We start from the raw sequence: 109,181 nt of genomic DNA on the forward strand, positions 1-109,181 counted from the left end.
GAGCCTCTCACATATACCACGACATGTAAAGGTCACTTGATGGCCACCATAGCACATGCACAAATCACATGCAACTCATGCATAAACCTATCATTCTCATTCACTTCATTCACACAACAATATGTAAAGGCCACCTAATGGCCAAACTCCATAATCGCATTAACTTCATGCATATTCACTACATTCACATACACTTCATTCATATTCACAATCACATTCTTCTCATTTACTTTAACTACGAAACAATTCCCTATCATGTTGTAGTAGGGGGCACAGTCACATAACTTGTCAAGAAGCCCCTCACATATACCACAACATGCAAAGGTCACACAAAGGCCACAATATCACATTCAATAGTCACACGTAATTCAGGCATATTGCATCATTTATTTCACTTCTTTCACATTCTTTCATTTATATTAACTTTAGTGAATTGATAGTTCATATGGGTGCAAACACAGACATGTGCACACCGTGGGCAGCCTACAGCTGAGAGACAACCCCCGTGGTGGCCCATAACAGTATAGATCCATTCCCGCTGTAGCGGTAGTACACTCATCCATGGGTGTGTGAATTCCAATGAGAGATACTCAGCCTTTCCTAGGACACCCAGGTTCGGAAGGCAGGAGCCCAACGCTCTAAGCACATCACACAAATGTACCCTGGGGCCTTGCACCACCTGCGCTTTGAATAGACGAGAGCAGTGGAGAAGGCGGGACAACTCCCAAACACATAGCCACATCCCATTGGTCTCTCATCTCTTATTCTTTCATTATTATCATTATAATGCACATTAACAAAAAGACTGGCTAGCTCATGAGGTTGGTTCACTTCACGAGTGCATCCACACCTTCAATTGCCTCCACATGAGGGCCACACATAACATTAACAGTCTTAGCTAGCCATCACAACAATATGGGTATGTCTACCATCTAATATCATTCAATTGCATCATTGCCCACGGCAATACATATGCAACAAATTACCACATTCACATTCATAAAAATTCACATCTTATCAAACATATCAATCACATATTTCAAAACTTAGCCAAATCCCAAAGAGTAGTCTCGATCCGTGATGGCTCGTAGTTGTCATATGCAATTATCATTCTATGATGCTCTCTAATGCACAATCAGGTCGAGGAGACACTCGACTCGATACCCCACCTCATCTATCCTAAGCAGATTCAAGATCCAGTCTAATACTTAGGATCCAAATCCAATACTTGAGATCCCAATCCAAGTAGGTGTTCTTGGGTAAATGTCATGGTTTAGATCAACATAAGGTTTATGATTTGAAACCAATATTTAGAATTCAGATCGAAGATCCAAATGAGCTAGGGGCAAGTCGGTCAAAATGACTTGGTTTAGTCTTACCTAATACTAGATTTGAACCTACTTGGGATGGGTTTGATTATAATAAATGTGTTTGGTCTTAGTCAAACCATGTGATATAAGATATATATTTCATTCATTTCATATGAATGAATGTTTGAAGATTTTTTACTAGACCTAGACTATGCGCTATGGGATTAGGTTTATAAGTAGTAGGATCTAAGACCAGTCTAATCTAGGTCTTAGAGAGTTGAATTAGATTCGACTCCATGCTTATATGGCCTAAGGTTTTTGAAATCAATTTAAAGAAAAAACTATGATTTGAAATGGTTCATGCATGAGGATCAATCTAGATCCTTGTTTTCACATACCTGGGCTGATGCACATAGGGTTATGCTGCTATGCTAACCCAGCCTAGTTTCAAACAAAGGGTGCATGTGGGTGCAAGGTGGTTTACTCATATTAAAATAGAGGTGAAATACATGACTAAAAAAAGCATGAAAGAAAACTATATTCTATATGCTTGACTTAAGTAAAAACTAAATAAATAAAACCGTGAAATTAAAAGGAGACAAGGAAGAGAGTGGCATACCTGACCTGTATGACTACCGTAAAGATATTTTCAAAAATCTAATCTAAGAAATAAACATGCTAAATTAAGAGAAATCTAAGACCTAAGCAAGAAATAAACTAAATTAAACATGCTAGAAGAAAAAAGGAAACTAAACTAAACATACTAAAAGCAAAAAGAAAACTAAACTAAACATGCATAAAGAAAAGCAATAAATTGGAAATAAAAAAGAAATAAAAGGCAAAAGAAATTACCTAAAGCTAGCACCCAAGCTGAGACTGCTCCCACAACCCATACACTGAGTCTAGTTGGATCTAGGTTGAGTGCTCAACAAAGAATTCCACACTTTTCAAGTGCTTACTTGCTAATTGACATTAAGCATGGAGTGAGAAAATCACGATGCATTTTTGAGATATAATGTGCATTAAGCTCATATGTGGATCCTAGATCTACGTTTGATGCTAAGACCTAAACCCTGGTCTAGATCCAAAGAAGATTTTAGAAGATGGATTAAGATATGGTATTGGGATTTGGATTATGATTTGATATCCAAGATGTGGAATAGGAATAATGGATCTGAATCTATAAAAATAGATCAGATCTAAGACTTGGAAATGATATCCATATGTAGAAATAGGACATGAATATGTACTTTGAATCATAAATATCAAATGGAGATCTGAAAATAGCATAGACTTGGACCTGGCTCGAGTTGGACTAGGTGGGTTCAAGCTGCATGATGTGGTGGACTGGACCTGGGCTAGGTTTGGTTTTGAAAAATTGGGTTCAGACCTAGGTTGGGTGTAGGTTCACTGGGTTCAACCTAGGTGTTGTTTCTTAAAAAATCTAGTTTTATGAGAAATTAGGGTAGGTTGCGCCTGTGTTCAGGCCTACTAGATCCCTGAAATGTAATTGAAAAGATAACAGAAGTTCAAGTGGCTCCTATTTTTCGAAAAATATATGTACGATGACAATTGACCGAAATACCCTAATGTGTGATTTTGGGTATAAAATGGTTTAAATAAGTGGAATGTCTTGAACTAAAGTTTTAGAATCTAAGAAAATCATAACACGAGTTTGTTTATGAAGAAGAATACTGCCCAAAAAAGAAATAGCTGTTTTGCCCTTGTGTGTATTTCCAGAGTTTCAGACGGATTTTCTCTATTTCACTGAATCAACCTATGGCTAGTCTCATAATTAGGCTTTGGTTAAAATCTTGCTAAACATTTTATCTCTGATTGCTCTAACAATAAAAAACAAATTCTACCAAGTCGTATGAGACAAATTTATAAAGTGAAATCGCATAAAGCAATAGAAATCCAATTTTTATTGGAATTTTTACTAATGGAGCCGGGGATGCTTGAAAAAGCTACTTATCTATAAGATCATGCTGAAAGATTAAAAAAAAATTGATTTGATTTTGTAAAATTGAGCTCCATAGCTGTTTACAAAGTTTTGTAAGTACTAAGAATGAGCTCCATGGCCTTCAAAACTAAATTGAAGTCAAACCAAAAGGAATGGACTCAAATTGAACTTAAGGAATATTGATTTAGACATGCTAAACACAATCCCCACTCAGTTTCAGCTCACTCTATTGAGTTAGCTCAAATTTGGTTCAACCCTTGAAATAGGAGAGAGAAAGCACTCATAACTGAATTGAACACAAACCAGGATGAATGAACTCAAACTGAACTAAAAGAAGCTTGATTTATACATGATAAATATAGGTTGTATCTCACTCTCTTGGGCTGAGCCCAAATTCAGCACAATCCCCTGAAAACAAAAAAGCGAAATCATTCAAAACTAAATTGAACTCAAACTGAATAAAATAAAGCTTGATTTATACATGATAAACATGATCCTAGTTTGGTTTTAGCTCACTCTTCTAGGTTGAGCTCAAATTTAGGCCAAAACCCTAAAAACGGAGGAGAGAAAGCACTCAAAACTGAATTGAACTCAAATCGGAATTGAATGAACTCAAACCGAACTAAAAGAAGCTTGATTTATACATGATAAACATGATCCTAGTTTGGTTTTAGCTTACTCTTCTAGGTTAAGCTAAAATTCAACTACAAGTTAGTATATGACTGAAAGTTGGGATGAGTGACTCTAAATAAGTGAAAGAAAACTTTCTTTTCATTAAAGTGAACTTGTTTCGACTTGGTTGAGCTAAAGTTCATAATTTTGAGTTTCAATGAGGTAATTTGAGCTATAGGAGAGGATAACCCTGGTGACTCCTGGGGTCATGTAAAGTTGAAAAATGACCTAATTATTCAAATGTGTGGTAATTATAAAAAATTTGATGAGAAATTCCTACTTTTCAGGTTGAGATGCTAGGATGGAGGGGCAAAATGATTATTTTCAACTTGAACAACTAGGTGGTCTGACTATAGGTGTTGAATGCTTGTTTGGCTCAGAAATTGACATTTGTTCTTGAACTTTAGTCTAAATATTAATTTAGAATGCTCATGGTGAAGGGTAAAATGTTCATTTGTAAGTGAAAATTTTGGGTTTTCACATATGCCCCTCTTTGGTAATGAGATTGAAACCATGCTTAGCAGCAAATACCAAACAATCATCCTGAAAATGATAAAATTTTTGAAATTGACTTTTGATAAGGAAAATCCATTTTTGAAATATATATAAAAAATTTTCCAAGTGTGAATACTAGTGTGATGCTTGTGAAAATGCTTGAAAGTTATTGTAAGATCCCTACATTGGAACACTTGTATGCTTGTGTACATTATGGCACAAAAATCTCAAATAAAATATGCATGCTTGTGAAAATGCTTTTACAATTCATGCAGTGAAACACACATGCTCGTATACTTGTTTGAGCACGACGTGCAAAAAATTCACGTAAATATGAGTGCTTGTGAAATACTTGTGGACTTTTAAAATGCTTGTAAAATTTTGATAAATTTTCTTTGCTCATTTCTCTTGTATCTTGTAAGGACTTGTATGGTTTCATTTTCTGCAAGGGCAGATTCTTTTAGCCAACGTTGTGAGATTTGTTTGAGATTGTTCTTCCATTTGCACATGATCACCAAGGAAGACTCGCTCTCTATGTTGTAGGGTTTCTTAGTGCATGTTCTGTCACTATCCTGACTTCCTTTTAATTACAAGCTTATGTTTTTATTTATGAGTGAATTGTTGATCTGAGCAACCTTGGTTTTCTAGTAGGCATTTTGCTTATTTTGTTCTTCAATTTGGCAATTTTTTTGCTCCTTTGTCCATGTTCTTGCTTTCTTGATATTTTCAAGCAGACCTTCACTTGTAGGAGAAATACCTCATTGTTCCACAGGCTATTGTAAGCCATTATCACTTTGATGGTCATGTGCCATCATCATGTATATGTCATGCCTATCAGGCTCTATACTGAATCATAGTAACAAGTTTTCGTTCGGTAGCTGCCAAAACAATTGGCCTTAGGGTACCAAGTATAGAGCACCCATCAAACTTAATTGCTTGAGCTAAGAAGGCTTTACAAGTCATAACTAGACCTATGTTAATGAATCATGTAACTTCGTAGGATAGACACAAAACCACTTTATGCCTACTTGATACTTTCAACTGCAGATGCAGTGGAACAACTACACTTGCCCCAAGCCCATCCCTCAATGCCCACTTTTATTTTTATTCTGCTTGGGTCAACTTAGTTTTTTGTTATTTGATTGATTCTTGATAAACTTTTGCTTTTATTAAGGGGCCAAAATTAGAGACATTTCCTAAACTTTTATACCCACTTGATAAGCTCTCTTCATGGCTTATGATGTGGTCTTATTAAAATTTTCATCTTTGCATGATCATCAAACCATTGGGTTAAATTATCTTATCCTTGTAAAAAAATGAGTCATTAAATACTTCTAGGATTTAATACGATAACTTGTAAGGAATATTTATCAGACTTGAAATGCTTGTGTGTACTGTAATGCAAAAAATGTGCACCAAGATGCGAAAATGTGCACCAAAGTGCAAAAATGTGTGTTGAGGTGTGTGTACTTGTGTGCACCAAAGTGTAAAAAACTTATGCAATGATATGTTCACTTGTGTGTGCTGAAGCATGAAAATCTTATGCTGAGACATTTATTTGGGTGCACCAATGTAGGAAAACCTTATACAAGAATACAAATGTTTGAAAATTTATGCAGGCTAGTATGTTCACTTATGTGCACCAAAGCAAGAAAATCTTATGTCAAGGCACATTCACTTGGGGGCACGAATGTACAAAATATTGCACCAAATCATGTTTGCATGTGGGCATTGAAGCACAAAAATTTTACACCAAAATACATGGACTTGTGTCCACCAAACTAGAGAAATTTATGTACTAGTATGTTCACTTGTGTGTGCTGAAGCACAAAAAATTTATGTCGAGACACATTCACTTGGAGGCACCGAAGTGCAAAATTTTATACCAAAACATAGGAGTTTTGAAATTATGTATAAGTTGGTACGTTTACTAGTGTGCACCAAAGTACAAAAAACTTATGTCAAGGCATGTTTACTTGAGGGTACCAAAGCATAAAATCTTATATCAATGCATGTTTTTGTAAAACTTGTATGTGCTGATGCGTGAAAATGGTGTATTGAACCACAAAATTTTGAAAACTTGTGAAACTTGGGTGCACCGAGGTGCGAAATCATGTACAAAACTTTTGAAATGTGAAAATTTGAGTGCACCAAGCAAGAAATTGAGAACTTGTAGGAACTTCTATGTGTATGGAAAACTTGTGTGCACTGATGTGCGAGTTTGAAAAAATGCATGGACCTAGGTGTGAAATTGGAAATCTTATATGCACTTTATATACACCTGAAATTTTTCATTGCTAAAATCACTATTTTATCCTTCTTAATGGAGGTTTTTGTGTTGATTCTCTTAGTGAGTTTCAACTACACAGACCAAGGATCACACAAACATGAACCTCATAAATCCAAAGGTTAGGCAGTTGGACCAAGATCATTTAGCCTACTGTTAGTAAAAAAATGACCATTTTACCACTAATCTCCCTCGTATTAACCAAATTTGATCCAATTTTGATCCCATTTTCAGTTCACATTTTTTTGAACCTAGCTCAAAATAATATGTTTTTGTGGTTTTTCAGCAATTTCTTCACACTGGATCGTTTGAGGATCTCACCAACTTCACATTAGCCTTACAACTAAACCACCCAATGGGACTGAGCAGTCCCCCCATTAGTACCAAAGCAAATAATAATCCTGGTATATCGATGGGTGGACAAGGAGAATTAGAGAGCCCAAATCTAGAAAACCCTTGGAAGAGTCTATGCCAGTACCGTAGATTTTGTATATAGGCATACCTCAAATTTTGGATAAATTAGGATCAATCAACCAATTTATTCCCCATAGATTCCAAGACCAATTTCTAAAATGACGCATATGGGCAAGAGTCCTAGGAGTGAATTATTAATTATTTGATTTTTCTTCAATTGCTTGGATGTATGAGAAAGAATGTCCTACCTTGTCTCTAAGTCCATGTCCAAACCCAATGTCAAACTCTTCTTGAGTCTCTATTGGGTCAATTTATGTCAATATATAATACTTTCTCTTGACCAGATGATCTCAAAAAACATTTTCCCACATGAGCATATTCTATTTGAGTTGTGTCAAGGTCGATCCAGACTTCACATCATCTCAAGTGGAGTCTACCTACCTCAATAGTACAGTATCCAACTTTTCAGTGTGTTTGTGGACTACTTAGAAGATTGCGGTCTCGAAAAATGGTCAATATAGCAATACAGCTTGGTAGTCTAATCCATGCAGCTTGGTTCCCATGGGTGAAATGACAATCACCCTAGATAAATTTTTCATCATCATGGGTCCACTCAAGCCAAAAGGTGACCCAAGATGACCAATTGAAGACCAATTCCTTGTCAATCAAGGTCAAGTCAAAACTCTAGAAGTGATTTGCAAACTCATTGGGAAACAAAGTTGGCAATTTTTATAGAAATATATCAACACCTCCAATTAGAAGAACTTAGTGAAGCATATTCCCAATATGTCAATCCTACTTCACTCTCTAGAAGTGCCATAGTAACTTGTACAGTAGGTCTCACCTTCTTCAACAATAAAGAGCACATGATGGATTTTTGCACAGCTCACCTTTTTACAAAATAGGGGCACGTCAAAAGTCTGTCACATATCCATAGCAATGGCAGCCTTGACATTCTTTTACTGAGGATTGACCAAATTTTTAATTGGGGATGCACATTCAATAGAAGGAAGTGTCTCCGTATTACAATCATGGTTCTATAAGTACGTGAGACCACGATCATGTCCTTTTCAAAACACTAATAGCCAGTTATCCATTATGGAGCACTACCGTGCGAAGATAGAGGAAGTGGATGACTCCACCATCATTTGGGACTGATTTGACCAAGAAGTCATCAAGTCCATATACATTTACAACCCGGTCAGAGGGAGCCTTTTGCTGGGACCATTTTTCATAGTTGACCACCACCCAGAGTGCTGCATCAGACAATTGAATCATAGGGAGCTATCGTAGAATGTGAGCTGGATATCGAAAAGTGACTCTGAAATATACACTCGCATTCAACACTAGTGGGAATCATTTGCCCACTTGTACCTTATCGTTGGTCCAGGCATGAATCTTGAATATGTAAAATGATGGAATGAAACCGACCCAACTATCATTTCATCATAGATCATCAAGTCAAGTTCAAACAATATAGTCAATCAAGTCAAATTTTGTCAAGTTATGTCAAGTCTTATCAAATTCTTGTCAATGTCAATATACAATCAAAATTTGTCATTTTACTCAATTTGTGGTCTATGCAAATTATTTCTCATTGAATCAAATCCTAACATCTTCAATTTTTCTTCTTACAAGGTGAACATCCATTTTATGGTGGAGACTAAAAGCCAACAAAGAAAGAGGATTGAGATGAAACTAGAACAACCAATCACAAGAGACAAAGGAGAAGAATCCTCATTAAGTACAATTCCTAAGATGGAAGCAAATAATCCGAAGTATGAAGAATACAAGAAATTCTAGAAATACGAGATCATGTTCAATGAAAAACAAGCTTAGGCAGAGAATGCCAAAATAGAGGGAAAAAGACAAAGAAATCTTCCTCGAGTAGCTTTGATTCTTTCGAAGATGCTACTACAATATCAAATGTTGAGAAACAACAAAAGACTCCAAAAAAAAAAAAAAAGAGAATCCTAGAAAGTGAAGACCCAAGAAGCCAAAAAGAAGTTGAATACAGTTCAACTTAAATGCAAGAACAAAAGAAATTTTACATACAAAGACCTTTACAAAAGCTTCAAGAATTACAAGCACATCAAGGACCTGCTTAAGAAATTTATCAAATTTGATGGTCATGGAGACCCAAAGGCACAGTTGGCCATGTTTATCGTAAAATGCTACAAATTTCACCACAATCACAGAGCTCTCTTTTGATGCTTGCCTAGGAGCTTAGAAGGAATTGTAGTACAATGGTACATAGAACACATTAACCTTGTAGAGCTGAAAATTTTTGACAGGCTAATCAACCTCTTCATTGAAAGATTCACTCAGAATGTCAAAACTACACCAACAATCACCAACTTATTCTATCTGAAGTTGAAACTCGGTGAAAAGGTCAGGGATTTTATTCAAAGATGGAAGCCTTCTTGCAATAAGATGAGAGACCGAATCTCTCAGTCCCATGTATTGGGGATGATTACCAACAATTTGACACAATTATTAAGAAACCTCATTTCTAATGCTCCAATCAAATCTTTTATCGATTTCACCAAGAGAGCTGAACGCATCAAGGTAGGGACTGGTAAGGGAGATTTTGATATTGTTATCCCCATAAAATTCAAAAAAGCTGGCAAGAAAAGTAGCAGGAGTCAGAATGATCCAATCAATATCATAGCCAATGCCGCTAACTTCAAAAATGAAAGACAAACTACTCCAAGAATAAAGGAGTAGCAAACCCAGTAGCAGTAGTGGCATTAAGAACAAATATCTTGGAGGGGATATGACAAAAAGTTTAACCCACTAGAGCAGAGTTATGAATAAATCATGCGCGAGATAGTTGAAAGAGGTACTCTATTTATTTCTAAAGTTTCCAATCCTCCATGGATGATGGAAAAAAACAAAGACCAGTTTTTTAAATTCCATCGTTCCCCAGGGCACGTACAGAAGATTGCCTTGTGATAAAAAACATTGTGCAAGATGCACTTGACAAAGAAATAGTCAAGACAGTTAGTGAATAGCAAAACATCCTCAAAAACCATTTTCCTAAGCATATGAATGGAACAGCTGCAATGGTCAGATTTCCAGAAGGCCATCAGAACATGGTAACAGATAGAAAGGCAAAAGAATCATTAGATTTCTTTGTGTTGCTTTCTAGACATGACAAAGGGTTTGCCAACAAACAAGCAAATCAAGGAGACATAATATTCAAATAGAGGTTAATCAAGGGCCACAGATATGGGATCCCAAACCTTTAAAGCTATCTTTGGAAAATTAAATTCTCCACCTCAAATCAAAATGGAAAAAATTAGCCCTAATCAAGGGGATGAATGGGATTTTAGACTGTACGATAATGGTCTGATCATATTTTGTGATGAAGGTCTACCAAATGGAGGCACATTGCATAATGATGTCTTGCACATAGTGGTTGAGACAATGGCTGTCAGAGTTTCTCATGTCTTAATTGATGGAGGAGCCAACCTAAACATTTGTCCATAGCATAGAGCCCGTATATTGGGTATAAAGCAAGTTGACTACACCCCATCATCAATTTTCATTCATGGATACAATGGATTCAGACAATCTTGCATAGGTTGCATAAGTCTCGACTTGGATATCTATGAGACACATCATCGTGATTTATCTCATGTGGTGGATATAGAACCGTCATTCAACTTATTGCTTGGCATACCATGAATCAATACTACAAATGCAATTCCTTCTACACTACATCAGTGTGTCAAATGGGCTCACAATGAGTACCATCACAATTTATGGAGAGGATAGGCAAAATCACCTTACGCATCCAATAATTCTAGTATATATATATATATATATATATATATATATATAATTGAAATACCAAGTATCCAAGTATGCAAAGAAGGGCTATCTCGAAGTCTCAGCAAATTGGCTATTTGGAAGCCAAAGAAGCAAATGTGGGTGGTAAAAGATATCAAGCCAGATCTATTCACACAAAATTACAAAAGTCATGCATTGTTTAAAATTTTCCCTCAAAATGATAAAGGATTGGACCTACTCATGAGCCATGGCTACCACCCATTTACTGGCTTTGGCAACCATGAAAATGAAATCTTGGAATCAATCGCAGTGGCGGAGCAGCGAAGCACCAAGCCCTAGGATGCCAAAAATTATGAAGAGGTGAACACCGAAGAAGAATTCAAGCTGATGCCTTTTGTCAAAAGCAACATCATAGGCGAATCTTCACCATTGTTTTGAATCAAGTCTGCATAAGTCCACTATCATTTTGACACTTAGTCATCATTATACTCCAATAGAGTAAGTGTCTTCATTTTGTAAATACTTTCAAATGTACAATGTTATATGAAATTTGCTTTGTTTGATACAAAGTGTCTTAATTTTTATCTAACCTTTTCACAATCTTCAGGATGACACCTGAGGATCAAACACCAAAAGCCTTCAAGGAGGTAAAATCCAGAATTCATCAAGGCAGAATGTCCAAAGTTCATCCAAATGGAAAAACAAAATCAACCATCACCTTTGGTTAATGACTAGATAGAGGAAATTAACATTGGCATGGAATAAAAACCAAAGATTTTACAAATTAGGACAAGTCTCTTAGCAAAAGAAAGAGAAAAGTTGATAGACTTCCTCAAAAGTCATCAAGAAGCCTTTACATGGACTTATGAAGATATGCCAAGACTTGGCACCAAACTAGTTGGACATCGATTGCCATTGAAGCTAGAATGTAAGCCCATTAAGCAAAAAATGAGAAATCTAGACCCTCATCTTGAGGGGCAAGTTAAAGGAAACCTAGAAGACCTACTAAAAGTGTGGTTCATCTGAACAATTGACTATCTAGAATGGTTGACAAACATCGTGGTAGTTCTAAAAAAGAATAAAAACATTGGACTTTGCATTGATTTCAGATATTTAAATAAAGTCACACCAAAATATCCAAACATCCATTAATTAGTGGATAACATTTCAGGCCACACTATGTACGACTTTATTGATAGATATTCAGACTACAACAAAATTAAGCTTGTTGCTCAGAACCAGCCCAAAACATCGTTGACAACCCTATTGGGCACTTTCTACAATACCTTAATGCTTTTTGGCCTGAAGAATGCTGGGGCAACATATCAAAGGGCTATGACAGTCATTTTCCATTATCAAATGTACCAAATCACGAATGCATATATGGATGATTTGCTAATCAAGTCAAAGATCAGGGATAATCACACCAATATTCTTTCTCAAACCTTAGACAAACTTTTATAATATAAACTCAAACTAAATCCAAATAAGTGTGTGTTTTGTATGGAATCTGGTAAACAGTTGGGATTTATGGTCAGCATAAAGGGAATCAAAATAGATCCATCCAAAGCAAAGGTGATCATTGAGATGCTACCGCCAGCAAATCTAAAGTAGCAACATAGTTTGCAAGGCAGAATTCAGTCAGTCAAAAGGTTTATATTTACTCTTGCTATGAGATGTGAACCCTTCAACCATTTACTACGGAAAGGAGTCAAGTTTGAACGGGGACATGAATGTCAGACCTCATATGAAAATATATATATATCTCATTTGCCTACCAATTTTGAACCTTCAATTTTAGGGAAACCCTTACTTCTTTACATCACAGTCAATAATTTAACATGTGGTGGATTTTTGGTGCAATATGAAGAAGAATGTCGAATAAAACATGCTATCTATTACGTCAATAAAACCATTTGTGTAGTATGAGAAGAATTACTGAGACATAAAAAAGACTTGCTTGCATCCCGAAAATTCATTGGTTTTTGGAGTGCTCTAGAAAAATGAGATTTTATTTTGAAAATGAGAGAGAAAGGGACTCACCTGTTGGTACGAAGATCAACCGTTCCCGGCACCTTTACCAGAGGTAATCAATCCAAGGGCTATCTTTATTATTGATGCATTTCAGTTTGACTTAAACATTTTTTTCATTCTATATGGGTGTAGTGATTGAGAAAAATGTTGAAAGTTTGATGTTTCAAACTTTTGAAAAGATTCTTGAAGAATTACTTGAGAATGTGAAACATGTTGGAGAAACTAGAATTGAAAAATATAATTTGGAAAGCTTGGAAAATTATTTTCTAAGTCACTTTAGTGTTCTCTTAAGACTTTAAGTAAGTTTGAGATTTCGCTCTAATTCGGTTACTATCTAGTTAGAGTTCTATCTCATCTTGCTTAAGCTCTTTTAGAAATGTGATTGTGCTCATAAGTGCTATTGAGTGGGTGTGAATGCATGAATGCATTGATCCAATATGATTGGAAAGTGAAATCATTCATTCCTACCATAACATTCATCTATAAACATTCATACCACAACATACATCTAAGATTTCTGTAATAAATATTTTTGATAAAAAAGAAAAGTTTTTTAAAATGAAATGAGGTTGTAGACCCTCAAGCATGATTTCAATATTAGGTCATTACTTTGAGTTTTGGTCTTAGTGAAGTTGGCAAATGAAAAATGAATATCTTAAATGATAAGAGAAAAATATTGAAAGAATGAGAAAAGATGAAAGACTTGATCCCAATGGAGATATAGATAAAGAGAGAGAGAAAGAGATCTTAAAAATCATAAAATTAAAGATTTAAAACAAAGAGAGATACGTATTCATATACACATTTATATATACATATATATACGTATAGATACACACATGAGATCTTGTGAGAATGAGGTTTAAATCAAATAGAGAAGAAAAGATCATTTTAGAAAGAGAGAGAGAGATTTAAAAATGGACTACATGTATATATATTAATATATATGTATATGAGAATTTGTGAAATGATATGTTAAATCATAAAGAGAGAATGACAAACAGAAATAATCATGTGCACGTATACATATATAACGTGTATATACGTACATATCTTCATGATAATTAAAAGCAAGAAATGAATAAAAAATAGCTAACTTCAGTTTTTGGTATAGGCCGGAGGGGAACTTGGGCTCATACAAGAACCTAAGTTAAGTCACCAAGGCCGCATTAGAGAAGGTATTTGGTTTTAAAAATCTTTTGAAAAACATGATTCTAAATATTTTTGCATGAATAAAACCACAACTATTACAAGAAAATTGATTTCTTCCACCATTAGGTATGGAAGAAAATCGAAAAAAACATGAAATCGAGAATGACGAAGCACATTGGGGTTCCTAATCGTGTGATTAAGAAATAAACTAAGCGTGAGAATGACATGAAAATGCATATTAACATGTACAAATTTGTGAAGGGTTTTCCCAGGTTGGACAAGTCTTAACCTCAAAAATCAACACAATAATGAAGAAATCCCAACCCAAACACTCATTATCACTGTGCATTTGCTCATCAATTAAGGAAAAATTTGAATATCATGCATGAACATCATTTCAAGTATGAATGATGAATGAAGACAATATAGCAAGCATATTTTTGGTGATAAAATAAAGAAATAAAATTTATTCCTCATTGCTCATACTCCCAGTGCACTCAAGAGTAGCTCTTGACTCCGGATAAGAAATTATTTGAGTTTTCTTGCACGGCCATGGGGAGGTGGCAAGAGGAAAAGAGGAAATAAATGAAAATAAAAGAAAGTTTACATACATTGAATATGAATGATATTAGAAATGAGCCCTCTCTTTTGAATGATCTTGGAGTTGCCTAAGATGAAGCACCAAGATGATGAACCATCAAGAGGTCTCTTTGTGCTCCTTTGAAGAGTTTGAACTTGAAGAATGCTTGTAACACTCGCTGTTTTTGTAGGTAGGCCGGATCGGGTCTAGACCCGGACCCGAATCCACCAGCGTGGGAGCCCGATGTCGTCCTCTTCTACCTCGTCTTTCCCTCTTCTCCCTCGTTTCCCCCTCTTAGTCCTTTGCTACGACCACAACGCCGAGAAGAAGAAGACGGAGGTGGCGTAGAGCGGCGACAAGGACAGCGGCGGTGGCACTGGTAAGCCTCTGATTTTTCTCTGCCTCTTCCTCCTTCTTCTCCTCCTCCCTCCTACACAGCCTCTCCCCTCTCTGTCAGCACCCTCAGCCTGCACGTTTTCTCTCTGTCCATGCTCTCTGCTCGAGTGCTCTCCCCTCTGTCTGAACCCTCTCCCTATGCACGCCCTTTTTCTCTGCATTCTCTCCTGCTCTCTCTTCTCTCACTTCACTCCTTCTCCTTACCGCCAGCCTCCTCCCACTCACATCTCTCGAGTTCTCCCTCTTGTTTTCCACCTCCCTCACTGCCGACTGCCTTTTCCTAACGTCAGACCTCTATTTTTCATCTCTCTTTTGACACTAAGATTGGGGTGAGCGAGACCTAATTGAGCTAGATTATTGAATATTATCTATTAGAGCACGTATAATTTTTGTTTGAGCATGCTAGAATTTAGAATTGATGATTTGGGATGCATGTTAGCGACTTTGCTTTTTGGAAAAAGGTTATGCCTATTTTGAGTGGGACGAGGATTTAAGTGTATAACTATCTCTTTAGTGTGATGGATTAATTTTCAAAGCTATTCGGAAACATGGTAGGGATTTTATGTAGTTGAGAAGATTTAGAAACGTCTTAGTGAACACTTGGCACATGCTACTGTGAATGTGTGTTTTGTAGCGTTAGTTGTGTAAGAATACGTGAATTAGGAAGCATGGTAGAGATTATATTGTTGTGGAGAACGTTAGAATCGTTTTAGTGAGCTTGGAAAATATGCTTCTATTGATGTGCATATACTTTGTATGTTGAGAATCTTATGGTGGGGAAGACACCTCAACTAAGGAAAACCAGTGAGAATCATACATGTAATAAGTTAAATACAAGTTTTGAATTATAATCATTGGTGGCAACCTCGAGGGTTGGGATAAGACCTTCTGGAGGGCCTTGCGCGTCGACACCCTCTTGAGGCGATGACATGCCTCAATGATTGTATTTTCATATTTGTATAAATTGAAAAGCGAAACGAGTAGAGAACTTACCATTTGATTATGTTTGCAGGTACACCGGGCACGTCAAGTAGGCCTTGAGCAACATGGGTTGTAGTTCAAGGTGTTTAGTGGATGCGCGACAGGTATGGCAGCATTCCAGGCAAATCCCTGCCTGGGGCCAACGTGTGAATGTGTGTTCCTAGGATCATGAGATCCTAGGGTTGTGATGTGATTGAATGATTGTTTTGTGAGTGAATGTATGTATGCATGCAAATGATTTGATTCATGATAAGATTTGTTTTGAAGAGCTATTAGAAGCTTGTTCTGAAAATGTTACGTATTGCATGTGCATGCTAGAATTGATAACTACTTAGGACAGGTGAGGTGGGGTATCGAGTCGAGTGTCTCATCGACCCCAATCGTGCATTAGAAAGCATCATAGAATGATAATTTCCTAAGACAACAACGAGCCAATCACGGATCGAGACTACTCTTCGTGGTTCGGCCAAGTTTTGAAAGATGTGACTGACGTGTGTGATTGTGAATGTTGTGATTTGTTGCATATGCATTGCCATGGGCAATGATGCAATTGAATGAATTGAAGGGTAGTTGTACCCGTATTGTTATGACGACTAGGTAAGACTGTTAAAGTTATGTGTAGCCCTCATGTGGAGGCAATTGGAGGTGTGGCTGCACTTATGAAGTGAACCAACCTCATGAACTAACCAGTCATTTTGTGAATGATTTGTCATGAGACAAGTTTTGTTTTAGAAAGCTATTAGAAGCTCGTTTTGAAAATTGTTATGCATTTGCATGTGCATGCTAGAATTGATAACTGTTTAGGACAGATGAGGTGGGGTATCAAGTCGAGTGTCTCCTCGACCTTAATTGTGCATTAGAGAGCATCATAGAATGATAATTGCATAGGACAGTTACGAGTAATCACGGATCGAGACTACTCTCTGGGATTTGGCTAAGTTTTGAAAGATGTGAATGATATGTTTGATAAAATGTGAGTGTTTGATTTGTTGCATATGCATTGCCGCGGGCAATGATGCAAATGAATGAATTGGAGGGTAGTTGTACCCGTACAGTATGACGGCTAGTTAATAATGTAATGATATGTATAGCCCTCCTGTGGATGCAATTGGAGGTGTGGGTGTACTCGTGAAGTGTATTAACCTCATGAGCTAGGGAGCCATTTTGTGAATGTGTTATTATAATGATAATAATGAAAGAATAAGAGATGAGAGGCCAGTGGGATGTAGCTATGTGTTTGGGAGTTGTCTTGCCTTCGCCACTGGTCTCGCCTGTTCGGAGCGCAGCGGTGCAAGGCTCCAGGGTACTGTTGTGTGATGTGCTTAGAGTATTGGGCTCCCGCCTTCCCAACCTAGGTGTCCTAGGGAAGGCTGAGTATCTCTCATTGGAATTCACACATCCATGGATGAGTGCTCTACCGCTGTAGCGAGTGAATGGATCCATACTATTCTGGGCTACCACGGGGGTTGTCTCTCTGCTGTAGGACGCCCGCGGTGTGCACGTGTCTGTGTTTGCACCCACAGGAACTATCAATTCACTGAAGTTAATGAAAATGAAAAGTATATGAATAAAATGTATGTGAATGATATGCATGTGAAATAAAATTGTGTTATCTTGGCCATTGAGTGGCCTTTACATGTTGTGGTCTATGTGAGAGGCTTTCTTGACAAATGATGTGACTATGCCCTGACACGACATGATGATAGATTGTTTTTATGATTGTTCTCATTTTTGAGCCCTACCTAAGAGGGTTTGAAATTTTCCTGGCTTGTTGCCATACTGTGAAAGTTAAGTCTTCAATTGTTTCTTTTTTTTTTTCAGGATTTGGCAGACCTGGGATATCCGGTTGATCAGATGGCATCACTCACATCCTACTGCGAAGTTTTTGAGTCTTTGGTAGTGTCAGCGCGTCATGGTTTGGTCTCTTTGATGTGTTATTTTTGTTAGGCATCAAAGATGTGGTTTGGGGCATTTTTATCATACACATAAATGTGATTTTGTATGAATTGAAATTGTTATATAAATGAATGTTTGTCTCATTGTTTCGAATGACATAGCTCCCTCTTTGTTTAAATTGTTATGTGGTCACACCTCAAAACTTTATGTTTAGAAAAAAAATAAAATTTTGTTTGAGGGTCAAAAGATTGGGGTGTGACAATGCTTGCTCTTAATGTTGGAGAAGAAGAAAGAAATGGAAAGAGAGAGCTAAGGAAAATAAAAAGTTTCAAGTGAGGAAGCATGAGAGGTTCCTCCATGGTTGGCTCATGCTCAAGATAAAGGATTGTGGGGGTATTTATAGATATTTTTGGAGTCAAAATTCAAAATTTGAATCCAAAATTCGAATTAAAAAAAGAAGAGTTTTGAGCCAAAATTCAAAATTCTAATTCAAGAGGGAGAGTTTTGGAGTCAAAATTCAAAATTTGAATTCAAGAAGGAAGAGTTTTGGAGCAAAAATTCAAAATTCGAATTCAAGAAGAAAGAGCTTTGGAATTCCTGATTTGGATTTAAACTTGGGTTTAAAATTCATTTTGGAAATAATAGACCCAAAATTTTAATAGCCCAATTTTTTGAAAAATTTGGGGTGATAACAATGTGTCAAAAATTAAGGCACGGCTTACTATCATGTGAGATCAAAGTTTTATCTAAGCTCAATCCACTCAGATACATCCTTGAACAACTCTTCCTAAGTATTGATCGATTTTTGATAAAAGATTCAGATTAACATTGAGTGTGGAGAATGAATGACATGAGAATATAAAAAGAAGAAAACATACATTTGAAACCATAGTTTAAAATTTGATATGAAATAAAAAAATGTTCATTCTGACTACATTCAAATACCAATTTCAATTTCTTCTATGCCGGAGTGCTCAACAAAGAATTATGCACATTTCAAGTACTTTCATGTGAATTGACATTAAACATTGAGTGAGAAAATCGTGATACATTTTGGAAATATAATGTGCATTAAGCTTGCAAGTGGATTCTGGATCTAGGTTTGATACTGAGAGCTAGATCCAGGTCCAGATCTATAAAAAAGTCTAGAAGATGGACCTAGACATGATATGAAAATCTAGATCATAATTTGATATCTAGGATTTGAAATTGGATTAATGGATCTGGGCCTATAAAAATAAATCAGATCAAAGACTTGAATATGAGATCCAAATACAGACGTTGGACTTGAATATGAAATCCTGATCAGAAATTTAAAATTGAAATGTGAACCTGGACATGACTCGCCCTGGGCTGGGTGGATTCAAACTACGTAGCATGGACTGCAATTATAGTTTTGAAAACTGGGTTGATACCTAGGTTGGGCGTAGGTTTATTGGGCTCAACCTAGGTGTTGATTCGATTTGGTGAGAAATTAGGGTAGGCTAAGTCCGAGAATAGGCCTATTAGATCCATGTGAATGTATATAAAAAAAATACATGCACTATGGTAATTGACCAAAATACCCCAAGTGTAATTTTGGACTCAAAACAGGTTCAAATGTGGATACTAATTTGAACCAATGTTCTAAAAATCAAAATAAACCATAAAGCACGGTACATGGGGCCTATACCTTATGTTTATGCATGAAAATATGGCACAAAAACAAAATGACCATTTACCGTGTCCGAGAATAGGCCTATTAGATCCACGTGAATGTATATAAAAAAATACATGCACTATGGTAATTGACCAAAATACCCCAAGTGTAATTTTGGACTCAAAACAGGTTCAAATGTGGATACTAATTTGAACCAATGTTCTAAAAATCAAAATAAACCATAAAGCACGGTACATGGGGCGTATACCTTATGTTTATGCATGAAAATATGGCACAAAAACAAAATGACCATTTTATCCATGTGTATTTCTGGAGCTCCAAATGAATTTTTTCATGCTAACTAAACTAACATGTGGACCTACTCCTAAATAGTTTATGGTTAAAAGCTTGCCAAAAAAATTCCTCCTTGTTTGCTATAAAAATCAAAAATAAATTTTTACCAACCCATATATGTCATGTTTACAAAAGGAGATTGAGTTGAGCCACACAAATCTGGTTCTTATTGAAATTTTCATAGGTGGAGTTGAGAGTTCTTGGACAAAGTACCACTAAAAATATGCTGAGACATCAAAAATTGTGATTTAGTTTTGCAAAATTGAGCTCGAGAGTAATTCATGATGTAGCAAGTACTAGCAATGAACTCCACAACTTTCAAAACTAAATTGAACTCAAACTAAAATGAATAAACTCAAACCAAACTAAAGAAGTATTACTTTATACATGATAAACATAATCATAGCTCTGTTTCTGCTCACTCTACTGGGTTGAGCTCAAAGTCAGCTCAAACCTTTGAAAATAGGAGAGAGAAATAGCTCATAAGTGAATTAAACTCAAATAGAAATGAATGAACTCAAAAGAAAATAAGGAATCTTGATTTGTATATGATAAACATGATCTTGGCTCAATTTGAATTCATTTTGTTGGGTTGAGCTCAAATCCAACTTAAACCCCTAAATAAAGGAGAGAGAAAGAGCTTGAAACTGAATTAAACTCAAACGGAGATGAATGAAGTCAAGCCAAAGTAAGAGAAACTTAATTTATGCATGATAAACAAGTTTCTAACTCAGTTTCAGCTCTCTGTATTAGCTTGAGTTTAAATCTAGTTCAAACCCCTGAAAACAGGATAGAAAAAGACCCAATAGCAATATGCAATTTAGTATAGGACTGAAGCTTGACCTGGGTGACTCAAAGTAAGTGAAATAAAACTTTTCACTATCAAGGTAAATTTGTTTTCAACTTGGTTAAGTTAAAGATTACAGTTTCAAGTTTTGGTGAACTGATTTGAGTTACATGGGAATGGACTTCAGGCAGGGATAACCCGAGTAAGTTGATTCTAACAAATATCCTAGAATCATGTAAAGTTGAGAAATGACTTAATTGCTCAAATGTTAGGCCTAGGTAATGCCAAGATGTAGGGGAAAAGTAATAATTTTTAGCTTGAATGACCTAGGTAGTCTAAGTCTAGGTACTCAATGCTGGTATAAAAAATGCTTGTTTGGCTCAGAAATGACCATTTGTTGTTGAAATTTGGTCTTTGAAATGAATCTTGAAATCTCATCGGGAAGAGTAAAATGATCATTTTGGACTTGGTAAAAATTTTAGCAGTTCACACTTTGTATAAGAGATATAAATTCAAAATTTTGGACAGCTGAATTTCTGGAAAATTTGATCTATATTATCAAAAGATACTCTTCTAAAAGGCAACACCTGAAGATCACAACAAGTAATTCTGTAGGAACAAGATTTATGTAATGAAAAACTAAGTTGATGCTTAAATCCAATTGGTGAATCGCACATATGCACCAGATTCTCAAATTATGTAATGAAGGGTACTTCTTAACAGTCAAACATGAAGCAGTCGTCTGCACAGTTGAACATGGGATCAGAATCCTAAAAATCATGGAGCTGACTTCTTTAATATTAACAATGATAGACAGCCTTTGGAAACAGTTTTCAACCAGAAATTGATAACTCAGTTTTTCCTTGCTGTCATTATAACATGCCAAGTGTGAGAATGAGTTTAGAGTAGTTTCTTATCGAAAATTTTAAGACTACCTTTCTGATGCCAATATATAAAGCGTGCACCCTTTTTATTTGGCAAGGAACGTAACCTAACGAGAATAATTGAGGTTCATCAAGCCGACCGCTCAAGTTAGTCTTCCACTCATTACACTTCTCAATCATATTCAGTTGCCAAAATGAGTTTTCCATAAGAAAAGGTGCACTGTCACGTCCAAGTGTGATGTCCTGATAGCACCGTTGTATCCCATAAGAATTTGAGGAGTTGGCTGCAAAGCAAGTTAAATTTGCACCAGATCAAGCCCCCGTATCAACTTCAGATCGAGTATTATAACTTCACATGGGATGTAAGTGGTTCAAAAACCAAGCCACTTTTAAAGTGATAACTACCACGGAATTAACTGGTTCAAAATCTTTTAACTGAGGGTTTTCATGCCGTAACAGATGTTATAGCCCGAAGGTTATTCCAAAGACTCGATTTTGTAAAATTCACGGGCGTTTTTCTTGAAAATGAGAGTCGAAGTGTTAGATTTTTCCTTCAGAAGGAATTGCAAAGAACTGCCCAACTTTTCGACAATAACAAGTAGGTGCCTGGCTTTTCAAACACCACAAACAAGCACCTAGCTTTTCCATCATATTCACAAATAGTCGCACCTTTTAAAGAAAATATTAAAATAAATAATTGAATGACATGTTTGGCCTTGTAAAATTATTTGAAAGTAAAAATGAAAAAAAAAAGAAAAAGAAATTCACCAGCCAGTGCAGCCACTCGGGCGGCGAGGATCAAGAAGGTGGGTCAAGGCAGCGGCATCCCCTTGCTGCCCAGCAGGGGTCGAGAGGGGGGAGGGGGCCCGGGGATGCCGTGCCCGCAACCCTTTTAACACACTCGAGCTTAGCTAGCCATAGAGGGTTGGGGCGGCAGTATTGAGGGTCGAAAGCATTCAGATCCGACAAGCTGCCACTCGTACGCTCGTCGCCCAGCCACCCCAACCCTTACTGCCGAACGAGGTTTAATGGCACCCTCCGTCTCCCCTTGCCGGCCATACAATGATGGTTGGGGATCCCGTCTCTCCACGACTCGTCTCCGTCCGATCGGCGAGGAGCAGCGGTGCAAATTTTTTTCGTTTCTGTTCTTATAAATAATCGTTCTTATAAATAATCTTGATTGAAGGGGCCGACGCCAATGTATCTTTTATTTATTATTTTAATATTTTATTTTATGGAGCAGCAGCCAGCAGGTTGAGTTTCAGGTGAACGTTAGGCGGCTTTTTGAGGTGTGTAAGCCGGCCATTTGCTATTGACTCTTTTATTGGTCTCTTTGTAGTTTAATATTTTTTTACAAAGCAACAGCTTGGTATAGCAGTTACCTCAAGTACTTTCCATGAAACAGGTTAGCATACTTTCACATTAGCACTGTTTTAGAACAATATAAGACGCATACAATGGCATTTTATCGAGCAGCAAGGGCGTCTTCTATGGTTGTCAAGGTTGATTAGACAACCACCCACTTAGGTCGGGTATTACTGGAAACCCTCAAAGGAATGTACTCCATGAGTGCATACGACACTCGACTTGTGATATTCAGCATGGAATGCGTCAAAAAAGTCTTACCAAAATACTTAGAGGAAGTGTTATATGAATCAGATACAGAATTAACTTGACAAGGCTACTGATCGAATTTGTTCTGAGTGAGCAGCAGAAGCATTTCATCCGTCAGTAAAGACACGAAACTCTCACCCAGCCCCTCATTCCCCTAAGGGTACAGAACGATGCCTCAAACTGCTGCCCCATTGTGCTTCAGCTTGCACATCGTGACATTTCATTTACAGCAGCATAAGAGTCCTTGAAATTTGAAAGGAAAACCAACCACCTACCAGCTCACACCAACCCCCTTGGGTACAGGTTCCCGATTAAATCAGTTGATTCATGGGTTCAACTGAATCAGTAGTGAATTAGTAAAAAATATAATTAGATTTGTTTTTTAAAAACAAAATGGAAATATGCACATATATAAGAAATAAAAAATAAAAAAAACCCTTAAAATATTAAAAAAATCTTTTAAGAAATAATAAGGATGAGAGATGTCGCAACCCTTTATCAACTAATGAATTGATTTAACAGATTTGTGTCAGACAACACTCCTCCGAACTTGAAATAGCTAAAAACCTTCGATTCCAAACTGATCTGGGCGACTGTTTTTAATTTAATACGCAAAAACAAGCTCATGAAATTACAATAATTTAGTAAATCATTTTTAAAATAAATTATTCATGTTTGTGAGTTCGATCATGAAGATTCAATATATTGCCAAAATCAATAGTACACTGGGGTGACGAAAAGAAGAATAAAAAGCCTCAAATGATTAAAGGATCTAGATTGACAACTGACGAAACAAACAAAGATAATTTTTTTTCAGTTTCGATCAACATATCATATCATCTAACCAGAAGCAATGCAGTTAATGTTTCAGCAAAACCAGCTAAAACGTGTTGGTCCCACTGATTCTCTCATACACTTTCTCAAGGACCTGACGACACACCTGAGGACATGTGCACGGACCACACATAAGGTAAATAACATTCCCCAGGGGCCTCAAGTAAATACCATCACGACGAAGTTCCCGTATAAGAAAGCTGGAACAGAGCGATGCATACCTGCACAAAAATGGCAAGTTACTTTCTGCCAAATGGGAAAATATTCAGAATCTTCCAAACCAAATCAACCAAGGAAGAGCATGTAAATAAGATGGCATATGCACAAATACTTGGCTTAATTTCACAATGACTGGCAAGCATCTTTTTTCTTCTGCAAATTACATTATTCAACATTCAAAGTAACATTCATCAAAATGACTGGCTTTTTGCAATGAAGCTGGTTTCTTGTCAAAATGGAAAACAAAATACAACCTGCAAGAGGATTCCAAATATGCACATCAGCTCTCTTCTGAAAGGCATGCCTAACCACAAGCTGCCTGTGAGGGGGCCTTCCCCCAGCTCATCTTGACAAACAACAAAGCACAAGCTACGGAAGTGCTAAGGCTTACTCAGGCCCCAAACGCTTGACCACCAGTTTAGATTGGATGTTCCCAAGTGACCTGCCAGGTGAAAATGCCTAAGCTCGCCTAGGTTCCCAATAACTTCGGTGTTCCTTTTTCAACCCAGATTTTTATTTCCTTTCCATCTTCTTTCCTTTTTCTTTTGTCTTCTATTGGCATTTGAACCAGATCTTCCTTTTTCTTCTTTTGGCAGTTCAGCCAGAACCCTTTTTTCTTCTTTTGTCAATCAAGTGTTTTTTTTTTCTCTCTTATTACTTTTTTGTAAATTTTCTTATTCTCAAAGTTGCCATGATTTGCTTCAAAATTGAAGTAATGGATGCAAGGTCACATCCTTCACCTTGGGACATTTACAACCTTTTCGAAGTTGGCTTGATCAAACTGTCTTGCGTTGCTTTGTCCTCCTTGATTGAATGTTTCTCCGCCATGATGAGAATGTTCGCCACAGTTTTGTGGCTGCTCTTCTTTAGGTTTAGGACATTGAGGTCTTATGTGGCCTAGTTGATGACAAAAGAGACAAATAACTTTATACTCCCCCTTGTATTGATTCTTAAAATTAGGAGGCTTATAAGGTTTAATATTGCCACTGGGTCTTGGTGCAGCCAAAACTTTGGAAACAAGCACTATCATCACCTTTATTCATATTTATTTTAGTTTCTTCTTCTCCAATCAATTTGGTAAGAAAACGAACAGGAGGAGCCGTGGAAGCTATTAGGACAGACCTAATTTGTTCGAATTTGGGTCTCAATCTTTGCAAGAATTAAAAAAAAATAGCAGTGAATTATATGAAGTATGGATAAACTTACATAAGAATAGATAAAAAGGATATTTTGCAAGTGATAGCAGTGAACTTGGATGGGTCAAACTATCCTTATTGGGCAAAATATATGAAGGCAGTTTTGAAAGGGCTCAGTTGTGGGAGTATATTGATGGGTTTAGAAGAGAGCCCAAAGATCATGACAAAGACTTTGAAACAACTTTGGGTGAATGGGATAAAAATAATACCGAAGTTAAGGTTACTTGGAGCAATGGAACCTAATATTGCTTAAAGTATAGTCAAATTTGAGAGTGCCAAAGATATTTGGAAGTACCTTAGATTGATGTATGTGCAATCAAACTGGGCAAGAAGCTATCAGTTGGAGCACGATTTGAGAAGTTAACAGCCAGGGAATGAGCCTATTCAAGTTTCCTTTGTAAAGTTTAAATAAATATAAGATGATTGATAAATTTCAAGAGAACTAATCTTTGATTAACCTCGAAAGAAACCCTAACTCCTCTTTATATAGACTAGAGGAGAGGGAAAAGTTACAAGAAAGTCATTAAAAGAAACATTATTACACAAGTGCCCTCTCAAGCCTAATATTGAATATAAACACGTCTTAACACTCCCCCTCAAGTTGGAGCGTATATGTCAAACAAGCTCAACTTGGAACAACAACTTTGGAATGGTCCTCTTGCAAGAGCTTTAGTAAAAATATCAGCCGTTTGCCCTGTAGTTGAAATATGGGAGGTACTTACAAACCCCTTTTGAATCATGTCTCTGGTATAGTGACAATCTACTTCAACATGCTTGGTTCTCTCATGGAAAGCAGGATTATTAGCAATAAACACAGCAGCTTTGTTATCACCTAACAATTGCATAGGAAGAGGCACTTCCACAGTAAGATCCAACATCAGAGATCTAACCCACATAACTTCAGCAGTAGCCTGAGCCATAGCTCTATACTCAGATTCTGCACTTGATCTGGCAACCACTGTCTGCTTCTTACTCTTCCATGTGACCAAGTTGGATCCAATAAACACACAAAATCCAGTAGTGGATTTTCTGTCAAGGTGACATCCCGCATAATCAGCATCAACATACACAGATATAGTGAGAGATGTACCATTTTGAAAGAAGAGTCCCGTTCCTGGTGAATTTTTCTGATACCTGAGAATCATCATAGCAGCATCCCAATGGACTTTCTTGGGCTTATCCATAAATTGACTCACTCTGCTGACAGCATAGGCAATATCAGGTCGAGTAACAGTGATATATAGGAGCTTCCCAACAATCCCTCTATATTGTCTAGCATCAACATCTTCAGTATCATCATCATACAAGCGAGTATTGATGTCCATGGGTGTAGAGGCAGGTCGACATCCTAGCATACCTGTCTCTTGCAAAACATCAGTAACATATTTCCTTTGATACATGATAAGACCCTTCTGATTTCTGGCAAACTCAATACCTAGGAAATAGCGTAGTTCACCAAGATCCTTGGTGACAAAGTGTCGTCCAAGGACATCCTTGATGTTGGAAATCCCCTGAATATCATCCCCTGTAACAATGATATCATCAACATAGACAAGAACTATTACTGTACCTGTAGAAGTTTTCTTGACAAAAAGGGAATGATCGGCCGAAGAACGTCTGAAGCCCTCATTCTCAATATTCTCTGATAATTTTTGGAACCAAGCTCGAGGACTTTGTTTCAGACCATAAATTGCCTTTCTCAATCTGCACACTTTCTGACACTCCCCCTCAACAACAAACCCTGGTGGTTGCTGCATATACACTTCTTCATGTAGGTCACCATACAGAAAGGCATTTTTGACATCAAGCTGTGATAGAGACCAATTCTTGCTGACTGCAACAGCGAGAAGAACCCGTAAAGAAGCATGTCGTGCCACAGGAGAGAAGGTATCATAATAATCAACCCCATAAGTCTGAGTATAGCCTTTAGCAACCAGGCGAGCCTTATATCTCTCAATGCTGCCATCTGGTCTGTATTTAACAGTAAATACCCATCTGCAACCAACAATAGCTGCATCAGATGAAGGAGTAACTAGTGTTCAGGTGCCTCTAGACTGAAGAGCATCCATCTCTTCTTGCATTGCTGCGGCCCATTTGGGATCAGAAAGAGCGTCCATGGGAGTCTGTGGAAGAGCTACAGCCGACAGTCCCTTGACAAACTGTCGGTAAGTAGGAGTGAGTCTATCCATGGATAAATGACCAGAGAGAGGATGCAAAGTGCAACTGCGTTTGCCTTTCCTTTGAGCAATGGGCATATCAAGTTCATTAATATGAGGACCAGGAGCATGCTCTGGAGAGTCTCCTGTGTCATCATCACATAAAGAATTGTCAGCAGAATTTGTGTGTTCAGGAATTACCTTGGGCGTGCTGGGTGAAGGCACAGGAGCACAGTGGGCAGGTTCAACAGGTTTAGTGCGACGTTGGTAGATAGCCCAAAAACGCGAAGCAACTGGTTGTGGACAACTCATGAGAGGTAAAGGAAGGTGGACTTCATCACTAAATTCAGGCACCCGTAATTGAGTTCCATTTGGAGAGAAATAAGAGGTTGACTCAAAAAATGTAACATCAGCACTCACATAATATCGACGAGTAGAAGGATCATAACAGCGATATCCCTTTTGAGTGCGGGAATAACCAACAAAGATCGTTTTGATAGCCCGAGGGGATAACTTATCTCTCCCAGGACCAAGCAACTGAACAAAGGCAACACATCCAAAAATACGAGGGGCAACAGAAAACAATTCTCTGTCAGGAAAAAGGACAGAGAAAGGAATAAGATCTCCCAACACAGATGACGGCATGCGATTAATAAGATAGCATGCTGTAAGAACAGCATCTCCCCAGTAAGAATGGGGAACATGGCTGTGGATGATAATGGTTCTGGCGACATCAAGAATATGTCGGTGTTTTCTTTCAGCAACCCCATTTTGTTGAGAGGTATAGGCACAAGAAGTTTGGTGAATGATACCCTTATTCCTGAAAAATTGTTCTAAAGAGGAAGCACAGAATTCAAGAGCATTGTCAAAGCGCACAATCTTGACACAAGTATCAAACTGAGTCAGAATTTCATTGATAAAATTTTTGATTACATGACCCGCTTCAGATTTGTGTTTCATAAGAAAAACCCAACTAACACGACTGTAATCATCAACAGCAACAAGATAATACCGATGACCCTGAAGGTCAGGAGTACGACTGGGGCCCCAAACATCAAAATGAAGTAACTCAAACACAGAGTGGCTACTTCTACTGGACCGCGGAGGAAAGGATGACCGATGGTGTTTGCCTAACTGACAAGACTCACATTGAAAAGAAGACTTATGAGACAGCTGAGGGAGAACATGCAGCAGTTTCTGAAACGGGAGATGTCCAAAACGTAAATGCCAAGTATAAGCCGAGGATGAGGACAACCCCGACGAGGTAGATCCAGCAAAAGGAAAGGAATGCACTAGCCTGTAGAGACCTCCCTGTTCACGGCCACTGCCAATCACCCTGCCCGTCAGTATATCCTGAAACACAAGAGAGGAAGAGTCAAATATAGCACGACAATTTAATTCTCTGGTAATCTGACTGATAGAAAGTAGGCTATGGGGGAATTCTGGTGCATGAAGAACGTGCTGCAGCGGCAATGATGAAGTAAGTTGGACCTCTCCATGTCCAACAACTGGTGAATATTTTCCATCTGCTAGAATAACCGAACGACCCGGTGGAGTAGGGACGTAAGAGGTGAATTGCGCCTTATCCCCACAGAGATGTGTCGATGCACCAGAATCAATAAGCCAATCTGTAGGGTCAGTAGCAGAGCAGACTGTATAGGCAGAATACATACCAGATGAAGAAGCACTCGCAGCGGTAGGAACAGTAGAAGTGGTCGGACCAGGGGCTTGATGGGCTCGGTCGCCAATCAAGTTCCTCAACTGAGAGAGAATGTCATCTACATGCAACTCACTAGAGGAGGCAGTGTGCTGAGGCTGAGGCTGCTCGGGAGAATCAGTAGATACAGTTTGATTTGCAAAAGCTGGACGGCCATGTTTCTGCCAACACTTATCCACAGTATGACCAATGCGGTGACAAAACTGACATACAGGGCGCGAAGGGGTATTGCCATGGCCACGGCCCCCTCGTCCTCTGGCAAAAAAGGGTCCACCTCTGCCACGAGTAGCAAGCATAGCAGAAGTGGTATCAGGAACAGTCGATGTAGAGATCGGAATTCTGCTTAGCCTACTGTAAGCCTCATCAATAGGAGGAATCGAGGGACTAGTAAGCATTTGGTTCTTTGCTGATTCATAAACAGAGTCTAAACCAGAAAGAAATACCCCTACCATAAGCATATCTCTGTATGCCTTTTGTTGTTCACACTTGCATGCGGGAAAGTAGCTATTCAGTCTCTCAAACATGGACTTGAGACTAGAATAATAAGTGTGAAGAGGTCGGCCATCTTGTCGCATCTGATGAATATCATGATGAAGCTGCATAATGCGCGTTTCATTTCTTGCCTGTGAATACGTGGCAGCAAGGGAATCCCACATATCCTTTGCACTTTCCTTGTGCAAGACTTCATTTGCAATTTCTTGAGAGAGAGTACCAACAATCCATACCATAACCAACGAATTATCTTTGAACCAAGTAGTATATTTTCCAACCTTCTGTACGGGCTCGGGCTCCAATATGAGATATTCCTTGTCATGAGCGATCAAGGTTCTTTTTACTTGCATGGCCCACATCTCGTAATTACCCCCATCCATTTTGGTGATAATGCTGGAAAATGGGGAACTCTTCATCTCTCCCGACGATACAAAGGAAGAGGTATTAGCTCCACTACTAATTTCAGACATCTTTTAACTAAAAAAAAAAGGAGGAAACCGTCCACTACTAATTTCAGACATCTTTTAACTAAAAAAGAAAGGAGGAAACCGAGCCACGGAATAAGAAGCGCAGAAATATACAATCACATGTATATAACTACGAAAAGATCATAAAGATGATAGCAACCAATACTCAATCAGACGAGACATGTTGACCTGGACGAGAAGACGGCTGTGTAAAAGAGAGCAGACTGAACGAAAGAGCCAGAGAGGACGCTGGCAGAACAGGCGAAGCATCAACGGGCGCAGGCGTTCAGTCTGCTAGGCGGAGCAGCGACAGACAGCGGAGCAACGGCAGAGTGCACGCAGGCGGACGGGCGCAGGCGGGTGCAGGGGACGGTTGGACAGCCGGCGGCGACGGGCAGGACGATCAGACAGCGGCGACGGGCAGGACGATCAGGCGGCGGCCGCGACGGGCAGGAGGCAAACGATCAGGAGGCAAACGATCAGACGGCGGCGACGGGCAGGACGATCAGACGGCGGACAGCGGCAAACGATCAGACGGCGGCGATGGGCAGGACGGCGGCAGGCGGCAATGGGCAGGGCGGCGATGGGCAGGGCAGCAATGGATGGGTCGGGCGGCAATGGGCAGGGTTGGGTCGGGCGGCAATGGGCAGGGCGGCAATGGGGTCGGGCGGCGGCAGCTGACGCCGATCAGGCGGCGGCTGGCGCCGCTCAGTCGGCGACAACTCGCTGAGGAGGAGACGGCTGGAGCTCTGATACCATGATAAATTTCAAGAGAACTAATCTTTGATTAACCTCGAAAGAAACCCTAACTCCTCTTTATATAGACTAGAGGAGAGGGAAAAGTTACAAGAAAGTCATTAAAAGAAACATTATTACACAAGTGCCCTCTCAAGCCTAATATTGAATATAAACACGTCTTAACAATGATCTTGCTGTGAAGTTGCCTAATGTGCAAAGTGTAAGGAATGTTCAGAATGCAGAAAACTTGAATCAAATGTCAGAGACCAACATGTTAATAAACTTTTAGATAGCTTTAAGGACATAATTTGAAAGCACAAGTGGAATCCTACATTGTCAAAGTTTGCCCTCTTTGATTCAAGAAGTGTTTGAGCTCATGGCTAAAGATACCAGAAGAATGATGGGAAGGGCATGACAGTGCTGCAACAAAAAGAAGCCTCTTCTTTTGGGGATAAGAATCACCTATCACGTTTTGTGTGTTATGAATCCCTATTCCTCCTCGTTTTGTGTGTTATGATTCATTTCTCCTAAGCATCATGGTCATCTTGCTTTGATTCATTTATATGATAAGCCTGAGACCTATGAGAAAGCTGATAAGGACGAATGACAGTTTGCTATAACGAGTTACATGAGAGTTGGTGAGGCTTCCTCCACGGAAGAATGCAGTGGGTTGTAAGCAAGTATTCAAGATCAAATCCAAAACTAATGGATCAAATGAATAATACAAAGCAAGATTCCTCTGGACTGACCTAGAAGATCACTATAAATAAGGGAATTGTGGGGGTCATTAGGGCCATCGATGAAATGAGGTCTCTTCTCTGATGAGAGGGTTGCTCTAACTGGGTTAGGGCAGTGTGTGTGAGTGAATTGTGGGGAATTACCTTGTAAGGGTCCGTAGTTAAGAGGTGGCCGCTAACAATGGTACCAGAGCCAGTCTCTGACGGCAATCTGATGGAGGTCGTTGAAGAGCAATTGGGTCGGATAGATCGATGGAAGGTGAAATTAGAAGATTCTTTCAATAGGATCGACCAAAAGATGGTGGATGCCGATCAGAATGGTGGATGCCGATCAGAAACTACAAACGATCAGCTCGACGCAACTCATTATCAAAGAGTTGTTGCAGCAGTTTCTCCACCAAGTCTCCAATACCTCTGAGCAGGTACAACTGAGGAAGGAGAACCAGGCACTAAGAACGAATGACATGTCGAGGATCTCTAATTCAGAGTCCATGCTTGCAGCCAAGGAAGAAGAGGCGATGTCTGATCATATAGAAGCACGAAGCACTTCAAATGACAGAGAAGTTTTAGCACGAGATATTGTGAAGAGTGACAGACTTCAACGAGAACAGGAGTTGGGGACTCACAAGCAGAAATGGAAACAAAAGGGGCCAGCGACAGCTTGTTCATTCATTCATGTTAGCCGAGGCAAACAAGGTGACATCGGAGAGTGGGGTGAGAAGTCACTAGGGCAGCTACGAAACCCCCATGGAATGGAGCCCTGGCCGCAACCAGAGAATATGGGGCTCCGATGAACCCTAATTTTACTAGGCAAAAGGGGCAGCAATGTCGTGGCCAAGTCCTAAAACCTTTAGAGGAGCACCGGCAAAAACGCTAGAAGAAGGATCCATCCGAATCAGACTGCTGCAAACTCGGCAAAGAATCTGAAGAAGGAAAGGATCTAGAACAATCAGCAGACAAGGAGCACCCAGGGAACGAGATCAGCGAAAGACATGGCTGTCCCTACAGAACAGAAAGAAAAGAAGTCAATAGTGTCTCAACGTGTAGATTCGATGTAGCCATTGTTGGTGCAGGCGAACACCTCGTGCATCATGGCGGCGGTGAGTTCTTTCGATCAACCAAGGGTCACACCATGGTGATGACACTAGCACCAAAAAATCTAGGTATGCTCAGGCCTCATGAGGCTCCTATACATTCCTTGCAACGAGGTTGGGGGAAAAAGCAGGTGATGAAGCCCGACAAACCCCCATGGCTACGGGCCATAGATGCCATGACACGTAAGAACATTGCAATGGGAACCAAAGACCTATTATTGACGTCTGAGTGCAAGAGTGTCGATGCATATCAGACCATTAGAGTTGAAAATGGGGGCCGATTATAGACCGAGCAGGAGAAGAGGCAGACTGCAAGGATGCTTATGGACGACAATGGTCTAGGCTGTCAATTAATCAAATTAATCATTTGCAACCAGTTGTGCCATGCCATGCCAGGAGTGAATAGAGGAAATGATGGCTCTCGCGAGTCTAGGGTGCGATTTACCTTCAACAAAAAAATGAAGGTGGGTCGGTGCATCAGGGGGTTGCTCGAGATGTGTGAGGGGGAAAAACATATGAGGTACAGCCAGACCAAATTGCTTTTGTTCAATCAAGAGCTCTGGTTTGAGATTATGTAGGACAATGCGGCACAAATTCCAATTTTTGGCAGCATCCGTTCGCCTACCAGTCTCAATGCCCGTTAAAGCTAAGTCAATCAATTGAGGTTGCAGGGAAAATTTCATTTATAAGGGAATGTCCAAAGGCGACACACCAGGAAGAACACAACTTGCCTTCTTGTGGTCGGTTGAGAACTTCTTGCCTTGCTTGGATTTCTGAGACCTCTTTACAACAGGTTAGAGAAGTTGCTGTGTCAAATATTGGGCAACAATTCTATCATGGTATCGATGGAGATGTTGTAGAAGGATCACAGGACATCTTGAGGACTAGTATTTTTAGAAGATACTCTCCTGCATTTGGAAATCAAGGTCTTCAAGAAATTTTTGGGCAGCATGATTCAAAAAATCACATCCAAAGGAGAAATGTTGTGGATGTTCTTTTGAGCTCAAAGCAAGTCGTGACATAAGAGAACACTTTTTGGAATGCCTTGGTGATGAAGAACTTGTAAATCGTGTATCGGAAGCCCAACTGTTCGTGCAGCTTCATCCTACTTTTGTTCTGCTTACCTTGCTGAAATACATCTATTCGCATGATAAGCGAGTCCAGTCCACTGCTAGTGATGTCGTGGTTACATTACTGAAATGACGGAAAGACAAACTTGATGCAGTAGCTGTACTTCTCGACTGCCTTAGAGATTTTAGTCACATTTCAGATGCCTTAAAGGTTTTAGTGCAAGCAACAGAAACTATAACCTCAAATGTTCCACCTTTACAGTCAGGTTCAAGATTGGACACTGAGTTGGTTCTGCGATTGACACCTAAGGGGTCTACTAATGCTCAAGACAGGAACGTCTAATTGAGCCTTTGATGGACCAAGGGTTGGGTGATTTCTATATGATTTGAACTCCTCCATCATGTATGGCAAATTGGCGACATCTAGAAATTCTGATGAGAAAGATGATGAAGAGATTGCATAGCTTCCTTCCTAGTAATTAGGGCCTTTCATTTATTGGGGTTCGAAGATCTTCGTAGAATTGCAGCTGAACTATATGGTCGTCTTCACTGACAGGTCATATTGCCAATTATTGAAGCTCAGATGCAAAATGGTGGGATCTATCAGGATATGCTGAAGATTAAAGCAAGCTTGTTTGCCACTTGCTCATCTCTTATGATTAGGGGGACATGTTCTTTACACCAGCCAGCCATGGCCAAAATGGATAATGGGATGAAAATACGCAATGGCTATATAATGATGAGAAAGGATTTTCATTTGATTGGAGGAGCTTGTTTCCTTTGCAAAACCAGCATCTGCTGTATTGCGGTCCTGCAATATGCTGGAAGGTGTTGGTTTAGCTGGTTCTGTATTGGGAAAGGTAGAGGGGCCTAGTCAACGGAGATTGCCCACCTCTTCAGTTACTTCTCTGCTGTAAGCGGTCGCATCTTTAAGGGCTATCATTTCCCTATTGAAGTTATATGTTCATTCAGAGGATAGGCTGGTTACTTCAGCAGTTGAGTTTTGGACCTTTTGGTAGAGTTACACTCGGAAAGTGATTACATTGCTGCCCCCTATAGCGGAGGCTGAAGCAGTTCAGTTTGCTGCAAATGAAGCCCTGACTGATGCTCTGGAGGCGTTAACTGTTACATTTCATCCTAGAGACGTTCACGTATTAAAGATGAATGGCAATCCGATAGTGGGAGAGTCAGAAACGAAAATCATATTGGATCAGTGAGTTGTTTTGATTCACTCGAAGTGGTGCAGCCTGGATTTATCGCTACTTATCCCCTACAGCATAGTTACTAGCGGAGATCACAAGGAGCCCTGCAGCTCTTAATCAAGTTGTGTATCAATTAAGTTGGTATGGAGTTGCAATCTTCAGCTTGGGGCACACTGATCACATGTTACAGCACAGAATGCAGCACAACACTGGCGGGAAGGACTACCCTCATTTGACAATGGTTCCATATCAAACTCACATCTTGAGGACAAGGTGTTTTTCGAAGGAGGGAGTAATGTTACAGTCTAGGGTTCAGATCAAGAATCGTGTCCGTATCGGGTCCACTGGACTGACCCAAAAGATCACTATAAATAAGGGAATTGTGAGGTCATTAGGGCCATCGATGGAATGAGGTCTCTTCTCTGGTGAGAGAGTTGCTCTAACTGGGTTAGGGCAGTGTGTGTGAGTGAGTTGTGGGGACTTACCTTCTAAGGGTTGGTAGTTAGCAGGTGGCTCCTAACAAATTCATATTGCCCAAAATCCAAAATTTCATGAAAGACAATGCATAATGAAATTGATTGCTACTTTACAAGGCATATGAAGAAGGATTCATATCTCTCGAGCACATAAGGACTGAAGATTAAGTGGCTGAAATGTTTACAAAGAGTTCGACATCAGCAAAGTTCAAGAAATTTGTTGGGAAACTTAGTATGATGTCACTTAATCATGCCAAGTTTGAAGGGGACTGTTCAAATACATGAGTTTTGTATCTCATTATTCTAGTCAAAGTCTTGTTTGTTGTAGTTTTAGTTAGGTTACATCCGTATTTTCTTTTTTATCTAACTCTTGTTCTTTTAGTCCAAGCTTTATATTCTTGTGGATGTTGCCACCATACTAGCAGATTTAAAGCTAATACATCTTTGACTTGGAAGTTGGAACTTGCACTTTCAGCTGGACTTTTGATTTGGGTTTGAAGTTCGAACAATTTTTTCTACACCAACATACAAGAGATAATGTAGGTTATAACACCAGTACAAAAGGACTCCACAAGATATGTTAATGGTGGCAAATAAAAAATTAGTTTTCTTCTCAACAGCAAATCATACGAAGTAACAAAAGACTGATGGATTGAAGCATTGAAACATACCCAGAATCGTTACTTTCTGAATTTAACTCTATGGCACATAACGTTCCCAAAGCTATAACACGTTTCACAGGCGACTTAGCCGATAGCTGGTACACGAGTTCAGAATCCCACAACTGCAAGCGTTAGCAGACAGATGAAGTCAATGAATGCTAAACATAAAAATAAATTGAACACAGAGCAACAAGTACAAGATGCATCTGCACACCAAATTCAAACCAGAAGGAATAAGAAAGAAACCTCTCTTAGCAGCATTTTCTGAGGAATAATATTACGATTAGTATGGGGGTCCTTGAACCATTGAATAGCCTTAACTGCAGCTGTGCATCCCAAAGCGTGTGCAGAATAAGAGTGTCCATGGAGAAGTGCCATAAGCTACAAAGAAAACCGTGCAGCACAAATCAAATATGTCAAGTTCTGATAATTATTTGACTCAGCAGTAAATTGTATAAACTATGCACAGAAATAAATCAGAAAATGGAAACACTCATTCTGGAGACTTAATAACTTCACATACTATAACTAAGAACTGTTCTTTTGCAAACACAAAATAAAGGAAAGGGACAAGACTATCTTTGATCTCTCTCTCTCTCTCACACACACACACACACTCTTATTCACACATTTAATATTACATCACCACCACAATTTTGAATGTAGAGTTTGATATTTGATACAACAACCCAGGGAAAATAATCTCTGAAGTTGACGTCAATGTACAAGCATCTAAGAGAAAAGCTTGGCATAGTAGATGCCATGAATATGACGTTCATATTCCATAATCCATACCATGATTTTTGTTCCTATGTACTGAATTGTTCTCGAGTTATATTATCAGGCCTGGCATTTCCTCATGTCTACGTCCAATACGTGTCAACCCCAATAGAATCACTACAAAACACTCTGTTTTATTCTTCTCCAAAGTAATACAACCAGGGAAAATAATCTCTGAAGTTGACATCAATATACAAATACCAAATGCAGAGAAAAGCTTGGCATAGTACATGCCATGAGCATGATGTTCATATTCCATAATCCATACTATGATTAACTTTCCCATGTATTGAATTGTTCTCGAGTTATATTATCAGACCTGGCATTTCCTCGTGCCTATGTCCAATACTTGTCAACACCAATAGAATCACCACAAATCACTCTTTTTATCCTTCTCCAAAATAGTCGAAATGGGGTAAATTGTGTTTGAGCTGAATGTCGTAAAAGTTTGAGGACTTACTTGCAAAAAGCATAGTCATAGAAAATATATTCGAACAAAAAATATTAAAAACAGGTTGGCCAAAAAAATGGTGGAAAAAACGTGATTTTCTGAAAAAAAAACACCAAAATAAAAACATTTTTTTGGCACGTTTTCTGTCTTTTTTTTTTGTGCTTTTACATTTTTAGTTACAAGATTTTTATTTTCACATTTTTCACATATTATTTTTAGGATCTTTTCTTTTTTAGCCTTTTTAAAACTTGTCAAGATCTTCCCGATATTTTTCCAAAAAAAAAAAAAAGCTGTCGTATTATACCCGAAAAAAACCTCGTCATTTAATACCCGAAAACGATATTTGTATTTTGTAATAATGCAAGAAAGTATTTAAAAAAAAAAAAAAAACTGCACCCCATGAGCATCAAAGGTCTGCCTTTCTGGATTGAGGTACTAATCACTAGGGAAAGTACTTTGTACAATACGCCAATTCCTTTCCAATCATTCCACAATGACATCATTGATCATATAAGAACACCAACAGCTTTCCACGTTGTTGATAGATCGTATGTTTCGGGTCCGGATCCATACCCGACCAGCCTTGTAGCCCGTTTTGGGCACTACTTAAGTCATGTAACCCTAATTCTTATGTGTTAATGATAATCAAAAGAGAGAGAGTGTCTGGCTGCTAGTGGGCACCAACTCTTCCTCATTCGTGGTTTTTTCTCCCTCGTGTTGAGGGTTTTCCACGTTACATCGTGATTGTTGTTCCTCTTCCTCTTCTTGTTCGTATTTCTACATGGTATCAGAGCCGTAAAGTTCCGGCATTAACGTGTTGGAGGAGGCGCCCCGACCTGTTTATCGTCGGACGGAGCCACTGCTTATCGCCGCCGTCCGACGCCAAGACGACTGCCGCCGCCGTCCGACGCCAAGACGACTGCCGCCGTCCGCCCTCCCGTCGCTCGTCCTTCTGCACTCGGCGAGCGCCGCCCCCTGCTCTTGCGCCGCCAAGGGCCTCCCGCCGCCGTTTTCTGTTCCCGCTGCCGTCAAGCGCCTCACGCTCCGCCCTTCTGCCGCCGCCGTCGTCTTCAGGGTTCCACGCTGCAGTTGCTCCCTGCCTTTGTTGCTCTCGTCGTTGTGTGGGTCTGTCATTATGGCAGCCTCTTCTTCCTCGTCGATGGTCAGTCAAACTGAAATTGGAACTGTGAGACCCGAGAACGTTCCTGTGCAGGTTATTACTCTTCGCCTCACAAAGGAGAACTATTTCTCGTAGTCGCCGGCTATGACTATGGGGATTGCTGGCCGTGGTCGGATGGCCTATATCGACGGGAGCAACCCTGAACCAGCAAGAGCAAGTGATGCGTGGAACACTTGGTTCCTTGAGGACAATCAAGTAAAAACGTGGATTGTCAACTCTGTCTCCGCTGAGATTCAGCCTCTTATCCTTCAGAAGAAGACTGCACGGGACATGTGGGTGGTCCTTGAGCAAATGTATGGCCAGAAGAAGACGGTCATTCACACTTATCAAGTAATGAAGACTGTTTATAACCTTCGCCAAGGGAACTCTTCTATTGCAGAATACTATGGGGCTTTGAAAGCAAAGTGGGAAGAACTTGACTATCACTCTGATATTCCGTGGCACTGTCCCCAAGATCAGGCACTTTACATTGCCCAGAAATGGGAAAACAGAGTGTTCCTCTTTTTAGCTGGCTTAAATGATGATTTTGAAGGTGTTCGGAGCCAGATTCTGAATTCTGGAGAGGTGTCCAGTATTGAAGATATATACTCGGTTGTTGAAGCAGAAGAACAGAGAAGGCTGGTAACCAATGAAAGCAAGAGGGATCTTGACCTCTCTCAGGAGAGATCAGCCCTTGTGAGCCGTGGACCTGGAGGCTTGGCTAGACCCCCTCGCCGATGCACACACTGCAAGAAGACGGGTCACACCGTCGATTACTGTTGGGATCTCTATCCAGACAAGAAAGGCAATAGAGGGAGGTCTTCTAGTGGGAAGACACGTGGGCCTGAGACGCCCAAATCCAGTGGGGAAAAACTTTCTATTTCGGTTGATCAGCTTCGTGAACTAAGGGCTTATTTGGGCAGGATCGATGTCAACAAGATTGAGACCTTAGAGGACACTACAGCTAATCATGCTCTTGCAGTTATTGGCAATAAAGGTAACTCTTCTGTGGGGGAATGGATTGTCGATAGTGGTGCTACTCATCACATGACAGGTAATCCAAAATTGTTTCATGAGTATAAGTTGTCCTCGGGAAAAGAACGTGTTTCTCTTGCAGATGGTTCCTCTACCTGTGTGGCAAGCGAAGGCACTCTGTCCTTGTTGGACAAATTTCATGTGCAAGGGCGCTTTACATGTTCCCCAGTTTCCTTTAAATCTCTTGTCAGTCAGTAGACTTACAAAAGAATTGAATTGTGAACTTATTTTCTCTGCCAATCGCTGTGTTTTGCAGGACTTGGTGACAGGGAAGAGGATTGGGATTGGTTTAGCTTCTGATGGATTATATCGTCTTCCCATACGTGTGGCTACTGCTCTGTTGACAGCGATCCGCAAGACAGATAAGAGAAGAGAAGATTGTCTTCAGTCCTTTATGTACTGGCATGAACGTTTTGGGCATTTACCTTTTGGGATTTTCAAACATTTGTTTCCAGACTTGTGTTCCTCCTTTGATTTGTCTTCCATTTCTTGTGATGTTTGTCAGTTTGCCAAACATGTGAGGGCTTCGTACCCTCTTTCTACTAGTTGTGTTAATGAAGTTTTTTCCCTGATTCACTCTGATGTATGGGGACCTTCGGGAATTCATACCCGTCAAGGTTTCCAGTATTTTATCACTTTCATTGATGATTTCTCTCGTGCTACGTTTGTGTACTTGTTAAAAGACCGCAGTGAGGTTCCTCGTATCATCGAGACATTCATTCTTCTTGTGCATACCCAATATGGCGCGAATGTTAAAACTTTCCGGTCCGATAATGCCCGTGAATACATGTGTCAGCCTGTTGAGGAGTTTCTTAGACAACGGGGGATTGTTCATGAGACATCATGTAGTTATACCCCCCCTCAAAATGGTGTAGCTGAAAGGAGAAATCATCAACTTCTTAATGTCACCAGGGCTCTTTTGTTTCAGAGAAATCTTCCTAAACACTATTGAGGTGATGCTGTTCTTACTAGTGCCTATCTTATTAACCGCATGCCCAGTCGTGTTTTGAATGGTAGGACTCCCCACTCGTTGCTTCCTGGCAGTCGTCCACCATTCCCTCTTCCTCCTCATGTTTTTGGTTGTGTATGTTTTATCCATGATCACAGTCCAAATGTCAAGAAACTTGATCCTAGGTCTATCAAAGGTGTCTTTGTTGGATACTCTCCTACGCAAAAAGGATACAAATGTATTGATCCTATTACTGGTCGAGTTTATGTTACGAGGGATGTTACCTTCTTGGAACATGCCTCTTACTTTGGTGAGAATCCTCTTCAGGGGGAGCAGTCTGTGAGCAGGGAAGAGTATTCTCAGAGACAGGAACTTCAGTTTATAGATTTTTTGGACTACAAGAAAGCAGAATTGCTTACTACTGTTGATGTGCCTGAGAAGGAGGAAATGTGTGACACTAGCATTGAGAAGGAAGGCCCTCGGTTGTTTGGACAGTTTTACTCTAGACGAGGTACTCGGACAGAGATAATGACTTGTGATGCTAGATCTACTTCCAATCTCAATGCCACTCCTTCCCTGGATGAACCAAGTTCTACCGTGGAGACTCATGATGAGGTTGAAAACAAGAATGAAGATCTTCCCATTGCCCCCATTGCCCTGAGAAAGGGTGTCAGGTCATGTACTCAACACCCCATTGGTAATTTTGTTTCTTATTCCAGACTTGGAAAAGATTACAAGTGTTTTGTTTCTACTCTTTCTTTGGCTGTGATCCCCAGGACTGTTGCTGAAGCTCAAAGTGACTCCAAGTGGGCTGATGCAATGAAAGAAGAAATAGATGCCCTGAGAAGAAATATGACATGGGAAGTGGTGAAGATTCCTGAAGCCGCTCACTTAGTTGGATCCAAATGGGTGTATACCATCAAGTACAAACCAGATGGGAATGTTGAAAGACATAAAGCTCGACTTGTGGCCAAAGGATTTAGCCAGAAATATGAAATTGATTACTTGGAAACCTTTGCTCCTGTTGCGAAAATGAAGATAGTGAGGGTGGTTATATCCCTAGCTGTGATGAAGGAGTGGAAGATGTATCAACTGGATGTTAAGAATGCATTCTTCAATGGTGACCTCGAAGAAGAAGTATATATGCATATGCCTCCAGGATATGAAGAACCAGAAAAATGTTGTAAGCTGAAAAAGGCCTTATATGGCCTTAAGCAATCGCCCAGAGCATGGTTCGAACGACTGAGAAGAGTGATGATACGTGATGGATACAAACAAGGAAATGGAGATCACTCTGTTTGTGAAGAAGAAGGAGAGCAGGGTTACTCTCCTGCTGGTCTACGTAGATGACATGATTGTCACAGGAGATGATGAGGAGGAGATTAACAAGCTAAAAGGGTTACTGGCTACAGAATTCGATCTCAAAGATCTTGGCAAGCTAAGGTATTTTCTTGGTATGGAGGTTGCTAGGTCTAGTACTGGTCTTGTACTAAACCAAAGGAAATACACATTAGATCTGCTGGAAGAAACTGGTAAATTGGGATGTAGACCTACTCCTACCCCATTTGACACTGGGCACAAGTTGAGCCTTAGAGATGGAGAGCCTCTCTGTGAAGAAGACAAGGGAAGATATCAACGTCTGGTTGGGAAGTTGATTTATCTTACTCTCACGAGACCTGATATCACCTTTGCGGTGAATGTTTTGATCCAATTCATGCATGCACCAACCGATGCACATCTGAAGGCTGTGGACAGAGTGCTATGCTACCTGAAGAAAAATCCTGGCAAGGGACTCCTGTATGTGAAACAAGAGACTGTGAAAATCGAGGGCTATTCTGATGCGGATTGGGCAGGTTGTGGTGATACCAGACGATCTACTACAGGGTACTGTGTCTACTTGGGAGGAAACCTTGTTGTATGGAGGAGCAAGAGACAGGATGTTTGCTCTAGATCTAGTGCAGAGGCAGAATATAGAGCAGTTGCTATGGGAGTGTAAGAATTACTATGGTTGAAGATATTGCTGACTGACATTGGAATAGAGATTGAAGGACCTATGAAGATGTACTGTGATAACAAGTCTGCAAACAACTTGGCCAACAATCTTGTTCTTCATGACAGAACAAAACATGTTGAAATTGATCGTCACTTCATTCGGGAAAGAATTGATGCGAAAGAGTTGATTTTACCTTACATGAAGTCTGAAGACCAAACTGCTGATGTTCTGACGAAAGCTCTACCTTCAGCTTCATTTGAGAGGAATGTATCCAAGTTGGGCATGTTTGATATGTATGCCCAACTTGAGGGGGAGTGTTGATAGATCGTATGTTTCGGGTCTGGATCCATACCCGACCCGCCTTGTAGCCCGTTTTGGGCACTACTTAAGTCATGTAACCCTAATCCTTATGTGTTAATGATAATCAAAAGAGAGAGAGTGTCTGGCTGCTAGTGGGCACCAACTCCTCCTCATTCGTGGTTTTTTCTCCCTCGTGTTGAGGGTTTTCCATGTTACATCGTGATTGTTGTTCCTCTTCCTCTTCTTGTTCGTATTTCTACACACGTAATAAAAGTGAACATGAGAAAAGGATTTCCTTCCACTACAAATCTGCCAGAGGGTGCCCCCATCAATTATATAACAAAATGGATTATGTACAATTAACACAACACCATGAGAGGACGAATCTAACTTGCAATCAGATTGTCCCTTTACAATTGAGCTCCCAGAGCACACAATTTCAAAAGAAGGGATATGATGTCTACAGTAGGATCAGAATTTATAGAGAGATGATACTTCAGTAGTAGAAAACAAGGAATTTCTATTTGAAGAATTAGCAAGTCTTGTCAAGCAGCTCTTGATGCGGCATCTCCAAAATGCTGGACCAACTATAAGGCTGATAGAATTCTTCATAATAGAAATAACAGCAAAATCTCTTCAAGCAATTTCAAGCTAATTGAGTAGGAGGGAGTACGATGACATAGGAGGCCAGTTTTTGCTACCTGGCCATCTACCATGAAGATAAGGTAATGTGATTATGAGTTTGAACAACAATCTGCAAGTGGACCTGGCCTACTGGAATGGGAACTCCTTCGATGTTTGGTTTGATGTTGGTAGAAAGCCATACATCCGCCTCACGATAATGGTTGGAGTTTAGAAGAAATCTTTCCCATAAACTGCTCAAATCCCTCCAAATAGAATCAGCTACTGCCCTAACTCAGTAGATTCAGTTGGAGAGAGTCTAAAGTTATAAATTTAGATAACCCTAATGTGACGTTTGGTGTGTGGGGCAGGGCCGGCTGGATCAGGGTCCAGACCCAAACCCGAAACCCACCCGTGCGAAGAGGAAGCCAATGTGGGGCTCCTCTTCCTCGTCTTCCTCTCTGTCTCCCTCTTCGTCGCTCTCTCGTCTCGCTAGCGGGAAGGCGTCACAGAGAAACAGGAGGCGGAAGAAGGAGCAGCGGCGGAGGTGTGGCGGCATTGAGGTAAGCTCACCTGATTTCTCTCTCTTCTTTCTTCTCCTTCTCCCTTTCGCGTTTCCTGTCTGTCTCCCCCTCTGTCTCGAGCATTTTTTGTGCAGTCCCTCTCTTTTGCCACCCTCTCTCTGCTTGAACTCTCTCCCCGTCTCTTCTGTCTCCTCCTCTCCTTCTCCCCATTTTCCTTTCGTTTTCCCCTCTAACCCGAGTCTTCTCCTCTGTCCTGCACAGTCTCCCTCCTTTGCAACTCTCTTGTCCCTCTGCCCGCACTCTCTCTCTCTCTTTCTCTACCGCTAGCCATTTTCACACGCAGCCCCCTCTCTCATCATCTCTCTGTCTCTCACCTTCAGCCGAGCACTCTTTGCATTCCCCCTCTCACCTGCCCTTTCTTCCCCACACCTGATTGTTCTCTCCCAAACCGTGCGTGTGTTTCCCTCAGCCAATCCAGCTCCTTCACTGCCGGATGCCCTATTCTCATGGCAGACCTCTCCCTTGAACTCTCTTTCACTCATTCTCACTCTATTTGAGGCTGTTGGGTTGGAATTGCAGCTTGGGGGAACACGTCTTTCCCCTCATAACAGCGAATTGAAGGCATTGGTGGCGACGGCATTGTATAATTTTAGCCGCTTGGGATTCGGTCGAGCACTTGAGGTGGCTGCCGGGAGCACTGCAGCAGCTAGGACTCTAAGAGTGGGATGAGCGAGGCCTAATCGAGCCTAAATTGTCTAATGTTTTTTGTTAGCACATGTATAATTATTATTTGAGCATGCTAGACTCAACATTAGATGATCTATAATGCACGTTAGCGACTTTGCTATTTTGGGAAAAGTCTAGGACTATTTTGGAGGGATGATGATCTAAGTATATAATTATTTTTTTAGCATGGTGAGGCTAATAATTGAAGTGGTTAGAGAACATGATAGAGATTTCGATGATGTTGAGAAGGTTTCGAACCATTTTAACAAACTCGTGACGTATGCTTTTGTTGATGTGCATATACATCGTTTGTTGGGAAGCTTGTTTGTTGGGAAGCTTAATTGTGGGGTTGATGTCTCGACTTGGAAAGCAAGTGAGAAACGTATTAGTGATTGGTTGAATCAAAAACTCGAAGCTTAAATCGTTTGGTCACAACCTCAAAGATTTGGGAAGAGACCTATTGGAGGGCTTTGTGGGCCGATACTACCTATCAATACTCTCTTGAGGCGATGACCTACGCCTCAGTGATTCTATTTCATACTTGTATAGATTGTAAAACAAAACGAGTAGAAATCTTGTCACTTGACTTTGTTGCAGGTACACCGAGCACGTCGAGTAGACCTTGAACGACAAGATTCGAAGCTCGAGGCATTTTGGGTAATTTTGGCGACGTGCGACAAATATGGCGGCATTCCGGGCAAATCCCTACATCAATGCTTCGATATTGTATAGGATCTTCATATAACTCTCTGTCCTGGACACTTAGTCTTTGATTTAGAACACTAGAAGTTCCAATAGGCTTACAATTAGACAAACTTGTCTTTTTCAGTAGATCCAATGTGCATTTTTGTTGTGTCAATGTGAGGTGATCATTGTTCCTATCAATCTCCATTCCAAGAAAGAATCGTAAATCACCAAGATCTTTCATTTTGAAGTTTTGTATCATCAAAGCTTTTGTATCTTCTATGTGTTTTTCAGAATTGTCTGTGATAACAATATCATCAACATATATAAGAAGTAAAGAAAATATGTTTTCCTTTCGATAAATGAAAAGAGAGTGATCTAAATGATATCTCCGAAAACCACATTCTTGAATCTTGCATGAGAAACTGTCAAACCATGAGCGTGAGGCCAGTTTGAGTCAATAAATAGATTTTCTTAGTTTACAAACCCATCCATGAGAGTCACTTTTCATATATCCTGGAGCTTGTTCTATATATACTTCCTCCCTCAAATCACCATGAAAAAAAACATTCTTCACGTCTATTTGATGTAGTCTCCATCCATATTCAACTGCCAATGATATAATCACATGGGTCGTTCCCATTTTGATCATAGGGCTGAATGTCTCATTATAACCTTCTCCATATTGCTATGCAAAGCCTCGTGCCACCAATCTTGCTTCCACACTGCCATCAGGTTTATATTTGACTTTGTAAATCCATTTCGATCCTACTACATTTTTTTCTTTGGGTCTAGGAACAACTTTCCATGTCCCACATTCATGTAGTGCATCTATATCTTCATTCATTGCCCTAATCCAATGCGACGACTTGGATGCATCTTCAAAAGAAGTAGGTTCATCTTATTTAATAACTTGGGACATAAAGAGTTGAAAATCTAAGGAAAGATTACCATAACTTACCCATCTATGAATGGGGTCTCGCACTCGCACAGATCTTCTAACAGGATGATCATCATAAACTTTAACATGGCAAGAGGTAGGATTGCCATCTATCCCTCTTTTCTGACGAGTGTAAACCTGTCCTGAAAATCGACATGAAAACTTGTTTTCTCCTTCTTTCCTAGCTGGAACGAGTTCTTTGTTTCCTTCTGTTTGTGCGATATGTGGAGATCATATCTCATCATGTGGGTGAGATTCTAGACTGCCTCCTACAAATAATTCAGTACTTACCCAAGGATCATATGATTCCATGGGTTGAGAATTCTCAGTAGGAATGTTAAAGTTGTGTTCATCAAACACAACATTTCTTGATACTTTGATGCGTCTGGTTGTAGGGTTATAACATCTGAAACCTCTGTATTCATCTGCATAACCAACAAACCTGCACTGGATTGCTTTACTTTGAAATTTATTTCTTAATGATGAGTCAATGTGAACATAGCACACACATCCGAAAACCCTTAAATCATTGTAGTTTGGATTTCGACCAAAAAAAGTGAAGGAGATTTTGAATCCAAAACTGTCATGGGCAGATGATTTATTATATCTACAGCAGTGTGAAAAGCCTCTGTCCATAGAGTAATAGGAGTATTACTATCATGCATCATACTCATACCACTTTCCACGATGTGACGATGTTTCCATTCAGCTACGTCATTTTGTTGTGGGGTGTATGGGTATGAAATCTGTCAAGTTATCCCATTTTCTCGTAAAAAGTGAATAGTCATGTGAAGAATATTCTCCCCCACCATTTCACTGGAAACACACAACCTTAGACAAAAACTGTGTTTGGATTTTAGCATGAAATTCTCGAAAGATACTAAACACTTCTGATTTTTGTTTCATAAAGTGAATCCAAGTATATCGAGAATAAGAATCTATGAACAAAACATAATAGCCGGAGCCAGACATGGAATCAATGGGAGCTGGCCCCCATACATCAGAATAGACAATGTCAAAAGGTTTAGAAACTCTTTTATTGATATTATGAAAAGTATATGGCTCTTATATGGTTCGCAACTAAAACAATTTTTGTAATAGGAATAAAAGATAGATTGGATTTTGGAATGAGATTATATGATACAAGTTTTTCCAAAAACCCACGACTACAATGTCCCATACGACCATGCCATAAATTTGGCTTACCGACATCTTATTGGAGACAACTAGAACTTGGAATTTGTGAAGGTGCGTTGGAAGGAAAGCATGTCAATTGAGCTGGACTTGAAGAGGACTATAAGAAATAAGGACTTTCCTGGAAGACATACATATTTCATTGTCGTTTCCCTTTAGCGAATGTTTTCTTTGTTAGAAGATCCTTGACATACACAAAGGAAGAAGTAAATTCAATAGATGAGTTTGTATCATCTACAAGTTTAGAAATGGAAATAATATTTTTTTGATATTTGGAGAAAAGGCAACATTTGACAAAGATAGTGGAAATGATGATGTTGAAAGAGAAATTTGTGCATTCCCAACATGTGTGATAGGATGAAAACTTCCGTCACCTACATTACTTTTACCAGAATAAGGAAAAAGATCATGTAACTTATCAGCATTTCTAGTTACATGAGTAGCAGCACCTAAATCCAAATACCATTTGCCTTGCTCATTTTGTTTCATCGTCATCTTGGAGAGAGCAGTCATTAATATTTGTTGCACATCGGCTGGTGGAAGTTTGACATTTTGTTCAACTTCAGGTTTATTACCTTTGTTTTGTGGGTTGAACCAGCAATTGGCTTTGATATGACCCTTCTTGTTACATTAGAAACACATTGGCACTTTCTTTGTTGTATTGGTCTGAAATCTTCCTATAACACTCGGTGTTGGCAGAATACCTCGGCCATTTTGTCCAATATGCCAACGATTCATGCCTCCTTGATGAGCCTCACTTCCTTTTCTATGACATGCAGCAGCTTCAATAACTAAAATATTGTGAGCATTACCTTGGTTTGTTCCTCTTATCGGTTGTTTCATGTTCATTTCATGTTGAAGCAGCTTGCCCTGAAGCTCATTGAAGGTGGGCAAGATAGACAAAACTTTAAGAGCAATAGTGAAGGCATAAAAATCTGGTCCAAGACTGCTAAGAGTCTGATGGACTTTTTCTTTGTTAGAAACAAGGTATCCAGTAACTCCCAACTGATCAGCTATCCCTTTAACACGTCCCAAATATTCCATAATCGACATTGATTCTTTGTTGAGATTCTGAAATTCCTTCTTCAAATATAGAATACGTGCCTTTGAAATCTGAGAATAGGTTTTTGCAAGTCTGACCCATAATTGTCCTGCTGTACAGTCATCAGAAAGAGAAATGAATACTTCTTGACAGAGTGTTGATGTGATATATGCAACAAGACTTTGATCTCATTTCATCCATGTTATAAATTGAGGATTATGAATTTCCTGAGTGGAAATTGTCTCCCCTCTCTCATTCTTAATCCCTTGTTGAATGAACTGTGGTGGGATTGGAGTGGAACCATCAAGATGCCTGTACAGATCTTGACTACTTATAAAAGGAGTAATCTGCTTTTTCCAAGTAAGGTAGTTGGAGTGGTTCAGTTTTTTAGAAATAAGGTATGGTAAGAGGTTGGATGACATACTGGATTGGGAGAGAGAATATCCATGATAATTTATATATCTATCAATGAAGATATATACTAAGTACTAACATAAATATAAGAATGTTGCCAAGATAGACGAAGGATTAGGAGTAGAATGTTAGAAGGGGTATAAGAGAAAACCAACCAAGAGATTTCAAGTCTGTTCAAACATTCTCTTTGGTAGAACCAACCAAACCTTGCTTTGATACCATGTAAGATTTTGGGTATCGAACTATAACCCGCAATCAGTTTCAGCAAAGGAAAGGTTAAGAAAGAGAACAAGAAAAGATAAATGAGAAAGGGAAGTAAGTTTTTACATTCTCACGCAACCCATTTATATAATGATCCCTCTACACAATTTACAAGAATCTAAAATGAAACAATCACAATAATCTAGAGTCTAGAGTGAAGCAACACAATAATCTAGAGTCTAGAGTGAAGCAACACAATAATTTAAAGTCTAAAATAAAACAATTACAAAAATTACAATCATAACCCTACCTAGATAAATGTGATCAGACATAGTTAGACGTGCTGGATTTGGATCAGATTAGATCCAACATCTTATCAGAAATAACTTAGCTGCAAGATGTAAGATTTTTATGTAATAAACAAGAAACAGTTGCCCTACTTTGTCAAGTAGTTCTCCACTCTATTCGCTTGCAAGGGACACAAAAGCATCTCGAAGTATTGGTCAATTCTAGAAAAGAATGATATGATAGAAGAGTATGACATGTTTTACAAGAGAAAACAATAGCTTGCGATCCAGACAAGAAACTCAAAATTTAATGCACAATTATGTAGTATAAGAACCTTAGAATCTCCACTGAAGGAATTATAGACAGCTTCTGTGGCCAATGTGGCCGCCAAAGGTATAACCCCTCCAGTCATCAGCTTCGCATAGCAGGCTATATCTGGTTGACGGCCTAACAGTTCTGCTGCAGACTACCACAAACTTAAAATGAAAAACAACAATTTCAACTGCCAATAAGACATGGAAAAAAATAGCCACGATACAATATACAACTCCAGCCAACCTCAACCCCAAGGCGCCAAAAGCCTGTAAATACTTCATCGTATATGACTGGAATGCCGCGCTCATGACACTCATTGATAAGAATCCTCTGGAAAAGTGGATCAATCATATGCATACCACCAGCACCTTGGATAACTGAAAAGAAGAAAAGGTTCCATCAAAAGGGACCTTTATATTTGCTCCAAAATGCAACAAACTTGCTGAGAAATGCAAACAAGCTGGATCTTGTATAGTTGTGCTCTCATTTCTTAGCTGTTCTAGATCTGATTAAGTACAGGATATCAACAGCTTGCATCCTTGTATGAGGTGTAAACAGGTTAGCAGATCGGCTACATGTTTAAGAAATTGATACACATTACAGTTGAAGAGGGGAAAAGAAAACTAAAATGACAGAAAAATTACTTGCATCTTCACAACAGACAAAGATATCATAATGCATGTGTTTTATTTAGGCCAAGCTTGATGGCATTTATTTATTTTACTTCAGGATATACAATCGTGAAAAGCATGGTAAGCATAAAAAGTTTATCAAGAAGGTCTAATATCTGGCCAATTTCCCAAAAATTTTAAGTGTTGGAATACAAAAATTAGGAGTAACTCTACTCTCCGGTCCTTGCTTCTGTCACGTGTGAATGCCTTAGTAATTGCTAAGAAGTATCCTAAACATTCAGCTCCTAGTAGAGTTAGGCTGCTAAGTGCTTGAAAAGCATAAGCACTTAGGTTGCAAATAAACTCAATTGTGTAACAGCTGCCAAGTCAAAATAGGAAAGCTAAGCAAATATGAGAGTCCTTGCCTGGTTCAATGATCAGTGCAGCAATATAAGAACTTTTTGACCCCTCGCATAAGGACAACTGGCCTGATATATAATCAGAATATGCTTGGGACAGAGCAGAAATATCCCTGTTTCTGGAAAATAGCTGATTGCGACAGCCAAATGCTGTATAAAGAATAAGAAGAAAATCTATTAAAAAATTTGATATGATAAAGAGGAAATTATTCTGATCACAGCAGCAGCATATTGACTTACAAAGGATATCTCTACTCAAATGGTGAGATTGCAGAACACTTGGCAACTGAAGTTTCCAAACCATATTGCTGAGAAAGACAGTTGGTGGATCAAGAAAAAGCCCTCTCCCTGTATACCTGACAAATGTAAATATTTGGTAAGTGAAGATAGCTGGAAGACATGCTGAAGTATACTGCTGAAAGGTACTTGATCAGTAAGGAATGTCTATGCTCAACTAAGATATCCCAATGCCCACTGAATAGGCTCCATGAAAAATAGACACAAAATGAGACACACTTATTGAACTCACAACGACAACGACTAACATTTCCAGAACTGCACTAAACAATAAATGATAAGCTAAGCTGCTTGTAAGTTCAACAGCTAGACATGGATGCATAACAATGGCATTTGAAGTAACATTTAATGAAAGTGCAGCATGCTGTTAAGAGTCTGATCATTTGAAGTAACATTTGAAGTAACTCACAACGACAACGACTAACATTTCCGGAACTGCACTAAACAATAAATGATAAGCTAAGATGCTTGTAAGTTCAACAGCTAGACATGGATGCATAACAATGGCATTTGAAGTAACATTTAATGAAAGTGCAGCATGCTGTTAAGAGTCTGATCATTTGAAGTAACATTTAATGAAAGTGCAGCATGCTGTTAAGACATGGATGCATAACAATGGCATTTGAAGTAACATTTGAAGTAACAAATGTGGTTTATTCACTCCAAAATCCTTACTAATTCCAATCAATGTTCTACAATCCCTTCACTTGGGGCTGGGCTTGAGATAAGCTGATGTGTGATCCGCCAGAACAATTTGGTTACTCAGCCATGTTATGGCAGCATTTTGTATTTACAGTACATTGACATATGTATATCTCATGTTCTTAACTAATTATACACTGAATACACGTAAACATTGAATTTTCAAAAATATGCTTACTAAAATTATGTTACTAGTATAAGCCTACATATAATTTCAGTTTGTAGCTTGTACATAGAACACAGTTCACATAGTATTTTTGTGCCATACACAAACATATTACATGTATGTGAGTCGGTAAAAACCAACCTGTGACTCAACTGATCCATCTAATTCAAATGAAACTCAAAGGACTTGACTATGCCATCCCATGACTCGCGTCAGTCTTGTCAATTTCCTGGCTATTCATTATTTTATCAGGTTGACCAAGTCAATCAAGTTGACTTGCGGATTTTCAAACATTGTTTTAATCACACGGACATATGAGATAAGTAATGGAAGTGTGATTAACAAGATGATACACCAAGTCACGAAATAGAAATATAACAGATAATTCAAAAGGACATTTGGAAAGGAATTGATTATTGATGTCATAAGTATCTATAAATAAGCAAAGGGTTGCCTATTGAAAATTCAAGTGGCTTCCAGAGATAATTATTACAAGGGCCATCCATTCATGTGACTGAAGATGTGACAAAAGGAATTTTTGAAGACAAATGCTTCATTTTAAAAACAGCCACAAATTCCTAAGAAAGAGAGTCACTAACCAACAACACAGTGATGACCCTTTTTCAAAGGAAAACATTGTTATTAGCTATGTTGTTAAGGTGTTGCCTAAGTCCACACCCGTTCCCTACGTCCATCACTTAGGGAATGGGTGTGGTGCTGGTGCCTAGGCACACCTAGGCTGGACTAGGCGCCAGCACGCCTAGTCCATGGGAAGGTGTATATCTGTTATTTTATTGTATATACTATGTACATTCTGTTATAATGTATAATATATGTACAATCTGAAATAATGTATATTTATGTATTGTATATTAATGTGTCATATATGTACATTAGTACAATCTCAAGCAATTTTTAAAGTGATTCCATCTGCGGTTGAATGAATTTGTTATAATCTATATTATCATATGTACTGATTTGTACAATCTGTTATGCATATTATATGTTATTGTAAATCAGTCCCAATCTTCAGAATGCAAATGCTTCAAGAGATACACTCTTGAAGATCCCAACACCTTCAATAGGTAATGCACAACCAAACCTCAAACTTGAGGAGAAGATATCAAATATATTAATCTCAAGAGAAGAGAACACAAGAGAGGCCTAAAAGCCTTAACAAAACAAGGGACAACAGTCCCTTATTTATAATACAATAAAAGGGAGAGAAGAAGGAGGAGTTGGCTGTTGGGCCAGTTCCAACGGCTAGAAATCTGGCCGTTGGAAGCTGGCCCAACAGCTAGTTCTCCTTTACAAAGTAAGAAAAGGTAAAAATAGAAAAAGAAAAGAAATAAAAAGGTACATAAAAAGGAAAAAGAAACATATCAAATACATAAACACACACCTATGCATACATAGATATTCATATATACAGATCATACATGAAACTAGATGTATGACAGTATATATGAAATATACATATTGTTAACATATCATGTGTAGGGAACCGGGTCTGGATCCAGACCCGGTCCCATGTGCACGGGTACCGAGAGTGGCTCGGTACCCTAGGCGGTTTTCCCTCTTATTTAATCCCACTTATGGTGTAGTTGTTGATTAAGTGGAATAACATTTTCTCTCTCCTAGGGTTACGGTTGTGCCCCTAGGTTAGAGCTTCTCCGTGGTTTTTCACCTCTCTTTGAGGTTTTCCACGTATATTGTGTGTTCCTTCTCTGTCTCTCCATCTTGGTGTGTGTTTCTACATGGTATCAGAGCCAACGCGTGAGAGATCGTTGGTGTGATAGTCGTGTTTCCGCCGTTTTTTTTGCCGCTGCTGTTTCCGCCGTTTTTTTTCTGCCGCTGCTGTGCCGTCGCTCTCTGTTGCGCCGCCACCGTCCAGCGCTGCCAGCTGCGCCGCCATCATCCAGCGCGGTTGTTCTCTGCTGCGTTGCCGCCGTCGCCCACTTCAGCGTCGTCGCCGTCCAGCGCCACCGCTGCCCACCGCCGTCGCTCTCTTCAACACCGCCGCCGTCCAGCACCGCCGTCGTCCTGCGCCGCTGCCTCTTGTTTGTCGTCTCTGGTGCTGGGTATTCTTTCTCCTTGGTGATTGTGATGGCCGAGGAGATGTCCCTCAAGATCGATGATGCCCTAGACTCGGGCAGCAATACCAAGAGCGAGATCTTGCCTGTTCAAGTCACCTCCATCTGGCTGAACAAGGATAACTATCTCTCTTGGTCGGCTGCCCTAGAAATTGGGATAACCAGTCGTGGTCGCCTGTCCTACATTACTGGGGAGAAGCCTGCACCTTCAAAAACCGATCCGCGATGGGCTACTTGGGCGTTGGAAGATAGTCAGGTTAAAGTATGGATTATTAGTTCTGTTTCTGCAGATATTCAGCCTTTGATCTTGCGTAAATCGACTGCCTACGACATGTGGACTGTGCTTGCACGGATGTATGGCCGTAAGAAGAGAGTATTGCGTACGTACCAAATCAAACGTAGCATATACTCTCTTAAACAGGGTGACTTGTCTGTAGCCGCTTTCTTTGCAGCCCCAAAGACTAAGTGGGAGGAACTTGACTACCATGTGAATGATGACTGGCACTGTGGGTCTGATCATGCCTTGTACTGGGACAAAGAATGGACGGATCGGACGTTTATTTTCCTTGGAGGCTTACGCGATGAATTTGAATCCATTAGCAGCCAAATTCTCAATTGTGACGAGGTCCCCGGAATTGAAGAGGTGTATGCCCGTGTGGAATCTGAGGAACAACGTCGCCAGGTGATGCATATTGACACCAGTCAGGGAGTTCTCCTTCAGCCTTTGTTAGTCGTGCTTCTGGGATTGGACAGCGTCCTGTTCGGCGGTGTAGTCATTGCAACAAATCAGGACATTCTGTTGATTTTTGTTGGGATCTTCATTCTGAGAGGCGGCTTGTCCGGGGTCGTCCTCCTTCTAGCCGCCGGAGTCCTTCTGTGCCTGAGCCTAGTCAGAGTAGTCCTTCAAATGTTGCCAAATCTAAGCTTTCCTCCGATCAGATCAAAGAACTGCAAGCGTATATCAGCCGGCTGTCTACTACTCAGGAGGATACTTCCACGTCTGAGGGGGCTAAGTTAGCCCAAGGTCTCGTGGCCACTAGTGACCAAGGTAATTCCTCACATGGTGATTGGATTGTTGACAGTGGTGCTACGCATCATATGACAGGGGACCCTAAGATGTTCCAAGAATACAAATTGTCTTCGGGGCAGCAACGTGTATCTATGGCTGATGGTTCTTCTATCTCTGTGGCTGGAAAAGGGAGTTTGTTCTTGTTAAATAAATATTGTCTTCATAATGCTCTTCATGTTCCCAATATTCTTGTGAATTTGTTATCTGTCAGCAGTATTACTAAAGAACTCAACTGTAATATGATCTTTTCTGCTGATCGGTGTTTTTTGCAGGACTTGGTGACGGGGCAGAAGATTGGGATTGGTTCGGCTATTGATGGACTCTACAGACTGCCTGTGCAGGTTGCGTTCGCTCTTATTTCAGCCACTAGTGGACAGTTGTCAGGCATGGAAGACAGATCTACTATTATGCGATGGCACGAGCGGCTTGGTCATCTTCCGTTTCCATTGATTAAGAAGTTGTTTCCTAGTTTGTTTCATTCTGTTTCCATGGACTCCTTCACCTGTGAAGTGTGTCAGTTGGCTAAACATGTTAGGGCCTCGTACCCTATTTCATTCAATAAAACCACTCGTCCATTTGCTTTGGTTCATTCTGATGTTTGGGGTCCTTCGGGAGTACCCACTTGTCGTGGTTTTCATTACTTTATGACCCTTATTGATGATTACTCCCGTTGTACGTTCGTGTATCTGTTGAAAGAACGTAGTGAAGTTCCTGTTATTGTCAAAAATTTTGTGGCCTTTGTTGAGACTCAGTTTCAGACGTCTGTCCAAGCTTTTCGCACCGATAATGCTAGAGAGTATGTCTCTCAATCCCTAGATGATTTCTTGAAGAGCAAGGGTATTGTTCATGAAACGTCATGTAGTTACACACCTCCCCAAAATGGCGTGGCTGAACGGAAGAATCGCCATTTGCTTGATGTTACCCGGGCGCTTCTGTTCCATCGACAGGTTCCCAAGCGCTACTGGGGTGATGCGCTTCTCACTAGTGCCCACCTTATCAACCGTATGCCTACCCGTGTGTTGCAGGGCCATTCCCCGTACTCTATGCTTTGGCCTACTCAGAATCCCTGGCCTCTTACTCCTCGGGTGTTCGGGTGTGTCTGTTTTGTTCATGACCATAGTCCCACCCTCAAGAAACTTGATCCTCGGTCTGTCAAGGTTGTCTTCCTGGGGTATTCCTCCACTCAGAAGGGATACAAATGTGTTGATCCTACCACCTCTAAAGTCTATGTTTCCCGGGACGTTACCTTCCATGAACATGAGGCATACTTTCATGTGAATCCTCTTCAGGGGGAGTATCTAGGGCACAGTAGTGAAGAGTATTCCTCAAATCAGTTGATTCAGTTTACAGATTTCTTGGATTACAAGGCTAGTGACAGTGTGGCAGACACAGTCAGAGATGATAGAGACCGTCACATGGACGAGGGTCTTGTTGATAATCAGCCTACAGCCCGTGATCATTTGTTTGGCCAGGTGTACAGAAGGAAGAAGACAGATGTGATTGAAAATGTTGATGTAACCAATCCCAATCCTGTGAGCTCCCCGGATGACCCAAGTCTAATCAATGAAGAGCTTCCTATAGCCCTGCGCAAGGGCACCAGGTCTTGCACTTCTCATCCTATTCAGAGATTTGTCTCTTATGCGAAATTGAGTAACAATTACAAATGCTTTATAACATCCTTGTCTAAGTCTGTTATTCCCAGGTGTGTGGAAGATGCTAGAGAGGATCCTAAATGGCTACAGGCCATGACAGAGGAGATGAATGCCTTGGCAAAGAATGACACTTGGAAAGTTGTGGATATTCCCAAAGGGACTCATTTAGTTGGTTCAAAGTGGGTGTTCAATGTGAAGTACAAACCAGATGGTACTGTGGAAAGGTATAAGGCTCGGCTTGTTGCAAAGGGGTTCAGCCAGAAATATAGTATTGATTATCTTGAAACCTTTGCCCCTGTTGCCAAACTGAAAACTGTGAGGGTCATATTAGCACTTGCCGTGAAAAAGGGGTGGAGCATGGATCAACTTGATGTTAAGAACGCATTCTTGAATGGCCATCTAGAAGAAGAGGTCTATATGAGTATGCCTCCTGGATATGTTCAAAGCGGAAAATGTTGTCATCTTAAGAAAGCCTTGTATGGATTAAAGCAGTCTCCTAGAGCATGGTTTGAAAGACTGAGGATAGTGATGAAGACAAATGGATACAAACAGAGAAATGGTGATCACACCCTATTCATTAAGCAGAGAGATAGTCTGGTGAGTCTTCTTCTTGTGTATGTTGATGATATGATAGTCACAGGTGACGATGAAGAAGAGAAAAAGAAGATGAAGGAGAGGTTAGCTGCTGAATTTGATCTTAAAGATTTGGGTAAACTAAGGTACTTTCTGGGGATAGAGATTGCTCGGTCAGAGACAGGGCTGGTTATGAGCCAAAGGAAATACACTCTGCATCTTCTAAAGGAGACAGGCAAACTTGGATGCAGACTCTTTCTAACTCCAATGGAGTCTGGTACAAAGATAAGCATCAAAACTGGCAACATCCTAGATGAGGAAGGAAAAGGGCGGTATCAGAGGCTGGTTGGTAAGCTCATCTATCTTACTCTTACTCGCCCTGATATTACTTATGCTGTGAATGTGTTGAGTCAGTTTATGCATGCTCCTACTGATTGTCACTGGAAGAGTGCAGAAAGAGTGTTGGGGTACCTAAAGAATGACCCAGGAAAAGGATTACTCTATACTCAGCAAGACCAACTTAATATTGAAGGATACTCTGACGCAGATTGGGCAGGATGTACTGATACTAAGAGGTCTACCACAGGGTACTGCATCTTTCTGGGGGGTAACCTGGTTGTATGGAGAAGTAAGAGGCAGGAAGTTTGCTCTAGATCCAGTGCTGAGGCTGAATACAGGGCTGTGGCTATGGGAGTTACAGAAATGTTATGGTTAAAGATTCTCCTAGCAGATATTGGTGTTGAAACAGAAGAGAAGATGAGGATGTACTGCAACAACAAGTCTGTAATTAATCTTGCGAATAATCCTGTTTGCATGACAGAACTAAACATGTGGAGATTGATCGCCACTTCATACGGGAACGCATAGATTCAAAGGAGTTGATCCTACCTTATATGAAGTCTGAAGATCAAATTGCAGATGTTCTAACCAAAGCCTTATGTACATCTCAATTCGAGAAAAATGTAAGCAAGCTTGGCATGTTTGACATGTATGCCAAGCTTGAGGGGGAGTGTTAACATATCATGTGTAGGGAACCGGGTCTGGATCCAGAACAGGTCCCATGGGCACGGGTACCGAGAGTGGCTCGGTACCCTAGGCGGTTTTCCCTCTTATTTAATCCCACTTATGGTGTAATTGTTGATTAAGTGGAATAACATTTTTGTTAAGACGTGTTTATATTCAGTATTAGGCTTGAGAGGGCACTTGTGTAATAATGTTTCTTTTTAATGACTTTCTTGTAACTTATCCCTCTCCTCTAGTCTATATAAAGAGGAGTTAGGGATTCTTTCGAGGTTAATCAAAGATTAGTTCTCTTAAATTCATCATGGTATCGAGCACCAGTCGTCTCCTACTCAGCGAGTTGTCGCCGACTGAGCGGCGCCGGCCGCCGCCTGATCGGCGTCAGCTGCCGCCGCCCGACCCAGCCCTGCCCATTGCCGCCCGACCCATCCCTGCTGCCCCTCGTCGCCCTACCCATTGTCCGCCTGCGCCGCCTCCGCCTGCGCCCATCCGCCTACGCCGCCGCCGCGTGCCGTTGCTCCGCCCAGCAGACTGAACGCCTGCGCCCGTTGCTGCTTCGCCTGTCATCTTCGCCGCCACATCTTCGCCTGTCATCTTCGCCGCCGCCTCAACGCTGATTTTCCTCTCAGCGTCTTTCCGCTGCATGCTGCTCCGCCGCTGCTCTGCACGCTGCTCCTCCGCTGCACGCTGCTCCGCCGCTGTTCCGCCGCTGCTCTGCCCGTGGTTCTGCACGCAGATTTTCTTCTCAGCGTCGTCTCTGGTATCTCTCTTCGTTCAGCTTTGCTGTTGCCTCTTCCCGCTGATCAGACTTCTGGATTGCTACATGCGTTAACTGCATATTGCTTCATGATCAGCATGTTGTCTTTCGATATGTGATTGTATTCTTTTTTTGCCTGCACTTCCTATTCCGTGGCTCGGTTTCCTCCTTTGTGTTGAAAGATGTCTGAAATTAACAGTGGCGCTAATACCTCTTCCTTTGTATCGTCGGGAGAGATGAAGAGTTCTCCATTTTCCAGCATTATCACCAAAATGGATGGGGGTAATTACGAGATGTGGGCCATGCAAGTAAAAAGAACCTTGATCGCTCATGAGAAGGAACATCTCATATTGGAGCCCGAGCCCGTACAGACGGTAGGAAAATATACTACTTGGTTTAAAGATAATTCGTTGGTTATGGTATGGATTGTTGGTACTCTCTCTCAAGAAATTGCAAATGAAGTCTTGCACAAGGACAGTGCAAAGGATATGTGGGATTCCCTTGCTGCCACGTATTCACAGGCAAGAAATGAAACGCGCATTATGCAGCTTCATCATGATATTCATCAGATGCGACAAGATGGCCGACCTCTTCACACTTAATTTTTTACCGTATAATCGTAGATTTGAAGACTTTGAGTGTTTTTCATTAAGTTTACCATAGGATTTCGTTTTTTTTTTTGAAGATATGGATCCTACATGGCAATGGTGCGAAAGGGTGAAGGAGAATAACCGTTTGAAACTCAAATGTGGCTTCTGTGGGAATACACTTTCAGGAGGGATTATTAGAATGAAACACCATTTGGCAGGGACCTCCAAAGATGCGTCTCCTTGTGTTGGAGGACCAAACAAACATTTGCCTCCAATTGTGCGTCAACAATGTTTAGATATGCTTCATGCTTTACGTCAAAAGAGAATACAAAAAGAAATTGAAGATGCAGATGTAGGCTATAATGTGCCTTTGGAAGATGAAGAAGAAGAGGAAGAAGCTTATGAATGTGATGATGAAGATGATAGCAGTCTAAGAACAGATTTGGAGACCTCAAGAGGTAGAGATCGTAGAGGAAAAGGGATTATGTATGAAGGAGGACGATCTGGCATAACGGGAAGGAAGAGGAGAGGCACAACAGATGTTAGGGCCAGGCGTGGTATGCGACCACCTAGTGGTAGAGTTCCTACTGGTAGGTCTAGTGTTGGCTCTATTAAGAGTTTTTTCCCTTCATATACCAGCCCAGGTGGTCAGCCGCAGATTCGTGCTGCTATGACATCTAAAGATATGCTATATCATGCACAAAAGCAGGTAGGGAAATGGTTTTATGATGCATGTATTTCATTTAATGCAGCTAATTCTTTTCAATTCCAAGCCATGGCAGATGCAATTGCTTCTATAGGCCCCGGATTCAAAATGCCATCATATCATCAGTTGAGGGGCAAAATTCTTCAGGATACAGTAAAAAAAGTGTCCGAGCATTGCGATAAGTTGAAATTATGTTGGAAGGAAACAGGTTGCTCCATTATGTCAGATGGTTGGACTGATACAAGGTCAAGAACACTTGTAAATTTTCTTGTTTATTGCCCTAAAGGTACAATGTTCTTGAAATCTCTTGACTTGTCTGATGTTCCTAAGATTGCTGAGATTTTATTCAATGTTTTTGATAATGTCGTACAAGTTGGACCTGCAAACATTGTACAGTTTATTACAAATAATGATGGAAATTATAGAGCTGCAGGAGATTTGTTATTTCAAAAGTATAGAACATTTTATTGGAGTCCATGTGCCACTCATTGTGTTAATCTAATGCTTCAAGATCTTAATGAGATGCGTGATATGAAATCAGCCGTTGACCAATGTCAAGAGGTAACAAAATTTATCTATAATCATGCATATGCATTGAGTTTGATGAGAAAATTTACAAAAGGAGTTGAATTAATACGACCTGCACAAACTAGATTTGCCACAAATGTATTGACTGTGCAGAGCAGAGTGTGGTGAAACAAAGAACTCCTTTGAGACAGATGTTTGCTAGTGAAGAATGGGCTACATATCCACATGCTCATAAAAGAAATGCTTCTTTAGTTGTGGATATTATATTCAATAACGTATTTTGGGAATCATGTGTGAAGTTATTGAAGGTTTGTGTTCCATTAGTTAAGGTTCTCAGGTTGGCTGACAGCGAGGACAGACCTTCCATACGGTACTTATATGAGGCTATGGACAAAGCAAAAGAGGCAATTCGAGATAACTTAAAGGAAAAGAAAAAGTTATATATGCCCATATAGAAGATTATAGATAAAAGGTGGACTGGACAGCTTCATCAACCTCTTCATGCAGCAGCTTATTATCTAAATCCTGCAATTAGATTTTCTCCTACATTTAAGAAGGACAGAGAAGTCATGCATGGTTTGTTAGATTGTATTAATGTGTTAGTGGAAGATTCTACAGAACAAGATGCTGTGCACAATGAGTTGGATCTATATGATAGTTGTTTTCGGAACATGGGACTACCTGCCGCCGTTCGAGCCAGGACAACGATGCGTCCAGGTAAATACATAGAAATTTTTAATTTACTTTGCATTTGTTACATTTGATTCTTTTAAAACTTTCACATTGATTTGTTATATTTTTGTTTAGATTTGTGGTGGAATAGGTATGGGTTTGATTGTCCAAACCTAGCACGTTTTGCAGTCAAAGTCCTCAGCCAGACATGCAGTGCTAGTGGATGCGAAAGGAACTGGAGTGTGTTCTAACATATCCATAGCAAAAAAAGGAATAGGCTCGAACATAAAAGGTTGAATGACCTTGTCTTTGTTCGATATAATATGAGGTTGAAACAAAGGTAATATAGGCATATAGCTTAATTAATGTTTACATATTTTGTAGAATATATTTATATGAAATTATATACTAACAAATTTTCTCTTATTTAATGTAGAGAATTAGAAAAATCATTAGCAAGGAAGCACACATCTCAGTTCGATCCTATCAGCTTAGAAAATTTTTGACGATCTAGAGCCATGGATTGAAGAAGAACCAGCTACAATATTTGATGATGAAGATCTTGAATGCTTCAACCTTGAAGTTGAAGCAACAGAAGGCTTTGTTGATGAAGGAGAGTCTGCTACTGCGGGTGCTGAATATGTTGGTGAAGATCTTCCAATTCTTGACGATGAAGAAGAAGAAGAAGATGAAGATGATGAAGATTATGAATGATGAATCATGAATGAGAGTCAAGTCAAGAGTGCTTTCATTTTATATGTATCAAAAACTTAAGAGTTATGAATCTATGGTTGTTGAACACTTGATTGAATGTTTTATCATTTATGACTTTATCACTTTATGGCTTATGGCCTTATGCTTTGTTGAATGATATTGTATTATTATTGTTATGAATTTTGATGTTTATGAATGATGAACGCGTAAGTTTATAGCAATAATAAGTCTATCATTATCTCAAACATGTTTTCTATGAACAATTTATTATTTTTAATTTTTTCTGATTTTTTTATGAATTTTCCGATTTTTTTTAAATTTTTTCTGATTTATTAATAATTTTTAAAAAAAATTTACGATACGGTTACGATACGTTACGATACGGCGTATCTTAAAGCCCGACCGATACGGCTTACGATACGCGTTTTACAACATTGGTTAAAAAAGAAAAATCGGTCGCCTTTTTTGCCTAGGTGCTGCCTGGCGCCCAGGCTTGACAACATAGGTTATGAGGTGTTAACTTCATATACCCTAACACTCATAATGTCTGCTTATCCACAAAGAAATTATTTTCGAGTGTATGTACCCAAATACCATGGCTGCTGCAGAAAGCCTGTAAACGGCGATGGTGCTTGCGCTTCCATGGCACCCAAAGTATCACCATGATAAGAGCCATTGAGGGCCAATACCTGCAAATGAGAAACAATTATTCTTTAGACTTCAATATCATGAGATTCCATGAAGTCGTGCGTCCTGGTTCACTAACCCCAATGTCTTTAAGATAGATAATAGAAAAACAATATAATCACTCAAATGGCAAACTAAGCTATTAAGTGTCATAACTAAAAGGGCAACCGGCAATCAAAGCTAAACAGCAACTACGATGTTTTACCTTAAAGTCTATGGTGTCCATGTGTGGTTTCACATTGGTTAGTCTTGAAAGGATCCCATGGTCAACAGAGTATTTGCGGAATGCCATCTTGAGAGCAATTTCTATAGCAGTTGACCCATTGTCAGAGAAGTATGTACGAGATGCCCAGCCTGCAAAGGATTTGAACAAAAAGTCTGATTATAAATCCAATTGTAATATGTAAAAGACCAAAAAATGTAGTGTGCAACAACAAATATACACATAAAAACAAGGATAACTTTCAGTCTAATGGGAAAATGTATTTTTAACTATAGCCACAAATTCCATTCTTGGGTTTTTATGGGCAAGGTTTTTCTCGGCTATCTTTTGGAAAAGCTGTTTTTTTTTATGGGAAAATCTCGGGAAAATTGCAAAGTTTTTAAAAAAAAAAATCAAAATGTTAGATGAAAATACAAGAAATAACTAATAAGAAGACATGAAAAAAACATCTAGCTAAAATCTATGTCACACGGACTATTCGAAAAAGGAGCCGCACCGATGTCGACACAATGCTGGTGCTGATACAGGTGCGTCTCTGACACACACCCCAACCGCATCCTTTCTTATGTATGTTCAAAATATTTTCTAATCTTTCTTTCTTCTCTCTGTCCCTTCCTTTCTTTCTCTAAGTCACAATGGTACGTGGGGGAGGCCCACGTACCGGTACCGGCGTACAAGGGTACGACTGAGTACGTTTGAATCAGTTCCAGGTCGTAATCAATCCAAACCACAAAAAAAAACAATGTCTTAGTATATTTATGTTTTTTTTCATAAAATCATACGTAGGAACTATGCAAGGGACATTGTCTTAATGATGTGATGATATCAATTTTGTTTTATGGAATTAAAAATATATAATTATCACCGTACCACCGTACCAAGATTGGCGAAAACGTTGTACTCGTACCCGCTTCCCCATACCCGTACCAGCACCCGTACTCGTACCTATGTGACATAGACCGTAAGACTTCGCAAAGAAAAGGAAACAAGAGTAGGAAAAAAGGTTTGAGAAAAGAAGGGAAAAAATGCATTTAAAAAAAAAAAAACTCCAATTGATAAAAACGTGTTTTTTTTCCTGCTTTCTTCATTTTTTTCATTTTTTGCACTTTTTTTGCATTTTTTACATTTTTTAGTTGCCAGATTTTTATAATCACATTTTTGCAACGTTATTTGGATCTTTTCTTTTTTAACTTTTTTAAAACTCCCTGACATTGTCCTGAGGAGATTTAAACTTTGGGTAAGACCGTAAGAGAAAGAAAATCAACAATGGAATCTGCTGAATTAGCAGCAGTTGCATTCTCCAACTCCCACGGCATAACTTGTCTTCTCCAAAAACCCTAGAACAACCAGCTCCTTCCTCCCCAAAGAACACAATTCAGGTATAATCGGAAGTCGACCTCTTTTTTAACGTTTGTTTACTATAAAGCCATTATAATTTTCAAATATTACAAGTTAAGCCACCAGACTCCAAAAAAATGAATGCATAAAAAAAACACAAGAAAAAACATGTTTAAAACGTGTCTTTTTCATTTTTCCGTTTTTTTCAAAAAAACGTGAATTTTTCCCCTTTTTTCAGGAAATGAATTTCTCACATTTTTTTCACCAAGAACGCATTTTTTGTGAAGAGGTTTCACTTTTAGAACCATCAAGCCTCACAACCCTTTTCTCCTAATGAAATGTTTCACAGCTTTTGCCCATTAAATGTTTTTGGTTGTAGCAAGTTTAGGAAGATGAATAGAAATGACTTTGTCATCCATGGTATGTACCATGTTCTGTGATAAGATTACCCTTGCTCCAAGCACCGATAAGGATGACCATGAAGCTCTGATGAAAGATGAGATTAGAAAACACCACTTCCTCAAGGAGACTTTGAGAAATGGCTGAAGATGTTTATAAGGCTATCAGCAAGGTATTTTGGGTTTTATCACAACATAAGTTTTTCAGCAATTTTCATAGGAAAACTACTGAACAGTTGGTGGGTAATGAAATTCAGCACAAGAGAATGCAGTCAGCACCAAAATGGAGAAAGTACAGCAGCTTAGAATCAGATCTTTATCAGCTGATTCCAAGGGCACAAAGAAAAAGTTTCACAGGATTTTCATTAAACAGTTTGTGAACAAGCAGATGGCTGCTTAGAAAATGCCAGCAGCAAGCCAGTTGCAAAATTCTTCCTTAAATGCCCAAGGAAGATGCAGTGAAACCAGTAGCTAAAGGATTCAACAACCCTTTTCAGAAACACATCATCAAACATTTGATGAGCACGTAGCAAAACAGTTTGTATTTCCACAGAGAATCTGCCCAGAGATGTGCCCTCCAGAAGCAATCGGCAAGGGGAAGTTTTAGAAAAATATTGAACAGAGACCAGGCTCTCATACCATGAAAGTAAAGGCGCAAAAGCTTCTAGAATATTGATAAACAGGAATGAAGCCACACAAAAAATTGAATTATATTGATCAAGTAAGGTACTACGAAACAGGCATTAAAGGCCATAACAAGAGATGGGATACCGGTCCCTTATTTACAACAAAAGATACAGCAGAGGCGATAAAGGAGCTAGTTGTTGAGCTAGCTCCAACGGCTAGAAAACTAACCGTTGGGACTAGCTAACAGCTAGCTCTGTTCAGCTAAGCAGCCAGCTGAAACAAAGCAAAACAAAAAAAAAATGGTAAAAAGTAAACTCAGAAAAACCTATGTACATTACATCAGTATATACTGTTCATATATCAAACCTAACATTATGATATATGATAGTATACACAAATATATTTAATAGAGTAAATACATGAGCTCTAACAATACCATAGCTCATTCAATGCCAACACCTCTGTAAGTTGAGAATTGGTCAAAGCATGAAGGTACAAGATTAATTAATTATCCCACTAGAATGAAAATTATCTTTCTTTTGGATATAAAAATTGATTAATTTGCTTTCCAATTGGAATGCAGTTATAGCCCACTCACCTTTTCCTACACCTTCTATCAACAGCTCAGTGCAACGCAATGCAGGCTCATAGACATTCTCAGGAAACATCACATGCCCATACCTTGCAGCCGCATAACCCATATCTTGTGCAAGGTCTATCTGTAACCGCCTAACCAGAATCATTGTGAAAATATATCCAGAGATTTGCAACTAATACAAAAATGCCAGTACCTTACTTGAGAAATACCCAGGAATATCAGAAAAGATTAAAAGATGAATGGCATAAAGAACCGTATTGTTTATCAAACTCAAGAAACGAACCCATATAAACATAAATACAAAGCATATTGTGGAGTAACTTGAAGTTCTAGGAAATCACAACTGGTAAGCATTTTGTTATCCATTAAAGATGCCTATGATAAAATTAGAATGAACCTTCTAAAGTGAATGCAAGCCTTGCATTGGCATGGCATTCTTCAAATAACCAAGGAAAGGAAAATAACATGCAGCTTTCCTCTATGTTCATAGAAAGCACAAACTAATAAATTGAATATCGACACAAGGAATCAATACAAAATTGGAGTTTAATTGCAGTGATAGGATGTCCTTGTCCAAGAATATGCATTACATGCAAATGATACAATAGGGAAGAAAGTGCAATCAATAAATCAAATGTTATTGATACTAAATCTCAACAACACCAGCATATTAAAAAGCAATTAGAGGCCAATTGTCATCGATGAGACCAATCAGACCGGAAAGGCTAATGGAACCAATACCCTTTTGTTGAAAAGAAAACAGCCACTCGTAAATAAAATAAATTTAGCTTCAATGTTTATTAATCAATTTAATAGTATTTTCGATTGTAAACAAAAGTTTTGCCTTTTGGAAAAATCATACCGCAATATATTTGCAATGCAAAGACTTTTCCACAAAGTCTTACTTTTTAAAATGGGAAAACTTCACCTGAATGAGGATACCTAATTTTCCTGCCGACAACAGACCAATCCTCCTATCACCACTGCTCTAAAAATGGGTTGAGCACGGGCAGTGATTACATGCATGCCCGCCAACAACCCTTTTTTCTTTTTTTCTTTTGTTTTTTTGGTGCAAAATTGTGGATTTATGTTCAGACCCTCTAAGTCCAGCATAAAAATCCAGAACTGTCTTCTTGAGTAAACCTGGAGAACCCGTCCAGGAGTGTTGTGTTTTTGTTTTAGTGGGTTTTGTAGCACAGAAAACTGCATTTGCCAGACATCCTGTCCGAAAAAAAAATGGCAGGTAAGGTTGCTTTCACATGGATGAAAGTTGAAAGACAACAAAAGCAAGCACTTCGTCCCATTGGAAAAAATCAGTAATATGTCCAAGTGCAACTTAGTTGGGGAGAAAAAAAAAATGGTGCTTCTGCTTGACCTGCAGTGCAACGTCAGGTCCCTGAGTCCACCAACTTGCACATGCATCAAACTGTTGAGAAATCACAGAACGCTTCCCATCTTTTGCAGCCTGTGGAAACAATGGATGAAACATAATTTCTATGCATAAAAATAGTAAAAGTCTAAGAAAGCAAATGTGATTTCAATAATATGAAAAATGCAACATTTTTATAAAAGAATTTGCCTCTTCAGCTTGCAGGTGTATCTTGTACTGCATAAGAAGTCATGACTAAACACCATTATATTCTTTCAGCATGATTCTGAAAAAATTTGTATCGGACTGTCCCAAGAGTGTATGTACAACCACATTTGAAGGTGGGATGGCTACAAGGGTCCTCTTGGAACATGTAAATCCTTAAGCTTCCTCTTCTTACTAATACTACAGAATGTTCTTGTAAATTATGGCAAATATCAGGTATATAGGCAGTGATTTCAAGTCCGAACTGCCTTGTCTCTTCACTTAATCGAATGTTTTATTTGTGGAAAGGTCCTTAACCTATACAAAAGAAAAAGTAAGCTCAAGTGAGACATCAGTATTATTAACTAATTTAGACAGAGAAACAATTTTTACTTGATATTATGAACATCAAGGTCATTAGAAATTTTGAATTCAAAGCCAAACATGGGAGTGATAGAGTTTCAGCAATATGGGTGAAGATGATGAGTTCCATCACCAATGATACTTAAGGAAGAAATGGAATTTAGGAGCTTACCTGCACAACTTGTCACATGAGTGGCTGCTCTAAGTCAACATACTGCTTTCCATGAACACTCTACTTCAAGCTCCACTCAGCAATTGCAGACATCACAACTCTTTAATCTCCCTTGTATCTTTACAATGCTGCCTTCCTTCTTGGATTATATCTGAGGGCCTTTGTTTTTGGGGATTGACAGCAGTTTGCTTTAATATGTCCCTTTTTATTGCATATGAAGCAAGTGAGAACATTTTTCTGCTCATAAACGTTTTTCTGCATATTAGGAATGGGTGGAATGTCCCATCCTCCTATCCCCATGTCCCTGTCATCTTCTGCAACGATTGTTAAATCTCTTTGTCACTGGCCGAAGAAAAACCAATGATTAACACGTAGTGAGAGTCATTCTGGATGGATGAATCTTCAGAAATACCTTTTTAAAGTTGTCTCATACCAAATTAGATTAGCATGCAATTCTTGATATAATGGTGAGTGGGCAAGCACAATAAGAAGGCACAATCATGTTATACTCGGAGCCCCAATCCACTCAAAAACCTGCTGTACCTTAAGTGCCACTGACTACACTCCCCACAGCAAGCTAGTATGTGGTCATCTTGTTTAAGTCTTCATAATAGACATAGAATCCTTTTGCAAAAACTAGAATTTCCTCTTGAAATATATAAGTCTTGCCAGTGAAACCTATCAATGTGTTTGAACTAACTCATCCCAGAGCTGTATGGCTGAACAACCACCTGGTAGGCCACAAGAGCCAGAAAAACCTTTGAATGACAAAGAGAATTGATGTATGCAACTATCAATTGATCCTTTTTCTCCCAGTAAATATAATCTAGACATGTATTGTTAAAGTCACTCCTTTGCCAATCTTTTCCTGACATGCAACAAATTCTGGCGGCACTGGACTGCTTCCATCCAAGTCACCAAGGATACCCTAACTCCTTATAACAGGAATAATCTGCCTTTTCCAAGTCCTTGTGTTATTCAGTTTTTTAGAGACAATTTGACCAGAGAAATTGGAGGAATTCCATGGCGAGGAAGGAAATTCCATTTGAGAACATAAAAAAGTTGAAACCTAAGAAAAGGAAAACTACTATGCAAACAAAAAAAGGAAGCTGAGCTCAGTTACAGCCGCATGGTGTGACCAATCAATACTCCAGGCAGTAAACAAAAACCAGAAACAATAAGACTGACCGCCTTCTTCCATTTGTTCTCCCTCCATTTTTATCCTTTTCTTTTTGGCAAGAGGGCCAGCTGGTTAACAAACTTGTCTGTAATTCAACTTGAACATACAACGAGATTCAAAAAATGTGCAAATTAGAGTGCTGGATCTGATTTATCTTTTTTTGATTTAGCAGTTAAAAATGTGACAGTGTTCAGAGGGAGCAAATTAAAAAACCAATGGGAAAAGAAACACTACCAGAAACTCTCATTTTGAGATAGAAGAGAGAACCCCAGGGTACTCCCATCCCATGGAATTAATCTATACCAGATCCAATGCAACTCTGATACCATGTTAGATTTTGACTCGGAAACCTGTTAAAGGCAAGAAGGAAGAGATGACACAGTAAAAAAACGGGGTTCCTCCAGCAACATCACAGCAGCCTCGAAGTTCTAGTTTTGCCCTAATCTTCATTACATGTAAAATCTTCTACATGGACTAAAGAATACAAGATATAATACAAAAATAGCAAAGCTGCCATTATAAGGGCACAAAAATATAAGGCACATAATAAAGCACATATTTGGCTGAATTGCGTCCAGCACCGAACACAAACCAAGTAAATTTATTTACAAAAAATTAATGAATAAAGATTTTGGTTTCTAAAATTTTGAGAAAAGTTAGATGGATTGTAAAGTTTATATCATTGTCACATATATCGTGTACGGGTATTATACGGCAAGGGATTTCTCGGATATAATATGGCAAAGTTGTATATCTCAAGAATATCTCAGAAAAACCTCGGCAAATTTTAAAAAAAATTAAAATATTTAATAAATACTGAAAATTATAAAAAAATAAAAATTAATAAAAAATATGCAAAAAATGCAAAAAAACTGCATACAATATGCCTTTCTTCATGTTTTTTATTTTCTGGCGTTTTTTTTTTAAAGCCGCGTCTAATTGCCGTGATGTACCGCTGACTTATTTTTCATGTATTTAACGCGTTTTTTTCGATTAATACGCATTTTCTGTGACAATGGACTTTATACAATAAACAACAACCTTTAAATATCATGAGAACCTATGTAACACAGGTACTACTCCCATACCATACCAGTACATGCTTGGGTACATCCCAGGTACGTTGAGTACGTATCCGGTATTTTTCGTACTCAATCAAATTTGACCAAGTCCAAAATCGTCCTTAGATTAGGGTTTTTCTTTTTTTTTCTTTTACTTTTAAAGAAAACATAAAGCCCGTTGAAGGCTTTGTGTATTACCCTCAACAGCAGCACCAAAAGAAAACCAGCAATTTTTGCTGCTCCGTCCATCAATTTCCAGCATGCATTCGAGCTTTCCAGTGGCAGGCAACGTCTCAGGTGAAGGGTGACGTAGCAGATGTGGTATTCCAACTTCACCGACTTCTCCATAGCCTGGTTTGGGCATTTTTTGTTCAAGCTTCAACTTTTAAGCTTCTTTTTTCTCCGGCAACCTCTCCCATTGTCCGGCAGACTATCCTGTCGTCTAGCAGCAGGTTTTTCCAGTATCCTTTCTCTTTTACATTTTATCATGTTTTCATCAAATAAATGTGCATCCATCCCTTTCCTCTTCTTCGATTTGAACTGTTCCATCCAAGTTTAGACAACAATAAACAGGCAAACACCTGGTTTGGGTGTTTTTTTGTCCTTCACACTAGTGCTGATCCACTAGAGATGACTGGGAATCATTAGTGAAAGCTTACCACGTAAGTTTTCACCAATGGTTCCGTACAGCAGTTTACTCCTTGTGCTAAGTTTGCAATAACGGCACAATCTAAAATACAGACATATATTGATATTAGTTGCATTTAATTGTGTTTGATATTATTAGCATTTAATGTAAGCAAATGACCAAGACATCATTGGAGCTACATCACACCTGTGCACAGTTTGACCTGTGGCAGCACACACATCAACATACTGTGGGCAGAGCTGTGGTCCAGGTGCAGATTGCATGTTGCAGGCCAGTTGCACTACATGATATTAGATCTTTCCAGCATCCTTTCTCTTCTACATTTTATCATGTTTTTATCAAATTGTGTGTCCATCCCTTTCCTCTTGTTCGATTTGTACTGTTCCATCCAAGTTTAGACAACAATAAACAGGCAAACACCTGGTTTGGGTGTTTTTTTGTCCTTCACACTAGTGCTGATCCACTAGAGATGACTGGGAATCATTAGTGAAAGCTTACCACGTAAGTTTTCACCAATGGTTCCTTACAGCAGTTTATTCCTTGTGCTAAGTTTGCAATAGTGGCACAATCTAAAATACAGACATATATTGATATTAGTTGTGTTGACGGGTCTGGTTGTTTCGAGTCTGGGTCTGGACGATCCGCTTTTTATTGTTGTTGGGTTCTATTTAAACCCCTGTAATCCCTCTTTTCAGTAGGAATGAAATTCTAAGAGAGAGAGTGTCTGGTTGCTAGTGGGCACCAGTCCTCCTCACCCGTGGTTTTTACCCTCTAGTTGAGGGGTTTTCCACGTTATGTCTGTTGTTCTTCTCGCTTTTATTGTTTCTACATGGTATCAGAGCCAAGTTGGTATTGATTATTTTTACCGTGCTCAAGTTGGAGGAAGGATTGCACCGTCACCCCTCTTTGCCACCGTGAAGTTCTGGTGGAGTCTACCGTGAGTTCTCCCGCAGTCGTCAACACTCGGTGGAGTCTACCGTGAAGCTCCTCCAGTGCTGTCGCTGAAGAAACCTCTACAGCCTGTGTCTGCCACGCCTCTTCCCTCACCCTCCTGCTGTTGCTGCCGCCCTTGTCTGCGTCTCTGTGACACTGTTGCCGCCGATTCCGACTGCTCTTTGCAGTTGGTTTCTGGCTACAGCCCAGCATCGCTGCCCAGCTCACGTTTGACGTTCTCCTTTGCCCGACGTTGTCGCCCCTGTCCGCTGCTCCATCGCCAGTGCAGCCCAGCTCTGCCTTCTCTGCTGTCACTCGAGACATCGCCCGAGCTCCTCCACGGCCGCCTGCCTCTGCCATCACCCTGCATCCCCGTCGCTCAACATTTGCCAGCGCCTAGCATCGTCCATCGCCCAGCGCTCAGTGTCGCCCAGCGCCCACCTTCGCCGGGCCACTCCGTGCTCCGTTGCTGTCGCCCGAGGCCTCCCTTGCTGTCTGCCTTCGTCTGGTGGTGCTCGTCTGTCACGGAGCTCTCTGTTGCCGCTACTCTGTCGTCGCCACTTGCTCCTCAGCCTCAACGTCAGTTGTGCTTTGTTGTCGTGTTCCATGCTGGTTCCCTGCGACAGCATCTTGCAGTGTCGCTCTATCCATTAGCGCCGTTTGTGCATTCTGCGATCTTCAGTTGTTGCCTTGGTCACAGGTTCTCCGCCCGCTCTGCCCAGCCCTGCTCCGCTTGCTCTGTCTGCTTCACCTGTTTTTTCCATCCTTGCTGTCATCTGAGCTGCACGGGTCTGCTGGTCACCGCTCACTGCCTTCACCTTGTGGCTATCGTAAGTTTGTTGTTGTTGTTGACAACAGAGTTTGCGCCCTAGTGCACGGTTTTGCCCCTTACTGAAGATTTTTGGGTGTTATACCCTTTACTGAAGTTCCTTCTCACCAGGGGCGGAGCCAGGATTTTCCGCAAGGGCGGGCCAAATGGGGACTAGGTTTTGTGGATTGGATTTGGGTAGGGCCAAACTGAACTTATATTCAAAAAATACATTGAGACAAAAAAAAAATTCAATTTTTACACTAGCTTTTTTTTTTAATTTGGTTGGGGTGGGGCCATGGCCTAGGTGGCCCCCCCCTTCCCTCCGCCCCTGCTTCTCACTGTTGCTGTGTGATTCTTGTTATGCCCTGCATGTCTCCTCTCCTTGTCGTTCATTGTTTTACTGCCCTGTGATGGTGGTTTCTCATATGGGAGAGTGGATTATCGACAGTGGTGCTACCCACCACATGACAGGCGATCTTAAAGTCTTTCATGGATATAAGCTTTCGTCAGGAAAGGAACGTGTGTCTCTTGCCGATGGTTCCTCTATTTTTGTGGCTGGAAAAATGAGTCTTTCACTTTTGAACAAGTTCTTACTTCACAATGCTCTACATGTTCCTCATCTTCCCTTGAACCTCTTGCCGGTTAGCAAGATTATGAAAGAGTTGAATTGCGAACTTATTTTTTCTGCTGATTGTTGTGTTCTACAGGACTTGGTGACAGGGAAAAGGATTGGGATTGGTTAAGTTTCTGAGGGGCTATATCGTTTTCCCATGCATATTGCTAGAGCTCTCATAATGGCTGCCAGCAAGACAAAGAAAAAGTAAAGAGGACTCCCTTCAATTGGTTATGCGTTGGCATGAGCGCCTTGGACACCTTCCTTTTGGAATTCTTAGACAGATGTTTCCTGATTTATGTTCCAGGTTAGATATGACTATGGTGTCTTGTGATGTCTGTCACCTGGCTAAACATGTTAGGGCTTCATACCCTGTTTCTATCCATCGTTCTAATGAGGTGTTTGCCTTGATTCACTCTGATGTGTGGGGGCCTTCGGGAATTCCTTCTTGTCATGATTTTCAGTATTTTATCACCTTTATAGATGATTGTTCTTGTAACACCGTTGATTACTTGCTGAAAGACCGTAGTGAAGTTCCTACTGTCATAGAGACTTCCATTGCTTATGTGGAAACTCAATATGAGGCATCTGTTAAGACCTTTCGGTCTCACAATGCTCGTGAATGTACGTGCCAGTCTGTAGACTTCATGTAGTTATACTCATCCTCAAAATGAAGTTGTTGAACGAAAGAATCGCCAATTACTGAATATGACTTGGGCTCTTCTTTTTCAAAGTCATGTTCCAAAAAGGTATTGGGGGGATGTTGTGTTGACCAGTGCGTATCTAATCAACCGTATGCCTAGTCGTGTGTTGAATGGGCAGACGTCTCATTCTATGTTACCGAGGAGTCGTGAACCTTTCTCTCTTCCACCTAGAGCTTTTGGTTGTATCTGTTTTATTTATAATCACAGTCCTAAATTCCTAATATTAAAAAGCTTGATCCAAGATCGATTAAAGGCATATTTCTAGGTTATTCTCTCACTCAAAAAGGATACAAGTGTCGAGATACTTCTACTGGTCATGCCTATGTCACCAAAGATGTCACCTTCCTGGAACATGCTTCCTATTTTGGTGAGAATTCTCTTCAGGGGGAGAGGTCTACAATGAGAGAAGAGTATTCTCCCAATCAAGAGATTCAGTTTCCAAATTTTTTGGATTACAAGAAGAGACTCAGATTATGAACCCTCTAGAGCACAATAAGGTTGATGATTGTTCGACTGTGAATGAGGAGGAACATGACCATTTGTTTGGACAGGTTTACTTTAGGCAAAGGTTGCCTGTGGCAGGACCCACTGGTGGAGCTGATGAAGTGATGCCCTCTAGTGACAAAGATCCTATTCCCAATCCTACTGCTACTCCTTCCTTGGATGACCCAAATCGTGCTCAAGAGATGTCAGTTGAAGGTAATCAGGCAGAGGCTGAAAGTGAAGATTTACCCATTGCTCTCAGAAAGGGTGTCAGGTCATGTACTCAACACCCTATTGGTAATTTCATGTCATATTCCAGACTGAGCAAAGAATACAATTATTTTGTTTCATCTCTTTCTTTGGTTGTGATTCCCAGGACTATTGCTGAGGCTCGGAGTGATCCTAAATGGACTTTTGCTATGCAAAAAGAGATGGAAGCCTTGAACAGAAACAAGACATGGGAGGTGGTAAATATTCCTGAAGCGGCTCATCTGCTAGGATCCAAGTGGGTTTACACCATTAAATATAAGTCAGATGGGAGTGTAGACAGATGTAAAGCTCGTCTTGTTGCCAAGGGGTTCAATCAGAAATATGAAATTGACTACTTGGAGACCTTTGCTCTTGTTGCGAAGATGAAGACTGTCAGAGTCATTATCTCATTAATACTGATAAAGGAGTGGAAGATGTACCAACTTGATGTCAAGAATGTTTTTTTCAATGGAGACCTTGAAGAGGAAGTGTATATATGTATGCCTCCAGGATATGAGGAACCTGGTAAATGTTGCAAGCTGAGGAAAGCTCTATATGGGCTTAAGCAATCCCCTCGAGCATGGTTTGAACGAAGACTTGTAATGAGAGAATATGGATATCATCAAGGGAATGGAGATCATACACTCTTTGTGAAGAGGAATGAGCAAAAAATTACTCTTTTGTTGGTATATGTTGATGATATGATTGTCACAGGTGATGATGAAGATGAAATAACTAAGTTAAAGAAACTGTTGGCGATCGAGTTCGATCTCAAGGACCTTGGTAAGCTAAAATATTTTCTTGGCATTGAAATTGCTAGGTCCGGTACTAGCCTTGTACTAAATCAACGGAAATACACTCTAGATTTGTTAAAGGAAACCGAAAAACTGGGGTATAGGCCTGCTTCTACTCCTTTTGATGCTGGGCACAAGCTAAGTCTTGGAGATGGGGAGCCTCTCTATGAAGAGGCCAAGGGAAGATATCAAAGTCTAGTTGGGAAGTTGATTTATCTTACTCTCACTAGACCTGATATCACTTTTGCTGTGAATGTGATGAGTCAATTCATGCATGCCCCCACGGATGCTCACTTGAAGACTGTCGACAGGATCTTGTACTACTTGAAGAGGAATTCTAGCAAGGGTCTCCTATATGTTAAGCAAGACTCTCTTGGGATTGAAGGTTACTCAGATGCAAACTGGGCATGATGTATTGACACTAGGAGGTCCACCTCAGGCTACTGTATCTATTTGGGAGGGAATCTCATAGCGTGGAGTAAGAGACAAGACGTTTGCTCTCGTTCCAGTGCTGAAGCAGAATACAGAGCAGTTGCTATGGGTGTTTCTGAACTACTGTGGCTGAAAGTTTTGTTGACTGATATTGGTATACAGATTGAAGGACCAATGAAAATGTATTGCGATAACAAGTCAGCAATCAACTTGGCCAACAACCCTATGTTACATAACAGAACAAAGCATGTTGAGATGGACCGTCATTTCATCGAGAGAGAATTGATGCTAAAGAACTTGTTTTCCTTACATGAAATCTGAAGACCAGATAGTTGATGTTCTGACCAACGCCTTGTCTTAAACTTAGTTTCAGAGAAATGTATCCAAGTTGGGCATGTTTGATCTGTATGCCCAACTTGAGGGGGAGTGTTGACGGGTCTGGTTGTTTTGGGTTTGCGTCTGGACCCGATCCGCTTTGTATTGTTGTTGGGTTCTGTTTAAACCCTTGTAATCCCTCTTTTCAGTAGGAATGAAATTCTAAGAAAGATAGTGTTTGGTTGCTAGTGGGCACGAGTCATCCTCACCTGTGGTTTTTACCCTCTAGTTGAGGGGTTTTCCACGTTATGTCCGTTGTTCTTCCCGCTTTTACTGTTTCTACAAGTTGCATTTAATTGTGTTTGATATTAGTAGCATTTAATGGAAGCAAATGACCAAGACATTGTTGGAGCTACATCACACCAGTGCACAGTTTGACCTGTGGCAGCACACACATCAACATACTGTGGGCAGAGGTGTGGTCCAGGTGCAGATTGCATGTGGCAGGCCAGTTGCACTACATGATATTAGATCTTTCCAGCATCCTTTCTCTTTTACATTTTATCATGTTTTTATCAAATAAATGTGCGTCCATCCCTTTCCTCTTCTTCAGTTTGAACTGTTCCATCCAAGTTTAGACAACAATAAACAGGCAAACACCAGGTTTGGGTGTTTTTTTGTCCTTCACACTAGTGCTGATCCACTAGAGATGACTGGGAATCATTAGTGAAACTGTGAAAGCTTACCACATAAGTTTTCACCAATGGTTCCTTACAGCAGTTTATTCCTTGTGCTAAGTTTGCAATAATGGCACAATCTAAAATACAGACATATATTGATATTAGTTGCATTTAATTGCATTTGATATTAGTAGCATTTAATGGAAGCAAATGACCAAGACATCGTTGGAGCTACATCACACCTGTGGCACCACACACATCAACATACTGTGGGCAGAGCTGCGGTCCAGGTGCGGATTGCATGTGACAGGCCAGTTGCACTACATGATATTAGATCTTTTCAGTTATTTACTTGTTTACGTTGAATCATTGACCTTATGTAAATTTTCTTGTTGTTTGCGTGTCAATTGTCATAGATTTTTCATGTTTATCATTTTTTCTTAAGTTTTATTATGTTGAATTGTTGATATAGACTTTCAGTTATAGCTTTTCATTTTCAATATATAAGTTGTAATGGCTGATAAAGGAATGATGCCTGCAAGTGGAAGTGACAATATAGCAAGCTCTAGTGGTAGTGTTAATACCGCTGCTGCAACAGAAATAGATTCATCTCTGCCTCTTTGGAGCTTTTGTTATATATATGTGTGTGTGTGGGTGTGTACGGCCATACCTCGACACCCAAGTTTTTTGAAAATGGTCTATACCCGTACCCGTACCCAAGTTTTTTGAAGTTTGAATGAAGGCACGTCCAAGAAGTGGAACAAGATGAATTTATAAGTCTTATTCAAAATGCAGCGCTGTGGAAAAAAAGGAAGAGAAATAATCACGTTACTTGAGCCATTAGTGAAAGCATTGGAAAAAGGGAAGATAAATAATCATGTTAGTTGAGGCATTAGTGAAAGTATTGAAAATGATAGACCGAAGAAAAATATAATTTCCTTGCTGAAAAAAATATATATATAAATACTAAGATGAAAAATAGTTTGTATTCATATGATAAAGAAAATAATGATGATATTGGAGACAAAGAACAACAAGATGTATGCATAGAACAAATGAAGACTCCGACTCTACTTCATGGGATGAAGATTAAGACTTGATTTTTGTACTTTACTAAATGAAGAACGACAATGACTTGTTTCGTATTATTAAACCCATGAAGGCTAAAAAGTATAAACTGTAATGGTTGTGTGGTCGATTTTCATTTTTCAATTTTCATATGTGACATTGTCAGTTTGCTATATGGATGTCTTTCATGGGATTTTGATTGTTAATTGCATGTTTTAGACTTTTAGTTAACATTCAATTTAAACGTGAATTATTACATTATTTATTCATTTTTAACATCAGAAAAACATTATTTTATAAGTGTACCATCATAGTTGGACATTTTTCTATGTCTCCTCCATAGGTTTTTATTTATTTTATTGACCTACTTTTTTTTCTTTAAAAAAAAACGCCTAGATTTTCTTTAAGTTTTCAACATCTAGATCAAATGAGAGCAATACAATCATATATATTGCATAAAAACCTAGTCAGCTTGTACATGTTGTACTCTTTAAGTTGAAGGCATCACTGCATTTGCATTGTGTTGCTCCGTCATGTAGTCAAAGAAATTAGATCATCTCCAAGCCAGGAATAATGTCATATTGCACCCTCCCTTATTCTTCTTGCATCTTATGAAGATCAAATCTGGTGCCAAAGAAAAACTACCAGAAACCATTCAATTTGTTAACGAATTCCCACTCAAATGGACTGGTCTTATTTAATGGCCAAAGGAAAACAGCCTAATAAGGGGGTTGGTTCATAAGATAGGAAGTATGATCCCATATCCATATTATTTTCTATTTTGGTGATTACAGGCAAACTTTTTTGGATTTTATGAAGCTTCTGTTATTTGGAAGAAATATGTGTTACGTGTATTAGATACCATTTTATCCGAGGAAGTATGAAGCCCAGAAAAAACTAAATATAGCAGAATACAACTATACACTATGTACAGTACAAACAGAAAGCCAGCACACAAATAGCAAGTTGACTTAAGCCTAACACGACCATAAGTGAGAACTGAAATAAAACTCAACTGCAAAAAACAATGCAAAGAAAAGCACACCTTGTAAACAGCAAAGTTCTCTCCACATCTAGAATCAATAACTGTAATGTTCTCATCTGGCACAAGCTTATGCTGAGTAAATGGCCACCACAGCATAGTTCCTGCTTTCTTTTGCATTTCCCTGAACCTGTGAATCCTTTTCAAATACTGATCCAGCAATATCTCCTTCAGGGAACTAAACACTGTTTGTGATTCACTAAACCAAATCATCAAGTTATCGGACAAGTCTTTTGGTACTGTTGGGAGGACAAACACATGCACCCTAACAAGCAAAAAAAGATGTAGTCATTTGGTAGTCAAGAGAAAGCCTTTGTATACCAATTTGCCATATGACAGCAGGGGAAAGAAGAAAGGAAAGTAATATATGCTAGTAATATTGAGGATACTGGAAAGTACGCATACATAATTCATGCAGTCATACATACATGAACAAATAAACAAACAAACTAATGAATATATGTATGTGTTAGATATACACATAAAGGTTGCTTAGATGCTTCTACTTGTGATAATTCCACAACAGCTGGAATATTTGGTAGAAATCTAGCACCAATATCTGTAACCAGAAAACAGTACTCGCGCAGGAAGATAGAGATAGAGAGAGAGAGAGAGAGAGAGAGAATGAAAACAAGAAGAAACTGATGAGAAGAAGTCGTAGCCAAAATGGTTTGCACGGCCTCTATTTATAATCTCATTTCCAGAATTCTAAGAGTCTCCAATCGTAGAATACTAGGAGATTTCACAAGCTCCAAGGACATTAATTACATCATAGAAACCTAAGAAACTTCACATATTACAAGGATATTAACTACAACATAGAATCCTAAGAGACTTCACATATAACAAGGATATTAACTACAACATAGAATCCTAGGAGACTCTTCACATGTTACAAGGACATTAAATATCTTAACACATTCTACAAGGAGGTGGAATCCTAAGAGACTCCTCTTCAACGTGCTGGTCAAGGATTTATATTTTAACACCCTCCCTCAAGTTGTGCATGGTTTTGCACCATGTATAACTTGCCTTTTAGAAACCAGAATCGTTCCTTTGTTAATCCTTTTGTAAATAAGTCTGCAACTTGTTCATCTGTACGAACATAAATAGGCTGAATCTCCTTGTCTTCCACCTTTTGTCTAACAAAGTGTTGATCAATCTCAATGTGTTTTGTTCGACCATGTTGTACGGGATTAAAGGCAATGTTAATAGCACTTTGATTATCGCACAATAACATTGATGTTTTAATCTTTTCTCCAATGTCTTCTAACAAATGTCTAACACACGTAACTTCAGCAGTACTTGCAGCCATGCATCTGTATTCAGCTTCAGTGCTGGATCTTGCTATTGCCTTTTGCTTTCGACAACTTCAAGACACAAGATTACGTCCAATGAAAATACAAAAACCAGAAATTGACTTTCTTTGATCGGGATCTCCAGCCCAATCTGTATCTGTGAATGTCATAAGTTGATGTCTAGTAGTTATATTTTCACTCTTACCATAAACTAAGCCATCTCCTGTTGTCCCTTTAAGATATCTTAATATTCTTTTGACAGCATCCATGTGAGTATCTCTAAGTGCATGCATAAATTGAGATACTTGATTGACAGCATATATAATATCTGGTCTAGTAAATGTAAGATATTGAAGTGCCCCAACAATACTTCGATATTGCGTAGGATCTTCATATAACTCCCCATCTTGAGCACTTAGTCTTTGATTTAGAACACTAGGAGTTCCAACAGGCTTACAATCAGTATTACCTGACTTTTTCAGCAGATCCAACGTATTTCTGTTGTGTCAATGTGAGGCGATTATTGTGCCTATCAATCTCCACTCCAAGAAAGAATCGTAAATCACCAAGCTCTTTCATTTTGAAGTTTTGCATCATCAAAACTTTAGCTTCTTCTATGTGTTTTTCTGAATTGCCTGTGATAACAATATCATCAACATATATAAGAAGTAAAGTAAATATGTTTTCCTTTCGATAAATGAAAAGAGAGTGATCTAGAGGACATCTCCGAAAACCATATTCTTGAATCTTGCAGGAGAAACTGTCAAACCACGAGGCCTGTTTAAGTCCATAAATAGATTTTCTTAGTTTGCAAACCCATGCATGAGAGTTTCTTTTCGTGTATCCTAGAGGTTGTTCCATATATACTTCCTCCCTTAAATCACCATGAAGAAAAGCATTCTTCACGTTCATTTGATGTAGTCTCCATCCATATTCAACTGCCAATGATATAATCACGTGAATTGTTCCCATTTTGATCACAGGGCTGAATGTCTCATCATAATCTTCTCCATATTGTTGTGTAAACCCTTTTGCTACTAACCTTGCTTTGTGTCTTTCTATGCTGCCGTCAGGTTTGTATTTAATTTGTATACCCATTTGGAGCCCACTACGTTCTTTTCGTGTGGCCTCGAAACGATCTCCCATGTTCCACATTCATGCAAGGCATCCATTTCTTTTTTCATAGCCTTTCTCCAATGATGTGATTTTGATGTTTGATCAAATGAAGTAGGTTCTTCCTCCTTGCCAACTTTTGCCATGAATAACTGAAAATCAAGTGATAAAGAATCATAGCTAACCCACCTGTGAATGGGATGACGAATGCATTGGGATCTTCTAAGGTGGGGCATGTTGTCTTCTTCACTGTGAGCATCTCTGTCCCTTAGTCGCCGACTGTAGATAAGACCCGAATACCGATGTGCATCGTTGCTCTGTTCTTCATAATTGCTTTCATGATGACTTGACAATTGTGTTGGATCTTCTTGATTTTCACTTTGAGCCATATCCGACGGTTGTATTGCTCTCTCTGGATCTTCATTTTGAGGCACATCATTTTCTATAACAGGATCTGCATTGAATAACTGTGTACTGGTCCAGGGATCATAAGATTCAATGGTCATAGGCATTTCAATTGTATTATCAAAACTATGTTCATAAAAAATGACATTTCTTGAAGTTTTGATACGTTTAGTTGTTGGATCATAGCATCGAAAACCTTTATATTCATCAGCATATCCAACGAATCTACATTGAATAGCTTTGTCTTGAAACTTGTTCCTCAAGGCTGCATCAACGTGAACATAGCATACACAACCAAAAACCTTCAAGTTCTTGTAATCAGGTTGTTTGCCTAAGAGTGTAAAATATGGCGATTTAGACATCAAGAGTGTCATAGGCAAACAATTTATTATGTATACAGCAGTATGAAAGGCTTCATTCCACAAGGAAATGGGCACATTAGTATCATGCATCATGCTCATGGCGCTTTCAACTATATGTCGATGTTTCCGCTCAACTACACCATTTTGTTGTGGTGTGTAAGGGCAGAAAATTTGTCTAGTTATCCCTTTTTCACGTAGAAATTCAATAAAATCAAGCGAGGAATATTCTCCCCCTCCATCACATTGAAAATGCACCACATTGGATGAAAATTTAGTTTGAATCATGGCATAGAAGTTTCGAAATATGTGGGGTGGTGAAACGTGAGTAAGAGTCAATGAATAAGACATAATATCTTGACCCAGACATGGAATCAATAGGGGATGGCCCCCATACATCAGAAAAAATAGTTTCAAAAGGTTTGGAAGCCCTTTGATTTATATTATGGAAAGGTAAAACATGACTCTTACAAAGTCCACAACTTGAACATTTTTTTACACTTGAAGTAAGAGATAAACTTGATCTTGGAATGAGACTATCTGTGACAAGTTTTTCAATGAAATGTCGACCACAGTGTCCTAGCCGACTATGCCACAAATCAGACTCCAAAAATTGGTTAGGGCCCCTTACTTTTGATTGAAAATGGCAAGAACTTGGCACTGATGACGCATTATGAGAAAGAGAAAATGTCTTCAATCCTATATCAAAAGTGGATGAATCCTTGGGTAGACATTCCTTGAGGACGTACATATTCCCTTGACGCTCCCCTCTAGCGAACATTTTCTTCGTTTGGAGGTCCTTGACATAGACAGAAGAAGGTGTGAATTCAACAAAAGAGCTTGTATCATCAATGAGTTTAGAAATGGATATGATGTTCTTTTTGATATTGGGAGCAAGAACAACATTAGACAGTGATAGAGACGAGGATGACAATGGAATATGTGCATTTCCAATATGTGTAATGGGATGAGATTTTCCATCACCTGTTATAATGCAACTTCTACCGTAATGAGGGGATAAGTTAGTCAATTTACCTGCATTTCCTGTCACATGGGTAGCTGCACCTGAATCCAAGAACCATTCTCCCTGCTCATTTGCTTTATAGTCATCTTTGAGAATGCGGTCATCAATAGCTGTTGCATATCTTCAGCGGTGGATTTAGAACTTTGTCCTCCTTGTTTATAATCATGTCTTACCCCTTTGTTTTTATTTTGAGGATTAAACCAACACTATGCCTTCATGTGTCCTTTCTTGTTGCACTGAAAACAAATTGGTATTTTTCTTGAAGTATGCAAAGGAGACATACCTTGGTTATGTGGTGTTGGTATAATGCCACGACCACTATGGTTGGAGTTCCCATGGCACTTACCAAACTTTACATTCATAGCCAACACATTTTGGGAGTTCCCTTGATCAGTCCTTTCAATGACTCTTTTCATATTCATTTCATGTTGGAGAAGTTTACCTTGTAGTTCATTGAAGGAAGACAGAACAGGAAGGACCTCAAGAGCTGTAATAAAAGCATGATAATCATGCCCAAGTCCATTCCAGGTTTGCTGCACCTTTTCCTTATCAGAAATGTTATTCCCTGAGGCAGCAAGTTGGTCTGCGACGGCCTTAATACACCCCAAATAATCCATGATAGACGTTGAACCTTTGCTCAAATTCTGAAATTCTTTCTTTAAGTACATAATTCGAGCTTCTGATATTTGGAAAATGGTATCAGCAAGGGTTTCCCATAATTCTTCTGCAGTACAATCATCAGAAACTGAAAGTAACACTTGTTGAGATAAAGTGGACAAAATATACGCAACCAGACTTTGATCACGTCTCATCCACATAGCATGTTCAGGATTGCTGTCTTCATGAACAGCAATAACTTCTCCTGCCTCATTTTTTATTTCCTGTAAAACGGATATTGGTGGAGCCTTTGTTGAACCATCGAGATGTCCAAAGAGGCCTTGACTTCTTATGAAAGGCATGATTTGCCTTTTTCAGATCAGATAATTCTCATGGTTGAGTTTTTCGGTAATAAGGTGAGGAAGAAAACTTGAGGACATGCCAGAATGCGAAAGGTTTTCCATGACAGCAGAAATGAATAGTATATAGGTAGAAGATGAGAGGGAAAGAAGACACGATATAACAAGATGTGTCCTTGGGTAAGCAAGAAGAAAAAGGAACAAGAATTGCGCAAGAGAAAAGTAAATTCAGGATAGAGACAAGATGAGAAAAGAGTTCTACCCAGATCAGACCTGTTTGGGCATTTCGTTTGGTAGAGATAACGTAACCTGGCGCTCTGATACCATGATAGAAATCTAGCATCAATATCTGTAACCAGAAAACAGTACTCACGCAGGAAGATAGAGATACATAGATAGAGAGAGAGAGAGAGAAAAAAAAAAAGAGAGAATGAAAACAAGAAGAAACTGAGGAGAAAAAGCCGTAGCCAAAATGGTTTGCACGGCCTCTATTTATAATCCCATTTCCAGAATTCTAAGAGTCTCCAATCGTAGAATCCTAGGAGATTTCACAAGCTCCAAGGACATTAATTACATCATAGAAACGTAAGAGACTTCACATATTACAAGGATATTAACTACAACATAGAATCCTATGAGATTTCACATATAACAAGGATATTAACTATAACATAGAATCCTAGGAGACTCTTCACATGTTACAAAGACATTAAATATCTTAACACATTCTACAAGGAGGTGGAATCCTAAGAGACTCCTTTTCAACGTGCTTGTAAAGGATTTATATTTTAACAATATTGACCTTCATTTACCGCAGTTTTTCATAATTCTAACTATTGTTACAAATATTGCTGTTTTCTTCAAGAAATTTCATTAAAACAAAAGAACATGGAAAAAAAAAATGAAAGTTCATGTTATTTTGAAAATAACACCAAAACAAGAAAATTATACACACACACACACACATACACACATTTGTATTGCTAGCCATCAGCCAGCTGCAAATTCCAATGGCTCTTCTAGAGCCATTGGAGCTGCTCTAATGGCTAGCTCGCTCTAGCCTAATTACTTTCTATTGTCCTTTTATTTGTATAAAGCTATAAATATGAATAGCATATTAGTCATTACATTTCAAGTGTTTCACAGCATTCTTGATGTGTTTTAATAAAATTTTCTCCGTTCGATCAAGTCTTAGGCCTTAATGCCTTGGTGACCAGTCATATTGCTGTGTATCAGAGATTGGCCTTTGAATTTCTTTGGAAACCTCCCTCTTGTGGTTGTAATGCTATCAAAGATCAGTGTGGAAGGTGAGAGTTGCTGCCTACATCTTATGTAGCATTATTGGGATTTCATAAATATGGTTTTTTTCAAGTATTAACTGAGACATGTATTTTTCTTGAGAAAATGTACGAAATTCAAAAACTATAAGATAAAAAATAACTAAAAAAATATGAAATTCGAGTTTTACATTTTCTTAAAAAACATTGATAAAAATTCAAAAATATTAAAAATTACAAATAAATCCAAATAATTTGAAATGCATATTCATTTCATTAAAAGGGCAAAAATTTCATGAAAAACCATCATAAAAATGTGTGATGTTTTTTTTTTTTTTTTTTTTTTTGAGAATACCTTCAATGTTGCATATATATATATATATATATTTTTTAATGTTTTCTCGATTCCCCTATTTTCAACATTACATAATGAAACCATCAAACCAATAAGATCAGTGGCTCACAAATAGACATATAACAACTTTACTTTAAAAAAGTCAATGGCAGTAATGCGGTTGAGTTGGCAGTCAATATACATCTCCACGTGTGAGTCGTCCAATCATGTAAAATAGACAAGTAGTGGTGTATATCAGCATTCATATTTCTTGGTAATCATATTCTTACAGCCAGACACACATATATACACACACACACAATGTGTGTATCTGTATGTGTATATGTGTGTGCATGCATCTTTGTGATTTCAGTAGATAAATTATTTTGAAGATAGTTTTGAGCATATCTTTTGGCCGCCCGCAGGTTGATAGACAATGTTACAGTTCTAGGAACTGCATCCAACATTTAACGTTGACCAAATTGGCTTCTAAAAGATACTCCACAAAATACAGCACCCAAAGACAAATTTATGCATCAACAAGGTCAAGCATTCTAAAAAACTAAATTTTAGATGAAATTACCTATTCCTCAAGTAGGACAATAGGCTCTCCTCATTACGCAGGCCATGATCTTCCAAAATAACTGCAGGAATATCATATCCTCTAAGTTTCAAACTTTCATAAGCAGAAATAGTTCCAGAAATGCCGCCTAAGCGTCCATCACCAACAAGAATAGCTGGTAAACGAAACGCTCTGGATGAAATAGCACAACAAGAATTAGCATACATGTACCCAAAATTTGTTGAAAGGAAAGATGGAAAAGTGCATTTAGACCATAGTTTGTTGAAGTGAAAGATGAAACAGTAGCACAGTAAATAAAAATGTATATAAGCCTAACAACTACAAGATGCATCATCCTGGCAGCGAAATTGATCAAGGCACAGTAATAAATTATTACTAACAGTCAAGTAAATGTTCCTCTACACAAAAAATATCTGTTATTTTTTCTTTTGTTGTAGTGATTAGTTGACAAAGACACCAATTTTTCTGAACAGCAACCATGGATAAAGGATACATGCATAAATGTATCTTTGCTTGTAGAGTACTCGTTTGCCAATATGTTATTGTGACACCAAAGCCTGCTTCAGTAAGATTGCATTATTTACAAATAATCCGCTTTCTCCTAGTCTGCTGCTTTCTCTTATTCTGGTTCTGATTAAGAGGGGTAATACACGAACTTCAGGGCTGCTTCCCGGGTCTCGCACTTATAGCGGTTGTCGAAGTACAAGCGATACGGGTGAACCATCTTAATTCATCAGTAGGTACTTACTCTTTAGCCGCATATTGTCACCTTACGTTCCTCTTACTTTGTGAAAAACTACCAACAGATTCGACTGGTTTTACTAAATTTTGACGAATATTTATACTCGGTGCATATCTACAAATCCATCAACATCATTAGTCACCTTATTCCACGCTATCCGCATAATCCTGGATGCGCCATTATGTTATCTATCAAATGAAAATCCTATAAGAAAATCACCAACTCAACTGATTATCTTAATTTCTGAAAGTCCCAACTCTCTGCCATCTGAATTCCACAACAGATTTAATGCACCACCTTCCATCAGGAATGGAAAAGCAGAAACAACAAGAAGCAAAAAGGCTGAGCCAGAGCTGAGGGATCAAAACCTATAAATATCACACTGAAGCGACCCAGAAGGCCCTGGGCTAGCGACACCGCCAGCAGTCTCGATCACGCTCCACATCCGGGCTTCGCTCCCAAAATCTCCATCCACATAGTGCAGATGCAAGCACTTCTGCAACGAATCAATCAACTCCTCGTCACTAACTACCCCACCTTCCTTCTCTGCCGCCAGATGCGGAGACACTGCCTCCTTCCACCCGTACAGCGTCTTGCACACCAATTCGAATCCATCCGTCGGGGAATCCGCACCGCACATCCTCCGCTCCTCGAAAGAGCATAGCTCCCTAAGTCCACTATCATTTCCAGTCCTCTCATCGATCGATAGATCAGGCAGCCTCTTCGCCGCAACGACAGAGGACTTAACCGCCTGATTCGACGCAAACAAGCTGGTTTTCGGTCTCTGGTGAAGGAAAAACTCGCAGGTTTTACGGAAGACAAACCGAGAATCGGAATCGTCCGGAAATCCCGTCTGAACGGGCTTAACATAGAGGAATGTTGAAGGGCACGAGGGCCTTGAGGCAGGGCAGAGCACTGCCGTTGCGAGGCCAGCAGACACTAGCGTTTTCCCGACGCCAGTGTTGGATCCCCAGACCGTGTAGACGGGGTGGGAAAGGGCCATTTCCAACCCAAGTGACGGAGTGGAGATGCTCCTGCGAGGAACTAGGGAAATGAGGATTTCGAACGGGATGACGAGCGGGAAGATAGATGTGTAGCGGTTACATGTGAAGGAATGCCGACGAGCGCGGGAGAGAAGACGACTCGTTGGCTGCATGCTTTGCGAAATTCGTAAGTGCAGAAACCCTATGGTACACGAGACAGGAGAGCGGGTGACTTTATGCGATTACGTCCCTGCGACACACGCGAAGGTGCTTCCGACAACACCGGAGAGCGTTGTCAATGCACGATTCGACCATCGAGTTCCAGGTGTGGACGTCATCGATTAAATTCTGAAAATGTCTGCGTTCACGGCCCTAAGCGGGCGTTTGACTCAAGTAACACATTTCCAAGGACAGTCTGTTGTTGAACTATTCACCGTTTAGGACAATGGGTTCTTCTGTCCGAAAGACAAAAAAAAAAAAAGTCCTTTCTAAAGACGCCCTAACCCCTACACCGCGAGCCTTCAAACCCCTTATACCTTCTCAAAAAACAACTAGCTCTCCCCTTGCTCGCTGCCATCAAATCCACCTCAGATCTTCAGATGTGCATCGCCGCCTCTCCACCACAGGTAACCATCTCTCTCTCTCTCTCTCGTTTGTCGTGAAGAGGAACCGTTTTCTGTGAAGGAGGAGGGGTGACACTGGATGAGTGAAGGCTTTTGGTGCAGGCCCCTGTGAGAGAAGGAAAGGCAATCCGCTTCGCTGGTCTTAGTCGTCATCGTTAGTTTCTGTAATCAGGTAAGCCATTTTATTCTCCATTTTGTGGCTATACTTTGTAATCAGCTCGTTCCCCTTTCCCATTTCTTGATTCCTTCATTTTCCTCTTTTTTTTTTGTGATTCTTCTTTTGATTTTGAGTTGGAGGTGCGCCATAGTGAGTAGGGGTTTGGTTATAGAGGGAGTGAAGATTTTGAGGTTGTTCCCTATTTTCTGTCTCAAGGGATTGCTGCGATCAAACAGAAGTTTTGAGGTTTTCTTTTTTTTTTTTTTTTACTCTTTCACTAATGGCATGGGGATGCTTGATTTACCTTTAGAAAAAATTACACCTGGTTTTGCTGTCAAGTTCACAAAGAATCAAGAGAAATTTTAGCGCGCTTTGAAAATTTTGTAGACAGTAGAAATTTATCGATCCATGCGACTTTAACTCCTGTTATTCGTAGAATCGACCGTGAGTCCGTGATTACTTAATATCTCGATCTTATAATTTCTAGAAATACATAACAGGTAGATTCCCCAACCGTGATTGCTTCTTCTTGTTTCCCCTTCGGCTGCTGCTCTGTCTTGTTTCGCCACGCTTTGTTTCTTATTCAATTATTTATAAGAGCAGATGGGCAGGAGATCTGACCTGTTGTGTTGTTGAGAAAGACTAAGTGATTATTGAATGTTAACAAAATGCGGCTATATGAAATATTGAATGAACGCAAACTGATGGTGGGATTCTTGAATGCTCATGAAAAATCATCTTCATCTTCTTCACTGCTGCTCTTAACTTATCGTAACATAATTATCTGCCCATCATAATTGATCATAATGCATAACTGATACCAAACATGGATTTATTTATGCCTCGGATTATTCGCATGTGTGCAAAGGGTGGGTCAGTTGTAGGGGTTTCTGATTAGCACCAGGCCCAAGGCCCAACGTGGCTCTGAGGATGCCCATTTCTGTTCTTGTAATTTGCTCCATTTGATCGAGTAGAATAGGAAATGCCAGACGCCATCTTCCACCATTAGAAGAACAATTGAGTCTAGATTCATGCACTAGTTAACAGTGTGCAGTATTGAAATTAGTAAGCAGGGAAAGTTGTAATACTCACGACTGAGACCTCTCTTTGTCAATGCGCCTGTGGATTACATTCATGAAGGATGGCATTTTGAGACTAAAAATGAAGGAGAACATCATGATTCTATTGATCTCCAACCAAATCCACAAAGTGAAGAAAACCTTAGAAGATCTACTAGAAATGTAAGACAACCCAATAGGTTTGTGTCATATGAAACTTTCATCCCAACTCATAGAGCTAGAATTAATGTCATTCACTCTCACTTTTAACCTTCTACTTTTAATGAAGCCTCCAAATATATTGAGTGGAAGAATGCCATGTTAGAAGAATTAGATGCCTTGAGAAAAGTCCAAACTTGAGAAATATAAGACTTACCTATAGGAAAAAAGACTATTGGATGCAAGTGGGTTTATAAAGTGAAGACTAAAAGTGATGGATCTCTAACAAGATATAAAGCAAGGCTTGTTGCCAAAGGTTACACTCAAGAATATGGTATTGACTATGAGGAAACCTTTGCTCTTGTAGCTAGAATGACTATTGTTAGGACCCTTATTGCTTTAGCATCTATTAAAAAGTAGAATATCTACCAAATGGACATTAAAAATGTCTTTTTAAATAGAGATCTTATGGAAGAAGTTTATATGGAAGTTCAGTTCTTCAAGGAAAGGTTCTTAAACTTAAGAAGGCTCTTTATGGCCTCAAACAAGCTCCTAAAGCTTGGTTTGACCATTTTTACTTTGTTATTTCTGATTATGGATTTGATTCATGTTTAACTAACACTCCCCTGTTTGTTAAGTATACTAATGCAGGTATCATAATCCTTCTACTGTATGTTGACGATATGATCATTACAGGTAGTGATGAGAAAGGTATTAGAGAATGTAATAAATTGTTACAAAAAACTTTTGAAATGAAAGATTTAGGTTTTCTAACATATTTCTTGGGTATTGAGGTTGCATATTCCACTAGAAGATATTTTTTGTCACAAACTAAGTTTGTTGCAGAGATCATTGTTAAATCAGGCATAACAGATGATAAGGTCACAGAAACTCCTGAAGCAGTAGGAAAAAAAATGAAGATTGATGATGGAGTTCCAATTACCAATTTCACTCCTTACCGACAGCTTGTGGGTTCCTTAATGTATCTTAGCATCACTCGGCCTGACATTGCTCATGCAGTTCATACTGTGAGTTAATTTCAATATGCTCCATCAACCGTTCATATGGGAGTTGTTCTTCGTTTCATTAGATACATTAAGGGAACAATAAATAAGGGAGTATTTATGTCTTCCTCTTCCCCCTTAAACTTGATTGCTTATACCAATGTTGATTGGGAGGAGATCCAAATGATAGACACTCAACTACTGGTTTTTGTGTTTTTTTAGGGGAATCATTCATCTCATGGAAGTACAAGAAACAACAGAAAGTCTCTCTATCCTCTACTGAAGCTGAATATCGAGTCATGGCTTCTACAACTATGGAAATTGTCTGGCTTCGTCAAATGCTTCTTGATATGGGAACAAGAATAGAAGAACCCACTGATTTGTGCTGCGACAACAAGAGTTATATCTACATTGCCAAGAATCAAACATTTCATGAACGAACAAAGCATATAGAGATGGATTGTCACTATGTTCGTGAAGAATTTTTGAAGAAGACCATCAAACTTCCATATGTCTCCTCTGAGTTCCAGCTGGCTGATTTCTTCACGAAGCCTCTATGTTCTCCCAGATTCAACTTTCTTTTAGATAAACTTTCGGTATTAGCACCGTAAGTTTAAGCGGGGACGTTAGGAAATAAGATATCCTGTTGATATCATAGTTAGGTTAGGTTCTACATTTTTTACATTTTATTTTTCTTTGTATGTATTTTATTCAAGAAATGAGATACTAAGCTCATAAGAAATGGTTGCACCCTTTTCTAAAAAAATTAAATCATGAAAGGATAAAAACTTAAAATTTGAAAAAAAGAAAGAAATGCTATGGTACAGACTAAGAATGAGGAAGATACACAATGATCAACGAAGCAACTGTAAAAAAAAGTCTAAAGTTGAGTAAAAATAGTAAATTTAGAGCTAAAGTTGAGTAAGACACAATAACTTCAGCAAAAAAAGTAAGATGAAGAAGGAAACAAAAAGTCAAGCCAGAAGCAAGGGGAAAATGGAGGATCCATACCGCTTGGAGTACATAAAAGCGATTCCTTTTTCTATGAGGAAGTTTAGGTGGCTTGTCACATCTGCAAGAACAAGAAACATCGGGATCGATTTCAGGAAGGCGGGAAGAAACGAAAGCAACAAAAACAAAAGAGAAAAACACGAAAACGAACAGCGAATAGGAAGGACGATGGAAGGCTCTCGGAGAATCTCACCTCTGAGGTACAACCCCTCGACGGAATACAAAGGAACCTCCATGAAATGCAGATGCTCGAGCTGACCATTCCTGCAGAGGTAGTAAAGCACTAGAACCCTGCGCTCTTGCCTAGACGCCCTCTTCTCCGTCCAGACCAATGTTGTACGTATCGTACGATACGACCCCATATCGTACGATACATATCGTCTCGCTTGAAAAAAAAACGGTACGATACACCCCCCGTATCGTAAAAAGGGGGTGTAACGGCCATGTATCGCATGTATCGTACGATACAGGGCGATACACCCCGTATCATACGATACGGGCTAAAAACGCAAAAGGGGGCCCGAGACCTACTTATTCGGCTTCTTTTTGAAAATTTTCTTCTGTTCTTCATTTCTAACGCTTGGATAGTGTCGTGAGGGAGGGCGATCGTTCATTTTCACCATGAAAAACTTGATTTTCATCGTCAAATCGAAGATTAAGTGGTCGATTTGTGCATGGGTGCTTGATTTTCGTGGGAAGGAAAAGAGTTTTCTTCATTTCAGACATTTCTTCTTCGTAAGGTATGAAATCTCATGTTCTTACCATGTATTCTTAATTTTTTACCGTATAATCGTAGATTGGAAGACTTTGTGTGTTTTTCATTAAGTTTACCATAATATTTCGTTTTTTTTTTTGAAGATATGGATCCTACATGGCAATGGTGCGAAAGGGTGAAGGAGAATAACAATACATTTTCAGGAGGGATTATTAGAATGAAACACCATTTGGCAGGAACCTCCAAAGATGCGTCTCCTTGTGTTGGAGGACCAAACAAACATTTGCCTCCATTTGTGCGTCAACAATGTTTAGATATGCTTCATGCTTTACGTCAAAAGAGAATACAAAAAGAAATTGAAGATGCAGATGTAGGCTATAATGTGCCTTCGGAAGATGAAGAAGAAGAGGAAGAAACTTATGAATGTGTTGATGAAGACGATAGCAGTCTAAGAACAGATTTGGAGACCTCAAAAGGTAGAGATCGTAGAGGAAAAAGGATTATGTATGAAGGAGGTCGATCTGGCATAACGGGAAGGAATAGAAGAGACACAACAGATATTAGGGCCAGGCGTGGTATGCAATCACCTAGTGGTACAGTTCCTACTGATAAGTCTAGTGTTGGCTCTATTAAGAGTTTTTTCCCTTCATATATCAGTCCAGGTGGTCAGCCGCTGATTCGTGCTGCTATGACATCTAAAGATATGCTATATCATGCACAAAAGCAGGTAGGGAAATGGTTTTATGATGCATGTATTCCATTTAATGCAGTTAATTCTTTTCAATTCCAAGCTTTGGCAGACGCAATTGCTTCTATAAGTCCCGGATTCAAAATGTCATCATATCATCAGTTGAGGGACAAAATTCTTCAGGATACAGTCAAAGAAGTGTCTGAGCATTGCGATGAGTTGAACTTATGTTTGAAGGAAACAGGTTGCTCCATTATGTCAAATGGTTAGACTGTAACAAGGTCAAGAACACTTGTAAATTTTCTTGTTTATTGCCCTAAAGGTACAATGTTCTTGAAATCTCTTGACTTGTCTGATGTTCCTAAGACTGCTGAGATTTTATTCAATGTTTTTTATAATGTCACCAGCAAACATTGTACAGTTTATTACAGATAATGCTGCAAATTATAGAGCTGCTGGAGATTTGTTATTTCAAAAGTATAGAACATTTTATTGGAGTCCATGTGCCACTCATTGTGTTAATCTAATGCTTCAAGATCTTAATGAGATGCATGATATGAAATCAGCTATTGACCAATGTCAAGAGGTAACAAAATTTATCTATAATCATGCATATGTATTGAGTTTGATGAGAAAATTTACAAAAGGAGTTGAATTAATACGACCTGCACAAACTAGATTTGCCACAAATGTATTGACTGTGCAGAGCAGAGTGTGGTGAAACAAAGAACTCCTTTGAGACAGATGTTTGCTAGTGAAGAATGGGCTACATATCCACATGCTCATAAAAGAAATGCTTCTTTAGTTGTGGATATTATATTCAATAACGTATTTTGGGAATCATGTGTGAAGTTATTGAAGGTTTGTGTTCCATTAGTTAAGGTTCTCAGGTTGGCTGACAGCGAGGACAGACCTTCCATACGGTACTTATATGAGGCTATGGACAAAGCAAAAGAGGCAATTCGAGATAACTTAAAGGAAAAGAAAAAGTTATATATGCCCATATAGAAGATTATAGATAAAAGGTGGACTGGACAGCTTCATCAACCTCTTCATGCAGCAGCTTATTATCTAAATCCTGCAATTAGATTTTCTCTTACATTTAAGAAGGATAGAGAAGTCATGCATGGTTTGTTACATTGTATTAATGTGTTAGTGGAAGATTCTACAGAACAAAATGTTGTGCACAATGAGTTGGATCTATATGATAGTTGTTTTCGGAACATGGGACTACCTGCCGCCGTTCGAGCCAGGACAACGATGCGTCCAGGTAAATACATAGAAATTTATAATTTACTTTGCATTTGTTACATTTGATTCTTTTAAAACTTTCACATTGATTTGTTATATTTTTATTTAGATTTGTGGTGGAATAGGTATGGGTTTGATTGTCCAAACCTAGCACGTTTTGCAATCAAAGTCCTCAGCCAGACATGCAGTGCTAGTGGATGCGAAAGGAACTAGAGTGTGTTCCAACATATCCATAGCAAAAAAAGGAATAGGCTCGAACATAAAAGGTTGAATGACCTTGTCTTTGTTCGATATAATATGAGGTTGAAACAAAGGTAATATAGGCATATAGCTTAATTAATGTTTACATTTTTTGTACAATATATTTATATGAAATTATATACTAACAAATTTTCTCTTATTTAATGTAGAGAATTAGAAAAATCATTAGCAAGGAAGCACACATCTCAGTTCGATCCTATCAGCTTGGAAAATTTTGACGATCTAGAGCCATGGGTTGAAGAAACCAGCTACAATATTTGATGATGAAGATCTTGAATGCTTCAACCTTGAAGTTGAAACAACAGAAGGCTTTGTTGATGAAGGAGAGTCTGCTACTGCTGGTGCTGGTGCTGAATATGTTGGTGAAGATCTTCCAATTCTTGACGATGAAGAAGAAGATGAAGATGAAGATGATGAAGATTATGAATGATGAATCATGAATGAGAGTCAAGTCAAGAGTGCTTTCATTTTATATGTATCAAAAACTTAAGAGTTATGAATCTATGGTTGTTGAACACTTGATTGAATGTTTTATGACTTTATCACTTTATGGCTTATGGCCTTATGCTTTGTTGAATGATATTGTATTATTGTTATGAATTTTGATGTTTATGAATGATGAACGCGTAAGTTTATAGCAATAATAAGTCTATCATTATCTCAAACATGTTTTCTATGAACAATTTATTATTTTTAATATTTCTGATTTTTTTTATGAATTTTTTGAATTTTTTAAATTTTTTTTGATTTATTAATAATTTTTTTAAAAAATTTACGATACGGTTATGATACGTTATGATACGGCGTATCTTAAAGCCCGACCGATATGGCTTACGATACGTGTTTTACAACATTGGTCCAGACCTTCGTCCTCTCGGGGCTCACCTCCCGGCTCCTCCTCGCCAGCATTTCAACAACCCTACCTCCCCCTCCTCCTCTAGCTCTCGCCACCATTTCTTTTGCAGGGGCGAGAAGGAGACACAGAAGAGAGAAAGGGGAGAGACGGGGGGCAAGGGGCAGACTAGAAGAGACAGGGGCGAGGGGCTGACTCGTAAGGGAGAAGGGGGAGAGACGGGGGCAAGGGGCAGACTCAGAAGAGAGAAGGGGGAGAGACGGGGGAGAAGGAGCTCGACGCGAGGGCAACTCGGGGGGTTGGGGGTGGGTTCTCGGGGCAGGAGATGGTGTCCTGTCTAGCTTGTTCCGAGGGTTAGCTCGGAACAGTTTAGGACAAGAAGTAATTTATACCTTTGTCCAGGCGTCCATTCTGTCCAGCTTGTCTTGTGTCCAACGTTTGATGAAAAAATCAACTAAATAGGACACACGTGTCCTGTTCCGCGTGTCCTGTGGCTATCAAACGACCTCTTAGTATCACAGGCTGGACATGACCATGAATGATATTTATGGCTATATTTGCTGCCATCTTGGACCTGATTTGTCCAACAAAGTTCATTGGTTTGACTAGCAAATAGTGTTGCTTGATTCGCAAGAAAGTGGTCCGATTGCACCGGCGTTTGATGCCAGTTGGGTCAAAAAAAATTTTTGTTTCATGAGCTTTATGCTGAAGCATACACATATAAAGATCCAGAATGTACATTTTTTTGTGCTCAAGTGTGCTAAAGTATATGCACTTGTTGCAGTTCTGAGATGTAGCCAGTGATCAAGTTATAAATACTTTTATGATGTACCTTAGGATTTTTTGTAGTGGGTTGGTGGAGTATCCTTTGCTGGTAGAATTGTGTCCTTTGCTGGTAGAATTGTTTGATAAAAAATACACTTGAAACTTGATTATATACGTTACGTGTTTATCCTTCAATGGTGCTTTGTAGATTGTTCTCAGGTTAAATAATTAGGTTATAGTTGATGTTATGATTCTCTTTTCCAAGGAATGTTTGTGCTTGCCTGCTATATTATGCAGGGTACTAATGAGCAACGTGAAAAGTGGTTACCGTTAGCATATAAGATGCAGATTATTGTCTGTTATTCACATACAGAACTTGGTCATGGTTCAAATGTTCAAGGCTTGAGACTACAACAACGTGCGATAGGAAGTCCGATGAATTTATCATCGACAGTCCCACATTGACTTCAAGCAAAGTGAGTAAAGAGACCTTTAATTAGTCCTTCAGTTGTAGAAGGAACATTTATCCGATTTCTTTTTAACTATAGATTTCCAACTTACAGTTGATTTTTCATTTGTAAGTATAGATTTCTAACTTGCGGTTGATTTTTCATTTGTTTTGTTATATCACATATTAATCTTTTCCTCTTATTATTTCCTTGTCAACAAATCTGCACCATATTAATGACTTCTCAATCTTTTGTAATCCAGTGGTGGCTTAGGTATGGCCGTTTGATCATTGATTATTTTGCTCTACTTGTCTCTTATTCTCTAGGTTTACGTTACACACCTACAAGCAATAACTTTTATATTTTTGAAAATTTTAAAGGATTTATTGTTTAGTTGTGAAGTTTATGTAAGATTTTGATATCTAATATCAAACCACCGAATGAACTTAGATGCAAGAGGAGGAAGAGAGAAGTGGCTGCACGTCCAAGCAAGAGAGATATGAAAGAGAGCAGCAACAAATGACGTCTACCTCTTGTTATCATTATATACTAATCACGATTTAGGGTACATCATAAAATACACAAAATAACAATAATATTTATAAGTATGCCACGGCCCATGATGTGTTGGGCGTGTGGATCAAATGGGTCGGGTCTGGGTGACCCAATCCATATGTACAAACTTGACAGTTTATAAGATCATTCACCTCTTCTTGGTTCTTGTGCTTGTTTGATGCCTAGCGTGTCTTTGTTTGCTCAAAGAGGTGAGCAACAATGTACGGACGTCTTTCCAAAGCAAGATATGCTTCACGGGATCTTAAAGGTCATTAATTTTGCCTGCCAACCGTTTCACCATGCGTGGATTTATGCTGTATGCTGCTGCAAGATTGAACCCATTTCATCCAACATTGGTTAAAAAGGTCATTAATTTTGCCTGCCAACCGTTTCTCCATGCCTGGATTTATGCTGTATGCTGCTGCAAGATTGAACCCATTTCATCCAACATTGGCTAAAAGTAAGTACAAAAAAGTAAACAAAAACAAAAACACACTGAAGAACGTATAACTATATGATAAAAAATTACTAAAAAAATCCAAGCATTAATCTCAAGACCGAGATAGAGAGAGACCGGTTCCTGAGGAGCACATAAGCCTTTCGGTAAGCTTGGATGGTGTTACACGAAGATATACCGGTGTCGAAATCCACTGCTAGAGGTCTACAGCGGTGACAAGCTCTACCGGTTAAACTCATCACCGGTACAGATCTATAGCGGTAGGCTGACCTTCTGGCGGTTAGATCAATCGGCGGTGGGTGTGGTGTACTTCTAGATCTGTACCGGTTGCAGTGACCACCGCAATAGTTTCGATAAACCATGCCACCAAACCACGTGAAATATCTTAAAGCCGTCTTTAAAATTTATAGTTCTAGCTTGTTTTAATCCTATTTAAACATCAATTTCTTTTTTTTCCATCATTCCTAATTTTTTTTGTTACATTTTATATTCATCTATATGATTATATTTAAAGAAAGCCAGTTTAAACCACTAGGAGACAAGCACAAGCCAAATTGGGGAGCTGTAGTTTTCGGTTCAGGTTCATGCGATGTTTAAGATTGAGAATCTTATTTTCCTGCTTGAAAAGCATATAGAAAAAACAATTATCAAAAAAACGAGTAGGGCTTTAAATATACCTTGGTACTGTTTTTTTGTAATTAATCCAAAACGCTATTTCTTTTAATAGCTTTGCATGTGAATTTGGTTTTGGACAAAAAAAATTATAAAGTAAAGGTTGATTATTTTCATGTGCATATGGGCCGATTCCTAATTCGTATAATTCGTATAAAAGGATGAATATGGTAAAAAGCTTTCCCCCAAATATTGGTTCATTTTTTAGTTATCAGGCATATTTTAGTGAATAAAGGGGAGGTTCTATCAAGCGAAGTGCTTTGCAAACGGTCTATCAGTTACTTTACCCCAGATCATCAACTGCCAACTGAACAGAAAGTTCAACCATTCAGAGAAGCTGGTATTATGGTTGGATTCGTAACTCTAGTTAATTGGTTCCTTTCTATACATATCCCGTGCTTCCATCTTGGAATACTGTACAACTAACTTGTGGATAGCATACAAGCACTTTATCTTTAATTAAAATAAAAAAATACAAAAAAGAAAACCATATAAATTCTTTATGAAAATATTTGGCAGGCTAGTAACATATTGAAATTGGAATTATATAAAAGAATCTATTTGTGTCCAATAATGTGTCTCGTCCTTTAGCAAAGTCTATTTGACTTACAAAATATGTGTCAAGCTTGATGATCTTACGTAATAATTAAACAAACATATGTAGGGCAGTTTTTATTCAAATTTTATTTAAATTGAAGCGTCATCGTATGTTTGCTAAATCTTGGGTTGTTTGGAATATGATAAGAAACGTACAGAAGAAAAAATGAAAACCCAATGGTTCGACTCACGCCTTCAAATTTCTCGCTTGATTGGTTAATTGGTTATTAAGATTTGATTTAGCAAGCCCTATTAAATTCGTTACTAAAAATTGTTTGTGATGCGGAACTCTATTGGTTTTTTCTCCGTATGAAATATTCATAATTTGGATTTGGGCAGCATTTGCAAGTTGTAGTTGAGCTATATCCAAGTCCAAATTCATTGTGATTGGTAGCATAGATATGTTCAGATCCAACAAATTTCAGCATATCAAACGTACTATGATATATCATATAAGTCTGAGCTCCATGGAATCTAAACCACTAAGAAAACTAATCACATCCGCTAGTAAATTTTCAGGCATAAATTTCAAAGTTCCAACCTTACTCAAAAAGCTAAATTTATCCAAAACAGGAGCCGCATGGTAAAATCACTAAATACGCACATTCGTGGAGTGTCTCAGAAATATCAGAATGGTGTGTTTTATGGTCGTCGCATACGTTTTAGTTTGACCAATAATTTAAATGAAAAAAGGTAATTGACAGGCATGGTAGCTCGTGTCACATTTTATTGTCTGTTTAGATAAACAAAAAATAAAACTGCATTCTAATTTTGTAAACCTAAACGATCTGAATACCGGTCGATTGATAAAACAATACAAAACCAGATAAGTTCAAAATTCAAGATTTGGGATCCCCTCAAATTCAAGATCAAAGGAAAAACAAGTGTAGCCTTAGTACCACTCTTACCACGTGTTTTCAATTACCATTCAAACAAATGCAACTTGATTTTTATTTTTTTAATGCTAAAGGAACTGAACTTTTACTTAAAACTGAGTTTTTAAGCACTTTAGCATTTCTGTGTCGGTGACAGCACACACACACACACACAAACACACACACACACAGATAAACTATATGATAAAAAATTAGCAAAAAAATCCAAGCGTTAATTTCAAAACCGAGAGAGAGCGGTTCCTGTGGAGCACATAAGGCATTTGTGCGTCTCAAACAACGCTGGTAATGACGGTTCCGTGGCGGTATTTAGTTACCGAGAGATATACCAATGGTAAAAACCACCGCGACAGGTCTGCAGGACGCGCCTCTAACCAAGTCAGCACAGGTATAAATTTATAGCGGTGACAGGAACAATCGGTATAGGTCGATGGTGGTGTATTTCCCATCGGTAAAGGTCGATAGTGGTGCATTTCTCATCGCTATAGACCTATACCGGCTGTACATCACCGGTATTAAGCATCAATTTCTTTTTCTTTTTCTTTTTGCATTATTCCTAATTTTTTTTGTTACATTTTATATTCATCTACACGATGATATTTAAAGAAAAGCGGTTTAAACCACTAGGAGACACGCGTAACTTAAATTGGGGAGTTGTAGTTTTCAGCAATGTTATCTGTATCGTACGATACGGACGCGTATCGTATAGGTCGAAGAAACTTATACGATACATGTTTGATAAGCGATACGCGTTCGTATCGTTCGATATGGGGGTCGTATCGCACGTGCGATACACCCCCGTATAGTACGATACGGGTTAAAACACATTTTTTTTTATTTTTGAAAGTTTAAACACTCTTCCCTCTCTCTCTTCTTATATCTAAAGACTCCAAGAAACATAGAGGGAGAGATTTTGCTCATTTTCATAAAAAATAACCGAGGATTCATTGATTTGAGAGATATTTCCGTTGAATCATGAAAGATGATAACTATATGTTTTAAACTGTGATGTAATCTAAGTCCTAAAACTCCAAGTCTTAAGGCTATAAGTCCTAAGATTCTATAAAATTTTAAAGTTTAAAATTGTGATGGATGCTTATTATGTTATTTTGTATATCTAATTTCTTATTTTTGAATGTGTTGTTGATATATATGAATGTTTCTTATGTATGATGATCTTTTTTATATTTGAATACTTTTTTCTTGATTTCTATGTCTTTGTTCATTTTTTCAGATTTGTAATGACTTTTCTTTATTTTTTCTGATTTTTAAATATTTTTTAAAATTAAAAAATTAATTTTACAATACGCTACGCTACGTTTGCGATACGTTACGATACAGCGTATAGGTCGGCCCGACCGATACACGATACGCTACGCCTTTTGTAACATTGGTTTTCAGCTTAATGTGAAGTTTAAGATTGAGAATCCTATGTTGCTGCTTGAAAACCATATAAAAAAAACAATTATAAAAAAAAACCAATAGGCCTTTAAATATACCTTGGTACTGTTTTCTTCGTAATTAATTCAAAATGCTATTTTTTTTAATTAAGGTTGGGCAGCGGGCCGGGCCACCGACTGGTATTCGATACCCAGGCCCAGGCCCATAAAAAAGGGCACCAGGCCGCTTGATAATTTATCGAGCCAGCTCGGTTGGGCCCTATAAGCTCGGGTGGGCTCGATATTTTTTAATATTTATTTTATAAATTTTTATATATAAATATAACATTTTATTACAATTAATTTTATATATATATATATATATTTATATTAAAAATATTACTTTTTTTAATTTAATCGAGCCGGGCCAGGCTCGAGCCCGATTTTAGTTAGGCTGTCAGGCCGACCCGAGCCTAAGTTTCAGGTGTTGGGCTGGTTCCAGCCCAGGCTTACTTTTAGGGGGCGTTTGATGCGTCGGAAAAACACTATTCACCTGGAAAAAAAATTCAAATATTTAAAATTTTTCCATCGTATCAAACGTGGAAAGCTTTTTTCGACCGTTGAAGTCGAATTCCGGAAATTTTTTCCCGGAAAAAATTTCCGTCTGGAGAGACGGAGATTTTTTTCCAGAATTATATTTTTGCCCGTTAGGGCACCCGAGCGCGTCTTCGCGTTTCTTCTTTTCCTTCCTGTGCCGTAGCCGCTCCCTCTTCTTTCTCGTCGACGCACCCGTAGACTCCCTTGCGTGCCTCCTCTCCCTCTCTGCATCAAGCTCACGCCTCCTCTCAGTGCAGCCGCTAGCCTCCCGTCCCTCTCTTTCTCGCAAGGTATTGTCTCTCTCTCTCTCATTCTCTCTCTTGTTCCCCTCTCCAAGTAGGCGTTTTGAATCCCTGCGGGTGCATCGACTGAAAACGACCCTCTGATGTCTGCCGTGAGCATGAATCCCCTTTTTGTTTTTGTATGTCTGCAATGTTTCTTCTCAAGTCATGTCTACAAGCATGTTTTCTGTTTCTGTTCTCATAAAGAGTTCGTTGTTCTCCTCTGCCCTCTCTGCTTCTTTCCTTGGTAAGAATCCTTTGTCTTCCCTTTCCTCTCTCTTTCTCTGCAATTTTTTTTGCTTTTCATGCGTTGGTTCTGCACAAAAAAGCCTCTGAGACTGGTCTTGTTAGCTTTTCGTGGGTTCTTCTCCTTTGACGTGGAGGGTTTCTTCTTTACCTTCCGTTTGAAGGGGGAAGGGATTTCTGCAATTTTCTTGATGATTGTGTGGTGCGTCCATTTTTAGGTTCTTTGTTGCGTTTGTGGAGTAAGGTTTGGCTTTTATGCAATTTCTTGATGATTGTGTGGTTCTCCTTAGACAGTGATGGGAGTCACAGGGACTGGAGGTGAATATGGGAGGATCGAACCCCACTTGTGTAAGCGTTTCATCAGCATTTTACGTGGTTGAGAGTCACGTAATGGCATCGCATTCAAGTCCCTGTGGAGGGCCTGTGAGACTTCTTTGAGTTTATGTACTGAATAGAAAAGCTAACAAGACCAGTCTGTTTTTTGTTTGAGTGACTCAGTTTTTGGCGAGATTCAACACGAAGAAGAAAAGGAAGAGAGAAGAGGAATAAAAAGAAATATGCTGCGATCAAAAGTACTGAGTTTATGTTAGCATGTTTGAGTGGTTCATGTTTTGAAACTGTTTTTTTTTACTGCACTACGAGTTCAGCATCTTTCCGCAAAATTTTAATTGATAAATCTGAACTTAGATTTGTGCTGGGCTTCATTTTGGGTTTCAGTTGGACTTAAAATGGCTTTGCTCATATCAGTTCTGTTCTACTAGATTTTGTTTGGCATGATTTTGGTCATGCCTTCACATTCTCTTTCATGCATTTTGCAAAATTAAGCCTTCAACTTAGCTGTTGCCTTTTGAGGATCTTCAGATTGATGGGGTTGCCTTCAATGGCAGCTTCAGATCGATGGGGTTGCTCATGAAGACATTTTTCAGATTGCTATGGTTGTAGATTTACCAGGAACAAAAATGATGCACATGGTTTGGCTTTATCTGTTTGTCAAAGAAGAGTCGGACGAGTTATGTTAACTTTTTCTTACATGGTTTGGTCTGATTGTTATAATTACATGTTACTTGTTAGATGCTCACTTATTTATTAATTTTGTTATTGTCATACAACGACAGTGTTTCTTGCTTAATTAACATATTCTAACTCATTTAGTGCTAATTGTTATTGTTATGCAACTAGCAGGACTGGTTGAAGATGAAGCACCGACATAGTTTGACGTATGTTTAAAGGTCGTGCAATGGGAAAGTTTGATTCAGTTTCAGTTTTTTTGTTTTGTTATGGTGCAAAGACGTATTTGCTTCTTTGAATACTCGACACATGCACTTGGCTTTCTATTGAATGTTAAAGCTCTTCTGAACACTGATGGGAATATGTAAATATTTTAACACTGATGGGACTATGTATGTGGTTTGTTTAGTATTTTATCACTGATGGGAACAATGATATGATCCTTCTTTATGTATGTGGTTTGTGTGGTCTTTATTCGCTTTGTCGTGCTATCGTTGCGCTTTGTTGTTGATGTCAATTAAAGTTGCTTTTGATGACATTCCAGAAGATGGCTTAAATGTGCCCCTCAGGCTTGAAAAAGTTGCAAATGAGGTGAGCAGCAATTATTGGGTGTTGGTATTTTGTGTTGAGCTTTGGCAACATGTGCCATGTATGGGTGACTGACGCATGACCTCCCATTGTAATTGAGCTGCTTTTCCCGTGTGCAGTTGATGCTTCATTAATCTGAATTTCAATTGCCAAGAATAGGAATACATGACTTTTGATTTCGTGTGATGATATGGGCAAAGTGTTGAAGTTGTGATGGAGTTGACGCCAGATTGATTCAATTTCTTTTATCATGCTGTTGGTTGGTCTGACGTCAACTACAATTTTCTTGGCACTGCAGCTAAGGTCGTTGGCTGCTTGCAGTGGAGATCACAGCCGTTTTTGTTATGGTTATGTTAGATTCAGATCTGATGTATATATTGCAGCGAGTTGGGTGTTTGGTTGAGTATTTTTACTTCTACAGTTATCTCGGATCTGGCATGGCATGATTTTTATTCACATTTGGTTTCAGTTTTTTATAGTTTCTATCAACTGAGGGTGTTGGTGTTGTTGATCATTGGTGCATGTTGAGAGTTAGGATAGTGATTCATAAATCTAGATAGATTGTTGCCATATTTTTGTAAATCTAGATAAATGTTTCCTTATTATCAAACTAAGAATTAAATTTCTAGAAATATATTTCTGTACTATCAAACTTAGAAATATAGAATTGGAAATATATTTTTGAGTCATCACACACACACTAAAATTGAAATCGGAAAAATTTTTTCCATTCCATTTTTCCATTTCCTATATTTCCAGCAATATATTTCCAGAAATTTTTTTCCAGGCCATCAAACGGCCCCTTAATTACAGTCGTAGACAGGGACAGGATTTTCACATGGTCCAATAATAGGATGGTTAAAGCCAATATCCAATGTCCAGTTGACTTGTGTATCATCAATATCCACTGGCTGGACAAGTTTGGCAAATGTTGCAGGTGTCCCCAAGAACTCTCTCAGATCATAGTGTCCTCAGACTAAACGTGGTTAATCCTTCGGTTGGATCTTAGAGACTCTTCAAATACTTCCTTTTTTGGGGCAATAAAGAAGCGAGTCATCATATTGATACTTCGAATTGGAGTATCCCGTTCCATAGATGTCCAATGGTTAAGAGTTTCGCACAAATTGGAGTTGGCTAGAAGAGGCCTGTCGGAATGGAACCGGGTCCATTGTGGTAATGTATCTGATAACATCAAGTCTCTGCTGGCTTCAAGAGATCATCACATGCGTTTCGACCGTGGCTTTGTTAGTTCTTATAAATGGATCCAAAGGAGAATTCACCACGGCTTCGAGAGGCATTCGTCAAGCCGATCCCCTCCCTCCGTTATCTTTACATTATTGCTATGGAGATATTCCAGCACCGTATTGCAAGGCCTCAACAGCTCACAAAATTAAAGCTCCGGTGACACTACTGTATGCAGATGATATCCTGTGTTTTTTCAAATGCACAGAGAGGTCGGTGCAAGCTATCCGGGATACATTTCATGAGTTCGCATCTTCTGCAGGACTCATGGTGAATGAACGCCAATGTAATCTCTGATTCTTTAATGTCGCCAGTGATAGACAATCTAAGATTTTGGACATTTTACGGTGGGAGCAAGCAGAGCTTCCATCCACCTATTTGGGGATTCTTCTTTTCTTTGGCCAAATGACACCTAGTCACTGCTCGATTCTCATTCAAAAAGTCTCAAAACAGCTCGCCAGCTGAAAAAGCTGCACCTTGACCTTCGCTGGCTGCCTCTGCCTGTTTAAGGTAGTAATTGGACAGTTGGTGGATTATTGGATCTCAGCCTTGCCTCTACCGGTTCCAGTGTTGAAGTCTTGAGAAATTAATGGCAAAATTTTTATGGAACGACTGGCCTGAGAATAGAAGACCCTACTATACTACGTGGAAAAATCTTTGCAAAACTATTGGTGAAGGGGGTATTGGTATTAAATCCCGGCATGACCTTAACATGGTTCACCTCATGATTAAAATCCCGATTGCAGAGAATCTACGGGTGGCCATTCTCAGGGATAGGTATTTGGCAGATGACAGTATTTGGACTTGCAGGGCGAAAAGCCACCACTCCTGCTCTGGAAGCATCTTTTCAAATTCTGGTCCGAAGTTAAGGTGCAGGTGGAATGGAAAGTCTCGGGTGGGAAATCTATTAAATTTTTGATAGATTCATGGAACTCTTCTATACCCATCTCCAAAGTTAAGGATGTTGGAGATGATTAAAGTGTTCCATAAATACAAAGATGTGTTGGAGATGAGAAATTCGTTTCAGGTTGAGGATTGGCCTGAGGCCACAAGCTGCATTATTTGGGAGGAGCTCCAAAATGTTCGTCCTTCTTCCGTAAACGAGCCTGACGCTTTGGTTTGGGGTAGTAAACTGGTGGCGACTTTATGCAGAGTATGGGATGCTCTTCGCCACAAACCGCCCCTACTCCTTGGGGAGATTGGATCTCGAGCAATCCTTGCCACCCACAAAGTAAATGGTTCCTCTACTTAGCCTGCCATGATAAGCTTCCTAGCTTGAACCGGCTGAAGCATATAGGTTTCCATTTGGCCAATTGCTGCTACCTCTGCTGTACCCACGAAGAGGACCTGCCTCACTTATTTTTTAACTGTCGCATGGCAGCCAACTCTCGGACATTCATAATCAGAAATTTTGGGAGAAATAACTCCTTGTAAGCCACCATCCAAGAGATCAGTAAACGGAAAATGGCATCATTCAAAAGGGTTGGCTTAACAAATGCTGGTCCATGGCCTTACCAACTGTGATTTGGAAAATATGGATGCTACGAAATGAGAGTCTGCACCAAGGGTCTCACAACTCGGTTAGATCCTTTAAACACACTGTTTGGAAAGCTTGTGTGGATCTATATCTGGCCCATAAATGGGGGAAAGCTGAGAAAGAGGTTCAATGGCGGATTAAACATGGTATTTTGACAGACCTATGGCCAGCAACAGAACAACAAACTATTTCAATACACATTACTGGGTTGTGGTTTATTAAAGAGCTGAAAATCAGTTATGCGGCGAGCAAGGGGGCAGATTTGGTACTGGCTCTTGATATTTTCTCAAACTGTGGGGACTATCTCCTCCCCCATTTTAAGATACTCAACCATGTGGCTCCAATGCTTAGTCACTCTACTCATTCTATTGCCATTTTCACCAACCTCAGAAGATGGATAAACTCTATCCTCCGCGCAGTTTACAGCAGAAATAGCCTCTTCCAACGTTTTCCCAGGATTTCAGAACATTGCTGCTAACGTGTCTACTATAAAGCTTAACCTTCCTGCTCAGGTCATTGACAGAATTTTGGTTCCAATGCAAGGAGCTGTTGACCCAATTACAATTTTGGACTGATTTAGCCTGGTCTCCTGGCTTTTGTAATTGCCTCAGGATGCCGTTTTGCTTGTTGCTGTCTCGTGCAGTGATTCAGCTTTTCTTTACGCTGTTTCCATTTGTTCATTTTTTTGGCCCCTGGTTTTTTGTACAGTTCTTATTCTTCTAATAAAGACCTTTCTCCCCGCCGGATTGCATCGGAAGGTGGTCTCCTTGCTTTCACTAGAGAAAAAGGCTTTGTGCAATTCACTATTATAGACAACCACCTAAATACATCCATACCAACTATTCAACGGTGATCTTGAGATCGGATGTCTCCTTAGCATATACATGTCTAGATCTCATCATGGCCAGGTCAATATACATTTTATTGGGAAAGTTAGATATAATATGTTTTATTCCTGAACAAAATGAAACGTTGAAGGCATCAAACCTAATGGGGATAAAAAGAACAAAAAGATTATACTGATGATTCTTTTTATGATGTTGGTCACCTACCAGACGATTTGGAGTTAGATGACTACACAATAAGTTCTGCTTATGCTGACTCTAGCATACTATATGGGCTTTGGAAAATGCAATTAAGAATCTACAAGCTTCTTGTGGTGGATGGTGACGGCCTCATTCATGTTTTGTTGATGAACATTATTGTTGGGTAATAGCCAAAGATGACATTTTTTATATGTTTATAATGGATGGGTGCCAACTAAAGAGATAGGGTTATTGTCATGAGTTCTACATTTGCAATTGCATGCGAGAAGTGATGATAGGGTGTTTTGTTTACATCGGCCACACAGAATTTTACATGCAGGATTTAGGATGATCAAACAACAGCAAAGGTGAAAGATATCGTTAACCATAATCACTTTCTGATTGAACACGAAGAACAATTATACCAAGAAAAATTAGAAATTTATCATGCGCATCTTCTACATGGGTCTTTCTGGAGGTAAATTAAAAGCTGGTCCTACAGCTGGTATTTGTCCAGAAAGGCATGCGTTCCACGGCTGAACGAC

The 109,181-nt window shown here is 39.3% G+C and overlaps 2 protein-coding genes and 1 long non-coding RNA gene across 4 annotated transcripts; 2 read left to right on the forward strand and 1 right to left on the reverse strand.

Annotated features, from left to right (window-relative positions):
- Positions 1 to 23,984: 23,984 nt before the first annotated feature.
- On the reverse strand, positions 23,985 to 89,071 carry LOC116252457 (bifunctional dethiobiotin synthetase/7,8-diamino-pelargonic acid aminotransferase, mitochondrial). Of its 2 annotated transcripts, XM_031626728.2 has the most exons (14): positions 87,951 to 89,068; positions 86,841 to 87,011; positions 79,495 to 79,756; positions 67,745 to 67,834; positions 66,370 to 66,490; positions 63,391 to 63,539; positions 63,093 to 63,187; positions 51,200 to 51,315; positions 50,966 to 51,109; positions 50,173 to 50,306; positions 49,949 to 50,080; positions 36,560 to 36,694; positions 36,323 to 36,435; positions 23,985 to 24,308 (listed from the first exon to the last, which is right to left on the reverse strand). In XM_031626728.2, exons 1-14 carry the CDS (start codon positions 88,736 to 88,738, stop codon positions 24,134 to 24,136), a joined length of 2,625 nt encoding a protein of 874 aa, XP_031482588.1. In that variant the 5' UTR covers positions 88,739 to 89,068; the 3' UTR covers positions 23,985 to 24,133. The 2 variants fall into 2 exon arrangements, with proteins under 2 accessions (XP_031482588.1, XP_031482590.1); XM_031626730.2 differs by lacking the exons at positions 23,985 to 24,308; positions 36,323 to 36,435 and having other exon boundaries at positions 49,949 to 50,090; positions 87,951 to 89,071.
- LOC126409982 (uncharacterized) lies at positions 61,156 to 62,929 on the forward strand. The gene is made up of 3 exons (XR_007573118.1): positions 61,156 to 61,829; positions 61,920 to 62,124; positions 62,221 to 62,929. It is a non-coding gene; the product is annotated as an uncharacterized LOC126409982 (long non-coding RNA).
- Positions 89,072 to 91,028: 1,957 nt separating the features above from the next.
- Positions 91,029 to 93,403, forward strand: LOC116252458 (uncharacterized mitochondrial protein AtMg00810-like). Its single transcript, XM_031626732.2, has 2 exons — positions 91,029 to 91,590; positions 91,789 to 93,403. Exons 1-2 carry the CDS (start codon positions 91,246 to 91,248, stop codon positions 91,930 to 91,932), a joined length of 489 nt encoding a protein of 162 aa, XP_031482592.1. The 5' UTR covers positions 91,029 to 91,245; the 3' UTR covers positions 91,933 to 93,403.
- Positions 93,404 to 109,181: the final 15,778 nt, after the last annotated feature.

Source organism: Nymphaea colorata, chromosome 4 (assembly GCF_008831285.2).
Source record: "Nymphaea colorata isolate Beijing-Zhang1983 chromosome 4, ASM883128v2, whole genome shotgun sequence".
NCBI lineage: Eukaryota > Viridiplantae > Streptophyta > Magnoliopsida > Nymphaeales > Nymphaeaceae > Nymphaea > Nymphaea colorata.

Coding starts and splice junctions, on each gene's coding strand:
- LOC116252458 (XM_031626732.2), top strand. CDS start 91,246: ATGATCATTACAGGTAGTGATGAGAAAGGTATTAGAGAATGTAATAAA. Junction 91,591..91,788: donor TTGCTCATGCAGTTCATACT/GTGAGTTAATTT, acceptor GTGTTTTTTTAG/GGGAATCATTCATCTCATGG.
- LOC116252457 (XM_031626728.2), bottom strand. CDS start 88,738: ATGCAGCCAACGAGTCGTCTTCTCTCCCGCGCTCGTCGGCATTCCTTC. Junction 87,012..87,950: donor CTTCAGTGTGATATTTATAG/GTTTTGATCCCT, acceptor TATTTCATCCAG/AGCGTTTCGTTTACCAGCTA. Junction 50,081..50,172: donor TTTGGCGCCTTGGGGTTGAG/GTTGGCTGGAGT, acceptor AGTTTGTGGTAG/TCTGCAGCAGAACTGTTAGG.